This window comes from Lotus japonicus, chromosome 3 (genome assembly GCF_012489685.1).
Source record: "Lotus japonicus ecotype B-129 chromosome 3, LjGifu_v1.2".
Taxonomy (NCBI): Eukaryota; Viridiplantae; Streptophyta; class Magnoliopsida; order Fabales; family Fabaceae; genus Lotus; species Lotus japonicus.
In genome coordinates, this window is record NC_080043.1 from 29032895 (window position 1) to 29174584 (window position 141690).

At 38.5% G+C, this 141690-nt stretch overlaps 15 protein-coding genes, 1 long non-coding RNA gene and 3 pseudogenes across 20 annotated transcripts; 12 read left to right on the forward strand and 7 right to left on the reverse strand.

Annotated features, from left to right (window-relative positions):
- Positions 1-15639: 15639 nt before the first annotated feature.
- Positions 15640-16830, reverse strand: LOC130743904 (uncharacterized). Its single transcript, XM_057596120.1, has one exon. The coding sequence runs from the start codon at positions 16828-16830 to the stop codon at positions 15640-15642; it is 1191 nt and encodes a 396-aa protein (XP_057452103.1).
- Positions 16831-20427: 3597 nt separating this feature from the next.
- Positions 20428-24245, forward strand: LOC130743905 (uncharacterized). Its single transcript, XM_057596121.1, has 4 exons — positions 20428-20614; positions 22801-23102; positions 23746-23887; positions 24010-24245. The coding sequence occupies exons 1-4, from the start codon at positions 20428-20430 to the stop codon at positions 24084-24086; spliced, it is 708 nt and encodes a 235-aa protein (XP_057452104.1). The 3' UTR covers positions 24087-24245.
- A 7569-nt stretch (positions 24246-31814) lies between these two features.
- On the forward strand, positions 31815-32777 carry LOC130743906 (uncharacterized). The gene has a single exon (XM_057596122.1). It carries the CDS (start codon positions 31815-31817, stop codon positions 32775-32777), a length of 963 nt encoding a protein of 320 aa, XP_057452105.1.
- A 1081-nt stretch (positions 32778-33858) lies between these two features.
- On the forward strand, positions 33859-41830 carry LOC130743907 (uncharacterized; annotated as a pseudogene).
- Positions 41831-46693: 4863 nt separating this feature from the next.
- LOC130749259 (uncharacterized) lies at positions 46694-48476 on the forward strand. Of its 2 annotated transcripts, XM_057602588.1 has the most exons (4): positions 46694-46880; positions 47359-47580; positions 47691-47842; positions 48202-48476. In XM_057602588.1, exons 2-3 carry the CDS (start codon positions 47419-47421, stop codon positions 47793-47795), a joined length of 267 nt encoding a protein of 88 aa, XP_057458571.1. In that variant the 5' UTR covers positions 46694-46880; positions 47359-47418; the 3' UTR covers positions 47796-47842; positions 48202-48476. The 2 variants fall into 2 exon arrangements, with proteins under 2 accessions (XP_057458571.1, XP_057458570.1); XM_057602587.1 differs by lacking the exon at positions 48202-48476 and having other exon boundaries at positions 47691-48050.
- A 2555-nt stretch (positions 48477-51031) lies between these two features.
- LOC130748951 (receptor protein kinase-like protein ZAR1) lies at positions 51032-54814 on the forward strand. The gene is made up of 2 exons (XM_057602204.1): positions 51032-52792; positions 53942-54814. The coding sequence occupies exons 1-2, from the start codon at positions 51289-51291 to the stop codon at positions 54589-54591; spliced, it is 2154 nt and encodes a 717-aa protein (XP_057458187.1). The 5' UTR covers positions 51032-51288; the 3' UTR covers positions 54592-54814.
- A 140-nt stretch (positions 54815-54954) lies between these two features.
- On the forward strand, positions 54955-59706 carry LOC130748953 (disease resistance protein RPV1-like; annotated as a pseudogene).
- Positions 59707-59833: 127 nt separating this feature from the next.
- LOC130748950 (disease resistance protein Roq1-like) lies at positions 59834-63919 on the forward strand. Of its 4 annotated transcripts, none has more exons than XM_057602201.1 (5): positions 59839-60052; positions 60219-60909; positions 61361-62459; positions 62555-62854; positions 62975-63919. In XM_057602201.1, the coding sequence occupies exons 2-5, from the start codon at positions 60314-60316 to the stop codon at positions 63605-63607; spliced, it is 2628 nt and encodes an 875-aa protein (XP_057458184.1). In that variant the 5' UTR covers positions 59839-60052; positions 60219-60313; the 3' UTR covers positions 63608-63919. The 4 variants fall into 4 exon arrangements, with proteins under 4 accessions (XP_057458186.1, XP_057458184.1, XP_057458183.1 ...); XM_057602200.1 differs by having other exon boundaries at positions 59839-60038; XM_057602202.1 differs by having other exon boundaries at positions 59841-60038; positions 60370-60909.
- A 15137-nt stretch (positions 63920-79056) lies between these two features.
- On the forward strand, positions 79057-79931 carry LOC130748954 (TMV resistance protein N-like). Its single transcript, XM_057602206.1, has one exon. It carries the CDS (start codon positions 79127-79129, stop codon positions 79844-79846), a length of 720 nt encoding a protein of 239 aa, XP_057458189.1. The 5' UTR covers positions 79057-79126; the 3' UTR covers positions 79847-79931.
- Positions 79932-80065: 134 nt separating this feature from the next.
- Positions 80066-83410, forward strand: LOC130748952 (disease resistance protein RPV1-like; annotated as a pseudogene).
- Positions 83411-88261: 4851 nt separating this feature from the next.
- LOC130749585 (uncharacterized) lies at positions 88262-89572 on the forward strand. The gene is made up of 3 exons (XR_009022972.1): positions 88262-88302; positions 88858-88949; positions 89063-89572. It is a non-coding gene; the product is annotated as an uncharacterized LOC130749585 (long non-coding RNA).
- Positions 89573-92028: 2456 nt separating this feature from the next.
- Positions 92029-97367, reverse strand: LOC130748955 (uncharacterized). The gene is made up of 3 exons (XM_057602207.1): positions 96337-97367; positions 94191-94290; positions 92029-92503 (listed from the first exon to the last, which is right to left on the reverse strand). Exons 1-2 carry the CDS (start codon positions 97198-97200, stop codon positions 94234-94236), a joined length of 921 nt encoding a protein of 306 aa, XP_057458190.1. The 5' UTR covers positions 97201-97367; the 3' UTR covers positions 92029-92503; positions 94191-94233.
- A 3917-nt stretch (positions 97368-101284) lies between these two features.
- On the reverse strand, positions 101285-104572 carry LOC130748956 (probably inactive leucine-rich repeat receptor-like protein kinase IMK2). Its single transcript, XM_057602208.1, has 2 exons — positions 102389-104572; positions 101285-102106 (listed from the first exon to the last, which is right to left on the reverse strand). Exons 1-2 carry the CDS (start codon positions 104313-104315, stop codon positions 101502-101504), a joined length of 2532 nt encoding a protein of 843 aa, XP_057458191.1. The 5' UTR covers positions 104316-104572; the 3' UTR covers positions 101285-101501.
- Positions 104573-106880: 2308 nt separating this feature from the next.
- On the reverse strand, positions 106881-108024 carry LOC130748957 (PRA1 family protein B4-like). The gene has a single exon (XM_057602210.1). It carries the CDS (start codon positions 107793-107795, stop codon positions 107127-107129), a length of 669 nt encoding a protein of 222 aa, XP_057458193.1. The 5' UTR covers positions 107796-108024; the 3' UTR covers positions 106881-107126.
- A 5356-nt stretch (positions 108025-113380) lies between these two features.
- LOC130743908 (uncharacterized) lies at positions 113381-115204 on the forward strand. The gene is made up of 3 exons (XM_057596123.1): positions 113381-114031; positions 114260-114781; positions 114935-115204. The coding sequence occupies exons 1-3, from the start codon at positions 113381-113383 to the stop codon at positions 115202-115204; spliced, it is 1443 nt and encodes a 480-aa protein (XP_057452106.1).
- Positions 115205-116506: 1302 nt separating this feature from the next.
- Positions 116507-116851, forward strand: LOC130743909 (uncharacterized). The gene has a single exon (XM_057596124.1). The coding sequence runs from the start codon at positions 116507-116509 to the stop codon at positions 116849-116851; it is 345 nt and encodes a 114-aa protein (XP_057452107.1).
- A 1736-nt stretch (positions 116852-118587) lies between these two features.
- On the reverse strand, positions 118588-119115 carry LOC130743910 (uncharacterized mitochondrial protein AtMg00810-like). The gene has a single exon (XM_057596125.1). It carries the CDS (start codon positions 119113-119115, stop codon positions 118588-118590), a length of 528 nt encoding a protein of 175 aa, XP_057452108.1.
- Positions 119116-129114: 9999 nt separating this feature from the next.
- Positions 129115-131679, reverse strand: LOC130749129 (uncharacterized). The gene is made up of 3 exons (XM_057602425.1): positions 131494-131679; positions 129733-129933; positions 129115-129388 (listed from the first exon to the last, which is right to left on the reverse strand). Exons 1-3 carry the CDS (start codon positions 131602-131604, stop codon positions 129353-129355), a joined length of 348 nt encoding a protein of 115 aa, XP_057458408.1. The 5' UTR covers positions 131605-131679; the 3' UTR covers positions 129115-129352.
- A 4926-nt stretch (positions 131680-136605) lies between these two features.
- On the reverse strand, positions 136606-139163 carry LOC130748961 (uncharacterized). The gene is made up of 2 exons (XM_057602216.1): positions 138995-139163; positions 136606-136926 (listed from the first exon to the last, which is right to left on the reverse strand). The coding sequence occupies exons 1-2, from the start codon at positions 139103-139105 to the stop codon at positions 136699-136701; spliced, it is 339 nt and encodes a 112-aa protein (XP_057458199.1). The 5' UTR covers positions 139106-139163; the 3' UTR covers positions 136606-136698.
- Positions 139164-141690: the final 2527 nt, after the last annotated feature.

Consider the following 141690-nt stretch of genomic DNA (forward strand, 5'->3'; position numbering starts at 1 on the left):
TTTTTGAATTAAGACTTGTAATTTTGACATTCTTTGTGGCCCTGCACTAACCAAGCATTGATCCCCAAAAAGCATAAGGATAAGGAAGAAGATTATTAGTTAGAAGAAATTAACAGGAAAATTGAGTGTTGTCAAAAAACAGATATCTATAGAGCTTTGCCTTTGAGGGCTTACAACTATACACTATTTGCGCTATTTTCCATTCTAAGAACTTAACAAAGCTGGTTTTTGACTTGCCGCTATTTTCCGCGATCCGCGATTGGTGCTACATATGAGCTGAAGTTAGGGAATGTCACATGGGATGATGGACTAGAGATGTTGACTAGTCCCAACTTCGTGCAAGTCACGGTCTCAGTTCAAATTCCCATGATTTGGGTTGCCTAACGTTAAAGCTAAGGTTTTGCGCAATTCTATCTGTCCTGCCCCCACTCCTCTATGGTTTCCCATTTAAATCTTGTGGGTTCCTGTGTGGACATTACATGTGTTCTTTCGGATTCACGTATAAATCAATTTTGAACAATGTCGTCCACAATGAACATGGCCAGCCACACACATGCTTTATATTCCAATCCTTATTGCTATTGGAATTTGAAGTGAGTAATGTCACCACCATTATGTTATACTTTATACCTGGTCAATAATGTCACATGTCAATTTTTAATGGCATACTTGTTGCCTTGTTGGAACATAGAGGAGTAGAGTAGCAGTGTCATGGAAAGAACTACTGCCCTCAAGCAAATGGTGGGATTTGATTTGGGGGTGCCAAAAATCACTTCCCTTTATAATTTATTGGCTCTAAAGTAAAGGGTTTAGCATGGATCGTGTTTGGGCCGGCTTTGATCCCATAATAATTGAAGTTTTTTTGTCTAAATGACCCATGATAAAGTTTGGGTTAAATAACTCATCATCCAATCACATTAGAGATAAGTGAGTTGAAATTTCTATATTTTATTTATTAATTTATTTCCAACTCATTTATCTCAAATGTGATTGAATGATGAGTTACTAGTGTTTTTTACCCGCGCGTTGCACGAGAAATACATCTATTATATTTGATAGGTCAATTAATACCTTGATCATTAAAAATATAATAAACTACGGATGAAATAGAAGAGTGTGAAATGATTAGCAAAGTGGATAAAAAGTCTTAAATTAAAACCCTTGTTGCATAGATTGAACTTCGTACAATTGAATAACTAATAAAAAAATTGGATAACCAAATCTCAAATTATGCAAAACATATTAGGGGATGTGGTTTAATGATGGCTAATAAACAATAACTGATTTAATCTACAATAAAAAAAGAGAAAAAAAATTTTATGTTCGTGATTATGCGAGTTCATTTTTTACACAATAAAATAAACTAAGTTTGACCCATATCAACATGAAGTCGTTTCACATTCTTCATGAGCTTAAAGACAATAACATAAATTATAGATATAAAGAATCACCAATAAAGCATTCAGAACACATTTTAATCTAAAAAAAAAAGAATGTACCGCGAAATTTGTTATTGTATTTGATAAATTAATTAATACTTAATGAAGGTACTTTCTTGTTAAAATATATTTCTTCCCGTAGGAGAATTTAACTCCTATAATAATTTGTACAAAAAAATTAAAGTGGACTATATTATTATGTAGTAAAAAATTAACATTAAACTATATTATATTATGTTTTTCTTGTAACAAAAAAAATTCCGATGAAATCTTATTAACATTTATTTTTATGTAGAAGTATTTTCATGTAAAATATTCTTCCTATATATAAAAGCTTTTAGGCTCTTTCTAATACATTTAGATTCAGCTTCTCCTTACTCTCAGGATGCCTGAAAGTCTTTTCTCAAGTCTATCTGGTGGGTAATATCGATGAAGATGATGACACCCACCATACCTTGCTTGCTTCAAGGTCGATCTCTTGTATCCTCCTCCTGCCGAAGACTTTAAGAGTAAACCTTGTCATTCCAACTTTCATCGATCGAGTTTCAGTTGCTTTTTCTGTTGATCCAGGTGAGAAAGCTTACTAAGGCAACCTCTGCTTTTGTCAATCTCCCAATATAAGAAGCATGTTGCTTTGCTCTTATAATAGTACTAATGGGCGTACTTTAGAACAAATTTCTAGCGAAGGTCTTGACAGTTTGGAACTGAAAGGTTTGGTTCATTAATAATAGGCTTAATTCCAGTTTGAGCCCCTGATATTTTACAATTGTGCGGTCTGCATCCCCTGTGTTTAAAATGTGCGGTCAAACTCCCTCATGTTTCTAAAATGGTTGATTGAAGCCCTTCCGTCAATTTCCGTCAGTTGACCAAACGGAAATGCTGACGTGTCACTTATTTAATTCATAAAATATAAACTACTAATTGGTGACGGAAATAATCCGTCACAAAACCCTTCAGCCAATAACTTTTTTTTTTCTTCCACAAATTTGTTCCATCTTTCTCCTTCCTCACATCTTCTCAATCAAGCCGACCCTAATCTCTCTCAGAAAAATCCTAGGAAATTGTTCAAACATGTGAATATCAGGGAAGGAAATTGAATCCAGAGATGAACTCAAATCCAGATTTTGACTAAGCCTTCCATACAATACGGGATTTGGGTTTGGCACCCCATGTATTCAATACGGAAATTTAATTTCCGTTTTCAAAACGGAATTTAAAATTCCGATTTGTTTTTTATATGCAATGAACGGTTGAAAATGTGCCACATATGCTAAAATACATAACGGTTTTTTAATTTCCGTTTTTTTCGTATTAAAATCGGAATTTAAATTCCCGTTTTTAATAAAGTGGGGTGCGAAACCCAATAGGTGGGGTGCCAAACCAAATTCCCATACAATACCCACCCACCCAACAGAATGAAAATTAAAAAAAAAAAAAATCAGAATCAAGGGACTGAACAAAACGGAAATAAATCCATAGAAAACTAATAAGATCAAATTAGAATTATTACAAAAGAAGAAATAATCTGAATTCAATGAAGAAAATAACAAAGAAAGTCGTTGATGAAGATCAAATTAGCCAAACAGCGATGGGAGCAGCGGAGGAAAAAAAAATTGAAAGGGGAAATCGCAGTCAGAGCCTGAAAATAAATAAAGCACCAATAGACCCACCCCCATGGTACGACCGCCGCGACCTCCTTCACCCTCCCTCATGAAGCACTATTTCACTGCCACGTCGCCTTCTCACACGCTCTATGTTCCCGGCGCCACCAAATTCTGAAATGTGTGAGGAAGAAGAAAGATTGGAAAAAATTTGGGTGGAGAGTGGAGAGTGGAGAGGGAAGAGGAGAGGATCGTGGTTGGGGTAGAGAAGAGATGATTGAGGTGTGGATTGGGAAGAGGGGAGATGATTGTGGTGTGGATTGGGAAGAGAGGAGGTGGCTGCGGCGAGAAAAGGAAGGAGAGGAGGCGGCGGCGGCGCTGGATTGGTAGAGGAGGTGTTAGGGTTTTTACTTTTTTGAGAGGAAGGAGAAGCTCTGGTTTCTGGAATGGAAAAATAGGGATGAGAATTTTTTTTTTGTCAAAATGAGAAAAGTAAAAATAAATAATTAATTTTGGCTAAAGGGTTTTGTGACGGATTATTTCAGTCACTAATTAGTAGCCTATATTTTATGAATTAAATAAGTGACACGTCAGCATCTCCGTTTGGTCAACTGACAGAAATGGACGGAAGGGCTTCAATCAACCGTTTTAGAAACATGAGGGAGTTTGATCGCACATTTTAAACACAGGGGAAGCAGACCGCTCATTTGTGAAACATCAAGGACCCAAACTGGAATTAAGTCTTAATAATATCTAGTAGTTTCATCATGCTATTCTGCTTTTGAACTTGTTGTACTTACCGGAGCATTTCTGCGATAAAAAAATTCAGAATAGTAAAGCAGTCGTAGTATGCTCCCTTTACTTGCTCTAGTGCTCAAGTGATAGCTGAGTGCATATTGTTTACATCTGAATTATATATAAAAGACTCTTAAAAACAACTACTTAATTCTCCATTACAAAGAATATACATTACATCAGAACCTAATTATTATTTGTCAGTGACATAAGTGTCGAAAATAATAGTATTAATAATGGAAATTTCGAATGGTGTGGATAAGGATTAAAAGTCAAATCTCATAAGAAAGAAAAATCTCCATTTACATCAAAATCTCTCTCAGATTTCTCTACCTCACTATCACCACCGCTTTTCTTATAAATTATCCACAAACACACTCACAAATTCCACACAGTACCTAACATCATATGCAAATTTTATTTTCACTGCAATCAAAGTCTGTTCTTTTGCATAAAAAAGCACTTCATAAAGTAAGAAGATATCACATTTTGAATTTAAATAATTAAAATATTTATTTATAATTAAAAAATCAAATGAAACTTGCTTCCAAATCAGCAGCAATCCTAGGTGCTATTCCTGATTGTTGTCCAACTTTAACATGAATTAATATGAACTCATGCTAATTCAAATGAAACTTGCTTCCAAATCAGCAGCTTCCAGCCGTATCTGCATTCTAAGTAACAGAAAATCAAGAACTCATGAAGTGAGATTGATAGACATGTTAGAGTAGGATAGACTAAAGACCACCAAACATAATAGCAATATGTGCAACATCAATCTAGCTATGATAGTGCAAAGATAGCAATCAAATTTGCAGACAGATATGAAAGCCAGAGAATGAATTGAAGCCACTTTTTGGCTATGGCCTTCCAGTGGTTTCCATAACCAATCAGATCTATTTGTAAGGGGAAACTAATCACATGCTACTAAAGAAGATGAATGGAAGAAAACCCCCCTAGAAATTTTAGACCCATTATATTTGTTGAACGGCTAAAACAACTATTTGCTTTATGTAGCACTGTTGTTGAAAGTACAATAACCAAATCAAAAACATATGCTGATACTAAATCGTAATGTGATAATTACACACTCATGCAAGCAAGACTTCCAATCACACTAAAGTTTGATTAATTGAACCATAGTAGAACAATGATTAATTATAAAATCTAATATTGCCTTCGAAAAGTGACTTTTAATATATGTAATGATGATAGATAGATGTAGAATTGATGAACTAAGTCAGTAAAACTATATATGCATCACAATAGTGCAACACCAAACACACATCTCTATCTCTTATCTGGTTAATATATACATATGCATCAAAGTAGTGCAACACCTAACACACATCTCTATCTCTTATATGGTGAATATATACATATAATGGACTGAGAAAAACCTCCATGAGTACTGGTCTCACATGTTTCGTGGCTTACTTGAAATGAGAGCAAGATAAGATCTTGAGTCATCAATCATGTTTCATCATCAGCTAGTTGAGAATCAGAGAGTGTAGTCAGAAAGAGGTATGCACCTCATTGTCGTTCTGTACCTACGGATAAATTCATGTCAAATGTTTCCAGGGAAGCCAAGGAAATCAATTTATTGTTAGAACATTGGTTTAGGCGTTTAGCACATTAGAAAGGATATCACCAGTTTTAAAAGCCTAACCTCAATAGTATAGCTTGAGCGAACAAAGATAAGCAGTAAAATCTCATCCATGATATGTAGTTCTGTAGTTGTAACGGCAAGCACCAACAATAATAATTAATTTCCTCGGTGCAAGAAGCAGGCAAAAAGAAAAAATTACCAAATAAAAAAGTTGCAAGGAAAAAAATCTACAACTTCTCCTTTTTCTCCTCTCAATTCTTTCACTCCCTCAATCCACTTCACTGACAATGATTAGGTTAATCAAAACATACACAGATCAATGTTTCACCTCCAATAACATAGGACACAAATTTTAGATGCAAATTAAGAAAAACGAATAAAATAGAATCACATACAAAGGAGAATCAGAAAACATAAAAAACAAATCAAAATATTGCAAAATTTCATATAGAATATAAAATGGACTCACCATCCATGGCTTCCAAAGAATCTCTTTTGGTGGAATATCTATAAAAAAACCTGAAGAAAAGAATTTGAAATTAGCATGGCAAGTGATGAACGAAATTGACCTTGAAGTCAAACATGAGTGAATGAAAGTTAAAGGTAAAGTAAAATAAAATTGAAAAAAACCACAACATATTATGCAAGCAAAGGAAGAAAATAATTTGAAACCTCCATCTGCAACCTTCCCAATCAGTCCAAGGCAGCAAATCGGAGGGATGCGATTGCAAGTCGATGGCAAAGTGGTTCCGTGGAGAGATGAGACGATTTTGTGGGGGTGGTTCCGTTCAGTGAAGAGATGAGATGAGAATTGCATGGAGGAGATGAATTCCATGGAGGAGATGGTGGAGGTAGGCAGGGTTTTAAGAGGGTTTTTGGTGATGAGATGTATTATTGATTTAAATCACTTATCACAGATTTTATATTAAGATAAAATCATGAAATAAACAACATAAATCCTAAACAAATCTAAAATTTAAAAATGTACTAAATAAATATAGATAAAAACTATCAAAATCTAGCAAATCACAATAAAAACTCATAAAATCCGGAATTAATTAAAAATCCAAAAATTCAATAAAAATTAATTAATACTCAAAAAATAAATAATAATATAATTTAAGATAAAATTCAGAAATAAACAACATAAATCCTAATCAAATCTTAAATTTAAAAATGTACTAAATAAATATAGATAAAAACGATCAAAATCTAGCAAATCACAATAAAAACTCATAAAATCCGGAATTAATTAAAAATCCGAAAATTCAATAAAAATACCATAAAAATTAGTTAATACTCTAAAAATAAATAAAAAAAAAGATAAAATCAAGAAATAAAAAACCTAAATCCTAATCAAATCTAAAATTTAAAAAATGTATTTTTTTTATTAAGGAGAAATAAGGTAAGGAAAAATCTGGGCACATGTGGCAAGTGGGGCCAAGGAGAAAGATCTTACATGTAAAATATTAGGTGAGAATTAATCTGGGAGCGACACGTCACTAACTTGGCCTGTGAGAGCGACACGTCATGCTAGAAGTTTTTCTTTTCTAATATATATTGATATTGATTTAACTCAAACTTTATCATGGGTCATTTAGACAACCCGTATTATAATAGTTGAATATTACGTTGATTTAGAGATTAAAATTTACCTAATCGCTTAAAAATGATGAATTTATGTTATATATGAATAATTTAATAATCAATATTTGTTAATTCATTCACACACATTCTTATTGATCTTTCATCACAAATTTATTTCATTTATTTTATATATTTCTTCTTTTCTTATCACGCCACCCACCATAATTAACATTTTTCTCTCTCTCACTTTTGGTGGTGTGAGTGAACATTTTTTATGCTCCGGAAAGAATGTGTGAATGGACATTGAGTGTTAATAACATAACATTAATCTTGTCTCCGAATAATAGTTCAAGTGGTAAGAGTTATGAGACAATGAGACATAAATTGGATGGAAGAGGTCTAAAGATCAATCCTTGAATGGTGCAATTTATCTTTCCGAAGGGGTTGTCTAAATGACTCATGTGAAAGTTGAGTTAAATAACCCATCATCCAATCACATTGGAGATAAATGAGTTAGAAATAAATTAATAAATAAAATATAGAAATTTCAACTCACCTATCTCTAATGTGATTGGATGATGAATTATTTAACCCAAACTTTCACATGAGTCATTTAGACAACCCCGAAAATAATAATAACATGAATCTTACAAATAAATTCTCTCACATCACCACTCAATTTTTCTTTGAAAGTCAAACCAAGTTTATTCATTAAATTCCCTCATGAACCTGGTGTGGTATACAGTTATAGAGTATAGACAGAGATAAAAGATTCGTCAACTAGCGGGCCCATTTGTTCTTTAACTTGGTGGGTTCATGTGGTAAAATTAAAGCCCCATTCAAGGTGTTCGATGTTTACATAAACTAGTTGACAATGAGAAGGCCCATTTACCTGAAAAGTTCAAGTAGGTTTGTGTTCTACTACCTAATCCTTTAATGCTTCGCCATTTAAGGCACAATATTCAACATTGAGGCTCCATTGTAGTATTCATAGCCATTACAGTACTTGCCAGAGGGCTCTTGACAAGGCAGTTTCTCTCCATGTTCCTTACCATGGGCATGTGAGGTTCATGTAAGTCCTAATGTTCAAAGTTCAAACTCAAATGACTTAATTTGCTTTCAATGTAACGTTCTTTTATTGGCCAATTAATTTTTCCGCGAGATTTTTTTTTTTTTTTTATCATTTGCAGGAATCAATCTATGCAACTGCACTGAGACGGATCTAGGTTAGGAGGTATGAGGGGCCCTCACTTAATTTTGATAAATATCATTAGAAAAAAATTGAGTAGTAAAAGTGTGGTTTTAGATGACTTATTTAGTAAAAAATGTCATCACTTGAGTCTCACATCTAAATGTCCTCAATTGAGTAGTAAAAGTATATGTTTTTTAATAACCCCTTTGGTAAAATATGCTCTCACTTGTGTCCCTTTTGGTAAGAAATTATCTCACTTCTAATAGTATATAATAATTTTTTATCATGCATTTACATGTATATATTGCCCTCACAACATCAAATTCCTGGATCCATCACTGCAACCGCATGTCATTAACTTTTACTACTTGAGAATAGTTTCTGAAGCTAACATTTGCTCCAATCTTTCAATATATGAATAGTCATAGTTGCGAGTTTATTTCTACATTTTCTCATTATTACTCGACACACTAACTTGAATTGCTATTTGTTTGGCTTAAAAGCACTTATGGTCTCTAGTGGTGGAGCCACCGCCTGGCTACCCTGGGCTCCGCCACTGCTCGTGGTGGTTGTGATCAATTTGGAGAAGGGAGGAGAAAGAAGAAATTTGCAGAGAGGGAAATCAATAATTATTTGTCCACACCTCTAAATTGAGGTGGAAAGAGGTGGAGGAGGAGAGAGATAGGAAGAAAAGAAAAAGTAAGAGAGAGAAAACATAAGATGTGATAGATGATAAGAGGAGAGAGATAGAAATAAAAATAGGTGAAAATGAAGTGTATAAATAAGGAGGTGTGTATATATCATTACTCAGCAAAGCAGTGTTAGGAAGAGGAAAATGAATGTGAGGGAGAGAGGAGTGGAAAATGAATGTGACTATGTGAGGGAGAGAGGGTTGAGTGGGGTCATGTTGGAGAAAGAATAATGTTTCTTGATGATGATAGAGAGTGAGATTTCCATATCTTTCTGATTGGTTGAGAGGATAACACTTGCTGATTTGCTGAATATTTAAATATTTAAAGACAACATTTTGAATTTTAAAGTTTTATAGATAGAAAATTTTGAATTTTAAAGATAAAGGCTGAGAGAAAGATGAGTGTAGGTTAATTCAAGCTGATATCTTTTTGGTTGAATTATGATTAAGGAAAATTATAAAAATAATGGATTATTATTATCCCAAATATGTTAGTAAGTTCCATTACTTCCATATGGATTAAAATTAGTCATCACTAAAATCAATTAAGTGATTATTGAAATAAATACTAAATATAAGTCTTACTTTGCAAAAATGCATTTAGTTCAAGTAACACATGTTCAAATTGGTAACTGATTTGGCTTCAAATTGCTAACTGGATTGGGAATTGATCGATTTAGGGCTTATATTTTGAGGTTAGGGCGTCGGGATAAGCGAGGACTTTGGTTTTGGGGATGCCGAGGCCTAATTTTTTTTATTAGGGCTTAAATTTTGAGGTTAGGTCTTGCCCAGACTCTACAAAAAATTTAGCTTTGCCACTTGTCTCCCACGAATTCCTATTGTGCAAACGGAGGCCTTAAACTTTAAAAATAACACTTGTAGTCCCTGACGTTACCCTTCGTTAACATTTTAGTCCCTCTTCTATTTTTCTTCCAAAAACTAACGAATCTGGGGACAAAAAATGCAATTAAGTAAAAAAGTTATTTAAAAAAAAAATCAAAATTGTTTTTATCTTCCTCTAGCTCTTCATCTTTCTTCACTCATCTCCATATAAAAGTCTATAAAAATTCAACAAATATTCATACTCAAACCCAGAAAATCAAAACAACCCAAAATCATTATCTCCTCCCTTCTTCACATAACCAAAACCATTATAACATATAAAAATTAAAGCTTTATCAAACCCAGATTTGTACTTTTTAATCCAAATTTGTAAAACTGTGTTGTTATTTCTCCCTCCTTCTTCCTTTTCTATGTTTCTTTTAGCATTTGGGCACATGGGGATCTATGAGTTTTTTTTTCTTGTTCCGTGTTAGAACATAGAGAGGGAAGGTAGTACCCAAAGTATGAGGAAGGTGATGAGAATGCTTAGAGAGAGAAACTCTAGCCGCTGAGAGAGAGAAAGTATAACTGAATTTCAATGCTATTATTATTCAAATGAGCTAAGAGTCTCTTACAATTGGTATTCCCCTCCTATTTATAGAGGTGGAGTTGGGCTTCGGCGCCCTTAGTCTGTCCGAATGGGCCAGTTGGGCCTCGGGAAGGGAGGTCCAAGGTCATGGCGCGTCCCACGCCCAAGGTCGGGTCTCCTGGGCGAGGGACCCTGGGGTCTCGCCCAGTCCACAAGTCCACAAGACACCGAGCTCGAAGCATGAGAGCTAAGTGTGTCTTTAAGCAAGAAACAAGGCGAGAGCCCTAAGGATGCCGACTAAAACTTAAAAACTTAAAATCTAGAAGTAAAAAACGATGGTCAACATGGCCTGATAAATAAAGCCTTTTGCAATCGACACTTTGGGCCTTCAGCTATGCCCTCTTCTTCTGGGCGACCCCAGTCCACAAGCAGGCTTGTGGCGGAGGCTTCTAGTCCGCCCGCCTCAGCATACTTATGCACGTGCCTTGAATCGTGACGCTCTATCGCGTGTTGTGTCCATCCCACGCGTCGAGCCTTGAAGTGACGCCAGGGTCAGTGAATCCACAAAATCTCAACCGCTACCTTTGACATGTCCCTTCCAGTCACATCACAACTTTGACAATTTGAATTTTAACCAATTGGCAGCAACCATTGCAGCTTTTCATTTAATGCGTCTTTCTCACTCCCCAGAATTTCGCAACTGCAATCATATCATTTCCTGACGTCATGGGGAACAACCTCCTTTTTTCCTCCATCTCTCTCGGTAACCGTCCACAACTTCTTCCTACACGTCCCCCTCTGCACGTCACTCCCCGCTTCTAACAGCATTATCTTACTAACCCTTTTCGTTCCTTTACGATTACGAACCTTTGCTTCTTCACCCTTACGCGAACTTGTCCAGTGTTAAAATTACCTTTATTCCTTGCAATCCTTCTTCAATGACTCCAAAGCGTTAGACCAAAAGTTCCAAACGTAATGTCGTCGCTGCCACCCCTCTCCGGTGCGTTCCTCCTGTTCTCCCGCCCCCTCCCGGAGGCGTTCCTCTTGAAAAAAAAGACGTCATTGCCTTCCGAACAAGGACTTGGAAAACTTTAAGTGCTCCCGCCGCGAGGGCTTTGCCCGCCGGGACAATGCCTAACCAACGGTCAAGCTTGGAAAAAGAATCGTCCATTTGGGAGATTTCCACAGAATCCGACGGATTTTGTCATGAGAAACCTCTTGACAAGCTTCTGTATGTCAGTGCCTGCTCACCCCTTGAACGCTCTTGGCTTCGTCCCAAAGACGAATTCGTGGGTGCTCCTCACTTCTTTTACGTGTATGGGTATATGTTCACAAATTTGAAGATTAAATTTCCTTTTTCCCCTTTTATCTGCTCCGTTCTTCACAATATCAATGTGGCTTGATGACCCTATTTTAGTAGTGTTTTTAGGGTCATTTCTTTGAGTGTTTTGAGTCTTTTTGTTGAGTCTCATGTAGTGTTTCATGCATTCTCATGCATTTTTGTCTTTTCTTTAGTCTTTATTTTTAGGGCAAACTCACCGTGCCGATGAGGAGCTTCTGGCGGCCTTTGAGAAGAAAAATAACGTCTCCTTTCCCCCTCGAATAAATTTGAAAGGCGACAAGGCGTCTCTATTGAGAATCCGGGTGGGCGGGAAACGACCCCTTGGCGAGGAGGATCCTCGCCCTTCCCCAAAAAGGTTGAACTCCGGCAAGCCTTCAGGGACCATTCCAGCCCAACACGGTCTTGTTGACGGCTCACTTTCCCGTCCAACAGTTATCTCGTCGCCGCTTGGTCCAAACCTGACGTCTTCCGCCAACGCCCCTCCTCCACCTGTTCATACTTCCACCCTCTCCTCAGGGTCTGTGAGTCGGGGATTCCCGTGTTCTCTAACTTTGACATCAGCCCAAATGGCGCGAATTGATGAAGTTGTTAAGCAGCGTGGTTTGGATAATGTCTCTGAAGGGGCTGTGGCGGGAGTGCTCCACGCGTTCCACTGCTATAGGCGCTCCGCCCAGGATGCTGACGAATTACGATCCGAAGTGGCGCGCCTTCGTGCTCTCAATTCTCAACTTGCTGAGGATCGCAAAGTGCTCGCCGCTCAACTGATGTCCAAGGAAAACTCCTTTTCCAAAGAACTAGCCGAGCAGTCTGCTCGTGCTGAAGTTAGCTTAGAGTTCCGCGACAGGAGGATTTCTGAATTGGAGAAAACTCTTGCAGAGCTGCGGCAGGAGGCGCAGCTAGAATCGAGCGCAAAAGAAGACCAAATAGCTTTGACGGAGGCCGACCTTGAAAACCTTCGATCTGACCTGGCGAAGAAAGATGATCTTCTATCCTCAGCGAAGACTCAAGCCCTTCTTGATGCGAAGGCCTTAGAAGAAAGATTGAGGTCAGAGGCTGCTGTTGCTGCCGCTTCTGAACGCGGCCGAGGCTTCTTTCTTGCCAAAGCCCAAGTCGAACATCTACATCCTCTGATTGATCTCAGCCAGATGGGAGCATTTAAGAGGGTTACACCCCCAGGATTGGTCGGGCCCGACGATCCTCCAGGCTTCGTCGCCGAGCGTTTCCTGACGGAAGAACACGTAGAGCCAACTCAAAATGTTAGGAGTCCTTAGATTATCTTTGTTATCTTTGTACCAAGGGTCTTCCTTTTTTTTCTCTTTTTTTTTTTTTTGAATGAGGACCCTAAGTTACCCCAAGTTTTTACTACTTTTGCTATGAGTCTTAATTGTACGCCTCCCGTCGGGAGATAAACTATGCGGGACGTTCCTCTTAGGGAATTTCAAACGTCTGCCCAAGTGCTTCTTCCCCACGTTCCAACGGTTCACCGTTGACCACCGGCCACGAACGCTCAAGCCTTTATTGCAAGTCGCTCCTTTTCTAAGAAAAACTCCTCGAGAAACTGCTCCATCAATAACTTCCAGAGACTGAACCGGGCTTATAAATAAGAACCAAAACGCACAATCTTCACATCTCATCTGCTTTCTAAAACATCAAGGAAATGGCATCCTACATTGCCTGTTTGGGAGAGCTCAGGAAGAAAGCTTTTGATGAAGACCTCTTCATCAACGTCAGGCATCCGGAAGATCCCAACGTCTATGACCTGATCAACAAACTGTTGGGAATGGATCTGAGTCCTGAGATGGATGTTATCCTCCGATATTTCCTCTGCTTCGTGGAGGAAATACAAGAGCTCTGCCGGCGGGAGCTGGATCTGCTAGAGGAGAAAGAAACGGTGATAACAGCTCTGGAGACGGTGGGAGAAGGTCCTGAGAAGCAGGAGCTGAGCCGGAAACTTTGCAACTTAGAGTACAGGCAATACCGGTGGGAGCTTGAGAGGACAGAGCAGCGCAAAGAATGTAGGAAAATGAGGAGAGACCCCCCTTTAAAATGTATTAAGTCAAGTATTTGAATAAAAGTTTTGTTTCCCGAATTGTTTTGACGTGCACTATTATGAACATACGAGCAAACAAATAATCGAGTTAGTAAATCGCCCCAATATAAACAGATAAATGAAGGAATAAATGAATAATTAAATGAGCGAAGGATAGTTAAGCGGGCGAGGCGGGCAGCCCGCTACTTATCTTCGCCTTTTGTTCATCGCCGTTTAGCACGTGTTTTCAGTGCTAGCCTCCCAGTTTTGCGTGAGTAATTTTTCGAGAGTGTGCTACATGTAACTAGGACTTTCGCTCGGTATTTTACCGAGGCTTTTGTTCGCACCAATATTTCCCGTAAGAGCAGGTGAGGCCTCTCCAGCCTTATTAGGTGGGGACTTACAGTTGCTCGGGGCCCAATGGCCATATGAGTTTACCCGAGACTTTTGGCCTAGTTAAAAATGCTTCCCGCGTTTTGGGAAGACTCGACTCGCCCATATTTCAGGGAGGTTCTTTGGATAAAGAGCTTATTCGCGCACACCGCCAACGGGTGGCGGCGGGAAGCTCATCCGCACACGTCGCCTGCAGGGGCTACGGTCAGCGCCAGACTTTCCGGAGTGATCCCCAAACATCAAGGTCGTGTTGGGATCGCCACCTTCAGGGAATTTTTCCCACCAGGCTGCCGTCTCAGTTCGATAGTTAGGAGTATTGCTAAGAATATCCTTTTGTATTTGATTTGTTTAAATTTTACATCAAGGGATGCCTCGTTAAAAAAGTCCCGTGTCGGAGAAAAAGAGTGCATCTTTATTTTGGTCCTTGCTTTTTGGGTCTCCTTCTTAATCAAAGTATAACTCCCAGCGTCCTGTCTTCCTCGCCCTCTTTGCCTTTCCCGCTGTGGCGAGGGATCTGTCCCCGTTCTTCTTCGCGATTGGAGGGTCGAGTTGACTTCGTTGGTCTTCCGCCCACATCCCTTAGTCGCTCGGCTTCCCTCTTGTTACCCCTTCCTTGTGCTCTTTTCTTTCCTTTATTCCTGGTCTGGCGATGAGTTTCTCCCTTTCCTGTCTTCCGAGGGGGCCAAGCAAATGCAGGCGGCTCCCCACAAACAGTTCCTATTTTCCCCCGAATTGAAGAGGTCAACGTTATCTTCTACGAGTTCACTCAAGCGTTGTTCTTGGTCCTTGGTGAGTCTGGGCTCGATTGCCAGTATTCCTCTACTGGTAGCATTCATGTCCCAGTCCTCGTCATACCACTCATTATCTTTTTGAGCGTAGAGCTTGCCTTCTCTTATCCTACGGGATTCTTCGCCCTGATTCCTCCCCTTCCTTTCGTCGCCGTCACTCTGGCTCTGTGCTCCCAAACGCTCTTGTTCGCCTTCACCGCCTTCAGACGCCCTAATCTCGTTGCACCTGTGCCCGTCGCCAACTCCTTTTCTGCCATACAGGTTGAGGCAATGGCTATGGCACTTCCTCGCCCCCTTTTGGTCTACTGCCAGTTTCCCTATCCTCCCTCAAAGTAGGGGATATTTTACCGCAAGGTGGGCCGTAGATATCACTGCATGGAGGCCATTTAAGGTACCTCACCCTATGATGACGTTATAAGCTGCCGCGACTTGTAGGACCAGATATTTTATCCACAAGAGCTCGGCGTCCTCGCCCACTCTGAAAACTGTATCCAACTCTACGTAGCCACGTACCTGAACTTGTTTCCCGGAGAAACCTACCAAACTTCCCGCGTATGGCTTTAAATCCTTGTCCGTCAGCCCCACCTGTCTGAATGCGTCCTCATAGATTATATCCGCCGAGCTGCCCTGGTCTAAAAGCACCATCTGTACATTGAAACCTTTTATTCTTACCATTACCACTACCGGATCGTCCGTATGGGCCTTGATTCCCTCGAAATCCGCGGTCGATATCACTATGTTTGGATGTGGGCACCCAAATGGTTATGGATACACCTGTACTGATGTTGTCGCCCCCACTTTCTCCTGGCCCGCCGCCGATACGTCGTTGCAAACTTCGAAACCTCCAGCGATTGTGTTCGTTGCTTCAACCGTTCCTCCGCCCTCGCCGCCATCAGCTTCTTCAAATTCCCTCCCCTTCGCCTCTTGCGGCCGTTTCGCCCTGATCAGCTGCCTGATTCGACCCTTCAGTATGAAACAGTCGATGGTGTTATGGCCCTCTAGGTTGTGGTACTCACACCACCTCGGCGGATTCCTCGCCTCGCTTTCGGGGTCCTTTCTGCGCTCGTCGACTTTGTTCATGTTCTCAATTTCCGCCTCGAGAAGTACCTTTGCTAACTCCTTGTTTGAGAATCCCTGCGACCTCATTCGCTGGCTTACTTTCGCTTCTCGGCGAGGGCACCAGTGCTTTCTATCCCTCGTTTTCGGGCGGAGTAGCTGTCCTTTATTCTTTTTTATGAACCGGCCAGCTTCCCCAAACCTCTGCTCGCGACTTGCTTCCTTGTCTTGTATCCTCTTCCTTGTCAGCGACACTTTTGCCGCTCGCTCGCCCTTCCTCTCGTGCACTTCAATTTCTTCTTTTAAGATGTAGTCCCGCGCTCGGGCGCAGACTTCCACCATTGAGCATGCCAGCTCCCTACTCAGCTCGCAATAAAATTCTCCCCGGGCCAAACCGCCTTTGAAAGCGCACACGCACACGCGTGGTTGCAATTCCTCGAACCTCGCGGATATGGCACTGTATCGTTTCACATATTGTTTCAAGGTTTCACGTTCCTCGTGCCGAATATCAAACAGATCCTCGACCGTCCTTGCAGAGAAATGGTCAAGGAATTTTGATGAGAAATCACGAAACTTAGCTATGGATCCTGGAGGCAGATTTGTGAACCATTCCTTTGCCGCGCCTCGAAACGTTGATGGAAGCATCATGCATTTCACAGCGTCGGAAACCGCGTACTTCGCCATCTTCGCATCAAAACGAGACAGATGATCCTTTGGACTGACTTGTCCGTCGTATGCCTCCAACACGAGGTTCGTCATGCCGTCCGGTACAATCACCTCTCGTACTTCCGCCGAGAAAGGCTTGGTTCCGGTCGTAGCCGCAGCCTTCTCCTCCTCTTGATTCCACTGCCGGAGGTGATAGTACCTCAACTGCTCTTGTAAACACTCATTTTGCATCTTCAAGTCGCCACTTAACGCTCGACGTGCTTCTGCACGGCGATGTCTATCCAACCTCGCGGTGCGGGGGGAAGAAATGTAACTTCGCTCTGGTTCCTTGCCACGTCGTCGGCGAGATGGGTCCATCAGGTTCTGTTGACGAACCGAGAATTCAACCACAAGCCTCTGAATCGCACCAATTTTCACAGAAACTTGAACTTCTCGAAATCAAATTGCGAATCGCGCGGGAACCAAATCACGATCCATCAAGAAAAACTGGAGAGAAATTGCAGAGAGAAACGAGCTTCACTCAACCGAATCACGATCCACGTAGTCCGGGAATCGAAATCTACCGTTCCCCACAGACGGCGCCAAATGTTCTGTGTTAGAACATAGAGAGGGAAGGTAGTACCCAAAGTATGAGGAAGGTGATGAGAATGCTTGGAGAGAGAAACTCTAGCCGCTTAGAGAGAGAAAGTATAACTAAATTTCAATGCTATTATTATTCAAATGAGCTAAGAGTCCTTTACAATTGGTATTCCCTTCCTATTTATAGAGGTGGAGTTGGGCTTCGGCGCCCTTAGTCTGTCCGAATGGGTCAGTTGGGCCTCGGGAAGGGAGGCCCAAGGTCATGGCGCGTCCCACGCCCAAGGTCGGGTCTCCTGGGCGAAGGACCCTTTGGTCTCGCCCAGTCCATTTCTTTGAAGATGGTTTTAGATTGATGATTTTGCTCTTGAACCCATCAATTAGAGAGTTTTCTTTCCGTTGGTTCTGGGTAGTCATGAAAAGATGACGAAGAATATTAGAGAAAAAGATGAAGATGATGAAGTTTCTACTATTTTTAAAGTATAAGGACTTCGTTTGCACAATAGGAATTCGTGGGGGACTAAAAGTGCTTTTAAGCCGGCTTCGTCTCTCTCCTAATAAACATCCACCTCATTTAAAATGTGTCACATCAGATAAAAACGTTAGAAATTGATGGAAGGACCAAGAATGTTAACAGAGGTAACGTCAGGGTCAATAGTGCTATTTTCAAATTTTAAGGACTCCACTTACACAATAGAAATTTGTAGGGGATCAAAAGTTATTTTAAGCCAATTTCTTTTTAAATGAATGATTATAGGAAAATGATATTTATAGGGTTTATACGACCTATTTGTGGATCATTAGAAAATTTTACAACATGTATGAGAATATGTGAAGTTAATTAACTGCTTCTGCATTTGTGTTGCAAATGTGTGTTTGGATTGTTGAACCGAACTTGACTAATGTTAAAATCAACGTGTAAAATTTAATTTCTCCATTTATATATATTGAGATGTGTGTTCTTACCTTTGCACTAAGCCAAACCAAGACCAAACACATACTAAGTAAATTTTCCATTAGCATTGTATTTTAAAACCCAATGATTTACTTTGATGATGATCATCTTATGGAAATTTAATTGGTGACACATTATAATTCTTATCTCTTTAATTTCTATATATGTAACTAGTATTTTTTCACTCATTTTTGTTTATTGTATGTATATTTACAAAAAAAAAATGAGTTTTTTAAATTATTTTTATGTATTAAAAAAGTATAATTAATTTTATATAAGCATTCATAATTTTTTAAGTTTTTGTGTGTTGTTTGTCTGATGACCCCTGAAGAAAAATATGTTAACCTGTTATAACAGATTAAAGCAAGTGGTGTAAAGTTGCACCACTCTGAAACTGGTGCATATTAAAGAGAACCCTTTAGCTATGTAAATATTGTATTGATTTTTTTATATGTTAAAGTTTCATAGTTTATTACAGAGAGATGAAGTAACATATATGAACTAACTATTGACGCTAAAAAAATCTTCATTTGTTTTCAGTTGTAATCATTACAATGTGAATACAATTAATGTTTGGTCTGACTAACTTGTAGTTTAATATTCAGTCAATATTACAGTTAAAACGCTCATAATGTCACATACATCGACGTCCATACATTATCGAGATTTAATATTGCCTCTACCAAATAACTACCCTTATCGGCATTATATCATATATAGCACAAACAATTCATGAAATAATATTTAATATTTTTATTTAAATAGTAGGCCATGAGCCGAGTCTTACAACCTTCGACGCTGTCAACGACAGTAAGACCTTCTACGATGGTCCAGAACCAAGTTACTACATCGAGAAGATAAATTGGGGGAAGAAGATGTTGGGGTTAAGAAAGGAAGAAGAAGAGGTTGGAGATTAATTGGGTATGAGATGATTAATTATGGATTAGGCTTTATTTACAATGAATCAGAACAATTGGAATTATTTATATTAAAAAAAGGAAAATGCTGTGGGGCACGACCTTGGGGCTCGTGCACCACGCACGAAGCATTTTCTGGCGGTTAGAAACCGCCAGAAACAGTAGCTTTTCTTTTTATTTTGACAGTTGTAATTTTGTGGCGGTTTTGAACCGCCAGAAATAGTAGGTTTGCTTTTTTTTTGGCAGTTGTAATTTTGTGGCGGTTTAAAACCGCCACAAAATTACTCTCGTGCATTCTTCGTACGTGCCCTCTCGTACTATATAGCATTGCTCTTAAAAAAATGAAAAAGCAACGTGGAAAAGCTAACCGAGATTAAAAACAAGCACATCAGACTAGGGATGTCCATCGGTCGGTTTCGATCCAATATTGTCGGTTTCGTCGGTTGAAAAATGCCAAACCCACAGACCCGCCACCGTCCGTTCTCTAGTTCGGGTTAGTCAGATTCGGTTTCGTCGGATGTCAGTTTTGGCAGGTGGGTTCAAGCGGTTTGCCAATCCCAAAAAGAAAAAGAAGATGAAAGAAACAGATTCAGACATATTCAATTTCTATTAGCAGACACATTACAAAAGAATCTTTAACAAGATGAAGAACAAAAATGTGGATGTGGTCCGAAGAAACAAAAAATTTGTAAAGAAAATGATAATAACTTCACATTACAAGTAGAGATTAAAAGGACCGAAAGAAAAGTTTTGGGGGGGGGGGGGTGAGATTTGTAACTGTACCTCCATGACAAGAGATTAAACGAACTTTTCCCATTGTCATTTAATTGATACAGAGACTAACAAATACTCCCTCCGTTCCCTATTATAAATCACAAATAACTAATTCTCTTAGATTAAGAAAAGTAGTTACTAGTAATAAATTTGTAAAAAAAATGATTTATTTTCCTAGATTACCCTTATTTACCTTCCTATAATTTTCTCTCTCTCCAAGTTAATACTTCTAAAGCTTATCATCTCTTTCATATTAAATATGAGGGTGAACTTGGAAAAAATTATTTAATGCTTCCTAGATATTAGAAAGTGACTTATATTTTGTAACAAATGTTTTTCAAAATATGTGACTTATAATAGGGAACGGAGGGAGTAACAATTGTAAAATGAGGTAAATTTGCACTTTCCTTGTCTTAACCTATCATAACAAAATCTTAATAAACCCATAAGCCAATGCTCTATGGCTTTTGGGTTTTTCACCTCGATCTCTTCATCCTCTTCGTCTTCCAACGTCTTCCTTCTCACCTCTAGGGTTGGGATTTGAGACATGCATGCAAGAAGATCTCCTCCACTATAACAAGAGTGCTCTTCCGATCTGCAACGAAGATGAGGAGATCAAGCTTCTACAGGGAGAGAAAAAGAGCGAGAATAGCGTTGATGGTGAAGACAATGGGAGGCTTTGATGGTGAAGGCCACGAAAGAGAATCGGTCTTTGGGTGGAAGTTGTTGTGGCAAAGGGAAGAAGAGACGTGCTGGTATGGTGGTGGTGGTCGCGGGATGGGTGACCTCTTCGGTATTGTCTCAATTGAGACAGTTTCAAAACAGTCTCAAATGCAACCAATAAATTCATGACACGTGCTAATTATGTTTTTTTTAAAAGTCACCAAATATTTGATTTTTCAACACCAACATTTTACTAAACTAAATTTTAGTCCCAATTAATCTACATCATTATACTTTCTTCTCAAGACTATACCATTTAACCCTATAACATTTAACAAATTATATTTTTTAATCTTCATCAATCAATATTTTATATTTTTTTCCAAAAACTATCACAAATTATGATTTAAATCCAAACTCATAAATCTTAATCTACATTTAACTTCATCACTGTATAAATTTAGTGGTTCATTTATCATTTTTATGGAATTTATGAAATAAAATATAAGGATGAAGATTAACTAGGATTAAAATATATTTTTTTGTAAAATATTAACTTCCAAATATCCAATAACACGTGTCATATTTGTATTAATTAAGTATGAGACTGTTTTGAAACTGTCTCAATTAGGACAGTACTAAAAAATTACCCCGCGGGATGGTGGCGGCTGGATAGAGAGAGTGTGGAAGGTTGGAGGCTAGAGTTGAGAGAGAAAGAGAGAGGCGGCTAGGGTTGGGGCTGGGGTGAAGGCTTAAATTTTTTAAGAAAGTATTTATATGGGGTTGGGCTGAAAGAGATGGGTTAGTGAGATATTGGGCTGGCTGAACCCTTTTTTTTTTCTTTATACCTGGTTCGGTCGAGCTAGAGCCTAAAACGAGACCGACCGGTCGAACCCACAAGAACCCATAAAATTGAATCGTTCAAACCCGCGGCCGAACCGAACCGGCCCATTCAATAAAAAAACTGCCGGTTTGCTCGGGTCCGGTTCGAAGTTTCTTGGACAGCCCTACATCAGACTCAGGCACACTTTGGACCCAATTAGATTAAAAAAACAATTTAGGGATCAATTTGATGCCAAAAATTTATAAGGACCAGTTTTGATTCCCCTTACAATTTTAGGTACCAAAAGAGTATTTAAGCCTAATATATTTAATCACTTCACTTATACTCTTGAAAATTGTTATCATTCAATATATTATAGATGATGTATTCAACGTTGAACTTAACATATATTACAAATTATATAAATAAAATGTACTATATTTTTGTGATAAAAATATAATTAATGTGTTCATAAGTTTTTAACATGATTTATAAAACTGTCTTATTATAAAGAAAGTTATATTTAAAATATCATTTTTGCAAATAAACTGTATCCAAACTCAAAGATAAGGTGGAAACGCTAGTATGTGAATTAATTAACAAAGGGTCATACGTTTCTATTAGTTAAAAATTTAGTTTCTTTATACTTCATAAAAGATAATCAAACAAAATAAGTTACTGCAAAGTGTAACTCTAAATTAAAACTATAAATGTAGCTCTACCAAGCCTTTTCCAAATAAGCCACCACATAGCTTCCTAATATGCAACAATTATATATCTTCAACCATCGTCAAACTATGACTGCATTCGGAAAATTTACAAGCTAACTATTCTAATATTCTACGAAGTCTAGATATATTAGCCAAATAACGCAGCAAATATATCATTCAATTTCTTCCGCAAACGATGGTCTATTCATTGTCTAATCAATTTAATAGTTTTCTTCCTTGCGTTCTTCTAAACAACTTCAGATTTATGTGCTGGTTTAGTATCATTGTAACACCCCGACTTTCAGGGGTCACAAATAGTAACCTACTCAATAAAATATGCATTGATTTCCAAAAGGATTTACAAATACAGTTATATATTTTTTTTCTTTTCAAAACATTTTCAAAACCTGATATGCATACACCTTCCCATTAATCCATACATCCAGCATTGACAAGGCAAGCACCTGAAGGTAACAACGGATGTCCATATTATACGAAGTACAATAAAATAAAGTTTAGGTCGAAAACTTTATCCAAAAAGCAACAACTCCATAAGTCCGATATACTCCCTACGACTTCCGCACCGGAGAATCGCAGGAAAGCAATGCATCAGAAACTACCCTAAATAAAAAATACTTATACAAATAACCCTGCAAGCTTTAACCAATGACGATAAGTTTCACTACCCAAGGCCCTAGCCTCAGGGGCGGACCCACACTATAGTGAGGGGGTTCAGTTGAACCCCCTGAAAAAAACAAAAATCTCACTTACCCCCTTGTATAGGTTTTTTTTTGAACCCCCTGAGATTTTTATTTTGCACCTTGAACCCCACTGGCACTTACTCCTCTCTCTGTCACAGTCTCACACGTACTCCCAGCGACACAGCCTCACCCTCTTTCTCTCGCAGTCTGGCATGTCTCTACCCTAGGTCAAGCCGTCAAACACACGCACCAGCCACCGCCCACCAGTGCACTACCGTCCACCGGCGAAGCGGCCACCACCACCAGCCTCACCTCTTTCTCTCGCAGTCTCTGTCTCACTACTCTGCCTCTCTATCTCTATCAGAGGGTTACTGGGTGGGTAAGGTAAGGTTGCTAAATTGATTTTTGGTTTTGAATTTTCCTTGCTCTCTCAGTCTTATGCGATTCATGCCCTGATGCCCTAGTTTTGAATTTTCCTTGCTCTCTCTTATGTTTATGCAAAACGGGATAATTTTTCAGAAACATAAGAAAGCAATTTTGAATTTTTGATGCTCTCACTATTATGTCTAAAGGCTGCAATCTGATTTCCAACATCGGGTACGGGTAGATTTAAGGAGATGAAATTTGAGTCTTTGCTGAGGTGGTGTACCATTGCTTAAGCAGACTTTGTTGGGGATTTGAAGCTTGTGACTCTTGAAACTTTTGTTCCAATGCTCACTTGCTGCGACCCCCAGTCTCTCCTCTAGTTTTGTTTTTTCTCTTTATTGCTGTTGTATGTTTTTCTTTGTCCTTTGGGTCTACTTTGTATTATGATGGCACTACTTATGCTTTTAATCATATATATACTATTGGTTTATCCAAAAAAAGAAAGCACAGAACAATGATACATATTACCAATTTTAATTCGCTTTATGAATGGACATCAAGTCCTCTAGTATGTATTTCCTCGTTGTAGCTCAAGTGTTTCATGGGTATTCATGTTGGGGCCATCTCTAACATGTTGCTGTGTATTACTTGTTGGGGGCAGTTTATTGAGGAAGCATTGGAATTGTTGGATAGTTACATGGAGTCGTGTTGTGCTTTTAGCAGGGTGTTGGGTGCTAGTTTGGTGTTTAGTTGGTTAGTAGGGGCTGTTGTGTTTCTCTTTGGATCGTTGCTGGTTTATCTAGGTAGTTTCTTTTATCCTCTAATTGCTACCCTGATCTGTTTCTTTTCATTCCTTTCCCCTATTCTTTTCTTTCTTTTCTTTTGTTTTGATTACTCTTTTGTTTTGAATTCTATTTGTATACAGGGTTGAAGCAAACTGTTTATGTTAATGTGATTGTGCTATGTAAGTGCTGTTTGGACAACACAATCTTGACCTTTTAATGTTACTTTGGCTTATAAAAAAAAAGATCTTCTGTGTTCTTTTAGTTGTTTTTTCTTAAATTCATTGATGGCTGAAGTATACATGTAAGATAAATATGTAAACAGCTCATTGCAAAATGTATTTTAGTGTCAAAGAAAAAGTATTCCGGGCCACCAAAATTCTGCTTTTAGATTTCAATTGAAAGTGATTTCAATTTGTTTTTAGATTTCAATTTGCTTTTAGTGTTTGAATTAGAAAGAAACAATACAAGATTTTTACCGATGTGTTCTTTTGAAAAATTTGAACCCCCTGACCCCGGGGTCCTGGATCCGCCACTGCCTAGCCTTACATCCAACACCACTCGTACAGTCTTCGGTTAATCCACCAAAGGAGTCTTCTCGTCGATCAACACGATCATCTTCTTACAGCAACACAACAACTACTCACAACACCACCTGTTATGGCCTGACAGTTTGCCGACCGTCCAAGCACAAACAAGGTAAGCAAGGCAAGCAAGGGTCAACTTCATAGAGTAATGTAATATATATACTGTGAACACCTAATTTTATCCTACCTTTTTTTCTTTCCCTTATTCTAATTTTATTCAAATTTCTATCATTTTTGAAAAGTTTTTGGGTGCATGCGCACCATCTTTCTTGCAGGCCATGCACTGGCTTGGAAACTAAAGAAATGTGGTCGAGGACATCAAGTGAAGTTGAAGAAATTTGTGTTGAAAATTAGCATCTCATTAAATGCTTTCAAAAACAAATTTCAACCAGCTTTTTTTATGAGTAATGATATATACACACCTCATTTTTAAAACACTTCATTTCCACCTTTTTTTGTTTCTCTCTCTTTCCTCTTACCATCTATCACATCTCATACTTTCTCTCCCTTACTTTTTCTTTTCTTCTTATCTCTCTCATCATTCCACCTCACACACCTCAAAAGAGAGGTGTGTGAGTAACATTATTCTTTTTTTATCCCTGAAGAATTATAGAAGAAGAGAAAGAAAGGGGCACAGCGTGACCAAGCAATAAAAGAGAATACAAAAATAAAGAAAAGGGAGACAAAAGCCCTTAGTAGCATGCCAACCATGTGCCTTGCTATCTACCTATCTGAAGCTAATCTAGAGATATGCTGTTGAATTTACACCTTGGTGCTAGATTTACGGTTGAAAATTGCAACCATGGCACAGTACCAAATCCTCTCAAGTTGCAATCAATATCAATATCATCATCAATCAATATCAATATCAATATCAATATCAATATCAATATCAATATCAATATCAATATATATATTAAAACAGCAAGGGTTATGAGAACCACTTGCTGATGTGTCATCACCTGGGACATTCTCTTCTCTGGTGCATTCTCAGAGTTAGTGTAATTCCAATGTGGCTCACTCTCCTTGCTTCCCTCCATTCACTGATTATGTGTCATTTTCTCCTTTAATCTCCAATTCCACTCAGATTTCGCGTGTCCTTTCTCCATTCGCCAATCTGGCTACTTCACTGTTCCCCATCCATTTTCAAATTTTGAATCCCTTCATCTTTAATTCCTATCTGTTGCATTTATTTATTCTTCTCCTGTTTCCAAGCCTGCCTTTCTCGATATTTTCTTTCAACACCGCCCCTCTCCCCAATCCTATGGCTCCCAATAGCCTTTCCAAACCTCCCCCTCCCCATATTCAATGAATGTATTAACATTCTCTTCCCAATTCAATTTCAATTTCATCCCGTTTCTTCCCAAAAATCTTCAGCATTTCTTCTTCATACCGTTTCTTTCCTAACCTTCTCCTACGCCGCAGCGTTCATTTCTTCTCAGACGCGTTTTATCTTCCCTAATCTCCATCCTGGCTGCACCGCAATCTACTCGAAGCCATTTCTTCGTTTCTTCCAGGATTAGATGTTTCGTTCCGCCGTTTATTTCCAAGAACGCTTCAGGTTTTGTTAATCGATGTGGGTTCTCCGTCGCTGGCGGAGCCCCCTACGAGCTCTGATCCCGCAGGTCAGGTGCCTTGCCAAGGAATCCTCCTTGAATCATTTTTATTTTTTATGCTCTGATTTTTTTATTTCATTTTCGTGTGTATTCCGAACTGATTAGGTTGTAATACTTCAGATCTCTAATGCAAAGATTATGATTATTGATCCAAAGCCCGGAGCTGTGGAAACTAAGATTATAATTTCTGGAACCCCATAGCAAATCATGCTGCACAAAGTCTTATTCATGCGTTTAACATGAGTGAGAGGGATTCAGGTTGAACTCTTAATTTTGGTAATACTCTAGCTTTGTCTCTTTTGTTTGGCTGATGTAATAAACCAGCATGAGCTTAATTATGAGAGTTAGTTAAAGAATCCATTCCTTATTTCTGTAGTTTTTTCCTGTGTGTTTTCCATATCTTGGCCCCAGTTTCCTTTAGCATGAGTTTGCAGTGTTTTAGAAGATTTGCTATTACAATGACTTAATAGACTTCTTTTATCATATAATAATTTCTCAGTTTTGGTGTTGTTTCAGGTTGCAAATTAAAGGTGGAAACTGAGATGGTGCATTTTAAACGACTATGGTGTAAGAGGAGCCAATCCTCCAATTTCATGGTTACCCTCCTTTAATTAAGCCCGGTTTTCCATATTCATGAATGAAAATATGTATAACTTTGATATGTAAGGTTATAGCTAATAATCTTGATGACTTAGGTTATAGCTAATAATCTTGAGGATGTAGGCTGGTGTGCGATTGTGGTGAAAGAGAGATTGGTAGCTCTTATATGCTATTATGTTTTATGCTGGACAAGGGCATTGGGTTACCACTTACGTTGAAGCTTATTGTGAATAATTTTGGATTTTGGATGCAAAAGGTATGGCTATGAATTGGATATGCTTCGAATGATTATTTCTAACACATCTTACACACATTATCTGGCTTAGTTTTTTTCTAACACATCTTATATTTTGGTTTTCTTTCAATTTGATTTTAGAATTTTGGTACTTGAAAAAATTCCAGGTTTTTTTGAAAGCAAGCATCTATACATACCTCAGACCTGGCCTCAGACCTGGAATAGACGAAGAGCTCTATATTTGTGGTTTCCATGCTGCTGTTTTATTGTGAATGTAAACCCAATTCTAGGTAAGAAGGGAGACTCATACAAGTGGTTGATAATATCTTTTATTTATTCCTTATTTTAAAATAAAAAATGTCATAGACACATTTGAGGACATGAAATACAGATCTCTTTAATAAATTAACTTGAGTATGACCATTCCATATCTTTCTCATACTTCATTTATGCTTGCATTTTGCTTATTCCAGATGTATACTGGACGCATAAATACTTCAATTTTTTGAACTGTATTTCTTCTGCACTTCCCGTGGTGTTTCTTATTTTGTTTTTTTGTTAAGACTTTTGAGTTTTTATATGTCCTTGGCTTCTCTACATTTTTAAGTCTTTTGGTTGAATTAATATATGTGATTTTCTCCTTGATTTGTTGGCTGAAGAAAGTCACCGGGAATGTGAGGATTGTGAAGGAAAGTCTTCATATTATTGAGAATGTTAGGAGTTAGGACACTTCAATATAATTGAATTAGTTTATGACAAGTATATGTATTCCATTTACATGAAAGAAAATATGTTTAACTTTGATGATTTGTTTGCAGGAAATCGATAGTATTTATTAAGAGTATGAACACCGAAGAGAATGGAGCAGCCGCAAGATAAAACTATCAAGTTGCAGGGAACTTAACATGGTAAGTTCTCATACTCTACATGGTTTAATTTTTTTCATAACCATTATCAAGGCACCATTTTGATGTGAAGTGAAATTTTGAATATAACTCTTGGCTTTCAGACTGTGAAGAGAACAATTAAGTTTCAGTGTTATCACCTAAGATAAATTAAAAGATTGTTTTTCTTCATTCCCTGTGGTGTTTCTGATTTGTTCTTTTGTGTTGTAATGTCTCTTATTGTATTTGTGTTACTAACTACACTGCTTTTATCATTTGTTATTTCTCCTACTATTGTTTATTTTTTCAATATCTTAATGAAACAGCAAGGATTATATTTAAATACTAATTTAGTGAGACAGGTTTGATAGTATATCTCTAAAGTCAGACCCTGAGGCACAAATCAAGGCAGTAGTTGAGCCCAAACTGGGTGCTAAACAATGCATTACTGCTAGGTTTTTTTTACGATGATAATAGGTTAGCATGATACTTTAGACTTTAGCCATCACAACGATTTTGTGAGTCTAAATCAAAATGAAGCTGCACCTGTATATTTAAACAATTTTACATCATTTACCAATTAATTGGTTTGCAAAAATTTTAAGGTGGCTTTTTGACTATAATACTTCTGTGGATCATATTACCTTTATATTGGACAGCAGCTCTTGCATTTTTTGTGTGCTACTAGATGATTGGAACAAGTGAATTGTATTGAGAAAAAAATCCAGGTTTATAATTGAATCTCATTTATTAAGTGATCTTGAAAATGAATGCTTCTCAAACTAGGTCACTCTCGATTGTTGTGCTTGGTGCTGGGGATCTATCTAATAAGAAGATAACCTTTATGAATTAGTAATCCTGTGTTTGTGTTACTTAAAGATAACCTTTGTGAATCATGTTATTAGTGCCAGAACTTGAACAGTCATGAGTTATTTGCTTTTTCTATCAAAGGCTTTTTTGTAAATTTTCCTTTGTTTTCTTAAAATGGTTTCTTATTGGCTCTTCATCTGGTGGAAACTTAACCAGAATTTCCTGGTCTGTCCCGATGTCCAATACTAGAATGATTGACTGTGCTGATTTGGTGGGCATTTCTTCGTAGTCTTCTGGAGGGTTAATGGGGAACTTTCGGTGGGGGCTGATAAATATATATTGAAACAGCAAGGGTTGCATTAAGTAGTAGATACCATCAAACAAATTTAATATTTTTCGTTTGAATTCTAGGATTGATTTTTCTTTCCATTTGAATTCAAATTCTTGCACCATCTCTGGCGAGGTTGAGGGTGGACAAAGAAGCAAGGTTGATGACTCATTTGGATAGGTTAATGTGATCATATTTTTAATTGTACTCAGTACTCACGATAAATCAAGGTTTAAACACTTTTCAACTGCCCCTAAGGATTTAGAGTGTCTATTTTAATTTGTCATTTTTTTGGCTTATGGAAAGCTGAAGGGTGAATCTTCATCTCCGATTATAGAGGAGTTTTCCCTGAGGAATAGCTTGGATCAACTAGACATCATTTTGCTAATTTATTATCAATTTTGTATATCATTCATTGCAACACTGTGTAGAACCTCAAATCCTTTTTATAATGGAGTTGTTCTTATTTGATGGTTTATTCAATTGAATACCATTGCATGATTTAATCTATACATGTGTATGCTCTTCTATTCATGGAAATCGTTTAAATATTTTGGTCAATTGGTGTAAATTTATATCGTCTTATTATTGCGCGGATTTATACTTACTTATTTGTTTATAAAGTATGAATTGATTGATATATGCTCCCTGTGCCACGCACGAGTGAAAAATCTAGTTTGAAGATATGATGTCAAGAATGGCAAGCACCGCATACAATTTTTCACATCTCAGCTGCAATTGTTGAAAACATGGAAGAAATACAGTTGGGCTCTTTAAATGCATGAAGAAATTAGCAAGCTTTCTGGCCTATAAATGAAGAGAGGAGCAGAGTGCAAAAGGGGGACGAACAGAAACACAAACAGGATATTGAGAGAAAAATTCAGAATAGAGTACAGAAATAGAGAGTGTGGAGGAAAGGAGCTTTGGTCACAGATACAGAGTCGGAAATCGTGAGAAAGAAATCAATTGCAACTAGTTCTATCACCAAGTAATTGTTGTCTTTCTTCATTCTCTTATCTCACCTTTGGCACATATTATAGTAATTTTGCAAATTCATTCATGTGCCTCTGTAATTCTAATCTCAGCCTCTGTCATGATCAAATTTTGTAATCAAATTGTTGAGCACAAATCAAAAAATCAGATACAGTTTTGTCACAATCTGAAATCAAAAGAATAGATGTCATAGTACAGGGACAGTAAAGATAGAATAAAGATGTAGCAATTATTCTAATTTTCAATCACTCTGGATCCAACCCTATTCTTCTTCCTCCTCTTCTCTTATTCTATCGTTTCTGTTCGTGTGAACGCTCCCTTTTTGTTAATCCAGATTTATTTTCTTCATTTTAGATATTGCTATAGGATAGTTTTCAATTTTTTTATTTTTAATAACATTTAGTTGTTATATCTTATTAGAAGAAAAGTAAAAAAAAAAGGGAACAAAGTGAGCCAGGTAAGTGACTTACACGGAAGTGATTTGTTTCCTAGTCCCAAATTTGTTTTTTCCTTATCATGTTTTCGAACAAAAAAAAGCACTTAATTAGTAAATTAGTTAATTAGTATATTACTTAAATAATAAAAAGCAAAAAATGTTTTGGGGTGAAACAAATATTTTCAAAGCTATAATATTTTGCACAATTAATTAGAGGTACCGTTTTTTTTTTAACGGACGATGTGGGGTGCTAATACCTTCCCCATGCGTAATCGACTCCCGAATCCAAACTGGTTTCAAAGACCAAGCTTTTATGGGTTTTCCAATGTTTTCCATGTTAATAAATATTGGTGGCGACTCTTCTGACATCAAAACCCTTAATTCGCCGTCCCGCCGCGACCCCGGTTGCGACAGATGGCGACTCTGCTTGGGACAATTTCGAGAGTCAAGCCTAACTAATTGATTGTGCAAAATTGCTAGCTTTCTCTATTTTGTTTCACCCCTCTCTTTTCGCTTCATATTTATTTACTCTTCTGTATATAGTCACTATTTTACTGTAAATATTTAATGTGGCATGAGGCACTAGGGTAGATGACTAATGAGATGAATTGTCTGTTGTATATATGTATTTGTTCTTTTTTTTTTATTGCAGATGGGGTAGTTTCTTTTCTTTTTTCTTCTAGTTTTTAGAATGGTTCTTAAAGGTTTGTATGCTCCTTACACACACTTCCACTAATACATGCTTCGCACACACTTTAGGCTCTATACCCGAGTCTTGAAAAACCTTAGGATTAGAGGGGTCTCGATGTTGTCTTGTGGAGTTCCTATATGGGGCTTCCCTGATAGTCATTGATTCTCCACTCAGATTGTTACTGGCATTATGATACTGCTATCTTGTGACCATTTCTCAATGGTTCCTGTGGTGGGCCCTAATGTTAGGCTCTTATCTTCTAAGATAGGGGCAATCTGGGGACCTTTATAGGGAGTCTAGACCTATCCTTTAATTCACTGTTGTAGTACAACCTTAGCTTGCCACCTATATTAAGGTTTATGGCCTTAGAAAGTACTCAACCGTAGGGGTATCACCCTGTTTAGGTACAAAAGGAGCATAACTCTATTCCTTGATGTTTCCGATTATCATCTATTCATGCATTTCACTCATATATCATAACCTTTCATCTTTAAACTTTCTATTACTCTTTAAAGAAAAGGATCATTACCCCGTGGTTGAATATTTCACACTTGCATCTTATGCAAAAAAAAAAAAAAAAAAAAAATTCGCATGAAATCATCCATCATTATGCATCATTCCCAAATTTTATAAAATGTGGTTTTAAAAAGGGGGGATCGATCCTTTTTCTTGTTCCAAATGACCATCTTGCATACATGAGCATTTAACATGCGCCTTATACTAATTCCTTTTCTTAGGTGATTAGCGTTGAGCTTTGGCAGTAAAAAGATGGAACTTACTGGGTGCACTAGCAATGTCAATGGTGATAAAAAGAGTGTCAGAGTGACCGCAAGTGTCGGATCTTTGGGCAGTTTACAAGAAATAGCCAAGTTAATGCCTCAAGAGCATCAGAAATCCTTCAACAGGAAATATGGGAGACTTTTAGATTTGTTGTCCATTCGAGTAGAGGAAAGTGCACTGACAGCTTTGACCCACTACTGGAACTCTTCCCTGAGGTGCTTTGAATTCCCAACGTTTGACATCACTCCTACTATAGAGGAGTATGCTTGCATTCTAGATATACCTATGAATGAGGGAGATGCCTATTACTTTCCAATGGATCAACCGCCATCTGAATCAAAAGTGCGTGAACAGTTCAAAGGATTGTTGGGGTTGTCCGAAAAGCAGTCAAGAATGTCTGGGCACACTGGGTCTCGAGGTTTGAATAGAGCTTGCATGGAAGATCGCATGGCATCACTGGCACAACACAATGAATGGGAAGGCTTTTCCAAGATCCTTGCTTTGGAAATTTATGGCTTGGTGTTGTTTCCTTCTGCGACTGACATAATTGATTTGGCCGCTATGGATGTCTTTTACTCAGTGGAAGATAAGGCTAGAAACCCTGTCCCGACGGTTTTAGCTGAAACCTTCTTGACATTAACTTTCTGCCACCATAAAGGAAAAGGGAAGCTCCAATGTTGTCTACAACTTCTTTATGTGTGGGCAATGTCTCATTTGCATGTGGGCAAGCAGATATCCAGAGGGTCAAAAGCATTGAATGTGTTCTGCCACCTCACCATAAAGTCACTTGACGAGCGTAGGTGGAAAAATGAGTTTGAAAGTGCTGAAGAAAACCAATTTCTTAGATGGGTGCCCCCTTGGTACGATTCAAAGCAAGGGAAAGTCATCATTTTCAACTGTGGGGAATTCCCCTATGTACCGCTCATGGGGCCCAAGGGTTGTGTAACATAAACACCGGCGGTTGTGCTAAAACTGTTTGGTTGGACACAGAGGAAGCCACATCCAGAACAAATTGCGGGGTTCCATTTCTGGTACAAAGACGACACCAGGGCCATGCTAAAAAGGGTAAAAGAGTCCTGGAAGAGCGTGCGATGGGTAGGGAAAGAAGAGTTGGGAAATCTGTTGTTAGCAGATGCTCAAATGTACAAAGCCTGGCGTAATGCAAGAGGAGTGCGCAGTCACCTTTCGACTGAACCTTCAAAGGAAAAAGAAGATTCCCCGTCAGCACAAGAGATGGCTGAGCAAGCAGACCTCTATAAGACCCAAGTGGAGAAGTTGCTCGAGGAGAAGCAAGATGCACATGATGAAATCGATTATCAGAAAAGGAAGTACGAAACCTTAAGAATCAGCAAGAGCCTTCTAGAAAGGGACTATGAAGAAACTACCACAAGGCTGAGAAAGGGGAAGACAGTCATGACTTCTGGGGGAACGAGAAAGATGAAGGAGAAAATGATGACCAATGGAAGGAGAAATTCATGGCCGAAAAACGGGCTCGAGAGAGATTGGAAGAAGAAAATCAAAAAGAAAAACAAGAATTTCGTAGACTCCAGGGCGAATACAAGATAGAAAGGTCAATCAGAAAAGAGTTAGAATACTCTTATGATCATCTAGAAACCCAAATGAATCAAGCCAAACTCGAGCGTAGTGAAGCCTATGACGAGTCCGTAAGAGCTCGCCACCAGAACCATGTGCTTGCAGAAGAACTTAAAAGATTGCAGCTTGAAAAGTCTCAGAAAGAAGCTGAAGCCTTTGAATGGAAGACGAAGTGCCAAGAACAGAGGTATGAGACTGGAAAATGGTGGTGGTTATACCAGACAGTCATAGATGGGCTTAATGAGCAGGCTCCAATGTTCATTGACTACTGGGAAGAAGCAGAGTTAGATCGTGCCAATCCTTGTAAAGTCTTCCCTCCAGGTATCAATGGATTAGTGGACTACTGCGGAAGCATAGCAAGAGGCTTGAAGAGGAAGAGGACCTAAAGAGAAAGAATGGTTGAAGTTCATAAGAAACCGAACAGCGAGATTTGCTTGTTTTTTAATGAGGCCTATATGTATTAGACATCTTTTATTAATGAAGTATTCAGATTCAGTGCTACTGCTATTTTTTTGTCAAAGACATTGCTAGTGTTCTCAGGGTACTTTTCCTTGTGGAGAGACATTTGTCCTCCCCTGGATGAGCGACCAACCATATTACGGTCTTATGAGCCTACTACTCTCTGATTGGATGTGGGTCCATCTCCACGCTGCCAAAGCAACAACGTTAATCTTCAAATGACTAGCCATAATAATCAAACAATAAAAATAAATAATGTTTTAAATATGGAAGGGAATGAGTTAATAAAAACAAAAACTTATGAAATTTTTACATTAAATCTAAACAAGCTGTATCCTCGACATCCTTATCGGACTCGTTCCCGAGCCAGGATCATGGATGAGCAAGAGCAAATCAACACAGAGCTGAGAGACAACATGACTCAAATCAAGGAGCAAATGTCTGAGTTCATGGAAGCTATCAAGGAAGCTATCAGAAGAGACAGAGAAGAGGAGCACCACGGAAGGGGTGAAGGGCCGTCGTCCACTCCCGAGTTTCCACCTGGCTTCTTTCCTTTACATGTGCATGCTCAAGGGGTCCATCCGCAAGGGATAGTTATGCCTCTAACAGTACACCCGAACATGCCCTACCAGCAAACCTCCCAGTCTCACCAAGTCCAATTCCCGCCTTACGGCCTCCCTCCTGGTTATGCACCCCCAGTTGTTGTCAATCAAACAGATAGTAATCCACCAACCACTACTCAAGTAAATCCTACCCAATCTCAAGGCCCATCAGTCAGTAACATCGAAGTGCCACAAGTTCACATACCTTTCCCATCTGCGCCTCCACATGCTGCTATGCCAAGCCACTTGCCACCTCTAAACACTTATCAACAAGATATATCCCAAGCATATCTCCCTCACAACTCACTGAACATCCCTCCACCACATACCCTCAACCTCAGTGCCCAAGGAAATCCGCCAACACCTCATGCCGCTTTTCCGCCAAACCACTTTTCCGAGGATGGTCAATCCAAAGAAAGGCTACAGTTACTCGAAGAAAGGATGCGAGCTGTGGAGGGTGGAAATTATGGTTTTAATGATGCAGCAGATTTATGTCTGGTCCCAGATGTTGTGATTCCACCAAAGTTTAAGGCTCCGGAGTTTGAAAAATACAGGGGCACCACATGTCCAAAAAGTCATCTAACCATGTACTGTAGAAAAATGGCCGCATGTGCCCATGATGAGAAGTTATTGATTCACTTCTTCCAGGATAGTTTGGCCGGAGGAGCCTTGAACTGGTACATGCATTTGGAGCGTACCCGCATTCGTAGTTGGGGAGACTTGGCTGATGCATTCTTGAAACAGTACAAAGAGTATGCCCAGCGAAGAGTATGCCCACATGGCCCCTGATAGGATGCAACTCCAGAACATGCTGAAGAAGGAGAGCGAGACTTTCAAAGAGTATGCCCAGCGATGGAGAGAGTTGGCCTCTCAAGTTGAACCTCCCCTGTCTGAAAAGGAGATTGTGTCAATGTTTATTGATACTCTCCAGTCACCCTTTTACGATAGAATGGTCGGAAGTGTGTCGTCTAACTTCTCTGACATGGTCGTCATAGGGGAAAGAGTGGAGAATGGCATGAGAACTGGAAAGATCGCGACAAGTCCTCTCATAACAAGCAATGTAAAGAAACCTTTTGTGGGGTTTGCAAAGAAGAAATAAGGAGACACCAATGCTGTTACGGCCCATCAAGGAGGATATTCTCCGTGGAGAACTGACCAAAGGCCTACCAACTTCTACCAAACCCCTAACATACCTCAGATCCCTTACCAATACATAGTCGCAGCCACACAATCCACTTACCCGCAACCTCATCAGCCAATAAACCCATACACCGCGACCCAACCAGCTCCACCACAACCACCCAACTTTGTATCACCTCAACAAAACCCACCTCAAAGCCAAAACTTCATACCCAACACAAACCAAAGGAATGGGGAAAGGAATCAGGTCCGCTTTGACCCAATTCCCATGTCCTACACCGAGCTCTTGCCACAGCTTATCCAGGGATCTCTTGTAACTCCTTACCCATTAAAACCAGCTCAACCACCATACCCAAGGGGACATGATGCAAACACCATATGTGACTATCATGCTGGGTACATTGGCCATTCCACTAAGAATTGCATGTCGTTGAAGTATAGAGTGCAGAAGTTGATTGATGCCAAACTATTGAATTTTTCTGAAAAACCTAACATTGGGACTAATCCATTGCCCGACCATGGGAGCTCTAATGTCAATGCAATAAGCAAAAACTCTGAAAGGTATCTAAAGGTAGAGGAAGTCAAAACTCCGCTGAGCGTTATATTTGTTGAGATGTGCAAGAGGGGCATTATCGATGGTAACCTTGATGAGAAGCAAATGTGTGCATCCTGACGCCGGCCATCCAATAGAAAAATGTAGTGAGTTCAAACAAATCTTGCAAGATCTCATGGATTGTAGGCTTGTGCAAGTAGGGAAATCTGAGGCAGAGCATGAGGTGGCAATGAATGATGCGCAGATACCCATTTTCCCAAAGCCGTTGGTAGTCCACTACACCAAAAGCATGACTACTTCTATTTCAAATGATCTAAAGCCCATTACGGTACAAGTACCAACGATGCTAGAAAGAAAAGAAACATCACAAGGTTATGAAGAACTATTTGTCGGCAACCTTTTGACTGCTCTGACTCCTACTGATCCTAAACCGATCGTCATCCAGTTACCTGCTCCATTTCCTTTCAAAGATACTAAAGCTATACCATGGAATTACAATGCCAAGATCATTGGCGGAAGTACTCCCAAAGAACCTAGCTCTGAGAACTCATCAATCACAAACATTGTTGGTATCGGGGGAATGACACGAAGCGGTCGTATTTACACCCCTGAGGAACTTGGAAAAAAGCATGAAAATGAATCTGAGAAGTTTGAAAAAGGGAAAAGCAAAAAGGATGAGGACATCATCGAGGAAATAATCCGTGAGAAGGAGCCAAGAAAAACAGTTTCTGATGAGGAAGCCAGTGAATTCTTGAAGTTTGTCAAGCAAAGTGAATACATGGTGGTTGATCAGTTGAACCGCCTCCCCGCAAAGATCTCACTGTTGGCGTTGTTAATGAATTCAGAACCTCACAGACAGGCATTGATCAAAGTTTTGAATGAAGCCTATGTCATCCACAACATCTCGGTTGACAAATTCGAAGGCATTGTTGGAAATATTACAGCCAATAACTACTTAACCTTTACTGATGATGAAATACCTGTGGAAGGGGCAGGACACAACAGAGCCCTATACATTTCAGTGAAGTGTAAGCAATACATTCTCGCAAAGGTGTTGGTTGATAATGGCTCCTCACTCAATGTGATACCAAAATCTACACTTGTTAAGCTACCATTTGATGCATCTTACATGAGGCCAAGCAACACCGTAGTCAGAGCCTTTGATGGAACCCGGAGGGAAGTGATGGGAGAAATTGACTTGCCAATTCAAATCGGTCCCACTACATTTCAAGTGAACTTTCAAGTGATGGATATCACACCTGCCTACAGTTGTTTGTTGGGAAGGCCGTGGATTCATGCTGCTAGGGCTGTGCCATCAACACTTCACCAAAAGATCAAGTTCTTCATCAATGATAAGTTGGTTGTTGTTTCAGCAGAAGAGGACTTACTGGTGAGCAAGCCATCATCAACCCCATACATTGAAGCAGCAGAAGAGGCTCTGGAAACCTCATTTCAGGCCCTCGAAATTGTCAATGCAACATATGTGGGCGAGGAAATGCCGGTCATAAAGGCACATCCATTAGATGCTTCTTTGATGGTCGCTAAAGTGATGCTAGAAGGAGGATACCAACACGGTCGTGGGCTTGGAAAATATGGGCAAGGTATTACTGAATTCCCAATGCTGATTGGAAATAAGGACCGATATGGGCTCGGGTACAAACCTACAAAAGCTAATAAAATGAGAATCACCATGGAAAAAAAGGAAAGAAGACTAGCCAGGTTGGAAAACAGGGAATCAAGGGCTGAGGGGGTCTCTATTTGCGATCTATTGGAGATCTTTCAGAGTGCTGGTTTTGAATTTCTCAGTCCAGTGGCTGTTGCAGAAGAAGATGTTCCGGGAGGCCAACATATTGATCTGATCCATCTTTGCGCACCAGATGTAGAGCTCAGTAATTGGGAGGCTGTTGAACTTCCCATGGTTTACAAGTCTATGCCAAAGTAATTGCATAAGTGTTTATTCTATTGCTCTGCCCAAGGCTTAGGATGTTTTATGTAAAATGGCTTTGCAAAACTTTAAATGTCTTTTTGTATGTCGGGCTAATATGTTTCCCTTTTAATGAATGTCATCAATAAAATGCATTTTGAATTCTCTATCAACCTCTTCTTTTGTCATGCTACCCAACTACTATTGATCATTTATTTATTTCCTATCCTCTTTTGTTTACATTTGAAAATCATGCAGAGTGGATAGTGATGTCCTTGAAAATGACAATGCTAGTATTGCAACGCCTGATTTTGGCTGTACCATTAATCAAGCTGATGACGATTTGGAAGACCATGATGAAGTCCCCCCAGAACTTTTAAGATTAATGGAGCAAGAAGCTAAAAAGATTCAGCCTCACGAGAAACAAATTGAGATGATTAACCTGGGCACCGAAGTAGATAGAAAAGAAGTCAAGGTGGGAACTTCTATGAAAGAAGGTGAGCGTAACAAGCTGATCAGGCTCCTGCACAACTACAATGACGTATTCGCATGGACGTACCAAGACATGCCCGGTCTAGACACCAGTATAGTGGAACACAAATTGCCACTAAAGCCTGAATGTCCCCCAATCAAGCAGAAGTTAAGACGGATGAAGCCAGAGGTATCATTGAAAATCAGAGACGAGGTAAAAAAGCAGTTTGATGCAGGTTTCCTCGCTGTGGCCAAATACCCTCAGTGGGTTGCCAATGTCGTCCCATTCCCTAAGAAAGATGGGAAGGTACGGATGTGTGTCGACTACCGGGATCTGAATCGAGCCAGCCCTAAGGATGACTTTCCACTACCTCACATTGATGTCCTGGTGGACAACACAGCTCAACACCAATTCTTCTCCTTTATGGACGGTTTCTCTGGGTACAACCAAATCAAGATGACTGCTGAAGATGTAGAAAAGACCACATTCATTACACCGTGGGGAACCTTTTGCTATAAGGTAATGTCATTCGGGTTAAAGAATGCTGGGTGCAACCTACCAAAGGGCCATGGTGGCTTTGTTTCATGATATGATGCACAAGGAGATTGAAGTTTATGTAGACGATATAATTGCAAAATCAAAGACAGAAGAAGACCATGTCGTTAATCTACAGAAGCTCTTTGAACGCTTGCGGAAGTTCAGGCTGAGACTAAACCCTGCAAAATGTACTTTCGGCGTGAAATCTGGAAATCTGTTAGGCTTTATAGTCAGTCAGAAGGGGATAGAGGTTGACCCTAACAAAGTTCGAGCCATTCAAGAGATGCCAGTTCCTCACACAGAAAAAGAAGTTTGTGGATTTCTTGGGAGATTAAACTACATAGCTCGATTCATAGCCCAATTAACTGCCACATGTGAGCCAATCTTCAAGCTATTGCGCAAAAGTCAACCCACAGAATGGAACGACGAGTGTCAAAAAGCTTTCGATAGAATAAAGCAGTACCTGCAAGATCCGCCAGTCTTGGTACCACCAGTCGCAGGTAGGCCTCTCATCATGTATCTCACAGTACTTGACGAATCCATGGGTTGTGTCCTAGGCCAACATGATAGTTCCGGAAGGAAAGAGCATGCTATCTACTACTTGAGCAAAAAGTTTACTGACTGTGAATCAAGATACTCACTGTTAGAGCGAACATGTTGTGCTCTAGCTTGGGCTGCCCGCCGTTTGAGACAATACATGCTCAGTCACACTACTTGGCTGGTGTCTAAAATGGACCCGATCAAGTACATTTTCGAAAAGCCCGCTCTTACTGGAAGGATTGCCCGGTGGCAAGTTTTGTTGTCTGAATACGACATCGTGTATGTCACACAAAAAGCAATCAAAGGCAGTGCTCTCGCAGATTTCTTGGCTCACCTGCCTGTGGATGATTATCAGTCAATGCAATGCGACTTCCCAGATGAAGACATAATGGCACTCTTTCAAGGGAAAAACCCTTCAGAACAAGATAAATGGATCCTATTGTTTGATGGTGCTTCCAACACAATGGGGCACGGAATTGGAGCCATCCTAATTTCTCCTGAGAACCAATACATTCCAATGACGGCCAGGTTGTGTTTCGACTGTACCAACAACATAGCAGAGTATGAAGCATGTGCTATGGGAATCAAAGCAGCCATAGAATCTAAGGTAAAGATTCTCGAGGTTTATGGTGACTCAGCCCTAGTTATCCATCAATTAAAGGGAGAATGGGAGACTCGTGATGCCAAGTTAGTCCCTTATCAAGCCCACATCAAAGAATTGTTGGAGCGGTTCGACGAAGTTACTCTCCACCATGTCCCTCGTGAGGAGAATCAATTGGCTGATGCCCTAGCCACCTTGTCCTCAATGTTCGAGATAAGTCGGGAAGGGGAAGTACCACTCATAAAAATCCAAAGTCGAGATCAACCGGCATATTGTCAAGCTATAGAGGAAGAACCTGATGGAAAGCCTTGGTATCAGGACATCAAAACCTATATCCAAAGCAGGGAATATCCTCCAGGCGCTTCAGAAAACGATAAAAGAACCCTAAGGAGATTGACAACGAGTTTCTTTCTTGATGGAGATGTTCTCTATAAGAAAAATCTTGATCTTGTTCTCCTCCGGTGCGTTGATGCAGTAGAAGCACAAAGAATTATCAATGAAATTCATGAAGGCTCTTTTGGAACCCACATGAACGGGCATGCAATGGCAAAGAAGATCTTAAGAGCTGGCTACTACTGGTTGACTATGGAAACAGATTGCTTTAATCATGTGAAGAAGTGTTATAAATGTCAGGCATACGCCGACAATATTAATGCTCCGCCGGTGCCTCTGAATGTTCTAACAGCACCTTGGCCATTCTCAATGTGGGGCATGGACGTGATTGGACCCATTGAACCTAAAGCATCAAATTGGCATCGTTTTATCTTGGTGGCAATCGACTATTTCACCAAATGGGTCGAAGCAGCCTCATATGCAAGTGTTACAAGGAATGTGGTGGTGAGATTCATCAAGAAAGATTTGATTTGTCGATATGGGCTCCCAAGTAAGATCATCACTGATAATGGCACTAATCTGAACAACAATTTGATGAAAGAGTTGTGCGACAATTTCAAAATCCAACATCATAATTCCTCCCCATATCACCCAAAGATGACTGGGGCAGTTGAGGCTGCTAATAAGAACATCAAAAAGATCATCCAGAAGATGGTGGTTACCTACAAGGATTGGCATGACATGCTCCCTTTGCCTTGCACGGATATCGCACCTCAGTGCGCACTTCAACCGGAGCAACCCCGTTCTCCTTGGTGTATGGAATGGAAGCCGTCCTCCCAGTTGAAGTTGAAATCCCTTCATTGAGAGTGTTAATGGAGGCTAAGTTGGAAGAAGCAGAATGGGTCCGAGCTCGGTATGATCAGCTAAATCTCATCGAAGGCAAGAGACTGAATGCCTTGTGCCATGGTCAGCTATACCAACAGAGGATGAAGCGAGCCTTTGAGAAGAAGGTCCGCCCCAGAGAATTTCAAGAAGGAGACTTAGTCCTCAAGAAGATCTTGCCCACTCAAAAGGATCATCGTGGAAAATGGACCCCAAACTATGAAGGGCCTTATGTTGTAAAAAGGGCATTCTCAGGAGGCGCTCTGGTCCTCACTAACATGGACGATGAAGACCTGTCTCACCCCATCAACTCTGATTCGGTCAAGAAGTACTATGCCTAGAAAAAAATTTGAAAAAAAGCTCGCTAGATCGAAAACCTGAAAAGGCGGTCTAGGCAAAAATTAGAGCGACCTGGTGGGTTGAAAACTCGAACGAGCGACCCAGGCAAAAATTAAGGTCAAACAAAAGGCATACAAGTACACTAGGTTGAAAACCTGAGAAGGCGGCCTAGGTGGAATTTGAGTCTGCTCAAGGAAGAACTCATGGAAAATTAATGCTCAGACTTGGGCAATTTGAGGTTGTTGAATTCTCAAGTCGTTAGATGAGGTCTCTGCATAGTCACTTCAAGCTTCAGAGGATCAAATGAAATGGGGAAAATCTTGCTGGTTAATGGGTATTCAAAATCATGATTAAGTGAAGCTAGCATTGTTCATCTAAGAGGGCATCCCTTTGAACGCTTGACCATCCTTTTTCTTATGCTAATCCTTTTGTACACTTTCTATATATCCACTACATTCTGCTCTATATGAACACATTTTCTTCATAAGCGAGTTGTGTATGTAAATATGACCCCTTTTAATACGATGTCGTGTGTTCTTCTTGATACCATTGGTTTCATTTTGCATCTTATTGAGAGCATGCGTTAAAGGGAAGCTTGTTTTTTATTTGAAAATTCTTTTACAATTACTTTTGGCATGTTGACCCACTAATCCTGGTAAATTTGGCAAAGCACCTAATGAATATGGTCAAGATCACTGCTATATCTCATGACGAGTCACCTGCACCATGCTAAAAAGGTACCCTAACTTGGAGTGCATATCTTACAAGACAAAGCAGAAGGCGGATCAAGACGTGTTCTAGCTCATCCTTGGATCCTGGGGCATCCGATGTCACAAGAATCACAATTCACACAAAAAAAAAACAAAAAAAACAAAAAAACAAAAACAAAAACAAAAACAGATCATCCCAAATTTATAAAGTTTTGCATCATTTGCATCATTACATCTCCATATCATTACATCCATTAACCCATCAACCATTTTGCATCAACAAATCATCCTCAAATTCAGAGCCTCGAGTCCGGCCTGTCTCATTTTTCCACAGAGCCTCGTGCCCTTCTAGGCTTATTTTTCAACAGGGCTCCATGCCCCACCAGGTTTAATTTTCAGCAGGGTTTTGTGCCCCTCCAGGTTTATTTTTCAGCAAGGCTTTGTGCCCCACCAGGATTATCTTCAGCAGGGCTCCATGCCCTCACCAGGTTTAATTTCCAGCTGGGCTCCGCGCCCCTCCAGGTTTAATTTCCAGCAGGGCTCCGTGCCCCTCCAGGTTTATTTTTCAGTAGGGCTCCACGCCCCTCCAGGTTTAATTTTCAGCAAGGCCCCGTGCCCCTCCAGGTTTATTTTTCAATTGGGCTCTGTGCCCTTCCAGGTATTTCCAGTAGGGCTCCGTGCCCCTCCAGGTTTATTTTTCAGCAGGGCTCCACGCCCCTCCAGGTTTATTTTTCAGCAGGACCCCGTGCCCCTCCAGGTTTATTTTTCAGCTGGGCTATGTGCCTCTCCAGGTTTATTTTTCAGCTAGGCTATGTGCCCCTCCAGGTTTATTTTTCATCTGGCCTTGTGCCCCTCTAGGTTTACTTTCAGTTGGGCCTCGTGCCCCTCCACGTTTAATTTTTCCTTGGGCTCTGCCCCCTCCAGTTTATTTGTCAACGTGCCCCCTCCAGGTTTAATCTTTTGTTGAACATAAATCTCTTCTTTGCTATTGGATAAAATTAGAGTTCACGTCTTTACTTTTATTTTGCCATGACAATATGAAAACACATGTTTATTCATATTTTCTATGTAAAATAATAAGTAAAGAGGGGCAACTGTGAACACCTAATTTTATCCTACCTTTTTTTCTTTCCCTTATTCTAATTTTATTCAAATTTCTATCATTTTTGAAAAGTTTTTAGGTGCATGCGCACCCGCACCATCTTTCTTGCAGGCCATGCACTGGCTTGGAATCTAAAGAAATGTGGTCGAGGACATCAAGTGAAGTTGAAGAAATTTGTGTTGAAAATTAGCATCTCATTAAATGCTTTCAAAAACAAATTTCAACCAGCTTTTTTTATCTCTGAAGAATTATAGAAGAAGAGAAAGAAAGGGGCACAACGTGACCAAGCAATAAAAGAGAATACAAAAATAAAGAAAAGGGAGACAAAAGCCCTTAGTAGCATGCCAACCATGTGCCTTGCTATCTACCTATCTGAAGCTAATCTAGAGATATGCTGTTGAATTTACACCTTGGTGCTAGATTTACGGTTGAAAATTGCAACCATGGCACAGTACCAAATCCTCTCAAGTTGCAATTTGAAGATATGATGTCAAGAATGGCAAGCACCGCATACAATTTTTCACATCTCAGCTGCAATTGTTGAAAACATGGAAGAAATACAGTTGGGCTCTTTAAATGCATGAAGAAATTAGCAAGCTTTCTGGCCTATAAATGAAGAGAGGAGCAGAGTGCAAAAGGGGGACGAACAGAAACACAAACAGGATATTGAGAGAAAAATTCAGAATAGAGTACAGAAATAGAGAGTGTGGAGGAAAGGAGCTTTGGTCACAGATACAGAGTCGGAAATCGTGAGAAAGAAATCAATTGCAACTAGTTCTATCACCAAGTAATTGTTGTCTTTCTTCATTCTCTTATCTCACCTTTGGCACATATTATAGTAATTTTGCAAATTCATTCATGTGCCTCTGTAATTCTAATCTCAGCCTCTGTCATGATCAAATTTTGTAATCAAATTGTTGAGCACAAATCAAAAAATCAGATACAGTTTTGTCACAATCTGAAATCAAAAGAATAGATGTCATAGTACAGGGACAGTAAAGATAGAATAAAGATGTAGCAATTATTCTAATTTTCAATCACTCTGGATCCAACCCTATTCTTCTTCCTCCTCTTCTCTTATTCTATCGTTTCTGTTCGTGTGAACGCTCCCTTTTTGTTAATCCAGATTTATTTTCTTCATTTTAGATATTGTTATAGGATAGTTTTCAATTTTTTTATTTTTAATAACATTTAGTTGTTATATCTTATTAGAAGAAAATTAAAAAAAAAAGGGAACAAAGTGAGCCAGGTAAGTGACTTACACGGAAGTGATTTGTTTCCTAGTCCCAAATTTGTTTTTTCCTTATCATGTTTTCGAACAAAAAAAAGCACTTAATTAGTAAATTAGTTAATTAGTATATTACTTAAATAATAAAAAGCAAAAAATGTTTTGGGGTGAAACAAATATTTTCAAAGCTATAATATTTTGCACAATTAATTAGAGGTACCGTTTTTTTTTTAACGGACGATGTGGGGTGCTAATACCTTCCCCATGCGTAATCGACTCCCGAATCCAAACTGGTTTCAAAGACCAAGCTTTTATGGGTTTTCCAATGTTTTCCATGTTAATAAATATTGGTGGCGACTCTTCTGATATCAAAACCCTTAATTCGCCGTCCCACCGCGACCCCGGTTGCGACATATACCATAACATAACTCGGCGTAGCAATATACAATGTGACGCCCCGATTTCTCGAGAGTCACTTTAGTAACATTTTTCAAAAAACAAGAGTTAATTTTTGTCGAAATAAAACCTTTTCATAAGCAGTAAATAATACAAAGAAAGTATTGAATAAAATTATTTTATTAATACTGAGAAAATGATGATTACATCAATTATTAAACTGAAGGGAAACTAATGCCGTAGACTTACACGAGTACACCCACACATAATGGCTTCAAGTAGGCGTCAGGCCCAAGAAAGCAAACACGACCTCACCATCCCCAAGTACAGTCGCATCATTCATACCCAATACCCGACTCATAGTCCTCGAGAAGCAAGAGTCTCCTCTGTGGCATGGGTCAGATAGTCTTTTATTGAGGAGGCGAATCCTTGCTGGGAATCTCCTCGGTGATCCTATCAGCATTCGCTACAGCTGGTAGTGCGAATCAGGGTGGAGGATATGGCATCCTGAGGGTTCCGGAATAACAAGCAAGGATAAGGGATCTCCTCTGACGCGAGTGCTTCCATTCTCGTACACGACTGGTGTAAGTATAACGTCCTCGACCGTGATCAATATCCCAAGCCGCATCGTCGTCCATGTCAACCAGGTACAAGGTCACGTTCTGGCTGATCGCACACATGCTCGTCATCTGGGCGTTAAGCGCCCCAAACAACAAACAAGCAAGAGTCATCTTCTAACACTCACATGTCACAAGGTATATTACCCTAACATTCACAAGTCATTCATTTAGTTAACATTCACAGGTATAGGGAACTATATCAAGTTATAAGATTCACAAGTAAGGGAATTATGTCATAGTTCTAAGTTATAGTTAGTCAATGCTCGTGCACATGCATGCAAACAGTTCAGATATGCATTTAACCAATCCCTCATGGGAAGGCAGGACAAACACGACTCCACGATCAGGGTCGACTCTCAGCCAACGAACCACTGTCCCACAGCTCCACGATCGGGGTTATCCGCTCACGCTAACGCGCCGTTGCTTCACGTTTGTCCTCATTCAGGTCCATCCCCTGAACCTCGCCACAAACTAGCCAAATCCAGGTCAGTATTCATGACCACCAAACCCAGTCCAGGTCACTTGGTCACAAACTAATGTCATGCAAGTTAGTTATCATCTCTAGGTCATTAGGTTTAATCTATAGGCCAAAAATTACTCCTCTCACTTTCACATAAAAAACGATCCTCTCACGAGATAGAAATACCCTCCCATATATCAATTTAACTTGGTCCATTTAACCCACTAAAATTTGGGTAGAAAAAAAAGCACTACAACTTGTTTTTTTTATTTTTATTTTGAATTGTTTTGGGTCAAGTTAAACGTAACACTTGACACTTTTCCGATGTAAAAAAAAAAAAACGTAACACTTGGCTATCTAAATTCACAAATGGCGCTTTCAAAAAAAAAAAATAATTCACAAATGGAGCCCTAACTCTGTTGAGTCACTCTATCGACCCTCTCACATTCCCTGGTACCGGCCGCCACCGTCACGCCGCCGCATCCATCGGTGCTACCAGCAGCAAAGCCTCTCAGACCGCCGTGAAACCCTCGCCAAGGCTCAATCTCACATTCCCCCCCCAGGTACTGAAATCAGTGAAAATAGTCTTCAATTTCTATAATTTCCTCGCACTTCACATCGCTTCTAGGGTTTTAGAAATGCAAAATTGCACCTAAAAGGGGTAATTATCTGAATATACTGGCTTTGTGTAGTTATTGGATTCGACTGTGTGATGTAAAATAATGTTCTTGTGAGAGTGAAAATAATTGATGTAGCTGAATGTGTTGTGTTTGTGGAATTTGAAAAAAATATCAAAGGGCATTTAGATTTTAGATATCATGTTGAAATGAGTGAACTTTTCAACCTTGGCCCCTGAAAGCATAAACTTCTTGCCATTTTTACTATTTTGAGGGAATAGGGTATCTGCAGTTTAAGGACTAATATGTTTGATGCTAAAATTTCAATGTTTGGGGTTTTGATCTATTGTTGTTGGGTTATGTTTAGTTTACTGTATAATCCTATGAATGGGCATGTGGGATTTATTATTTAATTTGTTGCTAGTGTGTTGTCGTCGTGCGTCTGAATCTGGTTTAAGGATTGCCGGTTCCGAGAGGAGAGAAGATGAAGCAAGTGGTAGGAATGGTGGTTTCCAACAAGATGCAGAAGTCAGTGGTGGTGGCAGTGGATAGGCTATTCCATCACAAAGTGTACAACCGATATGTCAAGCGCACCTCTAAATTTATGGCTCACGATGAGAACAATCTCTGCAACATTGGTGACCGGGTTAGTGTTGTGGACTTTACCTGTGTAGTGCAGTTGTTGATTGGCTTTACCTGTGTTGGTTTTTCTGGAGAGCTGAATTAATATTTGCGGTTTTGCGTTTGTCATTTCAGGTTCGACTGAATCCTTCTAGGCCTCTGAGCAAGCATAAGTGTTGGGTGGTTGCTGAAATTCTCAAGAAAGCACGTATATATGTTCCTCCAACCTCCACACCCTGAGAAAGTAAGCTCCAGCACTGAAGCACCTGCTTGCTGAATTGGCTCAGGTATTAAAATGTTTCTTGGCTGTCAGATCATCACAAGTTGTAGCTGTTGTAATGGCAGTGAAATTGGAAATAAAGTTGAGTTGAGTGAGATTTAGTTTACAACCTTATGATCTCTGTTTTAGCTGGATGGTCACTGTAGTTTACTATATTTAATTATATGATACTATACATTTCTGGTAATATCCAAGTTTAGGTTGGCATGTTTGCATTTTGAGTTTGCCCATCCTGTTTTGCTGGTAAAATAGCTGAATAGAATAAACACTTGAACACTAATGACTAAACACCTATTGCTGTCTTAGAAGAAATCTGGCCCCCCCCTTTATTCTCAATTCTGAGATGATTTTTAAATTTTATGGCAGGAGGGATTTTAATATGGCGTGTTAGCTTGTATCTTGATGGGCTAGAATCGGTGTGCTGCTATTTTGCATGGAATCTTATTTATTAGATGTCAATGCTTCCTTTTTGGGTGATCTTGATTGCCATCTGTGCAAAAATGGATTGTAGTGTTGGATGATCAAAAATGGGATTTGTCATTTTTTGTCTGCAGATTTCTGATTTTCTTTATAGTAATAAGTGATAACATGTTTACATGCATTATCTGTATTGCATTCAAACCTCCAGTTTCTAAAAAGAAGGCCTTGTGGAGAAGGAAAGTCCCCCAATTAGTAATAACTGAGGACCGTAGAGGATGAGAGATTGAGCTGGGTAATTTTGTTTTAAATAATGTTTAGGAGTATCAATGTTATGGAACATGTCACCAATTTTATTGGGTGCCAAGTTAATAGATAACTTGTAGAACTAGTGAGTTTGTTAAAATCATGATCCCATAAAGAATTGGGAGGGGTGGATGAAAGATTGTAAATCACTAGGAGTGTTTGGGTTTCTCCATTCTACTGAATGTGGATTCACATTGAACTCATTTTGTTTAAACTTGAGTTATGTGAAATTAGGTTGTGTTGATGCAATATATCCTACCTAAAATAAAAATATATATTTAAAGATACATTCGCATTAAAATAGCATTGATAAGAAAACAATCACTACATCACAACATTTTATAAACATAAATCGAAAGCTCATATTCATACATACCAATCATAAACTAGGAAGTTGTTAATCTGTATGTTATCAAGATCCTCGTAACTGTAAGGGTGATGACACAAGTTTCAACCTTGGAAAAGTTATTTGGTATGTTATCAAGATCCTCGTAATCGTAAGGGTGATGACACAAGTTTCAACCTTGGAAAAGTTACTTGGAAAAGTTATTTGTTGAGAGGGAAGGCTACAGTTTTATGAACAGAATTAGTTTTGCTTTTAAAGAGGGTGAAGACACTCGGCAAAATATGAAGAAAAAAAAACGTACCGCTCCTAATAAGTCATTAGGTTTTATTAACACAAGTTTCTTGTATGTAGTCTTATATTTAATTGAGAAGTTAGTTGTACAAAGGTAGACAGAAGCTTGAGGCCAAATTCTGAAACTTCTTTTTTTTTTTTTGCCAAATTCTGAAACTTCAAAGGTTGTCTTTGTGAAACCGTGAAGCGCAATAAAACAAAGATTTTCTAGTGACTCGTTAGTCACAATCTTGCCTAGCACCCTCCGCTCTCTCCTCTGTTCTTGCTAATCTTTCTCTCAAGTTTTTTTTTTCCCTTCAATTTCTAATCAAACAATTGTAAATTTAGTACGGATTTTAATTGTGACCATTAATTGAACAAGCCACTTATAAGAAATCACGGATTCCATTTCTCAACCTTTTGGCAGATAACACAACAGTTTATCTCTTTTTTCTATTTCTTGTCAAAGTTTCAAGCTAATATGAAGTTATTGAAATTATTTTAATCATGAATAATTTTTAAAATTATATATGGATTCAGTTTAAATAACGGGAAAATGCAAAATCTTATTAGTTTTTTTCATGTTTAAAACATGTCTACAAATTTCATCATAAAATCGTATAGTTTACTCTACCTAGCTGGATACTTTTTGGACAACTCTCTGAGAGCTGGATAGGAATAACTGGATTTTTTCGGGTCAAAAGAAATAACTAGATTTGAAATAGGGTTCACCATCACACCAATTAATGGGCCAGTTTGATTTGGTTCTTAAACTGATTGGAATTCCTATTCTTCTTCTTTTTATTTATTTAATTAATTTTAATTTTACAGTTGGATTCATTTGTCTTTGTCACCAATCAGTTATCCCCCTTGGGCTTGAACAGTGTTGAAGAGCATTATAAATTCATTTTACCACTTGGAGTTTATCGCTTGTACTAATTATATCGTGTGAATGTTTAAGTTCTCTTTCTCTTTTGCTAGCTGGAATGAATCATAACTGAGATCATTTGAATATGAAATACTTCTGGAATCAAATTGAATGATTATGCCATACTATAGTGGTTTTGTTAGCTTGTAAGTTTGCTTCGCATGATTAAGACGTAGCTGCAATTATAGTCTATAGTTCCACTAAACGATTGAATAATTTATAGCAAAGGGTTTCTACTATAGTTGCATTACTCAAGACCTAAGGTATAAAAGGGTGTTGATGAATGATGATGAAAGTGGTGGTTGGTTGTAGAAAAGGATTGTACTAACTAATACTCCATAGGGCGTAATGTCATGGCAATAAGAGCCCATGATAACAGCCAATAAATTATGTCATGGAATTTATACTCCTTCAGTGGGGTTAAACATTCAATATTTTAATTTCTGCCTACCAAAACTTTTCTTTAAGTTTTGGCATTGTGGCATAACCGGTATTTTCTAACAAACATTTTGAAGTTGATGACAGTGGAGATTGAAGACGTCCATATTTCATATAAACTTCTATACGGATCGGCTCAAAATCGTAAGACCCAATAATATCTCAGCTGATTCAAAAGACTTCATAATTAAGTAATAACATTAATGAATGAGATGACTTAGTTAAGGAACATCTTGTCCTAACAATGACCAAGAGAATATTTCTAATACACTTTAATGACATATCAAACCTATGTTTCACAAGCAAATTGAATGCATTATGTAAATAATTCACTTCATGTTTCATCTTGCCATTATCCCAATTGTATAATTTAAATATAAAGGGCTAAGTTGTCCTGCTAAAAAGGTTGCTGTAAACTGCAAGTGAACCAGAGACAAATACTTTTGCATTTCATTCTAAATTCACCGAATCATGAATGTTGGTTTGTATGATTCAAAGCTCATAAAGTCTATTGATCTACTTTGAAGTTGTGAGTGTGTAATGATCTTTCCTGTTTTCTTACATTACACTTCACTCTTTGTCTCATTAGGTCTTTCAGTTAGCAAGTCTTTTGGCGGGAATAGGACCCCACCAAATTAAAAACAAAACCATCTTTCTCATAAATACAACAACCTCCATTTCCTTCTTCTCTCACTCACTCCCTCACTGCAAAGTGCCATAACCAGTTCCTTGAAACGGTGTCGTATCAATGATGCTCTATCTCTTTGCTTTCTTCCCTCTCTGTTTTCACTTTCTCTTCAGCTTCGCACTTTCTCTCTCCTCCGACGGCCTCGCACTTCTCTCTCTAAAATCCGCCGTCGACCAACCCACCGCCGGCGGCGCATTCGCCGACTGGAACGACGGCGAGCCTACGCCGTGCGCCTGGTCGGGAATCTCCTGTGCGAACATCTCCGGCCAGACTGAGCCGCGCGTCGTCGGAATCGCCCTCGCCGGGAGGTCGCTACGAGGTTACCTTCCGTCGGAGCTCGGTACCCTCCGCTACCTCCGCCGTCTCAATCTCCATGACAATGAGTTCTACGGTGTTGTTCCCGTGCAGCTCTTCAATGCCACTGCACTTCACAGCATCTTCCTCCACCGGAACAATCTCTCTGGTCCTCTCTCCCCCTCCGTCTGCAATGTCCCCCGCCTCCAAAACCTCGACCTCTCTGACAATTCATTTTCCGGCAGCATCCCAGACGCCCTCAAGAACTGCAAGCCGCTCCAGCGGCTGATTCTCGCCCGGAACAAATTCTCCGGCGAGATTCCCACCGGCGTGTGGCCGGACCTCGAGAACCTCGTTCAGCTCGACCTCTCCGGCAACGACCTCGAGGGTTCAATCCCGGAGGAAATCGGCGACCTCGGTTCACTCACCGGCACACTGAACCTCTCGTTCAACCACCTCTCCGGCGGTGTTCCGAAGTCTCTCGGGAAATTGCCGGCCACCGTGAGCTTTGACCTGAGAAACAACAACCTTAGCGGCGAGATTCCCCAAACGGGGTCGTTTTCAAACCAGGGCCCAACCGCATTCCTTGGCAACCCTAACCTGTGCGGGTTTCCTTTAAGAAAACCCTGCTCTGGTTCGGACCGGGGCTCGGTGGGCCCCAGCTCATCTTCGCGTGAGCCGGTTCACCGGGACAAAGGGCTGAGCCCCGGTTTGATTATTTTGATCTCAGTGGCTGATGCTGCTGGGGTTGCTCTTGTTGGGCTTGTGGTTGTGTATGTTTATTGGAAAAATAAAGATGATTCCAATGGGTGCAGCTGCACTGGGAAGAGAAAGTTCGGTGTGAATGGTGATGATGATAACGAGAAAGCGAATGCGTGTGCATTCCCGTGTATTGGCGGTTCGAAGAATGATGAAGATGATGATGAGATTGAAGTAGGGGAAGGGAAAGGGGAAGGAGAATTGGTGACAATTGATAAAGGTTTCAGCTTTGAACTTGATGAGCTTTTGAGGGCTTCAGCTTATGTGTTAGGGAAGAGTGGGTTGGGGATTGTGTACAAGGTGGTGTTGGCAAATGGGGTGCCTGTGGCTGTGAGGAGGCTTGGGGAGGGTGGAGAACAGAGGTACAAGGAGTTCGCGGCGGAGGTGCAGGCCATTGGGAAGGTGAAGCACCCTAACATTGTGAGGTTGAGAGCTTACTATTGGGCCCATGATGAGAAGCTTCTCATCAGTGATTTCATCTCCAATGGCAACTTGACCAATGCGCTTCGAGGTGAGTTCTTCTTCTTTCATTTTCACATTTCTTTTTTCTGTTGATTGCTTTCATTTGTTGTGTGTTGCTCTGAATCAACATGTATAGATTCTGTAATGACTCGTGAAATGACTTTGTCCATTTCCATGGCTAGTTCTGCTTTTCATAGGAGAATCATTTTAGGTGGTCCAGCTTGTATATATATATAATCTTTTTGAAATGGATTGATAGCATCATATCAATAAAAGTAATATTTTTAACTGTGAGGGAAAAAACTTGCTTGAATTTTGTAATCATTTTGTTCTAATCAGAGAATACCAGTCCTGTGTTTATTTATTTTTCATGATATTAAGGTTGCTATTTTCACCATGCTAGGTGTTTCAAATGTTTTTGGTTTGATTACCAAAAGAAAATGAGTTAAAACTCATGTGAATTACTGAGAAAAGATATTGTATGCTAGATTTCTGTTTAGATTAGATTTCCTTGCTTCGATATAAAGAAGGAAGTTAGATTTGGACTTCTTGTCTGTTCCATTGTTGATGATGTTGGGGGGACATGCCACTTGCTAGAACAAAAGACACTTGCTGGGGACCAGGAACAACTTCTAGTCTTTTAGAGCTTCAACCACTAGCAAAACAAAACTTGAACATGAAAAAGTTACAGTTTAACAACTCTTCCATGCACACTAATATACCTCAAGTGCAAATGTTATTTTGAGTTTTTATTCTTTTGTTTTCTTCTTTGCCAACAATGGAAACCTCCTTTTCACTTTACCCACTTTAACGTGTGTGTGTGTTAAAACTAGCTTCCAAAAAGAAGGACACGTTTGTGCCACTTTTGTGCCTTTCCTTTAGCAAAATAGTTGTGTTCCTTGACGCAAAAGGGTGCTTTTTGTTGTTTCATGATTTGTTTTATCTTTAAGGCTAAACTTCATTATGAAGCATTGAGTCCCTACCAGATTCACAATCTCTCGAATTATAGCATGTTTGAATCCGCTCCTATTTTCTCAAAATCAGTTTTGATACCCAGAAGCTACTTAGATAACCTTCACCTCAAAAAAAATCTCATACTATGCATTTGCATTCTGAACTAACTGTTAAAATCATTCTGATAAAAGTTTTCAGCCACTTGCTAATGCTTTACCTTAATCCTATTTGATTACATGTACAGGTAGAAATGGCCAACCATCTCCAAATCTTTCATGGTCCACCAGGCTGAAAATCGCGAAAGGAACGGCCAGGGGCTTGGCTTATCTCCATGAATGCAGTCCAAGAAAGTTTGTCCATGGCGACATCAAACCCTCCAACATCCTTCTCGAGGCCGACTTTCACCCATACATTTCTGATTTCGGCCTTAACCGGCTGATCAGCATCACTGGCAACAACCCCTCGACCGGCGGCTTCATGGGAGGAGCACTTCCTTACATGAACAAGTACTCATCACAGAAGGAGAGAACCGACAACAATTACAAGGCCCCCGAGGCTCGTGTCCCCGGCTGCAGACCCACCCAGAAATGGGACGTGTATTCATTCGGAGTCGTGTTGCTTGAACTGCTAACTGGGAAATCACCAGAATCATCATCTCCAACCACATCATCAACTTCTGTGGAAGTTCATGACTTGGTAAGGTGGGTGAGAAGTGGGTTTGATCAAGAAAGCCCGTTATCTGAGATGGTTGATCCTTCTCTGCTACAAGAAGTGCGTGTTAAGAAAGAGGTTCTTGCTGTGTTTCATGTAGCTCTTGCTTGCACTGAGGGAGATCCTGAGGTCAGGCCTAGAATGAAAACTGTCTCTGAAAATCTTGAAAGGATTGGAAATTGATATTATGCTAGCCTCAGACTGGAATTACTCTGATACAGAGGAAAAATCCACTTCAATCTCACAATGGATTGGTCTGAGAAGATTTTATAGATGTGGGGCTGCAAATCCTTTCCATTTAGCCCCTTCACTTTTGTTTAGAAAGCAAGCAATTTTTGGAGAGATGTAATTATCACGTTCTTACTTCATTCCATCCTCATATTATTCTTTTGGAGAAAATATAAGTAAAGTTGCAAGATTTTATTTAAATTTTGTTCCGGTCTTATTTATTCTAATCTTTTTATAATTTTTATCTCTTGAGTTCTAGAAAATATGATTGGTACCTAAAAACTTCTTACAAATTATGTCCTGATCCATACATAAAAAAGTTGAAGTCCTAATATCTCGCAAAACAGAACGTTGATGGCGGTGTTTTTGTCCCTCTTGCAACCATTCCGCTAACACTTTTCATCTCCGTTCTTCCTACTGTGTCTCTTCGACCTCGGGTGGAGGTTGCAACGGCTGAGTTTTGGTGCTGGTATATTTTCAGTATTGACCGAGGAAGGAGGAGTACACTCTGATGATGACCATTGATTTCAGTAAATTGAGCTGACTTGCCTCGCTTATTAATAGGCTTGCTTGACAATTTTGGTGTTGAATGTAAATTGCAGGAGACCCTGAGTAAGGCAGTTGAGCTGCTTCCAGAATTGTGGAAACTCGCTGATTGTTCATGTGAAGCTACATATCTGTCAAATTTGATTGCTATAGCTGGGTTCTGATTCGAAATACCGCAAAAATCCTTCAATAGACTCAATCTTAAATCCATAATACTGTTTGGAAAACTCTGAAGTGTCTCTCTTCTTATGGGATTAGATGATGTCCTGCCTTAAATCAGGCAGTAGAATCATTGTTACAACAAGAGATAAACTAGTGCTTCTTGCTAACAAGGTTAATGATATGTACCATGTTGAGGGATTGAATTTTAGTGAAGCACTAGAGCTTTTCAATTTGAATGCCTTTAACCAAAGGCATCATGAAATGGAGTATTATGAACTAACAAAGAGGGTGGTGAATTATGCTAAAGGCATTCCATATTTCCATTGGTTCTTCAAGTTTTGGAACACCTTCTTGGCGGGAGATCAGATAAGGAAGTATGGGAAAGTCAGCTAGACAAACTTAAAAAAATATCAAATAAAAAAGTTCATAATGTAATGAGGCTGAGTTATGATGATCTGGATCGTAAAGAGCAACAGATGTTTCTAGATCTTGCATGTTTCTTTGATGGATTGATTTTGGAGGCAAGCTACATAAAAATCTTGTTGAAAGATCATGAAAGTGACAATTCAGTAGCTGTTGGGTTTGAAAGGTTGAAAGATAAAGCTCTTCTAGCTATATCTGAAGATAATATTGTATCGATGCATGATATTCTTCAAGAACTTGCATGGGAGATTGTTCGCCAAGAATCAAGTGACCCTGGAAGCCGTAGTCGATTGTGGGATTCAGATGACATTTATGAAGTATTAAAAAATGATAAGGTAAGGCCTGTATCTTTTAGATAACATTCAAATTTTTGGTGGGGAATGTGGCTTTTAATGGTGTTTTAGATTTTTCTTCTTCTTTGATGGCAGGGGACTGAGGCCATTAGAAGCATAAGGACTGACTTGTCAACAATTAGGATGTTGAAGCTAAGCCCTCACATATTTGTTAAGATGAACAGCCTACAATATCTGGATTTTCATGGTGAACATGATGAAGACAGATTGGATCTTCTTCCTCAAGGGCTTCAATATTTGCTGACTGAACTAAGGTATCTTCGTTGAATGAACTACCCTCGGAAAATCTTGTTATATTGGATTTGTCATATAGCCGACTGGAAAAGCTTTGGTATGGAGAGCAGGTAAATATGTGTTTACCACTTATAATTTTTCACTTAGGAAATACATATATCATTAACAACTTAAGCAAATGTGCGATAGCTTAATTTATTTTATTTTGCTGCAGAATCTTGTGAATTTAAAAGAAGTAAAACTGTACGATAGCGAATTTCTGAAGGAGCTGCCAGACTTTTCAAAAGCCATAAATCTTGAAGTATTGGATATCCGATTTTGTGGTCGTATAAGTAGGGTGCATCCATCTATTTTCTATCTCAAGCTTGTGATTTTGGTTTGATGTCCATGCTCCCCTCGTACCTGACATGCAAGCATTAACAACTTAAGGTGGTTAGTTTCATATACATGATATAGTTTTTTCATAATCTTTTTTTTTAATTGAATATTTGCATTGGCTATTTTAACCCCGAAAATGGATGTGCTTATAATTACTCAGACACAGGTGTAATTCTCCAAATTACTTGCTCGCTCCTTTTTTTCTCATGTACACCTCGCTTTTCATTTACTTGCTGACTTGCTGTGCTAATGTTTCTATTTTTCACCAGATTGCTGCAGGATTTTGAGAAACTTCAATCTAATCGGTTAGTTTTTATATTTCTTCTGGATTTCTCCGGTCTCCTTTGATTTTTATAATTTGATGATTACGTCTTTCAGTCCTCTTCTTAATTGATCTGATATATTGATTATCTTTGATTTTGCCCTTAGTTTTCTTGACTTTGTGAATCATCACAAATGATTGAGGAAAAAAATTTCACAAATATTTTTTTTCTATTTGAAAGAATTCATAAGCAGTAAAAATAGAAAGAAATTTCTGAATTTCATCTCTGAATTGTTAATTATACAATTGAGCTTACAATAGTATTTATAGAATGCTCTAGCTTCTCACATAGAAGATGAGATGTAACTAACTAACTAACTTCAGCTGTGAACCTAACCAACAGCTGGCAACACCTACTAAACAGAAACTGCTAAGACCAAGCTGACACCCAAGCCTGACTATAACACTAACACTATTTATGCCTTTTTTCTTCTTTATTATTCCATTTGTAGAAGTTAAGGATGAAACTTCTGCAGTAGCTTGGAGGTTCTGAGAAATTTGGGTCGAAATCCCTAGTTAGTGGTTTGCCATATCATGTATGACAAAATGCCTCTTGAACCTAGTAAATATCTATAACTTATAAGGTAGAATGGTAACTATTGTTAAAAAGGAACATAACACTGGTTCAACACTTTGCAGAAATATCTCTAAGCTATTTCTATATCTTTATTCAAGGACTGTATTTCTCAGGAGCCATACTGTAAAATTATGGGTTAGAGTAATTGACTGTAGATTAAGACTAGAGACATGTATATCATAGTAAGAATTAGCTCTTAAACTTTTCCACTTTTTAGGGATAGGATATGTTCTCAAGCTACAACATTACTCTAGAAAAGTCACTGGTTTGATATGCCATAGAGAATTCATAGTGCAAAGAAGGCCAATAGTTGTTTATGCTCTGTGAACTTTATGTTGATTTTAGATTGGTTGGTAGGTGTCTTGTCTCTTGTATACCTAGGGAAAAGGTTGAAATTATGGCCATTATGCTCAGGCGTAAGGAATTCACTGGTTTTTGCAATCCATCTGTATCTTTTAAAACAACTGTATGAGGTTTCCATTGCATAAGATAGACATCGGCTTGAAATATTAACTAACAGGGTTAAATATGCTTTTGGTTACCTAATATTTTGATAGGCCTGAGTTTAGTTCCTAGGAGAGTAGCATTTTTTCAAAAAATTACTATTGACATGATGAGGTGTGATTTAGGGTGTTGGAGGTGTATTTAAACAACCCCTTTATCTTGAGAGAAGCTAAATGAGAAAAATGTGTTTAATTTTAACAATAAAACTTGGGTACTGTATTTTGTATTTTGTATTTTGAGGATTGTTTGTGCTGTTAATCAATAAAAAACTCCGTCACCCACTAACTTAATTGTGATAATTTTCTGAACTACTATTTTTTAGTCTGTGTGTCATATTCTTATCGGGGCAAATATTAAAAATTGCACACACAAAATTGAAAAATGATAAATGGAAAGTTTACAAGTGACCAATCTCTTTATAAGAAACCTCTTTCTTTCACCAAAGGGAAATACCGAAATAGGTTGCAATTCTTTACTTATTGTGAAAATTGCACCTCTAAACCGAGTTAGTAAATGTTTCTTGTTGCTTTCTATTGCATTTTTTTTCAACAGTCCTTTATTTTCTCTTTCGATGTTATGCAGGCTGTCCTTGATGCTTGTGATGCTGCTATATCTGCAATGAAACCTGGAGTGAGCCTGTTTGATATGCACATTTACGATTGAGAACCGGCAGAGCTTCATTTTAAGTAACTAAAATTGTTTGTCATGCTTGTTTTTAAGTGTATAATTGTGATTATATTAATTAGTACTATAGAGAAGTTTCCTGACCAACTTAGTTGATGGATTGAAACGTAATTGAAATGTACCCTCGGTAATTTGTACATGTGCAGTCACAAGTCTTATTTAGAAATTCCTGTCACTGTCTCGACTCTCGAATAGGTAACTTAAGAGGGAATCCATTGATGAATATAGATCATTAGACTACATATCAGACCCCATTTGTTAGCAGTGGATTTCTAGGCTTGTATGAGTTTCCTAGCAGACACTCTACTATAAAAGGGAGTGGAAAAATTGCTCACACTGATGATTTCAGGTGACACAGCCATGTGTATGCTAAGCTAGTCATGACAAGTATGTTGCTTTCGAAATGATCCTAAAATCTTCTTTAAGTTCACTTCACACAGTTTAATCTATCAACATTTGTGAGAACTCATAGTTAGCATTTGGCATGCAAACACAATAATAGAATAGAGCAACTGTCTTGTTTGATTTTTTTGTTTTAGTAGTTCTGGTACCTGTGCTACAGTTTCATTCTTGGTAGCTCTTACAGAACATTCTATGATGCCGTCTGGTTTATTAGTTATATACGTTTACGAGGCAATTTTAGAAAATGGTTAATTAATTCTAAATATTGCCCCACCCCCTACGGATTTAGCTATGAACATTTACTATAGATTTAGCTGCAGAATAAATTACCGGCAGAGGTGTTTCCAGTTGACAAAATTTAATAGGAAAATCTAAAGAAAAGGGGTTCCCCTGTAGAAAAATCTGAAAGAAATAACATAAATTCTGGTAGTGAGTTGTTTTAATCGGCCATAGTGAACACTATTCAATTATTTTACCAAGCTAAAAGGATGGACAAATTATTATTCGTTAATTCATTATTTCTTTCTCATTATAAAATAAAATTGCATTATTAAGGAGAACATTTCAAACAAACAAAATATTTTCATTGGCCCTGGAATGCTGGTACCAAACCCAAAGTAGAATTCGTCAAAATTCAATGCCAAGTGGGAGAGTGTGAATGTGAGACTTCTAACTTAAAGATAAGGTTGACCCAAGGTCAACTGAAATTGCTTCTTCCTTCTCTATTAAGTTGCAGATCCATGATGAATTGATGATACTCCAACTCCAACATATATGACCAGAAGTAGAATTTGAATCCCAACGGCCATAGCATAAGGTAAGATATTAAAGGTTAGTTGTTGGTTTACATTTATCTCAATCAATATTTTTGGCTAAAGATCCACTAATCGGATCATCTTGCTTGCTGGTTTGTTTATCAAAACTAAATATGATAATATCCTCTTCCCTTCATTGCTTTTGACTAACACTTTATTTGACTTTTCCACTTTCTTTCCAGTTGTTACTTACCAACCATCGACCTCATATTCATGATCTAAAAAGAACTTGTTCCAATCCAACGACACACTCTATCTCTGAATTCAAAAATTGAATATGGTGTATTTCTTTGTCTTATGGTCATTTCTGTTAGTGTTGTTTTCCTTTGTCAGTCAGTTCCTTCTAAAAGGGAGGGGTATAGCAGCAGAGCCTGTATCAGACAATGCTCCTCAAACAAACAAGCATGATGTTTTAGACCCACCTCAAGAAGAGAAGTATGATGTTTTTGTTAGCTTCCGGGGCGAGGACATCCGTGACGGTTTTCTTAGCCATCTGGCTGATGCTTTTCGTCAAAAGAAAATAAACGCCTTCATGGATGATAAGCTTAAGAGAGGACAAGAAATATGGCCATCACTTGTTGGAGCAATTGAAGGATCATTGGTTTCAGTGATCATATTCTCTGAAAACTACGCTACTTCACGCTGGTGTTTGAATGAATTGGTGAAAATACTTGAGTGCAGAGACAAATATGTACACACTGTAATACCAGTTTTCTACTGCGTAGATCCCACAGATGTACGACATCAAACAGGGAGTTATAAAGCAGCATTTGCTGAGCATACAAAAGAAATCGATCCGACCATGGTGCAAACATGGAGAGATGCTTTGAATAAATCTGCTAATTTATCAGGAAATATTTCATCAGATTTTCGGTAAGCTTTTACTATTTCTTTCCAATAAATATTTAATACTTTCTTGCTTTTTCTGACAAAATTGCAAAAGACATCTTTTTTTTCCTCTGTAACTACTTCTACTGAAATGTGCGGCTACCTTTTTAGTTACTTCTTCCACACTTATTGGACAAGTTCAAGCTAGGACCTTGTTTGTTCATTGAATTTAGTAGTTAAATTAGACTCCAGGAATACAATTAATTTTATTCCAACTGGCAAATAGAAATGGTACTTTTTCCTTACAGATTTCTAGATAAGAACCCTTTATTTCGTTGGGACTTGACCCTCATAATGAATTTCCATTAAAAAGAAAGGAAAAACGAAAGGAATTGTTACAACATGGGTGTCTAACACCCCAGTAAAATACAACTTCCAACCAAGTGAGCTAATAATTACACCATTGATTTTCACTCATAGTCTGTCTCTTCTATAGGAATGATGCTGAGCTGCTTGGAAAGATCATCAATGATGTGTTGCATCAAGTAAGGAGGTTGAGTAAGCCCACACTTAACTCAAAAGGATTTGTTGGAATTGGCAAATCAATTGCTGATATAGAAGTCTTGCTGCTGAAACAGTCAAAAGATGTCTGCATTATTGGAATTTGGGGTATGGGAGGTATCGGCAAGACAACTATTGCAGAACAAGTGTTCAATAAAATATGTTTTGAGTATGAAGGTACCTGTTTTTTGTCAAATGTAAGAGAAGAGTTAGAAAGACATGGAACAATTTATTTGAAAGAAAAACTTTTCTCCACACTACTAGGAGAAGATGTGAAAATAACGTCACCAAGTGGATTGTCTTATTATATTTGGAGAAGGATTAGTCGTATGAAGGTTCTCATTGTTCTTGATGATGTGAATGATTCAGATCAGCTGGAATTATTTGGAACTGTTGATAATTTTGGATCAGGTAGTAGAATAATTGTAACAACTCGAGATAAGCAATTGCTTATAGCTAAAGAAGTTGATGATATACACGAGGTTGGGGTATTGAGTTCTGGTGAAGCACTTGAGCTTTTCAATTTGATTGCCTTGAACCAAAGTCACCTTGAAATGGAGTATCATGAAACTTCAAAGAGGATTGTTGATTATGCCAAAGGCATTCCATTAGTTCTTAAAGTTTTGGGTCATCTTCTTCGTGGAAAAGATCAGAAAGTATGGGAAAGCCACCTAGATAAGCTTAAGGAAATGCCGAGTAAAAAAGTTTATGATGTGATGAAATTGAGTTATGATGATCTAGATCGCAAAGAGAAAACGGTTTTTCGGGATATTTCTTGTTTCTTCAATGGAATGAATATGAAAGTGGACTCCATAAAAGCTTTATTGAAAGATCGTGAAAGTGATAATTCAGTGGCTCATGCGTTAGAAAGGCTGAAAGATAAAGCTCTTATAATTGTCTCCAAGGATAATGTTGTATCTGTGCATGATATTATCAAAGAAATGGCTTGGGAGATTGTTCGCCAAGAATCTGATGGAAACATTGGAAACCAAAGTCGATTTGGGGACGTTGATGAAGTATTGGAAAATGACAAGGTAATAGCCTAAATTATAATAACGTCTGTTAGATAAACAGTTGATATGTGGCTTTTAATGGTGTTTAATTTTTTTCTTTCCTACATTGATTACAGGGGACGGATGCCATTAGAATTATGCGGATGAACTTGTCAAAAATTAAGAGCAGCAACCTGAAGTTTAGCTCCAACATGTTTTCTAGGATGAGAAAACTTCAATTTCTTGATTTTTACGGGGAACGTGAAGACTACCCTGATATTCTTCCTGAGGGACTTCAATCTTTACCCAATAAATTAAGATATCTTCGTTGGATGAATTACCCTCTGAAATCCTTGCCAGAAAAATTTTCTGCAGAAAAACTTGTTATGTTGGACATGACTTATAGCAATGTGGAGATACTTTGGGATGGAGTGCAGGTAATTCAAACATTGTGGGCATGTGTTGTGTCTTCATTTTGTGCTCTTAATTGAAGGAATACAAAACTAACATTAGCTCATGTGCTAGCTATGTCTTCATTTTGTTTTATTTTATTACAGAATCTGGTGAATTTAAAACAAGTTAAACTCCGTTGTTGTGTATTCCTGAAGGAGCTGCCCGACTTTTCAAAGGCCACAAATCTTGAAGTGTTAATTGCCAGTTTTTGTTATGACTTGACTTGTGTGCATCCATTTATTTTCTCTCTGGGAAAGCTTGAGAAATTGGATCTTAGTCACTGCTCTTCCCTCACCAGCCTTACAAGTAATGCTCAACCAAGCTGCCTCAGTTATCTCAACCTAGAAGGGTGTAAAGATCTAACAGAGTTCTCAGTGACATCAGAGAATATGATAGAACTTAATCTGAGCGACACCGGAATCAAAGCATTGCCTTCATCATTTGGAAGTCAAAGAAAGCTTGAAATCCTTGATTTAGAACAAGGTAGAATTGAGAGCTTACCATCATGCATTGTGAATCTCACAAGACTACGATATCTAAACCTAAGTGATTGTGAGAAGCTTCAAACATTGCCAGAACTTCCCCCCTCCGTTGAAACTCTACTTACCCGTGGCTGCAGCTCTTTGAAGACAGTGTTGTTCCCTTCAACAGCTACTGAACAATCCCAGGAGAACAAGAAAAGGGTTGAGTTCTTTCAATGTGAGAGCTTGGATGAACGTTCTCTTTGGAAAAAATAACTTGTTGGGGAGATGCTGCAACACTTAACAAAAGGATGTTGATGACGGAAGCGATTCAAAGCGTGTCTACACACTAACTTTTAGGTTCAATTCGCCCCCACCAATTAATGTATATTGGATGCAATTGAGAAGAACGACGAATTTCCTTCAGGATACTTTGAAAACCTGGATGTGATTTGCACTAACACAACAAACATATCTTTAATAATAGTTTACATAGAGATGATTCCCAAAATTCACTCATGCATTAGTGCAGTGAAAGATGATTTAGAATAATATAAATGGAAGAAAAATTGGTTGAATTATGTCTAATTTCGTGTCTGATTTTGCTGCTCAAGTTTCTCTATTTATAAAGAGATTAACTTCATCCGGTGAAAATCTCTTGGTGAAGAGAACTCCTTCTTGCCTTTGTGAGCAATTTAGGATTCCTTACGGGGTGTCTGTAGAACACTTGATCAACATCACTTTCATGTCGCACTAGGATTTCTTTGGGGGTTCTCCATAACTTTTCATTTTTGTTTTTCGCCATTTTGATCCCATTTTCGCAAGAAGGTTGGGACACTTATTGGCCTCAGAATATGTGAATTCTAGAATTAACCCCATTCATAAAATTCGACATGACTATGACATTTGGGAAAATATTACATATGATTTTGTTTTTTTTGTATGTGATTAACAACATATATTAACCATCTATCTATCTATATATTATAATATAGTAATTCTCAAGCGCGCGCTGTAACGTCGCCAGCTCATCTCTATGCTACCATCTATATTGGCCAGGTCAGATTTTAATCCAACGTGTCAAACTTCTCATTCTGACCTTTCTTCTCCTCGCTTGAAACTTGAAAGCCTCTCCTTAGTCGTTCTTTTTCTCCTCATTGCAAGCCACTCCCTACTACTCTTCTCTCTAGCCGTTCTGCACTTGCTTCTTCCTCTTTAGGTAACGTAACGCTTTACATCTCTGGACGCCTTCTTCCTCCGCCGTCACACCCTTCCTCCCTTCGCTTTCCCTCCTGTCATGTAAACGACACAGATTCCCCCACGGTCTTTGCCTTGGTTGTGTCACTCTCCCATTCATCAGGGGCCTCGATTGTAATGGAGACAAAGGTAAATCTCCCCCCTTCAGTAGTCAACAGCATCATCGCCACGAGGTTAGTATGGAACAAATTATCAAAAAAGACCTTAGATATTCAAAGAAAAGAGTGAGAAATCATTTTTAAAAAATTATAGTTGGTCTGCATTTTGGAAATAACATTCTGTTTTTACCTTTTTTAACAAGTGATTTGAGAAACCAAGTTCTTGGATTTATCTTCCTTGCGTTTCTACAATTAACTAGACACATGGTGAGTGCTCTACGACAGTTATAGCCAGTACTCTCAATTCAGTTTCGCTTTTGCACATATTTCTTTTATTAAGAACCATGATGCCAATGTGTTACTTAAACTCGTGGACCCGATTTTGAAGCCATATTCCACAAGGAGGTCTATGAAATTGCCTGGGAAGATTCCTCATACAAGGATTCCAGAGTTTTAATTTTAATCTGGTTATAGGGCGCCCTTGAGGATTACTATATTTTAATAGATTCCTCAAGACTTTAACTAATTGATTGTAATATGTTAAAGGCTTAAATGCATTTGTTGCCCCTGATGTATCGCTAATGTGCAAAAGACAACCCGACTCTTTTATTGTCGACGTTTGTACCCTCAATGTTTTGAGAAAGTATAGCGAATGCCCCTCCGTCAGATTGACGTTAAAAAACTAACGGAGGGGCTGACGTGGATTTTCTTTTTTTATTTTTCTTTTATTTCCTCAGATGCCACGTCATTAAATGAAAATAAAAACCTTGAAAATTTGTAGGAGAGGTTCGAACCCAGGACCTCGTAGTGGCAAAACACACACATTACCAGTTGAGCTACATGGAGAATTGTTTAATTTAACAACCGGATTTTATTTATTTCATATATCTTCTTCATCTTCTTTCTTCTTCCCTTACCAATCAAACTCTAACCTCACCATTGTTGCATCTGAGCTTGTGCACTTCGATTCTGACTTGCCCCATTACAAAACCAAAGATGGGGTGTGCAGAGATCCTTCTGGCAATGGCAGAATCGTTTCACCCATATTGATGTGGGTAGAAGCTCTTGACCTCATCTTTCAGAAGCTTTCAAAATCAAATTTCGATTTTTCCAAGGTTGCAGGTGTTTTTGGGAGTGGACAACAGCATGGTAGTGTTTATTGGAAGAAGGGTAGTTCTCAGATTTTGTCATCATTGGATGCTAAGAAGCCATTGTTAGGTCAGCTTGAAAGTGCCTTTTCCATTAGGGAGTCCCCAATCGGGATGGATTGTAGCACCACTAAACAGTGTTAGGGAAATCGTTGGGGCGTGAAGGGTGTTCGCCACCATGGTGTCGTCGTGCCGGGATAGTGGCGACGACGGTGGCTGGTGGGGCTGCGGAGGAAGGAGGTTCAATCTGGGTTGGGCCGTTGGGGTTAGGGATTGGTAAGGGAAGAAGATGAATGATGAGGAAGAAGATGAAGAAGATATATGAAATAAATAAAATTCTGTTGTCAAATATATTAGTTGTCCATGTAGCTCAATTGGTAATGTGTGTGTTTTGCCACTATGAGGTCCTGGGTTCGAACCTCTCCTACACATTTTCAAGGTTTTTATTTTCATTTAATGACGTGGCATCTGAGGAAATAAAAGAAAAATAAAAAAAGAAAATCCACGTCAGCCCCTCCGTTAGTTTTTTAACGTCAATCTGACGGAGGGGCATTCGCTATACTTTCTCAAAACATTGAGGGTACAAACGTCGACAAAAAAAGAGTCGGGTTGTCTTTTGCACATTGGCGATACATCAGGGGCAACAAATGCATTTAAGCCTAATATTACTTCTGTGACCGACACTGAAATTCTCGCACCAGACAAATGATTTTGCGGATAAAATTGTCATTAGGTATGAAAGTTTTGTTACTGCCAACAAATCCACACACCTACAGGAATATATGCACACACAAGAAACAAGAAGTAAAATGGGAACATGCATGGGAAACAAATAGAGAGGAACAGAGAGAAGAAAGTGACATGAAACACCCTAGATGTTAGTTAGGATCTGGCCATAAATTCTCTTATGTCATGGTTAATTTTGTTTTCCCCCAAAGGTAAGCAATGTGCTATTTTTTTCCTATGATTATGCTTACAAGGAAGCAAAAAATATCCAACAGGGCTGCAGGTATATTAGCTCCAGATTAGCATCCATAAAGGTTTTGAACAAATATATGAGAAAGTTATGGAAACTGGTAGAATCAGAACATGAGTGGCTGAGTATGTAATAAAGCTGGCTTCTATATAGCTTCCACAAGCTTAGATATATGTGAGGAAACTACAAGCTGATCTTGATGTCATTATTTTAGTGAAGAATTTAACGTCAGAAGCTTTAGATGAGAGCAAGCTCTCAGCTAATATGATGCCATTTATTTTTTTGGTCGAAATGATGCCATTGTTAAGGGAAAATAAATACCTTTGATCACAGATACACAAGATAAATGAAGTTATTGAAGCCCTCATTGAATTTTTTCCAACTGTCTATAATCATTTTGTCAATAAGACCCATTTTTTGTGTTCAAAAATCTATAAGGAAACTCACATAATTTTTTGATGAGTATTCATGTTTGCTCTTGGATTTTGATCATTTTGTATGCTTTTGGATTTATTTCATTGTTCTTTCCGCAATGGTTAAATTTATGCACGTGAGCACCAAATATTCAGCTCAAAGCCGTAGATGAGTATTGAAATGCCAGCTTACATAATATTGAGCTTGCCATGCAAGCAAATTCTGACCAAAATTTAGAAGCACATATGCTATGTTGTAGTAAATTTTAAAACTTTTGCTTGGAAGATAGAATCAATGGGAATTACGAGACATATTGAAATCAAGAGAAAGATGTAACATGCCAATCATGTGCCCATCCTCAACTTGATGGGATGTCTAGAATCACTAATTTTCTTATTCACCAATGCATAAATAAGTTTTGATATGTTGACCTTACTTTCTCTTTTATCATATTTTCACCAACTTTCTCATCATATCTATTTATTTTCTTTCAATATTATACATTAAAGGGCTAAAGGTTTTGATATATTCAAATCACACTTTCTTTTACATCATATTTCCACCGACTTTCTCTTCTTATACATTAATGTGAGCTATGATTCACTGACACCACCACCTCATTTTCACTCTACTTTTTATCCATCTTTTTCTTCTTTCTTAATTATATTATCAGTCACAACTCTTAATTACTTTCTTCCTCTTTTCTTTCTATTTCTCTCTTTTCAACACCTCACCTCCACTTATTGGAGGTGCAAATGAAAGTTAGTTCATTAATGAGCTAAGTCTTCTACATCTTTTCAACATAATACATTAATTTGATTTTAAATAATTACATTCAGTATTCATTAAATATTAAATTATCTATTTTAATTTTAGCATTTGTAATAAAATTAAATTATGAAATATTTTCTTGCACCGCGCGATGCGCGGGCGCGGGTTTGAGTCTAGTTCAAGGTTAGTTGTTTATTTACTCAATCATTATTGGTCAATGATCATGATTATTTAACAGATCGGATCAAGAGGAAGGCATAATTTGAAAGGTTATTGATAATCCAGAAGGAAGGATCTGGTATTTTCCTCTTCCCTTCACTCCTTTTGGCTATTCCACCTGTTTTCACTCTTTCTATTTCTTTCCAGTTACCAACTTGGTAGCTCATATTCAAGCTTAGTTAGTTGTTTGTTTACTCAATCATTTTTTGCAAAAGATCCACTGAGAATGAGCTTTCTTGAATACCTGCTAGTTTATACAGATTAAATTGCTTATTGATCATGCTTATTTGTTGTCATAACTTGATGATTTCCTCTTCCCTTCACTCCTTTTGGCTAACTCTTGCTAGCTCATATTCAGTGTTAGAGAGACAGAGAAAGAAAGATTCAGTGATCATATGGCCATCACTTGTTCAAGCCATTGAAGGTTAGTTTAGTGTTCTAATTATTATTTTTTTAAATGGTAAAAGAAAAAAAATCCAGCTAGGCTCATTAAAGGACGTGGCAGCGCCACATGAGCATACCAGAGCTCCGGCGTTGACCCAAACGGCCGGAGGGACCAAAACCAACTATTTTGTAAAAAACGATGGACCACTCCCCACAATTACGCCGGCGAAGGACTAAAGCCATATTTAGATCAAAGGTTGGGGACAAAAAACTTATATAATTAAGCCTAAAATTATCTCTAATATTTTCGTGGATACTGAATTGAAAAAGTAGTAGTACAAACACGGTGGGAGAGTGTGAATGTGAGACCTCAAAGTCTCAAACTTAAGATAAGGTTGACCCAAGGTCAACTGAAATTGCTTCTTCCTTCTATTATGTTGCAGATCCATGATGATACTCCAACTCCAACATATATGACTAGAAGTTGAAATTGAATCCCAACGGCCATATCATAAGGTAAAATATTCAAGGTTAGTTGTTGGTTTACAACTAATTAAAGATCCACTGATCGGATCAGCTTGCTTGCTTGTTTGTTTATAAAGACTAAATTGATCATAGTTTGCTTGCTTGTTTGTCTTATGATATCCTCTTCCCTTCACTCATTTTAACTAACCACTTATTTGACTTTTCCATTTCTTTTCTGTCATTCTTTTTCTTTCCAGTTACCATCTAGCAAATATTCAGTGTCAGAGAAACAAAGTGTTCCGGTATGGAACTATCCTCTCGGGCTAATCGATTTAGAACGAAAGGAATGTAAAATAGACCAATGAAAAATCAAGCAAAGGCTAAGCAATTGAGAGCGATAAGGAATGAACAAGATGAAAAATGCGTGAAAATGATAGGATCCTCGCCGCTTGGGCGGTCCTTCTTTATTTATAGTTGGGTTTTGATCCGGTTGGATCATGGGTTACCCGGCCCATCTAATACATGATTCGGTCAGCCTAAGTAATATACATATTGATCAGCCCATACCATACCACAAGCCCTCAAGACATTGAGGCTTAGTATAAGACGAAAGTGTCTTTAATAAGCCCTCAACCATTAAAGCCCTCATGATGCAATTAGAATGGGCGTGTAAATCATAACATGTGTTCATTTGAGTAAAAGTAAATAATAATAATAACCACGTCAAACCAGCTCTTTCCCCTTCTTCTTTTCTTGCGTGTTCAACCTAACCTGTCAAATCTCTGAGCCTATTACCTGCTACGCCCTGACTGTGGAAAGAATCATCATTGCTTTTCCTGCTACAATTACATCAACAGATATCCACAAATATTTTGGAACTTGAGCCGCAGCATTACCGCGTCTTTAAATCCCACCAACATGATTACCATCATAAAAAATAAATGCGATTAAAAGCACATAAAATGAATTCAAACACAAAAGTTGTACCGTTCCAGCGACTCCTGGAACGTCATGATTGCCGGACTAAAATGTCCTTTCCACTTGGCCTTTTCAATGAATCACGTTCGTTCAAATTCAAATCCTTGATCGACGTGTCCTCTTTTAATATGAACATCAAACTTGACTCTTGAATACCCAAATGTAAGCACGTGTTCACTCATCTGGTAATTAATGTACCTTTTCATCTCACCCTTTCATCCTCCTTCCTTCTCTATATAAAGCCCCCTATTTTACCCCTCTCATCACTTACCTGCAATTCCTTACTACCAACATTCTTTTCAAGTAAAACACAAACCCACACCCTGCTTCTTCTCTGCCAAACCCGCTTTCCTATTTCCTGCATTCGTCATCAACCAACCCAGCAGAGTCCTTGAAGTTCCAAACTTTCTCTCAGGTAACAATCTTCTACCCTTTTCTTCTTTATTTCATACTTTCACATGAACTTGCGCATAAAAGTTTCTATTTTTGATACCCATAACTCATTCTCTACCCAGAAACACTTCATAAACCTTGCATTGTAAACTAAAAACTTATACTCTATTCCTTCTTCATCTTACTTCTAAACCTTTCACTTTCAGGACACTTTGAAAATGGTTTCTAAACGCACCCGTAAAGAGGCTTCTACTCCTAGTGTTCCACCTATTGCCGATTCCCTATGGGTGGCTAGTAAAATCAAAAAACAATTCTCTAAATACTCTACTCCAAAAGCTATTATAGATTTAGTCACTAAATACAACTTTAGGAAAGATGGCCTAGATGCACATTTGGACATAATTCCCTGCGCCCCTGATGAGCCGTCTTGTTTTGGGGGACCAGATAATCAGGGGCGAAACTTCACCTATCTCTTTGAAAACTTATTTTCCGATTTGAAGTATACTCTGCCTTTCTCTGACTTCACCTGTTCCGTTTTAACCCTTCTGAATGTAGCTCCTACCCAACTTCATGGCAATGCTTGGGCGTATTTAAAAGCCTTTGAAATTTTATGCCTAACTCTAAAAATCGAACCCACCAGTAATAAGTTTTTCTACTTTTTTGAGACATGTGGGCGAAACGTTAGAGGTGAATACGTTTCGCTTGCTACTGCTAGGGGTTTAGGGCTATTCACTTTATTCAAAAGTCACTATAAACACTTCAAAGGAAAATTTTTCAAACTCCGTGAATCAGAACCCTGTAAAGATATTTTTTACTTTGATGACGGGAGTCCCCGATTTCCGTTCTACTGGACGAACCAATATGAAGGCATCATCAAAATTTCCGAGGATGCCTTGACTGAATCAGAATTAGTAGATTGCCAACTTTTATCTGGCTTAGGATTGAACCTTGCAGATTTTATGGCCGCCCTTTCTAAGAATGAAGTGGGTAAATACATTGGTAAGGCATCTCATTATGCATTTTACCTTTCCACTTTATATTAAAATCTTCTTATATTCTAACACCACTATACTACTGCAGGTAAAATGGCTCGCCTTACTGAAGAAGATCTCCTCCGCTTTCGCCGTGAACAACAGGCCGCCCGTGAAAAAAGGAATCCTTCAAAGTCTGTTGCCGACCAAGACACCAGCCATTCTGGCACAGAAGTTGGTCGCCCCGCCAAGAAAAAGAAAAAGACTGAAGAACCTGCCTCTCAGAAGAACAAAGCTTCGAACCAGACTTCCTTAGAGCAATTTATGAACAGAAATGATTCGCCAGGGGCGAATAAAGGCTGCTCATCAAGCGCTCCGCCTATTTGCTGGAAGAACTTGCTGAAGGAGTTTGAAGAACTGACCTCCACTGAAGTAACTTCACTTTGGGATTCAAAGATAGATTTCAACACTCTGGTGGAGACAAACTTGGTTTTTGAAGCTGACCGTGAGAAGATGAGGAAGATGGGTTTAAAAGAGGCCTGCCAAGCTATGATGACCAAAGGCTTAGAAATTGCTGCAGTCGCCAAGATGATTGACCTAGAATCGAATGGATTCGATGGCCTCACCAATGCCAAACTTGTTGAAGAAAAAGAAAAAGAAATTGGGAAGCTGAAAGCAACGTTGAAGTTGTTAGATAAATCCAACAAAGCGAATGACAAAAAGGCTGCTGATTTGGCTGTAGAGATTGAGGATGCGAAGAAGACTGCTGAAAATCACAAAGCTTCTGTTCAGACATTAACTGAGGAAAATGACAAAGTGAAAGCTGACCTCGCCCAAATAACTACTGTTCATAACCAAACCCTGGATGAGAATTCTAAAATGAAAACAGAAATTGCTGAATTGCAATGTTCTGTTTTGGATCAATTTGAGGCTGGCTTCGCCAAAGCACTAAATCAAATCTCCTTTCTCAATCCTGACCTGGCGGTCAACTTGGAGGGTGCAAACCCTTATGCTCGTATCATAGATGGAAAACTGATCAGCCCGGATAACGCGGATGGGAAAGGAGAAGAAGAAGAAGAAGAAGAAGAAGAAGAAGACAAGAATGAAGAAGAAAATGTCAACCGCAAAGAAGGAGAGGGAGAAAACCATTAGCAACAAGTCTCATTCCCTTTTCCTTTTTAGAAAATTATGTAAAAGACCTCCGGTCTCTTTAATCTTCGTTTATTTGTTTTCCTTGCTCTCATGTACCGAACTTTTCCCATATCGTAATGAATTTCCCTTCAGCATTATATGAATACTTCATATTCTAATTGTTTCGCCAAAAACCTAAAACTTCATGACTTCAGAAATAACATTATCCTTTTCGCACCCAAACAACTATCACAGTAACTAATTCTATAACTAAACATATCATTACTAAGTCATCTAAGTTACCATACAACTTAAAAATATCAGCATAACTTTACTTAGTTATTCAAGTTATCACATAACTTAAACATATAACTTAACACAAATGACATTTACTAACCTTTCACCGAAATCAGTCCGCCCTCGTCATTTAGCTGAAGACGTTACCCTCTCATTTTACTGTACATGGTAAAATACCCTTGAATGAATCTCTTTAAATGTCGTAAAGTTTAAACTTAACCAACTACTTTGGAATCATAAGGCCTTTGTGAACATAACTTAGTCAAATTTTTCATTTTTGACATAGTTACTCATGGAAATCAAAGTCAACATATTTGATTTCATTAGTATGCTCGCGTGGAGACTTGTGCTTAGTTTGGACAAGCTTAAATCCAATTTAAGACTGTGCTTATGAATTCGTGGCCGAATGCTCTTGTTTTAAGAGACTTACTTTTTTCTCAATTGTCTGACGTCGCCCAATTGATAGACCTTAGTTGATAAGTTTCCGCTATGGGTAAAAGAAATAAGTAAAATGATAAGCCCTTGATCATTTTAAAAAGGTTATGCCTCGTTAAAAACTCTCCCGCCTGGGGTAGAGAAAAGAGTGCATACCTGTTATTCATTAATAATTGATGCCTCGTTAAAAACTCTCCCGCCTGGGGTAGAGAAAAGAGTGCATCGAATTTAGTCTTACACAACAAACATAGTCTTAAACAATACAACCAACAAACGTAAACTTCAACACACACAAACTGAAACAACGAAACATAGTCTTGGACAAACATTCACTGAAACAAACTGTACAAAACCAAACAGACTGAACGAACCACCCTGCACTTCAACTGTAATAGTAACGGAGATGTTGTGCGTTCCAAGCCCTTGGGACCCTTCGCCCAGATAACTCCTCCAAATGATACGCCCCTTGACCAAGCTCTCGCAGAATCCTGTAAGGTCCTTCCCAATTAGGCGATAACTTCGAATCATCAGGCCCCTTCACCTTCCTGCGCAAAACCAAATCACCAACTTTCATTTGCCTCGGAACCACTCTAGAATTGTATCGCCTTTCCGACCTCTGTTTTACCATTGCCTGCCTCAAACGAACTTCTGCTTGCGTTTCCTCTGCTAAATTGAGATCAACCAATCTATTCATGTCATTCTGCTCTTCACTATAAGTCGCCACCCTGAAAGTTACATCCTGCAATTCTGCTGGTATCATAGCATCTACCCCATAAGTCAACTTAAAAGGCGATTCGCCAGTAGTTGATTGAGGAGTAGTATTGTACGCCCAAATGACCGTGATTAACTCTTCAGCCCATAATCCCTTAGCTTCGCCTAGACGCTTTCTAATTCCATTGAGAATGACTTTATTCGCTGACTCCACTTGTCCATTTGTCTGAGGGTGCTCAACTGAGGCGAAACGCATCTCAATTCCCATTCCTGCACAAAAATCCTTCACACTCCTGCTTGTAAACTGTGTTCCATTGTCTGAGACGATAGTTGCCGGAACGCCAAATCTGCAAACCAATTTTCTCCAATAAAACTTTTTGACTTTTTCTGCTGTTATTTTCGCCATTGATTCCGCCTCAATCCACTTAGTAAAATAGTCCACCGCCACCAAAATAAATCTGATTTGAGAACCTGCTGGAGTGAACGGTCCCAGAATATCTACTCCCCACATTGCAAATGGCCACGATGAACTCATTGAGCTAAGAGTCTCAGGCGGCGCCTTATGTAAATCTGCATAAATTTGACATTTACCACACTTCTTCACATATTCCATACAATCCCCTCGTAAAGTTGGCCAATAGAACCCTGCTCTGAGCACTTTGGCTGCCAAAGATCTTCCCCCCACATGACTTGCACACACACCTTCGTGAACCTCAAACATGATTCTTTCCGCCTCATCCTTAGAGACACATCTCAATAAAGGAACTCCAATCCCTCTTCTGTACAATTGATCGCCCAACAATGTGTAACGACTCGCCTCGCGAATTTGATCCTTAGAGAATGTCAACACATTAGAGCCTTCTGCCTCCAAACACTGTTTGATACGCCCCATCCAATCTGGATTCGCTAAATTTAACACCATCATTGTCTCATCTTCTTCGATACTTGGGCTACTTAAGACTTCCTGAATAACTGACTTATTGTTTCCCGGCTTCTTGGTGCTTGCTAACTTTGATAGAATATCCGCCCTTGTATTCTCCTCCCGCGGAACATAATTGACCTGCAATGTGCCTATCTGCTTTATCAATCCCTGAGCTTTCAATAAATATTTAGCCAGCTGTGCGTCCCTCGCCTGATATTCACCCTGAATTTGCCTGGAAACTATCTGAGAATCTGTTTTAATCATTATGCTCTTGACCCCCATCTCGATCGCCAACTTCAAACCTGCAATTATAGCTTCATACTCTGCCTGATTATTGCTTGCTTTAAAGTCAAACTTGAGTGACTGCTCAACTGTCACGCCACCTGGCCCTTCTAAGATTATTCCAGCTCCACTTCCCTTGACATTAGACGAGCCATCTACAGACAAACTCCATTCGCCAACTTCCATATTTTTCTCACTGGAAGACATTTCATTAACAAAATCCACCAATACCTGTGCTTTAACTAGACCTTTCCTGTCAAAAGCGATTTCAAATTCTGACAATTCAACAGCCCGGGAAACCATTCGTCCAGCCAGATCAGGCTTTTGCAAAACTTGGCGAAGTGGCAAATCTGTTTTTACCACAATTGGAAAGCCTTGGAAATAAGGTCTTAATTTCCTGGCGGATATGATTAGAGCTAATGCAGCCTTTTCAATTTTTTGGTATCTAATTTCAGCTCCTTGAAGAGCATGACTCACAAAATATATGATCCTCATATCATCCTTACTTTCTTGCAACAAAACTGAACTAACTGCATTATCAGAGATGGAAATAAACAGTGATAATGAAATACCTGGAACTGGTTTGGCTAAAATTGGTGGCTTGGACAAATGATCCTTCAAACTTTGGAACGCCCTCTCACATTCTTCAGTCCACTGAAAAGTTTTGTTCTTCCTTAAGCATTGAAAAAATGGTGCTGATTTTTCCCCAGAACACGGAAGAAACCTGGATAAAGCTGTTATTCTTCCTGTTAACTTCTGCACATCTTTAACTGAGGTTGGACTCTGCATATCGAGTATCGCCTTACACTTATCAGGGTTCGCCTCAATTCCTCTCCTCGTGATCATGAAACCCAAAAACTTTCCGCTTTGAATTCCAAACGAACACTTTTCCGGATTAAGTCTCATGTTATGCTTTCTTAGTTCGCCAAAAGCTTCTTCGAGATCAGAACAATGCGCCATCATTTCCTCTGACTTGACCACCATGTCGTCTACATAAATCTCCATGTTCCGCCCCACCTGCTTGTCAAACACCTTATCCATCAACCTTTGGTATGTTGCTCCCGCATTCTTCAGCCCAAACGGCATAGTCTGATAGCAATAGTTCGCCTGATTTGTCATGAAAGCTGTTTTCTCCTCGTCAGGCTGATACATTCTTATTTCATGATATCCTGAGTATGCATCCATGAGGCTAAGCATTCCGAATCCAGATGCCCTATCCACAAGCTTATCAATATTCGGTAAAGGGTAAGAATCCTTAGGACAGTGCTTGTTCAAATCTGTATAATCTGTGCACATTCGCCACTTGCCATTAGCCTTCTTCACCATAACAACATTCGCCAACCAAGTTGGATACTTTACTTCCCTAATGAATCCAGCCTCCAGTAACTTATTTGTTTCCACCTTTACAGCCTCTGCCTTTTCTTCGCCCATCTTTCTTTTAAACTGAACAATAGGTTTCACCCCGGGATTTAAAGCCAGTTTGTGACATATAAATTCCGGATCGATTCCTGGTAAATCTCTTGCACTCCATGCAAACAAATCCATATTCTCAGATAATAATTTTACCAGCCTGTTTTCCTGACTTGTAGTTAAATTGACACCAACTTTCAAGTTTCGCTCACCAATTTGGATCGCCTTAGTTTCCTCTTCTGATTTCATCTTGTACTCACTGAATCCTTCTCGAGGATCCAAAATAATTTCTGACTGTTCTAAATCCACCTCATAGACTCGATGCCCCTCTTTCACTGCTTTCTTACCCATGTGCCCATACTGCTTAAAACTTTCTGAATAACACTTTCGAGCAACCATTTGATCAGCCTTTAAAATTCCAACTCCTCCTTTGCTCAATGGATACTTCGCCGTTAAATGTCTTGTAGAAATGATCGCCCCCAATCTGTTTAGTGATGGCCTCCCAATAAGTACATTGTACGGTGAAGTACATTTTACTACCAAAAACTTAATAGCAAATGCCTCCGCATTCGTCCCTTCTCCAAAGACAGTTTTCAATTCCACATATCCTCGAACAAATACTTTTTCTCCAGAAAAACCCACTAAAGAACCATCATAAGGCAACAAATCAGATTCATTTAGCCCCAACTTTTCAAAAGCGTCACAATAAATCAAATCCGCCGAGCTTCCTTGATCTAGAAGTACCCTCTCAATTTCATAATCAGCAATCCTCAGCATTACAACAATTGGATCGTCTTCGTGAGGCTGTATTCCCTCAAAATCTCGCACAGTAAACGTTATATCAGGTTGATTGGTTGCCCAACTTCCCCAATCGTTAGAGTAAATAGCATTAATGGAGTGAACGTACCTCTTACGAGCTGAATTAGTCATTCCTCCGCCACGAAATCCACCAAAAATAGAATGAATTCGCCCCTTTGCTTTTCCATCTGATTGCCTATCTTGACCACCACCTTCAATCTCTTTTCCATCTTCGGTTCGTCTTGTTGAAGTTCCTGCTTCATCTGAATTGCTTCGCCCTTCAAGCTGCTTCATATACCCAGCCTTTATCAATTTATCAATCTCCTTCTTCAAAGTAAAACAGTCATCAGTGTTATGCCCTGAAATCCTATGATACTCGCACCACTTCTTCTTGTCCACGTAACCCGTTGACGGCTTTGGTTGCCGTGGAAAACGAATAACATTCGCCTCCAAACACGTGTGCAAAGCTTCAGTCAAATTAACCGCCAAAGGTACTGCACGGTCATTTTGGTTCCGAGTCCACGTCATCGAATGTCCTGGCCCACGCACTCCATACGGTTGAGCACGATTTTTGAAATGAGAACGGTTATCAAATCGGCCGTCATAACGGTTACGATTATTATACCCTGCGTTGCTACGTTCGGTCCATCCCTTCGAATATTGATCTGCAACCGCTCCCTTCTTCGTCTCAAACTGCTGTTTCTGCCCTGGAACCGCTGCATTCGGGCGGTTGTTCTTGATCCGATCACTCTGCTCCTCCCTGATGTACCCTTGTACCCTTTCGCGCAAATGCACCATTGTCTCCATAGGTTTTCTACTCAAATTACTGTTCAAACCACCCGGCTTCAAGCCCAATTCAAAAGCTGCAATGCAAATTTCTGGCATTTTATCCTCCAAATGAACAGATAATTGATTGAAACGCCCCATGTAAGACTGCAAAGTCTCATTTGGTCCTTGACGAACATTAAATAATGTCGCCGGAGTTACTTTTTGTGCACGACTAGTAGAAAACTGAGACAAGAACTTTGTAGATAATTCAGTGAAATTGACAATTGACCTTGACGGTAGAGTTGTAAACCAAATCATCGCCGATTTCTTAAAAGTTGATGGCAACATTTTGCACTTCAACGCGTCTGATGCGCCTACAATGACCATTTTCGTGTTGAAATACACTAAATGGTCCTTTGGATCTGAATCGCCATAGTAAGAGTCGAGTTTCAATGTCTTTAAATTGTCTGGGACGGCAGTGTTCGCTATTTCCTCTGTAAAAGGTTGAAAGTCCACCACCGTCTCAGCCATTCTTCGATCGCCCTCTCGTAAACCCTGAGTCTGATTGATATCAGTAAGTTGATTCTGTAACTGTTGATTATGTTGACGAAGTTCATTGAGATCGTCCATGATCCGCTGAAGAACATCGGGAGGAACATCATTTTGTTGAACATGATTCCTCTCTCCGTTCGCCCCGGATCGAGTCACCATTGCGGTGAAAATTGAAGCCTAGGAAAGTATCCAGGGCCCCACGGTGGGCGCCAATGTTCCGGTATGGAACTATCCTCTCGGGCTAATCGATTTAGAACGAAAGGAATGTAAAATAGACCAATGAAAAATCAAGCAAAGGCTAAGCAATTGAGAGCGATAAGGAATGAACAAGATGAAAAATGCGTGAAAATGATAGGATCCTCGCCGCTTGGGCGGTCCTTCTTTATTTATAGTTGGGTTTTGATCCGGTTGGATCATGGGTTACCCGGCCCATCTAATACATGATTCGGTCAGCCTAAGTAATATACATATTGATCAGCCCATACCATACCACAAAGAAATATCCAACGACACACTCTGTCTCTTAATTCGGAAATTGAATATGGTGTATTTCTTTTTCTTTTGGTCATTTCTGTTAGTGCTGTTTTCATTTGTCACTCGGTTACTTCTCAAACGGAAGGGTGTAGCACTAGTGTCAGACAACGCTCCTCAAACAAACTGGTATGATGCTGTGGACACCCAACAAGAAGAAAAGTATGATGTTTTTGTTAGCTTCAGGGGCGAGGACATCCGTGACGGTTTTCTCAGCCATCTAGCAGTGGCTTTTCATCAAAAGAATATATATACCTTCGTTGATGAGAGGCTTCAGGGGGGAGAAGAAATATGGCCATCACTTGTTGGAGCCATTGAAGGATCATTGATTTCAGTGATCATATTCTCTGAAAACTACGCTTCTTCAACTTGGTGTTTGAAAGAACTGATCAAAATACTTGAGTGCAGAGACAAGTATGGACACACTCTAATACTAGTTTTCTACGGAATAGATCCCACAGATGTACGACATCAGACAAGGAGTTATGAATCTGCATTTGCTGAGCATCGAAAAAAATTTGATCCGACCATGGTGCAAATATGGAGAGATGCTTTGAATAAATCTGCTAATTTATCGGGAATTAAGTCATCAGATTTTGGGTAAGCTTTTACTATTTCTTTCCAATAAATGTTTAATACTTTCTTGCTTCTTCTTTTTTGACAAAACTGCACAGTTTGGTAGTATCTTATATTGCAATTTTTTCTGTTACCTTATCAGTTACTTCTTCCACATTTATTGGTTGGTTTCAAGCTAGGACTTTGTTTGTTCATTGAATTTAGTAGTTAAATTAGACCCCAGAAATACAGTTAAGAAGGTTGAGTCAACACACACTTAACTCAAAAGTACTTGTTGGAATTGACAAACCAATTGCTGATATAGAAGTCTTGCTGGGTAACAAGTCAAAAGATGCCCGCATTATTGGAATTTGGGGTATGGGAGGTATCGGCAAGACCACTATTGCAGAACAAGTGTTCAATAAAACATGTTCTGAGTATGAACGTAGCTGTTTTTTGTCAAATGTAAGAGAAGATTCAAGAAGACATGGAATAATTTATTTGAAAGCAAGACTTTTTTCCGCACTTCTAGAAGAAGATGTGAAAATTAAGTCACCAAGTGGATTGTCTGAGGATATTAGGAGAAGGATTGGTCGCATGAAAGTTCTCATTGTTCTTGATGATGTGAATGTTTCAGATCACCTGGAATTTTTTGGAACTATTGATAATTTTGGACCAGGTAGTAGAATAATAGTAACAACTAGAGATAAGCAATTGCTTATAGCTAAAGATGTTGATGATATCTACAAGTTTGAGATATTAAGTTCAAGTGATGCACTAAACCTTTTCAATTTGATTGCCTTGAACCAGAGTCACCTGGTAACACAGTATCATGAAACATCAATGAGGGTTGTTGATTATGCCAAAGGCATTCCATTAGTTCTTAAAGTTTTGGGTCGTCTTCTTCATGGAAAAGGTGTTGATGTATGGGAAAGTCGGCTAAACAAGCTTAAGCAAATGCCGAGCCAAGAAGTTTATGATGTGATGAGAGTGAGTTATGATGATCTAGATCGAAAAGAGAAAAAGATTTTTCTGGATCTTGCCTGTTTCTTCAATGGAATGAAGATGAAAGTGGACTCCATAAAAGCTTTATTGAAAGATCATGAAAGTGATAATTCAGTGGCTGATGTGTTAGAAAGGCTGAAAGATAAGGCTCTCATAATTATCTCGGAGGAATCTGTTGTATCTGTGCATGATATTATACAAGAAATAGCTTGGGAGATTGTTTGTCAAGAATCTAATGAAGACATAGGAAGCTAGAGTCAATTGGCGTATGCTGATGACATTGATGAAGTATTGGAAAAAGACAAGGTGATAGCCTAATTAAATTATAATAAACATTTGATATTTTTTATTAGAAATATGACTTTTAATGGTGTCTAAATTTTTTCTTTCCTACATCAATTACAGGGGACAGAGGCCATTAGAAGTATACGGATGAATTTGTCAACAATTCAGAGAAGGAAGCTAAAGTTAAGCTCCAACATGTTTGCGAGGATGACCAAACTACAATTTCTGGATTTTGACTGGAAAATTTATTATTACCAAGACCAGTCCAACCTTCTTCTTGAAGGACTTCGGTCTTTTCCAAATAAAGTAAGATATCTTCGTTGGATGGGTTACCCTCTGAAATCCTTGCCAGACAAATTTTCTGCGGAAAAACTTGTGATGTTGGACATGTCATGTAGCCGAGTGGAAAAACTTTGGGACGGAGTGCAGGTAAATTCAAACATTGGCATGGAGTTGAAATATTTGTCTTCCTACTGTAATTTTCTCTTAATTGAAGGAATATAAAATTAATGTTTTCATTTTGTTTTAATTTATGACAGAATCTGGTGAATTTAAAGCAAGTTAACCTCACTGGTTGTATATCCCTGAAGGAGCTGCCAGACTTTTCAAAAGCCACAAATCTTGAAGTGCTTGATGCAATTGGTTGTTTTAAGTTAACTGCTGTGAAATCATCCGTGTTTTCAGGAGCTTGCATGAGCTTGGAGAACAAGAAAAGGGTTGACTTCTTGAATTGCATGAGCTTGGATGAACGTTCTCTGATGGCTATTGGGTTGAATGCGCGAATCAACGTGATGAAATTTGCACACCAACATCTATCTGCATTGAAGCATGATTATGTTGAAAACTATGATGATTATGACCGTAATTATCATTCTCATCAGGCTGTGCATTTCTTTCCAGGAAGCAGAGTACCAGAGTGGTTGGAATATAAGACAACGGGGGATTCTGTAATTATTGATCTCTCTTCTCCTCCACCTGCCCATCTGTTTGGCTTCATTTTCTGCTTCATAATTGATGGGTCGGTGCCAACGCAGGGTAAAAAATTGAAATTCAAAGTCACTATTAGTGCTGGTGAAGATGATGCTGGTGAAGATGATAACAGCAGCGTTGAAGTTTACATGTCTATTGACACAAAGCCTGGTGATGGCGATCATGTGTGTGTGATATATGACCAAAGATGTTCTCGCTTCTTAAGCAGAAGATCACAAAATCTGTCAAGGTTTCAGATCAAGGTTACACCATGGCTTGACAATTTTGGTGATGGTGAACAGAGGTTAGAATCAAAGGGGTTTGGGGTGAGTCTAATAAGCACCTCCAAATATGACAGCTTCGTTCGACAAATGGAATTGCATGATTCAAGTGAATCTTCTCTGTGCATTAATCAAATGGAATAGGTTGTGCGTGGTATCATCCCATTTGGAACTGGAATGTACTATTTTCCGGTCAAGAACCTAATTGATTGGTTTCAATTTCTACAGTCAAGAATATCTATTACCACAGATTACTTGATTTTTTTTTTACAAGATTACTTGTAATTTACCGTGGCTTTTAGGGGGCAATTGCATCCTAGGTCTTGCACCATACATGACCAAAAAAATACCTATTATAGTAGGTCTTGTTTACCCGCTAAAAAAAATCAAAACAATAAATGTACTAATAGTACAAAAATACCCTCTCTCATCTCTCTCCTCCTTCACTCTCGGCGGCTCCCCTCCCCTCTCTGCTCCGTTCCATGTCTTCGCCGGCGAACTCCTTCCACCGTGTTTCCTATCTTCTCCGGCGAGTTGTTCTCCGCCACGTTTCCTCCACGAATGGCCCCTGAAGTGACAAGCACGCCGCAAGAGCCTTGCCTCCCCGTGTCGGAACTCTTATGATGTCGCGCCGCCGCAAGCAGTCCTCTTCAACAGCGAGTGCCGCGGCATCCTCCTCTCTGTCGTCGCCGACCAACAATTTAGAGAGTGAGATGAGAGGCGCTACAGATTTGGGGAGAACCACCACAACCAATAAATGGGTTCATGAAGAAAGTCAACAACCCTTTTTCCTCTTCATCCGGAAATTTCCAATACAAGTTTTAATCTCTGTTAATGCATCTATCCACATCTCTCTGCCTGCCTTATGAGTTCTCCCAGATTGTTGTGGGTTCTGTTCGATTTTTTTGATTCGGGTCAGATCCGGGATATTTGTTGGGAAAGATGATCAAGGGGTTGTTTTGTTTCATTTTACTTGGGGTATTTACTTTGTTGATGTTGTTGTGAGAGAATACCAAAAAGTTGTTTCATTCATGTTTGTGACCGAAGAGAATTTTGGGTGGGTGACTTTTCAATTTCATTGGATTTTGCTTACTTCTATCACGGTATCACCCTCTTGGTTGGAAAAATTATAAATTTTGGTGAATGGGATTTCATTGGATTGTTAACAATGAGAACGAGTAAGGTGATTGTTAACTGTTACTCTGTTAGTGTAGTTATGGTGAATGTAGATCACAGTGAGTGTATTTTTAATCAATAGGATCCAGACCCAATTCTCAAAAATCACTACTTGATCAAAGAATCCATACCCATTTCGCACTTCAGTTGCTTTTTGGTGTTGTGAGCTTGCCCAGATCTGCAATAAATACTCTGATTTGTACTGCTTCAGTGTTGAGGAGAATCACTCAGTGGAGGGGCTTTGTAGTAAAAAACAAAATAAAATTGAAAAAAAAAATAAAAACCAATTAACAGATGCACCCGGTTATCAATTGCACACCCTGACAGCTGGTGTGTTCCTATTGGTCCAAACATGTATGGCATGTGTGCAAGACCCACCTACTATTGCACCTTAGACAACACCAAATTTACATACAAGATAATTTAATATTTTATTTTTTTTAACAATAATATTTGGTTTAGACCAAAATAGTGAAGACACTTGGAATGAGATAGAAAAATAAGAAAGGTAAGTTATAGAGGTGATATGATGATGTGACATGAAAAAACTATGGGGTTTGTGGGTGTTTATATGGTTTTGTGATCTACCAATCCAGACTAATTTTTTAAATGTTGGTCCTGACGAGCTCAATTTCTTTTTGGAGTAAAGTTTTAATCATACTCTAATATAAGTGAAATAATGGAGTTTACATAAGAGAAAGATAGGGGAAAAAGAGAGATATATGAGATGTGATGAGTGACATGATTGAAAAAGAAGAGATAGATAGATAAATAGATAGAAAGTGAAAGAGTAAATGAGGGAAATGTGTGAATGAATCATAATTGTGCTCTTCTTTTTGTGGAGAAAAAGGAAGGAGATCGAGCTTCGGCTAGTCTGGAGTAACTAGCCATTGACGAGCGACATCCTCACTTAGTGAGCTACTCTCTATCTAGCGAGTCACATCACATGTGATGGGCCCTCAGCCATGACTTCGTCACCCTGCTGGCGATCTCTTCATAGTGGGTGGACTCACATTATTTATGTATATTAGTGCTCCTTTTTAACGATTTATGTATTATTCACGCCATGTTGGCGATCTCTATATTTTTTGCACCATGTTGGCGAGTCATGTGTTTTAAAGGCTTATGCGACCCCACCCCTTTTTGGTGGGTTATGTTTGTATGAGTCATTTTTCACAAAGCCTCAGATCCATGTACTTAGGGTTAGACTCATATAAAACGGGAGATGGCCTATTATATTATCTAAGTTCACTTGAATAACCAACCCGGTGGTTAGCTGATAAGTGACAGATCCAAAAAGTCTAAGTTGTAGGCGGCAATATACACATGTAAGTTTGTTGCATAAAATATAATATATTACAATTAAAAGTTGAAAAATACATCAAAATTTGAAAACTTAGCACAATTTGATATTCTCAACAGTATCAAAAAAGTATATCAATTCTAAAAATCTCTTTTTCATGGTTGAACCTTGTTCTCACAACGACCTAGGGATTCTAGGTTTAGGGTTAGTGTAGTCGTTTCTTAGCAAAAGAGAGAATTAACTTATTGAGCCAAGTGTCTAGCCTTTTATAGTGAGGCTAAACCGTAATCCTAAGCACATTATGGGCATTACAATTGCCTAATAAGCCACACGACAGGTTCGACCAAAACCTAGACTTCTCGCCCTGAATCTAGGGGGACTCGCCCTGTAGTCTAAAGGCCACAAAGGGTTGGGGTGCCAACCTTAGAGTGTGGCACCCTAGCCAGTCCACATGCTCACAAGACACCAAGTTTGAAGCATGAAGATGAAGCGGGTCTTTTCCTAAGCTGTCGTGTCCCCTCCCTTCCTACGAGTTGCGATGTCACGCGCCCTAACCAGTCCACATACCCACAAGACGTTAAGTCTGGAGCATGAGGGCGACGTGCGTCTTTATCCCAAACTCGCCTAAGATCTACTTTGCGGGTATTCCAGACATCTGTCTTCTCAAAATGTCAAGTCACGTCACGTGGCGTCCTTTACAAGCCTTCTCTGCTTTTGTTGATGGTGTTTTCCATAAATGCCATGATTGCCTTGAAATACCTGCAGACAACACAACTACCTACAACTAGCAACTACTACCCAAACGTCACGAGGCGAGCCCCCAAACGCGTTGCAACGTTTGGAATTCACCTTCCAACAGTTGTGCCTCGAGAACCCAAAACGACATGATTTTCATTAAATTCACTCATCAAACCTAATTTTTTTATCAAATGTTTGAGGTCAAGGATAAGAGGGTTGCTCTAATATACTTATTTAAAAAAAAAAACCATTGTTATAGAGTTTAAAAAGGGGAAATTATTATTCAAATAGTCTTCACCTCAAATGAGAAAATTCACTCGAATGAAAATATATTATATATTATTTCTACCCAACACTTGCATTGTGCGTAAGATTTGCATAAAACATTTTTTTATTTTATTAATGTGAATAAATTAATCAACCAGTAAGTCAAAAACAGAAGATGACTCTGGTTACGATTTTGTATCACTAGAGAAATAATAAATATTCACTCACACTTCAACCTCACTTACACGAAGAGATAGATAGCACAAAAAGAGATATAGATAGAACAACAAGAGAGAGATTAGAAGGTAAAGTAAGTGAAAGTATAATAAAAGAGAAAATTTGATGTGAAATTGTGAATGGATCACAACTTTTTACCCATGAAAGAGAAAAAGAAAGGGAGTGATCAAATGTAAATTACATATTGCGGACACTTTTTACTGTTATTACAACATAGATATTAGATAAGAACTTTTTGAAAAAATTTAAGAACGTGGGGCATTTTTGTTGGGGGGAATACATTACTTAGAATCCCAATGCTACAAAGGGAATATATTTTTTTGGAGCTACACAGATCTGGAAAGAACCGATTCTCTCTAATGGAAAAGTTACCCAGAGTTGCTTCAGCCAGACCCGATTCTAGAGTTGAAATCGGTTCTCCAATAGAGTCTCCAAACATGTTAATTTGCAGGGGATCCACGTTTGAGTACCCTGATCCGATTCTGTAATGGCCAGACGCGGAACCAAACACACCCATACTAGTCTATTCTATTGTTTGAAAATCATGTGGGGTCAATTATCTCATTGCCTCACGACATAGATCCGTCAATAATCAATATCAATATACTCTAAGAAAAGAAACCCCTCCTGGGTCACGTGTCACGTTTTCCTTTTTTCTCTTTTACTAAAACTTTTTTCTTTTTCCTCTGAAGTTCCCGCTCTATTTTCAGTCCAATTCCTTTTGTTGTTCTAAAACCATTTCAAAAACTTGACATTAAAAAGAACTCTGCAAAAGTCAGATCAATTGGAAAGAGAAATGTTAAAAAGTACTCCCTCCGGTCCTATTTATAAGCATGAAAGAGAAGAAAAATCTTGGTCCTTTTCATAAGAACCAAATGAAAGTTTGAGCTATATTAATTAATTTTTTCCAATGATGCCCTTATTAATTCTAACTTGTAAAATGTGTCTCATTAATTATTCTCTTTCTTTTTCACTTTCCAACACTAATAACAAAGGGTAATTTTGGAAGTTAATTTTAATTTAAGACAAATTTAATGCATTTTATCTAGTTTAACTACATTTCTTAAACTTTGTGAATTTTTTTTTGTTGCTTATAAATAGGACCGGAGGGAGTAATATTTGTTTCCTTTTCCAACACTCATTTGCAGAACAAAAACGCACCTTCTCTCCTCTGTTTTTAAAATTTCAGATTCAACTCAAAATCATCTTCTTCTCTCCACCTTTAATTTTTTCGTCTCTTCTCTTCCTAAAGCAGTGTTTCTTCTTCTCCTCAAACCATTTGCTCAGTTTTTATTTTATTCCCTTCTCTTCCTGAGCTCTATTGGTTAAACTTAACCGAGTGTTTCGTCTTCTCCCGAAACCATCATCAAATGCTTTCACACATCAAATTAGTTTGAAAATATGCTTCTCTCTTCCTTCTCCTTAAACTCTGTCATGCTGAATCTTCGATCTCTTTTTTCTTCCCCTTTCCGGTTACTATGATGTTACTGATGTTTACTCTGCTTCTTTTGCTTAATGTCGTTTTCCTTTACTTGCAGGAGGGACAATTTCTTAGAGGTATTTTTATTTCTAAATTTCAACTTGTCTTAGGTAGTGCACAGTATCAATTGAACTCTTTTTGTCATATGTTGGATTGGTATGACTCATTGCATTTGCAGGCAGAGAACTGTTTAAAAAATGTGGAAGACTGTGATATATGGCAAGTCCTTGCAGGTTAGGTTGCTGTATTTTGAAGATTTATTTTTATTTTTAAAATTTTGGTTTTGTTCTAAAGCTATATATGTTTTTCAATGGCAGGTATTGATCTTGCTGGTCAGATTGCTTTGGTTCTAATAGCTGTGTTTTTTCTTTAGCAGGTCTTAATTTTAATGGTCAAAGTTTTTCTGACACCTTTCAAAAGCTTTCATTGCTATTTATATTAATACTGGTTTGGTTTAGTTGGTGCATTGTTATTTGCTCCCTCTACGAATATTTGCATCCTTTTAGTGTGCAAATGGTGAACCCCTTCATTTAGATGTGTTCTTAGGACAAACTCATTTTGACTATGACTTGGGTGTCCTTAACTGATCTCTCTAATGTTGCATTTTCTTTTCATTTCAGTTTTTAGTGTCAAAATTTGGTAGCACAGATTTATTCCAAAAAAGAAGTGATGAAAAACCTAATGTTCCTTCATGTATTTAATTCATTGCTTGAAAACCTCTAGCTACCTGCTTCTTGCTAGATCATCCTCACGCACTATAGTAGGTAAGCAAGTTCAAGACGCTACTTGGAATCTACAATTATATCTCTTTTTTCCGCAATTAGTTATCTTTGTTTGTTTTTATTTCTTTTTGTTCCTTAACCTGAATTTGTTTCACTTGCTAAAGCATGATGAAAAATGAGGTTCAATTTCTTTCTAATTTCTCTCTTTATTAGTTCAGTTTGTTCACTCTATTTTCACTACGATTTAAGGTTTGATTCTTTTTCCTAAGCCTATAAATTAGTATTTTTTAGCTTTTGTTTATGATTATTGCTGGACCAGTTTTATATTCAATGTGCTACTTTGGTCCAAAAGGAACAATTGTTACGAACTGCTATTTTGGTAATTAGAACTTTTTGTGTTGTCATGACTAACCTCATGTAGTTTCTAATGTTCTCTCTAATTGGATAAGTACCTTATTGACTGATAATTGCTTAGTGATATATGCAACTTAATTGGATGCTGCTGCATTTTTGAGATTTTGAAGCCTTCATCTTTGAGCTTATTTGTGTTATATTAATGGATAATGCTCTTTACTCTTGCTCTCACTGTTTTGAAAGAGCCATGGGAAGTACCATCTGAATGCTTGCTTTTTGAAAGAGTCATGGGAAGTACCATCTGGCTTGCTTCTGAAATCTGGAATGCCATGTTGGTTGTACTAATCATTCTAATTCCTCAATTATTCAGGCCTCTTAGTTTGCTTACTAAAAAAAATTCAGGCCTCTTAGTGAAAACTTATTGTCTTATGCTCTACGAATTTTACAGGGGCCGGCTTCACTGCTTCATTTTTTTTATCTTCTCCATAGACTACATTGCAAACACCATCCTTGAGTATAATAGGTTCATGCTCTTGCTTTATTGTTTTATAGCCAGTGTTGCGTTTCCCGTCCTAATTATTGGTTCTATTTTATAGTTGCTAACTTATTGTGCTTTAATGTCAACTTTGTGATGCTACTTTCTTATTCTTAGTTATTTTGATCAGTGTTATACTACTCCATAATCAGGATTTCATAGTTTAACTATCATATTGTTGATCTATTTGTAGAGATGATTTTAGTTTTCACTATAATGTTTGATTGTGTTATTGCAGAAAGAAGGAGAGCATGTGGAACAAGATTGTTAGGCATGATGATGAAGATAATGGTCTGTTATGGTAGAGCCATTAATAGGAGTAGATGGTTCTTCAAGTACAACATTGATTTATGGAAAATATTGGCTCACTCCAAAGAATGCTTTCTATTTGGTCATTATTAGTATATACTTATAATTGGATTTCTCATGTTTGTTCTTAGTTGTCGCTATAATTTATATTAATCTTACAATTTCATTTTTTAGCTATTCTTCTCCCTTACTTTTTTTAGAAATAACTTATTTAAAATCTGACTTGAGTTTAACAAAAATACTTACATGGTTATATTGTCAAATAACGATTCTTATATGGTTTATTATTAAATTTTTAAATTTAAAATTTTCCAACCAGAATCTCAAATAAACATAGAATTACTTCAAAAATTTATTTGATCAACTTAAGTGTGCGATACAAATATGATTTCTTAAAAAAAACTCCTATACTAATAAATTATTTTGGTTAGCTAATAAATCATTTAAATAAATTATTCTTCAATGTTTAAGTATATAATTTCACTTTTAAAAAAAGAAATTCATTAATTAACGGGAAAAATATCAATGCTAACTAAAATAATAATTTTTTAAAAATTCTTACATAATGGATTTTTATATTATATATGGATTGACATATCTTCCTTTATATATAGTTAATTTACACTAAGTTTTATTATAAAATTATATTTTCAAAGTTTAAATAACAATTTCAGTACAATTTAAATTATTTTGGTTAACTAATAAGTTATTTAAATAAATTATCCTTCAACGTTTTAATAAATAATTTCATTAATCAACGGGGAACATGTCCTTGCTAATAATTTTTAAAAATAATTCTTACACAAAGAATATTTATATTACATACACCTGGGAGGTGTTGTTTCCACTTTTTTGATTGGGTTGACCTCCTATCTTATCCTTTATAAAGGATTTCCCAGCTTTTCTAGCAAATATATATATATATATATATATATATATATATATATAATTTTTAATTCTCACAAAATATATTCATTTGTACATACTTAATTTAAAATAACTTTTACGATAAATTAATTTTTAACTTTACTAAATAATTTTATTATTTTTTAAAGTATTTGTTAACGAATAAATTATTTAACGAAATTAATTTTTAGGGTTTAAATAAATAATTTCATAAATCAACGGGGAAAATGTTCGTGCTAACAAGAATTATATTTTTTAGAAATTCTTACATAATGAATTTTTATATTATATAGAGATTATTTATATCTTCTTTTACAGAGTTAATTTACATTAACTTTTAAAATAAAAATATTTTTCCGTTTTTAACTAAATATTTTGATTTATATTGAACTCTTTTGGTTAACTAATAAATGATAAATTATTTAAATAATTTATCTTATAATTTTTAAATAGATAATTTCATGAATCAACGGGAAAAATATATATGCTACTAAAATTTATATATTTTGAAAAATTCTTAAATAATGAATTTTTATATTATATAGAGATTAGTTATTTCTTTATTTTTTTCAATGAATACATAAATAATTTTACCATAATTTACATTATTTTTTAAATACATAATTTCATCAATCAACGGGGAAAATGTCTATGCTAACAAAATTAATAACTTTTAAAAATATTACTTAATAATGTTTTATATTACATAGAAATTAGTAATAATAAAACTCAGAAAATATTGGCGTACCATAAATTTCCCATAAACTTAATCAAACCTTTACTATATACTATAAAATAAATTCAAATATTATGCAACTTTTCAGACTCACATATATTACAATTGCTTTATCTCAAAAATTTTAATTTATATTTTATTTTAAATAAAAATTGTCAAGTAAAATCGATCGCGGTAGACGACCGTGAAACTACTCAACATTTGTTTAAAAAAACAAACCACTCTACATTATTTACTTTTTTAGATATAGAAATAGGAGAGTTTAATTTCCCACCCCTAACACTTAATTTAAGGTAGTAAAATATTATATTAACCCCAATATTTAAACATTACAGGATTTAGAACCGGAAAATTGTTTTTAACATTCCGACATTTAGAAACCGAAATATAAAAATATAAATGTAATTGTAAGTTTATGAAATAGGTTTCGAGATTTTCAAATTCCGAAACACAAATCACAGTAATTCAGGAAAATTGAACATGGGAAGTGATTTTAACATTCCAAGATATAGAACCGGGAATTTGAAAGTATAAATGTAAATGAATTCCGAGTTTTCCAATTCTCGGAACACAAATCTCAACACTTATGGGAACTAGAAAACCCGAGAAGTGTTTTTAATGTTTTGAGATTCATAACCCGGAATGTAAAAACATAGATATATCCCAACAAAACACAGCACCATAGGTGGAAGAGTGTGAGAGAGTGAAGGGGAAAGAGGGAAAGGTAAATGGGTTTATTTTGCAAGAGTATTTTGAAGTTTATTATGTTTGGGTATGGTGGAAAATTGGGTGATGGGGGCTAGAAATTTAACACACTAAATAGGGTCCATTTTCTGAAAATAAGGTAGGTGTAAATTTAGCTATAAGTTCACAGTTTACACTTTACAGCGAGGGTGAAGGCCCTAGGCGTACCACAAATATCTGACAATTGGAGTAAAGTGATAAATTTGCATTTGTTTTAACAATAATCCACACCTTCAAAAAAAAAACAATAATCCACAAAGCATGTTGATTTTACTTCCCTCTTGTAACTGAGCTTGCAAAAACAACAAAGCAGCTTAACATGTAAAGCTAATTATAGAAATCAATAAAGGGATTAAAAAAAAGCAACGCTCAACACATACAGAATACAGTTGGCATATCATTAATGAAACCAATGCCACCACAGGGTAGGGAGAGAAAACATCAAGAGCTTTCTTACATGGAGGACCAAATCATTCAACCACCCTGCACAATCACTACCTGCTTCACAGCTTGAAGAGCCACCAAAAAGTAAAATACAACATCTACAATTGCTGGACTGCATATACCACAGGCTCATCCCAGAAGTCCAAACAGAAATATTCTTGTTTTTGATGATCCAGGTCAGGCACGGAAGACTGAAAATTGTCCATTGCTCATCTCTGTTTTGTGCCACGCAAAACATAAGCTTGTTAACATCTATGATTGACCATGCCCCCAAAAATAATGCAATGCATGCATACATTTGTTTACATAATAAACATGACAGTGAGTTTCATGGAGCTACTGGACGTAAGTGATATGACATATCATATGAGTAGATTTATTTGCAGGCACGAGCTGTGATTTATCCAAAAGCTAGCTCAGGATTGAGAATTTAAAGGATTATTTTTGCTCTAGTTAATGTGGGACCTTAACACCCCCCTCCTGCCCACACATTTGCAGGTGGGCCATTGATGGGCGATCCCATAAACGGTTTGAGAAGGAAACTCCGGCTTATATGCTAATTTGCCGATTCTGTCCATAACCCTTGTAGGGGAACCATAGAGTCTAGTACAGAGTTTCTCACAGTTTGGTTTTGAGTTTTTCACAAAAGAAATTGTGTAATCTTCGAAAGCTACTGTTTGTAGTAGCTTATTTTTTATGCGATTTTAATTCAGCTTTTCGAACATTCATCTCTCTTGCCAAGGATTTCCTTCTATCAGGCTGCAACTTGAAGTATTTCCTGCTGCAAAAATGACTTCTCAACCCGCATCATATCCTTAGCCTTGAGTAAGTTTGTCCTTAAATCAGCTAGCCTCTCATCCCTTTGCTTAGTTAACAGATTCACTTCTTCAATCTTTTCGAGGGGATAGTGGTACCCTTGAGTAGCACTGTAGCAGGGAGGATCTTACCCACAAAGAGTCCTAAAAAGGGACATTTTACTGGTAGCACTATGATTAGTATTGAACTAGAATTCTGCACAAGGTTAACAACTTACATACTGCCTTGACCATAAGAACTGGTACATATGGCTTAGTACAGAATGATATTATTACTGAACTCTAATCTCTAATCCTATGCCAATGTAAAAAAGAGATGAGAAATACAAAAAGAACCCACTAAACCCTAGGGAATTCCAGGGCTCCCCCTCCCAATGACTAACCAATTCACTACACGGAACTGTTGGTTAAATTACTATTGTTCAATTAGTTACAGTGTTACAATGGCCCCTCCCAAGTGTTTTGTCTTTTGTAAGATCAAATCCAATATATCATATCAATACAATTTTATTTTATTTTCTGTTCCTTTTTCCATACCTTAAAGACTAAATCCTATAAGTTCACCAGTGTCATAACCGATGCCCAACATTGGTGGGATTAGTCAGTCCATAATCCATAGACAAAATCTTACGATTTAATCAGTGTCATGGACATTAGGGGGATTAGTCAGCCCTTAATCCAAATAGTTTAATAGATACTAATCTGGCCTGGAACTCAAATTACTTTAAAAAATGAAGTCCACAAAAACAAATAAATTTCTCAAAGTTGTAGTACAGAAGACGTTGAAGAAAAATTGGTTCAAGAAGAGAACTAGCAGAAAGGTCTAATATTAAAGAATGGGAACCACATTTCAATTTGATTACTCCAGTTTTTCTGTGCAAAGTGGAGAACTTAAAAAATAAGAACTACTACCATACAGAGCTGCTAACAATCTACAACCAAACGGGTATGAATAGACTCAACAGAGAGATAGACCAACATAGCTGATGTTCTCTGTATTTCTTTGGTGGATGAATTACTTATTTATTCAAGATTGCTTAAAAATAAAAATTGAAACTAAAATACAAGATTACAAAACAAAACTTACCTTAAACTGAAAGAACAGAAGGGATCACCAGCATTTAAGATAGTTATTCTGAGGCAGTAGATCTCAAGATTTTGTGTTTCAACTTCCTGTTAAGATTTTCCTGCTCAAAGTTGATAATAGAAAAATCAAACTCCAGTTATTTACTGCATAACATTCAATAATTTTCTGAGGCCCATATAAATTCTAAATCACTAATTATCAATATAATTAAAGAAGCCACGTCTCAACAAAGTCTTACTCCGAGCTAAAGCTCAGATGATTACACTGACCTCATTCTACCTAAAGTACGATATGCCTGCTCTAGTCGACCATTTACATTTCGGGTCATTTTTTCATTAAAGGGGAAACTGGCAATTAGCTTTGCACCCATGACTATGGGCCAGGAGTGTGGGTTGTAAATTTTACCACATCCTTCTTAGTCTAGCCCCGGACTGTCCACAACCCTCAGGTCTCCTGATGAAGTTCTACTAAAGGACCTCATACAGTATAAAGCCCCAAGCATGTCATATTGGGTTTAAGAGAGCATTGAATTTCTCGTCACCCTAAACTTGTCTTTTCAAGTTTCAGAGAGCATCATGTTTGAGTTTATGCCTAGTTATCTGGAGTTCTATAAAGGTTATTTGAGAGGAGGTTAAGGGGAAGGCATATTTTTTATTTTAAATAAATAGTTTATAATTTGATAACTTTTTTAAAATAAAGGGTGATGAAATGATAAATTAGCATAAACATAGTGTACTAATTATTTATTTATTATCATAAATGTTATATAATTCTCATTATTAAAAAAAAAAAGCCATCCCCTCTTCTTCCCTCCAAAAATCTCCTAAACAATATTAGAGAAGTTAATCACCTTTTGTGTCACTGTCCCATTAAATTTTTTACCTTGCTTTCCAGTTATGATTTTATTATGAACTCTTGCAGGCTGAACCCGCGTCAATAGCAGCATTAGCTATTTTGACTTGAGCTCATACTACCGGTCTTCAGAGATAGGTAATAAGGTATGACAAATTTACATTAGGCCTTTAAGGAACTTAACTTGTAACCAGTCATCCCAGGAAATACAGTCTACAGGGATTTAAAACTTGTGCTTATTGAGGGATATATACCAGTTGTCCTTGAAGTGGCACCATCTTTAGGGATTTATATATGTTTTCCCACGAATAGTCTGGTCATTGGAGACTTATACTTGTTAACTTCAGAATTTCCTAGACGCTAAGGATTTATACCCATTCCCAAAAATGAGAGTCAGCTTGTAAAAACTTGTACCCATTATTCCGGGATGGTACAGCAACTAAACTAATCCCTAATCTAGAATCACTAACAATTCATAAGATGAGCAAAGTAGTCAAAATCGGGGATTATGCCTTTAATCAGGGAGGTGGATGTTAATCGTAAGATTAAGCAAAATTCCTATATGTGGACATACGCATATAAAATTACATAAATAACAAATAGAACATTTTAAATAACTAAAAACACTCAAATAAAGTTGTACTCAAAACACGTAAGCCATAAAACGTAATTAATAGGAATGACATACTAAACCAGCCTCATTCACAGCACCACCACTTGGCTTACCAACCCAAGTCCCAGCCTCTCATCAATGGTGGAGGAGCAACATCGACAGTGCAGTGGGGGAGATGAGAAGGGGTCTCTCGGCTGCTAAACAAATTAGGGGTTTCGCGAAACGGATCAAGATTAGGAAGCGATCAAACCCGCGTTACATGAGCCGAGCTTAATCGCATGTAAGGTCAGATTTAGCCAGAAAAGGATTATGCAATAGATTTTTTTATCACTGAGGTGAATTTTAATCGCATAATCCTAAGATTAAGGGATTAAATCAGGATTTTGACTACCATTAAGATGACCGACGCTGCGTTGCAGAGACCATAAATCCAAACTCTAAAACCACTCACAACTTAACTTTACTTCGCTCCATACTACAAGAAAAAATCAATCATCAAAAAAGTAAAACTACCAATTTGATAACATTATTTCTAAATAAAACCAATAGTTCTTCAATTTACTTCTATCCAATAACCATCCCTACATTTGAACCACTACATTCTAATGAAGATCATCACAGCTTATATAAATGTTCAGCATTAACAACAACAACAACAATCATAAATAAATAAAAGCTAACCTGCTCAAGAACCTTAGCAGAACTCTTCTCCACCAAGCTAGTCAAGGTCTCAATCTTGACAAGCATTTTCTGGTACAAATCCTCCAAGCCCTGAGTATAACTAGTGGCCTCTGAACCCATCAAACTGCTTAACCTCCCAACCTCAAACCCCTCCACACAGGCATCAAGCTCCCTCTGATCCTTTGCAGCCTGCTTCATCTCGCTGAGCCGCTCGTCGCCGTCGTCGCCCTTCATCGGCGAGCCCCGGAGGCGGCAATTCAGGGCCGGTAACGGAGAGTTAGGGCTGAATGAGCCGTAATGGCCGCGAAAAGCCGGTCCAATGTTAACAATGTTGATGGATTTGGCGTCGAAAGAGAGGGCGGCGCGGCGGAACTGGTAGGCGCGGTACTCATGGGTGTGGACATGGGAGGAGGTTGGGTCAGAAGGGGGAGAAGCGAGGAGGAGGAAGAGGGAAGGGTTGAAGCGATGGTGGGGGGAGTTTTCGATGGGGGATGAGAATTGGGAGAGGGAGGAAAGCGAGGAGGTGATGGAGAATTCGCGCATGGAGGGGCGGAGAGGGGTTCTACGGCGGGCGGAGAACCAGCCTATGAGGGAGGAGGAGGGGGGGATTAGGCGGAGGAGGGAGGAGGGGTTGACGGCGCCGGTGGAGTCATGGAAGGAGGGGGAGGAGAGGAAGCCGGTGACGGTGGCGAGGAGGGTGGAGGAGTCGGTGTCGGAGTCGTCGGAGAGGTTGAGAGGGGTGACGTGGGTGACGTGGCCGAAGAGGAGGCCGTCGATGGCGGAGGGCGCGGTGGAGAAGCGTTGGATGAGGGAGGCTAGTGTGGGCCCGGAAATTGCGATGTTCTGCAACGGTGGATCGTCCATGGCGGAGAGAGAGAGAGAGAGAGAGAGAGAGAGAGAGAGAGAGAGATCTTGTGTTGTGTGAAGTGTTTTGCTTTACACTGCAACAAGTACAACCCTTAACTTTTTCAGGGATCGTGTTGTTTTTAACTGGTTACATTTACACTTTAGGTAAATTTTGAGAAATTTTTCACCCATTATGTTTGGTGTAAGACCATTTTGGTGTGATAAACTAGTGAGAAAGGAAAGAAAGAGAGGGATAGATGGAAAAAAATGGTGGTTATAAGTGGATGTGGGTATACTATAAATAGGGAAGAATAGAAGGAGTGAGCATGATTGGATTAGGATTTTAGATTGTTGTCTTTTTTGTTAATGCATATTCTTCCTTGAGCTTCCTTTCTTGTTTTGGAGAATGAACTCAATGAAGATGCTTTGATACCTAATTTGAATTGTTGTTGGGGATATAACGTTAACGTTCAACCCGATAATTGAACTCTGTTGAGTTTTGCGCCTTGAAAATTGGAAAGCTGATGTAAAGTTATGTTTCAACTGAGATGAATGTGTAAATAAAAAGGTACTAACTCATTGAAAGTCTCACATATCACGAGATTTGCAAAATATTTTCCCAAATCAAGGTAAATATTAGTCGAATTACAGGGATTCCAAAAGTTCGAGTCAGAATTACTCATGACCATGTTCTTCTTATAATATAGAGATATTTGTAACATTGTTCATTTGTTAGAAACGTTCTAATGTACAATATATACTCTACTGAGACGTGTAGAGTCCTTGTAGTGTGAACATGATAACTCAGATTTTAGAGATAAGAGAAATTCTTTAGAAAGATATGTTATACTGAGCAAACAAGTTTAGAAAATATTCTCCTTTTATAGAAGAAACGTCACGATACATACAACAAACACGAGTTACATGAAACTAACCTACATTTCAAACTTTACTTAAACAAATACTTAATCAAATCCAAAATACAATAATACTAGAAATTAAACCTGTGCGTTGCACGGGTTTGTTTTTAAGTTATGTGTCTATTCTTTGTAAAAATAATTTATGTAATATGAAATATTATTGAATAGTAGATAGTTAAGAATATGATAAATATATGTAATGTAATTACATTAATAAAGCTCAGTAAAAAAATTATTGTACACTAATTTTTTAGTATATTAGTTAGTGTTTGTGTAAAGTTATCTATAAAAGTAAAACTACTTTTATAAAGTTGTATTTATCTCTTGCTTTCATGTTTTGGCCATAAAAGTAGTGTTTTCAGTTGAAACTTTATGGGAAGTGTGCTAATGAAAGTTTAATGTCGAAACATATTCTTAGTGACACATATAAAAGTTATATTATTTATTGCATAATGAGTATTTAATTAGTTAATATGCAGTTTGTGAGAGAATATATTTTTTAACTTATTTATGAATTAAGATAATAATTTATCTTATTCGATAAAATTTTATAGTTTTAAAGAAAGTAAAATATTATAAAACCTCATAAGACAATTTTGCAAACACAAATCGTTCAACCTAGTGAATGTCTATTACAGTGGTTAAAATTAAATCTTTAGATCCCTGAGATTTCATCCTTAAGGAATGCACTTTATGATAGACCTTTAGCTTTCACTACACTTGATAGAACTTGATTCCCTCAGTAGAGGATACATGTGGTTAACACAAATAAATTATAAGGACTTAGTTAAAAAAATTCTTAAACTCGTGTACCATAATAATGTGCAAAAGTGAAAGTTGGTTAAGAATGATTGTTATTTTTTATCCATGAAGAAATATTGTAGCTATATCAAATATAATTTCATTTAGGAAGTTTATTAAATACTTCACTGTATACTACATTTTTAGTCTATTGTAGATGAGTGCAACAACGATAAACCTAATAGGAGGCTATGAACTCATATTAAATATTATTAGAAAATATATTTGAAATCAAAATTATAAAATTAAACTATTTTGACAAATAAATTTAATTTAATTATTCTATTATTTTTTATAACTAACATGACATACATAACATATATATATATATTTAATATATATCTCCTAATTTAAACTTAGTTTTAAATATATTTAATTTATTTATCATCATATATATAATTAAATAGAAATATTACTCTATGATAATTTTAACTATCAATAATTATTTAATAAAAAATATTTATTAATTTTAAATCTACTTTATCTACATTAATTAATTATAAATATTATTTACAATTGGCTTAATAGCTCTTTTGGTCCCTCACTTATCACGATTTTGCGCTTTAGGTCCCTCTAGAAAAAAATTAGCAAAATTAGTCCCTCACAATTACACACTTTTGCCGCTTTAGTCTCAAATAGGGATATTTTTGCAAAGAATTAAGCAATGTTGAAGATCAAAAGTGCTAATTTTTTTATTGGGGACCAAAAGTGCAAAATCGTGATAAGTGAGGGACCAAAAGAGCTATTAAGCCTTTATAATTAATTAATTTTAATTCTTAATATTTGTCAACTCAAGTTATTTTTTTTTTAAATTATAATTATTATTATTTAATATAGGTATTTTTGTGAATATTTAATGTAGGTAGTTGAATAGCTTTTGATAATACAATTTTTTTTTTTCAGTTTTTAATCTTATTATTTAATATATTTATTACAAAGATAATTTGTTATTACTTAATGCATTATAATACATGTAATCTTTACTAATGTATTTAATGTAATGGTTCAAGTGTGTTTTACTTATATATATATAGATATAAGGGTTCTAATAGATTTAATCAGTTTTACTTATTTAGATACTTTTAGGATAAAGTATTATGTGCATTTTTAAACTTTATCTTACAACTACATCTTTGAAAAGAGGGAATCTCATGTCTTATCTTATATTATTAGTTATATATAGATGGTTTTGTTCGTGCTCTTTAATAGAGATGGTACCACGTATCACCATGATTTGTTTGTATCATCAATGATTTTTTTTTCTGTCGGTGAGTAACCCCATTACTTATGCATTTGGATTTCATGAATTTGGCAGGTCTACTTGAACTAGAGTGGTTTTAGTTGCTCGATCTATTGGATGCCATAAAGTTTTCATTGAAAGGTTAGGTTTTCATTGTGGTTAGAACTTATCTCTTTTTTTTTTTTCATAATGATTTGCTTCGCGAGATGAAGCGCTAATTCTAAATGGACTTTATGTAATCTGGATTTTCCATGGTATCTCTTCATAAAAGAATTTGGCATACAAGATCGGTTGTACAAACCTCCCTTGTCTGCGAGTCATGTACTAATACTATGTGTGTCTTACATTGAGAATTGCATGTGTTTATAAAATGAGTATTCTCTTGTGGCGCTTGCTTCTCTCTAATTGCTGCTTGGTAACTGTTGCTTGGTTAAGGGGAATATTTTTAGGTATTTTCTTATTTGAAATGGCTTTAATGGAACGAGGCAATTTACGACAGAAATTTTGTATGTCATTTGACCCACTAATTCACCTGATACGGAAACGTTACAGTATTCCAATAATATGTTTGTTAAGACCAAAGGATTTTTATGTCGGGATTTTGAAAATATGGTATATGAACAATGAAATGTGAAACAAGTTTTAGATTTGTTCTAACCTTGTCCCTCGTGGATTGATTGAATATGGACTCTAATTCTCATCTTCACAAATTTAATGGATAAAACCATTCAAGTAATGTAAATATATTAAAGATTAAGAATTTGAGCCATCTCATGAACACATGAATAGTATATACACTGAGTCACATCAGAGAACCATAAATGGGTTCTTTTAAATTGGATGAAAGTTGGATTTCTTGAGTTATCTTTAGAAATCAATTGATTTCTTAAAAGAATTGAACTTATTGAAAGAATTGTCCCATTTACTTGTTATAATAATAAGCAATACAACATCAATACAAATGAGAATTCTATTGAGGAGTTAGTAGCCTCTCAATCTAATAGGAGTTGGCACATTCTGCTCTATTATGCTGTATGCATAATAGGAGTTGGCACATTACTTGTGCATGCAGTACAATCTTCTTTTACTCCTTCGATTAAATTCTTTTTTCTTCTTTTGAATCAAATGAAACATCACTGTATCAAGTAAAAAAAATATTTAATTAAACAGAGAATGAAAACATACCTTATTCATTCACCTAGTTAAAAAGAATACTTAATAATGTAAGCAAATCCTCACACCTATATACATATAAACTTAATGAAGAAATAAATAAAGAATAAAAACATATATCCTTTCTCTGGTAATTCAAGTAATCAAAATGTCTCCTTTCTTGACACACTCTCAAAATAAACTAACTATTCAGTTGTTTGGGCCTTAGTTCCATCATCCTCTGGAACCAACTCTGGTTTGATTTCCTCCAATTGCTGCAAAACTTGCTTAACTTCAGGCCTAGCAGCTGGAGATGGATCCACACAATGCAGAGCCAATTTCAATGTATTAAGCAACTCATCCCCAATGGCTGGTGCATCCCTCATGAGCTCCAAATCAAACACTTCATTTGTCCACTCCTCTTTCACAATTGATGCCACCCACTGAGGCAAGTCCATGACATTGGTTGGTTCCCCAGGTGGTTTACCAGTTAGAAGCTCCAAGATTATGACACCAAGGCTGTACACATCAGTCTTTGTGTTAGGTTTCTTAGTCTTTGAAAGCTCTGGTGCATTGTATCCAAGATTCCCTGCTGTAGCTATGATGTTGCTATTGGCTGAAGTTGTCATTAGCCTTGAAAGACCAAAATCTGTGATATGAGGGTTTGTCTCCTCATCCAATAGTATATTGCTGGATGTGAGATTCCCATGTACCATATTCTCTTGGCTATGGAGATAGCACAGCCCATTAGTGACTCCAATTGCTATTTTCATCCTTGTTGGCCATTCAATCACAATTTCAGGCCCACGAGCTGCATATATGTACAAATATCAATATCAAAAGTAATTACAGAACAAATTAAGAGATAAAATTAAATACTAACTTATAGTTTTAATAACTATGCAAAAAAATTTACACAGACATACATCCAATCAATCAGGATTCACTATATTGACAAATCATAAGTAAATACCAAAAATGAAACATGGCAAAATACAATTGGATATCTGCGATAAAACTCTTTATATCGTCACTGCATGTAAATTAAATTCTAACTTATAAGACATGTATTCTAATTATGCTTAGTACTTACCATGAAGGAATGATGCTAGACTTCCTTTAGACATGTAATCAAAGACAAGAAGCTTCTCTCCTTTGGGTCCAAGATAGTAGGCTCTGAGTGCCAAGAGATTTGGGTGTCTGATTTTGCCAAGTGAAGCAACCTCAGCTTCAAATTCTTTTTGCCCTTTAGTGGTCTTCTCCCTCAACCTTTTCACAGCAACTTGGTTCCCATCCTCTAGTGTTGCCTTGTATGCAGTTCCAAATGCACTTTTTCCCATTATCTCAGCAGTGGCACACAAAAGATCATCAGCAGTGAACACAAAAGGCCCATCAAAGTGAACCAGTTTCCCACCAGCTTCACCTCCTGACTCCACATCACCACCACCTGGGGCACTTTTGTCAACACTCCTAGCAGATGCTGTCGCCTTAGCAGTCTTGTCACTCTTTCTGCTTGAAGCAGCTCTTTTCCTGATCAAACAACACAGCAACAAGCAGCACAGTAATAGTAGAATCAACAGGAGAATACCTGCTACTATGAGGATTATGTCCTTGGTACTTAATTTTCTGTGATGGTGGGGTTTAGAAGTTGACTCTGGTGATTGAGCTGGAAGAATATGAGGAGAGGGTGCAGGGCATGGTTTTGAACTGGTGAACCCACAGAGCTCAAGATTCCCTGCAAATGAGCTAGCATTGAATCTTTTGGAAAGTGAGGATGGGACAGGACCAGAGAGGTTGTTATAAGAAACATTGAATGAACTGAGATTTGCAAGTTTGGCAAGGGAATCTGGAATTTCTCCAACAAATTTATTTCCAGAGAAATCAATTTGCCTAATGCTTGATATGTTTCCAATTGTTGGTGGGATTTGACCATTGAACTTATTGCTCTTCAGGTTAAGCACAGAAAGGTTGTGCAACCTGTCCAGAGCATCAGGGATATGGCTTTCAAGTTGATTTTTCTCTAGATTCAATGAAACAAGAGAAGAGAGGTTAGAGAAGCTAGCAGGGAAGCTGCCATTGATGGCATTGTTTGAGAGATCAAGATTTTGTAGCCTGGAAAGTGCACCTAGTTCACTTGGAATAGATCCTGCAATCTGGTTATGACTCAAAGAAACATTTTCAAGCAAAGACAACCTGCTAAGAGAAACTGGGATAGTTCCAGAAATGACATTGTGATCAAGGGTCAAAACTTGAAGCTGGGAAGCTTTCTTTCCTATTCCAACCCAAGAATCTGGGATGGAACCAGAGAGATTGTTGTGTTGGAGAGCAAGAATAGTCAGAGAAGGAGACATGGAGAAACTGGTAGGAATGGAGCCAGAAAGTGAATTAAAGCTCAAATTGATCCTGTATATCCTAGTGGAGTTTGCTAAATTGTTAGGAATTTTACCAGTGAGGGAATTGTTGCTAACATCAATAGACTGAAGCATGGGGCAATTGCCAAGAGAAGGAGGAATAGAACCTGAAAGCTTGTTATTGAAGAGGTACACTCCTCTGAGATTAGGAAGAAAGCCAAGAGCCATAGGGACAGGACCAGAAATAGCATTGTCATGGAGACTGAGCTTCCTAAGAGCTTGAAGCTGCCCAATTTTCTCAGAGATTTGACCACCCAACCCTCTCCATGGAAGCTGAATTGCTATAACTTCCCCATTCACACACTTGATCCCTGCCCAACCACCTGAACAAGCACCCAAACCACTGTCATTCCAGCTTCTCAGCACCCCTTTAGGATCAATCAGCTCATGCTTAATAGCCCTCAGAGATTGAAAATCAGCTTCAGTAACAACCACCCCATCCCACAAACTTCCTGACACAGGTTGAATGGTGGAAGCCAGAGCTAGCAGAAGAAACAGAGAAAATGCCAAGTATATGAAACTTCCCTCATGTTTCCTCCTCAAGTTGTTCCTTCTATCATCACCATTTGCAGATTGGAAATGTTTGACATGCCAACTATTGTTTCCCATGAGAATGAGAACAACAATGGCTATAAGAAAATAAACAGCAGGTTTTCCACTCTCTTTGTTTATGTGTTCTCTCTACAATTCTCACCTATCAGGCTTATCTAGCTCAGAAAGTACAATGAAGAACAAGAAGAAAGTGGAGGAAGGAAAAAGTGAGAGAGTGAAGAAAAAATGGAGTATGATTCTGATGAAGCAATGTGAGTGAGGAAAGTTAAATTAAGTGGGTTATGGTTTAAGGGAGAGGATAATAAATGAAATGAGGTAGGAGAATGGGTCAAAGGTTGGAAATTTGTTAATAGTAACGGCTAGTTTTACATTATTATGATATTATTATGTATCTGCTATGCATAACGGGTTGGGTTGGGGACATAAGAGACCGTGATCAGAGCTGGGGTTTGGTTACTCCAACGGCTACATTTCATTGGACTTGACTTGGTCTTTCCTTCATGGATAATTTCACTCATATGGGATGGGCTCCATTGCCACGTTTTGCTCAATGTGACACCATCATGAATATTTTATACTATGTGAGAAAATGTGTTAATGCCACAGAGGATGAAGTTTGAATTACCTGAACTAGCCTTGAGTTAGAATGCTTTTGATGTACTTCATATGGGTAATGTTGGTAATTCATAATGATGGTTTCTTCTTTTGGTCTGTCATCTTTTTTGGGCCTTAAAAAGTGTTTTTACTTTTCAAACGTAATATTTTTTTTTCTGATGACGGTTGAGGCATCATGTGTGACAGAAGTGGGGTCATCAATGTGACACGGATTACCCACCTGAAGCTAAGCTTTCATGATTCATGATGGATGATGGTGTGAAAATGAAATGCATTGTTATTGGCATGGAATAAGTGAAAAAACAACAGAGAAGAAGAGGTGTGAATTGTTTACTTTGGGGCAAAAATGTTCAGTTGTCACGGTCACAACAACCAACGAATCTCTGGTGAATTTACCCATGCGTTTTAATAATTTTCAGGTTATGTTTTGACCAACATGGCAAAGAAGTGAAAGCTAAGAAATTGAAATGCAGAGGATTAAGAATGAAGGCATTGTGTTTAACTTTTTGAACAGCGATTAAGAAACGAAATGTAAGAAGAAAGTAACACTTTAAAATAAAACTTCAACTTTTTTTTTTGTTTTGAAAAGAATAAAACTTCAACTTTAGATTGCATTTATATTTTTTTAGGAAAAGGTCAAATAACTCTTATTAAGTTACCAAAAAAATTATACTCCGTAAATGATATATCCAAACAATTTATCAATAAAAATTAAAAAAACAATTTGTATCTTTAAGATTCCTTATAAGTTTCAACATAAACTTACAATAAAGGGAATTTTCTTTCTCTCTACTTTCTCTTATTTCTCTCATAGTATCAATCAACCTAAATTACAATTTTTTTCACTATCTTTTTTCTTCGCTCATCTTCAATTCTTAATTTCACACATTCTCCCTTCCTGAGCCAATGATACTATAGTAGTACTTGTTTGTTGTTATTGTTAGCTGACCAAAAGCAAAGGACTATCAACTAGCTAGTAGCCTAAACCATTGACCCTAAAAGATAATCAACTTGAGCTCCATAATAGACCATTTACATCACCAATTGCTCTCCCATCTCCCTAACAGTGAGTTAAAGTGGAATAGAACAAACGACCCCAAAAAAATTGAATCAAAAGTTGAGCTCCATCACAGACTACTTACATCATCAATTCCTCTCCCCTCTCCCAAACAATGAGTTCTAGTGAAATAGAACAAAGGACATTGACCCATGAGCACCTCAATTTCTACATAATATTACTAGAAAAATGAATTTAACAAGCAATCCTTCAATTGGAGATTTTCTCAGTTAAGTTTGTCCATGAAATAAATGGCTCCCAAACAGACCAAAAGCTGTGAGGGTTAGTTTCAAACTAGAACTACTTTTCAGGTGAAAAAACATGGATTCCAAACACACATTCAACCCACAAAGGATAGTCATAGTATGCTTTCAATTTGTTTCCCTCCATCCCCTCCCTCTCTTCCGGCATCTTCATCTTCCAATTCAATCGTGAATAGGAAGGACCGACAAAAGCATAAATAATCACCAGAAAAACCAGCAGAAGAGAATTTCAGAAACCATAAATTTTTCCAGGATCAAAAGACTTGCTCCTTAATAAGGCAAATACAAACTCTCCATTCCAATTCCAACAACCATCAGAACAAGGTGATAAACTAATACGAATACCACCTAAACTTGTAGTAACCTAATGACTCACTCCATAGCAATACACCTTGTGACAAATCTAACATTGTAATGTTCATCCAGCTTTATCTAACATTGTATTGTTCATCCATCTTTAGGCAAAAACAAAAATGAATACATCAAAGCTTTTTCACTATTTCAACACTTTTTCCTACCAGAAATACCATACCAAACAAACTGCACCGACAACAACGATTAATTTCTATGCCTTAAAATTAAGGAAAAATGAAAATAAACTCAGATCCATTGAAACAGAACTACACAATTCAGGGACCTATAGATAATGTTGATGATGAAAATTGAAAAAGCAGGTAAAAATCAATAGATCCATCAACAAGATTTGCAAATGCTGTATATTACAAAATCAAAATACCAAAGATCCGTACAAATGTCATCAAGATTCATATTCATCCTATGTATAATCGAATATGTTAATACAGATCAAGAAATTCAACATTTAAAATTGATAAAAAAAAAATATAAAAAAAACAGGAATTAATTTTCTGCATAGATTTCACTTCCAGGTACCAAAATTCAACGTTACCGCTACCAGATCCAAGCGATCCTCAATCAAACGCGACCGGTGACGGAAGGAACCGCGGCGGAGGCGACGGCAGCAGGAGCGCGGAGGAAGGAGAGGAATCCGGTGGTCTGAGAGGGCTCCTGCTCATCAAGGAAGAGATCCTCAGGGACGCGGAATGCGCCATGGAGGCAAACAAAGGCGACGCCGAGCATGAGAGCAGAGACGAGGACGGAACCGACACTGGTGAGGAAAACGACGAAGATCGTCAGTGCGGAGAGAATCGCGAGCGTCTCGAAATCGGTGAAGGTGCGGCCGAAGAGAACGAGAGGGCGATCCGCAGGGCGGAAGAGGTAGAGGAATGTCCAGGAAGCGAGAAGGCCGGTCAAGGTGATGAGCGAGAACGGATTGGTGAGGAGCGACACGGCGAGGATGAGCGAAACGACGGCGTAGTAGTTGATGCGGAAGTAGGAGAAATTCTTGCGGACGCGGAGGGTGGCATCGGAGAAGGATTCCGGTTTGGAGAATGCGGAGCGATCGGTGAGCTCCGACCAGGGACGGCGCTGAGAGAGGCCGTTGCGGAGGGATTCGGAGAGGTTGTTGATGAGGGCGCGGAAGGCGGGGGAGGTGGCAGGGGCGTCGGATCCGGCAGATGCGACGGTGGTGGATGCCGGAGGGGTGTTGGAGACGGGGAGGACGGGTGGCGCGGTGGAGGACATGGTTGTTTGTTGTAACGGTTTAGAGAGAGAAAGTGAGAGGGGGTTGGGTTTAGATAGAGAAAATGTGAGGTGAAAATTTGAGGGGAAGGGTTTTGTTGAGAGAAGGAAGGTGAATGGAAATTGCGATGAATTGGAAATAGAATTGACAGACACGCTACCACGCGTCTTGTTTATTATTTGCTTCGTGGTTAAGGTGTCAAATGCAATGCATCACCGACGAAAAACGGTTCTGCGTTTAACCGGTACGGTACGAGTCAAATTAGGTCCTTCAGCGTCACTCTTCGTTTATATCACGCCAACGCGTTTGCTTAATTTGTCAATATTAACAGCATGCACTCGTTAAGGCCCAATGCTTGCATTCTAATTTTGCGGCCCAAGCTTGATTTGTTATATGTCAAATCTTAAGATTTAGTCTTTTCTTTTTGCGGCCCAAACTTGATTCTAATCTTCTTTTTTTTTTGACCAAAAAAAAAGATTTAGTCTAATCTGACCTATTGACAAAAAAAAAAGTCTAATCTGACCTACTAGCTTTTTTACAAACTTAGTTTATATAAAATATTTTCTTAAAGAGACTGATGGGCTACTATTATTATGTAAATTAGTCGGCTTATAAAGCCAAACATGCTCTTTTAATACCATAGGCATTTGACAAAAAAAATATACCATAGGCCTAGACTTTTAGTTAATTAATGCCCGACATTTTTAATAAATGGGTTAGGCCAGGTTTTTGAGGTGTATGATTATAGGTCCAATTACTTGACATATTTCCAGCCTTTCTTTTTGTAATTTGGCCGAGTGGAAGTTGTGTACACCCAAAGGGTGTAGAGTACAAAGAGAGATATAGTAAGAGAAGGGTGTCCCAAAGTGTCTGCATTGTTTGACGGTTTATGAATCATTGCTGGGAATGCATGGTGTTGGCCCAAAACGCATGGGGCAGTCGAAAATGGACCAAGAGAATTACGAAAATACGCCAAGTTAAATGGGTAGCAGAATTCGATAAAGGGACACTGGTAACCGTTGCTACAAACACGGGCATGTTTACCACGTGCGGCATTGACTGAAGCAGTTGGAAAAGCGTGTGCTTCTCCCCACGATGGCTATAGACGTGGCCAGGAAACAGTTGAAGAAAACCACTTTCACCACTACGCATGGAACTTCCTGGGCAAGCATCAGATCGTGGGGAATCAGACCCACTAACCCATCCAGTAAGGAAGAAAACCGCCAAGGACACGCGAGACATGGAGCTCTATAAATAGGATAATCTAATTCAGAAAAGGGGTTCCCAACTCAGCTCTAAAAATCACTACAAAGCTCTCATGTCTGCATCAAAGAGACTCAACGAGCCTAACGTGATCATGGAGGAGTATGTTGCCGAGCCAGCCGTTTACGATTCCTGCACTTAGATAGTTTCGAATTTGTTGTTATTGTCGCTTTTGTTAGATTTACTGTCGATTTTATGGGTTTGGATTGATGTAAAGCTTTTAATTAGTAAATTTTATCTTCAAGCACTTTTGATTGTTGTTTTGCTTTCAAATCTTTGTTTCCTTTTATCCTTTGACACACGGTTGTCGAAAAACCCGATTTCACACGCGCTTTGGCAAGACGTTTTCCCAAAAGAACCCTTAATTCGCAACACTCTTAAACTTTTTCCAGTCGAATTTGGAAGATGTTTGTTTAACAAATATCACGGTAAACAAATTGGCACGCCCAGTAGGACCATTTTTGTGAAAACCAAGTTTTACAGAAGCGTTTTGTGTGAAGTTCTATTGTTTTTGTTACTTGTTTTTCGTCCTTGCTTGCGCGAGTTAGTCTTATGCACTTGAGAAGTGGTAGGACAGTAAGTATGGCGAATAGTCGAGGTAGAACCTCCCCACAGGGATCCAATGTGGTGAATCAGAATAGCCCTGGTGGGAGCAGTAGTAACAATGAGGAGGAGTTGCCTCCTGGAACGACTCTTGGCGTCATAGCACCACCCAAGGGTATAGCGATGTCAGCCGTGGCTGAGATACCTATCTCTACCACGGTTCAGACCGTCACAGTGCCAACTGTGACGAGGGGAGTGGCCAACGTGGCCCAAACATCCTTTATGCCAAACCTTCCTCCGCCTGCGAGAGATATGCCATTTGGCATGCCTACATCGTTGATGCATGGCTTGCAGGGCAATTATTCGACTTTCTCCGAGAATGTGCCCCCTTTTGGGATGCCTCCATTCGGGGCAAATGGCACAATGATGAACTTAGGAAATCGAGTGAGCCCTCCCGGCTTTGCTACGGGGCAAAGTTCACAAATGTACTTGCCCACGGGCATGAACTCAGGGTCACTTCAGGCTATCAGGCAGCAGTTTGACGATAGCCAGCACGAGATGGTTAATATGTTATCTCGACAAATGGGGGAGATCTTCAATCCTTTGATCCAGAACACCAACGTCAATAACCAAGAGTTAGCCCATCAGATGGGGTGTCTGACAACAGTGTTAGGAGCACGAAACGAGATAGCACCTCTGCCGAGGATTGAACCAATTCCACCGGTCGCAATCCCAGCTCGCGGGCCCGTACAACCCTACCAACACGTAGGACAAAACCCCTTATTCGAAGAAAATGAAGGGGGACAACCAGGGCCGCATAACGTATACATGGTAAATAGGAATGAGCACGCCGATGGAGTGTTGGAAAGAATTCGACACCAAAATGCTAGGGGGCAACAAAATGTTGCTGCTGTTGTCGAACAATTGCTAAATCAGCACGGTTTTAATGCAGGTTTTGCGAATATACCCCATTTTGTTTCAGCCTTCACTGAAGAAGTCCTCGAAGCAGAACTCCCTAGAGGTTGGAAAGTCCCAAAGTTCACTAAGTTCTCAAGGGAGTCTACTGTGGAACACGTGGCGAGATACCAGATTGAGGCTGGAGACCTGGCCATTAACGAAAATTTGAAAATGAAGTATTTTCCAAGTTCTTTGACTAAGAACGCGTTTACATGGTTCACAACCCTTGCCCCAAGGTCAGTCCACACTTGGACACAATTGGAAAGGATTTTCCATGAGCAGTTCTTTAGAGGGGAGTGCAAAGTGAGTCTAAAGGATTTGGCTAGCGTCAAAAGAAGGAATGCCGAATCTATTGATGACTACCTGAATAGATTCAGGATGTTGAAATCTCGATGCTTTACTCACGTCCCAGAACATGAACTGGTTGTTTTGGCCGCAGGTGGTTTAGAGTATTCGATTAGAAAGAAACTCGACACGCGGTATATTCAAGATATGTCTCAGCTCGCTAATAGAGTAAGGCATGTCGAATTACTCAAAGCGGAGAAGAACGACGAGAAAGCTAAGACAACTCACAAATGGCTTAAGAAAGAGAAAGTGGCCTACATAGATACAGAGTTGGTGTGTCCAACCCAGTACGTATACCACGAGGTCACCCCCGAAGACATTAATGACATCAATCTGGCTGAGCTCCAGCCGGGGGACCCTTATGTGTGCAAGGCACTAAAGCCTTATGAAAACAAGTTGGGAGAAGAATCTCCCAAAGACAGTATTCCTACTGTTAAAACTTATACTTTTGACGTGACCAAATGTGATGCAATTTATGACATACTTGTCTCTGATGGTTTAATTGTGGTCCCTAAAGACCAAAAATTGCCTTCTCCTGAACAGAAGAAAGGCAAAAAATACTGTAAGTATCACAACTTTTTTGGCCATTGGACCTCACAGTGTGTTCGTTTCAGGAACCTTGTTCAAGGAGCACTGGATTCTGGTAGGCTCAAGTACGGCGAAAAGACTAAAGGCCAAGGAAAGGTCGACTCAGATCCACTCCAGAAAGCTGAAGCCAATTACGTGGAGCCCCTCCACATTTGCATGGTAGACATCACTGAGAAGCTCGACTCGGGTTTGATTATGGAAGAAACAGAAACTGAAGAAGCGACAGTCGAAGGACCAGGTGGAGAAGCTAGCTTGGAGGAGGTCTACCCCAAAGCTGGAGAAACTCTTGTCGAGTTCCTATCTCGAAGCCAAGATGGAGAAAAGGAAGTCATGATGTGCCCTAGATGCAGCGCTGTTTTCGACAAGTCAGCAGCAAAGGCTTACCAAGACTCTGAAATGAAGAGGCATTATCAACAGAAAGCGCCTGTGGTCAGAAGATTGACTTACCCTCATGAAGAGATAGCCACCCAAGAGCACTACAGCCATACGGGTCAAGATCGAAAGGGGAAGAGCAAAACCTACCTCCCCAATGCTGAGGTGCCAAAAAACCAATGGTTTAGGTCAGCACCACCTAAACCAAAACCAAGGGAGAAGTGGCAAAAAATTGACTTGGGCCAAGGATCTTCATATGTTAATAACTCTCAGGTGTCAAGAAACTACTCCTATGGCTCGAGGAACTACTATGGGCCAGATCAGATGACCAGGACCCAATTTCGACGCTTCCTAAGGAAAAGAAAGGCTGAGCGGGAAAGAGGTGGCAAATTTCGATCCCTGTGGGATGTCAAGCCTTCAGATGCCCCAGACAACAAGTCAAGCGTGGCGTCCATCATCAATCATCTGGACCAAGCCATCAAGCAAGGAATGACCCTGCCAAACCCCACCCAAGAGAAGGTAAAGGTAGCTGCTAGAGATGAAGATGAAGATGAAGACATGCTAGAGGACTTCGACGAAAGTGATGGGGAAGACCTTAACATCATCTGCATAGTGTCCATACTCCCGGCTGATTTCGACAGAGTGTCCGAGGTCATTGAAGGCGACGAAGATTACTATGTCGAGGAAGAGGTTGATGATAACCCTTTATGCTATTATGTCATGCAGAGGGGAGCTGTTGAAGATGACAGGGCCATTTTCCAAAGGCCTTCAGAGCATATGAAGAGTCACTTGAAGCCCTTGTTTGTGTGGGCCAAAGTGGAAGACAAAGGGGTCAATAAAATACTGGTCGACGGTGGTGCTGCTATCAACCTAATGCCCAGGTTTATGATGAAGAGGTTGGGCAAGACAGAGACAGATTTGATTCCCCATGACATGGTCTTATCAGTCTATGAAGGTAAGACCAGTACCTCCATGGGTGCGATCATGCTGAATATAACAGTGGGGACAATAAGTAGATCGACCTTGTTCATTGTTGTGCCTTCAAAGGCCAACTACAACCTTTTATTGGGCAGAGAATGGATCCATGGAGTAGGGGCAATGCCTTCTACCCTACATCAGAGAATCTCCATATGGAAAGCAGATGGAGCTGTCGAGAATGTGCAAGCTGACCAAAGTTACTATTTGGCAGAAGCAGGCTATGTCGACAAGAAGAATTTTGAGAAGAGTTTGGCTACAATTGCTCCACTTGACATAGTGGCCAATCAGTACTTCAACCCTTACTCAGAATACTCAGTGACACTAGACCCAATTCGAGGATTGAACCTCAATGAATCATGCAAGGCGGATGCTATGAGTGGATGGCACAGTGACGAAGAAGAAGTTGCCGCTAAAGAAGTGGCAAGTGATGAGGCTGCCACCAATGTGGCAACACAGCATAATGATGATTAATTCGAGCTTGGCTCGGATTTCGGCCTACGCGGTCGAAAACAAGATGAAAACGGCTCTAGAGGCCGACAAAATGGCTAAAAATATGGCCATTAAAGGAAAGTTTAAAGTTGCAGTTTCACCTATCACGATGCTATCTCAGAATGGAAAGGATAGTGCACGTGGAAATGAGCCAAGTGAGGAGGCAAAAGAAGACGTGTATGACCTGAGGATGGATTGCATTTATGATGATGGTCTGTTGGGGTTCGAAAAACCTTTAGTGGACGCCATGAAAATGGAGGCTCAGGACCCTTTGGAGGAAATAGATTTGGGAGATGGCTCGAAGAAAAGACCAACCTACATAAGTTCCTTGATCGACCCAGAGCTTAGAGGCAGAATGATAGAGTTGTTGAAAGAATTCAAAGATTGTTTCGCCTGGGATTACGATGAGATGCCTGGTTTGAGTCGAGACTTGGTAGAATTACAACTGCCAATCAAAGAGGACAGGAAGCCAGTAAAACAACTGCCCAGGAGATTCCATCCGGACATTCTAGTAAAAATCAAGGAAGAAATCGAAAGATTGCTACGGTGCAAGTTCATCAGAGCGGCCAAATATGTTGAATGGCTGGCCAATGTAGTCCCGGTAATCAAGAAAAATGGTAAGATGAGGGTCTGCATAGATTTTCGAGATCTGAATGCTGCCACATTCAAGGATGAATATCACATGCCCATAGCCGAGATGATGGTAGATTCAGCAGCAGGCCATGAGTACTTAAGTCTCTTAGACGGATATTCTGGCTACAACCAGATTTTCATTGCCAAGGAGGATGTGTCGAAAACAGCATTTCAATGTCCTGGTGCCTTAGGGACATATGAGTGGGTGGTCATGCCATTTGGTTTGAAAAACGCTGGCGCGACCTACCAGAGGGTAATGAATACTATCTTCCATGACTTTATTGAAACTTTTATGCAGGTTTACATTGATGACATAGTGGTCAAGTCCCCATCCAGGGATGAACACTTGTCGCATTTGAGGAAGTCATTCGAGAGAATGAGGATACATGGCTTAAAAATGAACCCTCTTAAATGTGCATTTGGTGTAATTGCAGGTGACTTTTTGGGTTTTGTGGTGCACAAGAAAGGCATCAAAATCAACAAGAACAAGGCCAAAGCTATTCTCGACACAAGTCCACCAACTAGCAAGAAACAACTGCAGTCGCTATTGGGCAAAGTCAATTTCCTTAGAAGGTTCATTGCTAACCTTAGTGACAAAACTATGCCTTTCTCATCCCTTCTTCGACTAAAGAAGGAAGACATTTTTCGCTGGGAAGCAGAGCACCAAAAAGCATTTGATGAGCTCAAAAACTATTTGGCAAGCCCTCCGGTGATGATTCCTCCTATAAAAGGGAAGCCAATGAGGTTATATATTTCGGCTACAGATGAAACCATTGGCAGCATGTTGGCACAAGAAGATGAAGATGGCATCGAAAGAGCCGTATTTTATTTGAGTCGTGTGTTAAACGATGCTGAAACTCGATACACTATGATCAAGAAACTGTGTTTGTGTTTGTACTTTTCTTGTACCAAGCTGAAATATTATATAAAGCCAATTGATGTAATGGTTTTTTCTCACTTTGATATAATAAAGCACATGTTATCCAAGCCTATTTTGCATAGTCGAATCGGTAAATGGTCTTTAGCATTAACCGAATATTCGCTCACTTATGCCCCTTTAAAGGCAATTAAGGGGCAAGAAGTAGCTGATTTCTTGGCAGATCACACTTTGCCTGAAGAGATAGTTTATGTAGGATTACAGCCTTGGAAGTTGTTTTTCGACGGCTCAAGCCATAAGGAAGGATCAGGAATCGGTATGTTCATAGTGTCCCCACAAGGCATCCCAACCAAATTCATGTTTTGAATTCGAGAAAGTTGCTCCAATAACGAATCTGAATATGAGGCTTTAGTCTCGGGCCTCGAAATACTGTTGGCCTTGGGGGCAAAGAATGTCGAAGTTAAAGGTGACTCAGAATTGGTTGTAAAGCAACTTACCAAGGAATATAAGTGCATAAGTGAAAATTTGGCAAAATACTACGTAAAGGCCATGAGTTTACTAGCCAATTTTGACCAAGCAGGAATTAGCTACATACCTAGGGTAAGCAATCAAGAGGCTAATGAGTTAGCACAAATTGCTTCTGGGTACATGATAAATAAACACAAATTGAAAGAGTTGATTAGGATCAAGGAGAAATTGAGTCCTTTGGATCTCGACGTTATGGCTATCGACAACCTTACTCCCAATGATTGGAGAAAGCCAATCGTCGAATACTTGCAGAACCCTGTAGGGTCAACCGACAGAAAAGTCAAATATAGGGCTCTAAATTATACCATCATAGGCAATGAATTGTTCAAAAAGAATGTCGACGGCACGTTGTTGAAGTGCTTAAGTGAAGACGATGCGTTCATAGCTGTATCAGCCGCTCACGACGGCCTATGTGGCGCTCACCAAGCAGGGGCAAAAATGAAATGGATTCTTTTTAGGCAAGGGATGTATTGGCCAACTATCATGAAGGATTGCATCGAATACGCAAAAGGTTGTCAAGATTGTCAGAAACATTCAGGAATCCAACACGTGTCGGCTAGCGAGTTACACTCTATTATCACGCCATGGCCCTTTAGGGGATGAGCGATAGATTTAATTGGCGAGATTCACCCAGCCTCGTCAAGGCAGCACAAGTATATAATTGTAGCAATTGATTATTTTACTAAATGGGTTGAAGTCATTCCACTACAGAGCGTGACGCAAGAGACGGTAATCGAATTCATACAGAATCACATTGTGTATCGTTTTGGATTGCCGGAGTCACTCACAACGGACCAAGGTACAGTTTTCATAGGACGAAAAGTGGCAGCCTTTGCAGAATCCTGGGGCATAAAGCTTCTAACCTCGACCCCCTACTATGCTTAGGCAAACGGCCAAGTAGAGGCCGCCAATAAAACTCTAATAAGCTTGATTAAAAAGCACGTGGGTCGAAAGCCGAAAAGCTGGCATGAGTCCTTAAGCCAAGTCCTGTGGGCTTACATGAATTCACCAAGGGAAGCGACAGGAACAACACCTTTTCGACTGGCCTATGGCCAAGAAGTTGAGCTACCCGCAGAAGTATACTTGCAATCGTGCAGAATTCAAAGACAAGAAGAAATCCCAAGCGAAGTCTATTGGAACATGATGCTAGACGAATTGGTTAATCTCGACGAAGAAAGAGTCTTGGCGTTGGACGTCTTAACGAGGCAGAAGGATCGCATAGCTAAAGCATATAACAAGAAGGTTAAAAATCAATCTTTTGTCACAGGGGACTACGTGTGGAAAGTTATCCTGCCAATGGATAAGAAAGATAGGGCCTACGGAAAATGGGCCCCTAGTTGGGAAGGACCGTTTGAAGTCGAGAAAGCACTATCTAATAATGCCTACGTGATTAAAGAATTAAGCGGTCAGCGTCAATTTGTTACAATAAATGGCAAGTACCTAAAAGCGTATAAGCCAATGCTACATGAAGTCAAAATCGAATAAAAGAAAGTGTCGAAATTGCCAAATTGGAAATGTTTCATTAATCACAATAGGACATTACAAGTATGGCGAGATACAAAAGAAATTAAAAGCCTAGAACGGAAGATTGGCTTTATATCCATCATATCTAGCTTGCATAGGTTCCAGTTGATCCACCAGCGCTGCCATCTGGCCCTCAAGTTGAGCCTTCTTCTGATGAACAGCCAGGTCTTCAAGAGAGACCGCAGATATCTCGACATCCAGTCGAACGAGACCTTCCGGGTCTTGCTGGTCCAAGGAGGCTTGGAGAAAGTTGAACTTCTCCTTCAACTCATCTATTTGATACTCCTGGAAAAACACCATCACAGAAAGCTCCCTGAATTCTTCAAACAGAGGCTTGGCTTCGAAGAGTAGCCCCTGGAACTCCTGAAGAGGAATCCTAACGCGTGCAACAATGGGCCTTTGGAGCAGTTGATCAATGAGCCCTAAAAGCTCATCAGGGTGAGGGGTGAGAAGAAGACTCATACATGCCATGAAAAAGGTTATGGTGGAAGGCCATGTCTCGGATGCGGTGAAGAATAAGTCTGCTATCCATAATAAAAATGAAGGTTGTAGTGGCAGGAAGAAGATGAGAATGGAGAGGAGGATTTACTGATGAGAAATGGTAAAAAACGGCTTTATTTATAATAGAAATGAAACAAACAGCCGTATTAATGCATGGCATGCAGTTGCCAAATCGTTAACCAAACACAGTTAGCCACGTCAGCCACTACCGTGAGTGGAGGAAGTTCTTTCGTCGTTGAATAAGAACGTGGTAAAAGAGCGTCATAAATTACCCTATTTTCCAAGAAGTTGATTAATGGTTTGGAAGATGGAAAGTTAGATTGCCGCAGAAGATGCCAAGCTAAACGGTATGAAACTCAGAAATACTACGCAAGGAGTATTGTGGCAAGGTAATGCGAACTCGACAATAAAAGCTCAGTCAGAAGACAAATCATGCCGACATCATTAATGCAAATCCATGGTCGAACAACGTCATAAAATATGGGCATTACAAACATTGGCAACAAAGGCCATGCGGAAAATGTATGATATTATATTGATAGGTAAAATGATACATGAGCAGTATTTATAGAATACAAATGACTAAAGACCTGGGCACTATTCTAGCCTAAAAATCAGGGAAAATATTCTCTCTATGAATTCTAATAACATTAACATAAAAGTCCTAATTAACTGTACAAATCAGACTCTAATTATTCTAATTAGTGTGCTAATTAATTTCATTTGACTTTCAACACTCCCCCTCAATCTGGGTGGAAGATATCTATCATACCAAGATTGGATCTGATATTTTCATATATGCTCCTTGGAAGAGCTTTAGTCATGATGTCTGCTGTTTGCTTGCATGATGGAATGTGATCAACACGTATAATCTCTTGATCAATTTTCTCCTTAATGAAATGCCTATCAATCTCCACATGCTTTGTCCTATCATGGTGAACTGGATTCTTAGCAATGCTTATAGCAGCCTTGTTGTCACACAGTATTCTCATGGTGTAATTGGTAGGAATTCTGATCTCATCCAGCATTCGTTTGAGCCAAATTCCTTCACAAATACCTTGTGTCATAGCTCTGAATTCAGCTTCTGCACTACTCCTAGCTACTACAGATTGTTTCTTACTTCTCCAAGTTACCATATTTCCCCATACAAAGGTGCAATAGCCTGTGGTAGATTTCCTGTCAGATAAGCAACCTGCCTAATCTGAATCAGTGTAGACTTCAATGCCTCTGTTTGAGTTCTTCTGAAAATAAAGTCCTCGACCAGGTGATCCCTTTAGGTATTGGAGGATTCTGTTCACAGTCTTCATGTGAGTCTCAGTTGGGTTTGACATGTAGCGACTAGCCAAGCTTACAGCAAAGCCAATATCTGGCCTGGTGTGAGTTAGATAAAGTAATTTTCCAACCAGACTTTGATATCTATCTTTATCAGCTGGTATACTTTCCTCTTCACTTCTTTTGACCGGCTCTATGGGGGTATTAGCTGCTTTGCATCCGAGCATCCCTGTTTCTTTAAGTAAATCCAGAGTGTACTTCCTTTGAGAAACATAAATGCCATTCTTCGTCCGAGCAATTTCCATCCCTAGAAAGTACTTGAGCTGGCCCAAATCTTTGACCTCAAATTCTTTTGCTAAAAGACTCTTGAGATGTTTGATATGGTCATAATCGTCTCCTGTAATTACGATATCGTCAACATAGACAATGAATAAGGCTATCTTCCCATCCATAGAGTGCTTAGCAAACATAGTATGGTCTGTTTGGCATTGAACAAACCCATCTTCTTTGACAACCCTTGTTAGTTTGTCAAACCATGCTCTTGGTGATTGTTTTAGGCCATATAGTGATTTACGGAGTCTGCATACCATGTTTGAAGTGTTGGGTGATTCAAGTCCTGGAGGTATTTGCATATACACCTCTTCTTCTAACTCACCATTTAGAAAGGCATTCTTTATATCTAGTTGGTGAAGAGGCCAATCTAGATTTGCTGCCAAAGATAAAAGGACTTGAACAGAATTGAGTTTTGCCACATGTGCAAATGTCTCTTCATAATCCACTCCATATGATTGTGTAAATCCTTTTGCAACCAACCGGGCTTTGTACCTATTTATACTTCCATCAGCATTGTATTTGACTGAAAATATCCACTTGCATCCCACTGGCCTCTTTCCTTCTGGTATAGTGGTGATTTCCCAAGTCCCATTTTTTACCAGTGCTTGAACTTCTTCTGTTACAGCTGCTGCCCATTCAGGTTTCTGCAGAGCTTCTTGAATGTTTTTGGGAATTTCTATGTTGTCAACAGCAGCTACAAATGACCTGTATTTTTGTGATAACTTTCCATATGAAACATATCTCTCAATAGGGTGTTGAGTACAAGTTCTCACCCCTTTTCTCATGGCAATAGGAATATCAGTGTCAGGTGCAATCATGTTAACAGGAACATAATTAGGAACAACATTACCCGTAGGGACTTCATTTTCTAGGGCCTGGTTGGACTCATGGTTCTGCGTTGGAGTTGTGCTCGACTATACTTCCTTCCTCCTTTTCTTTTCATAAGTCTTCAAGTTTCTTCCTTGTACTTTTGGGTCTTGATTCTGTTGGGATGAAGTTAAAACTTCAACTCCATCATTTTCAGTTTCTGCTACAACTTCTGCTACAACTTCTGTTGTCCTTTCAATTGGCTTAGGTACAACTTCTGCTGTCCTTTCAATTGGCTTAGGTGTTGTTTCAGCTGGGTGAGAGGAGGCTTGGGTTGGTAAGGTTTGTGCAGGTTCAGTTTGTTCAAGTCCCAAAGATTGGTATTCCAAAGTTTCAGTTGGATACCTGTATGATTGCTCCCCCTGAATGCCAACTTTGGTATAATAGGCTTGATTCTCAAAGAAAGTTACATCCATAGTGTGGTATAATTTTTTAGTTATGGGAGAGTAGCACCTATATCCTTTTTGGTGAGGAGAATAACCAAGAAAAATGCACTTGATAGACCTTGGGTCCAGTTTGCTACGGTGGGGGTTGAGGTTGTGGACAAAGGCTGAACATCCAAAGACTTTTAATGGAATGGAAGAAAGGATTTTGCTGGCTGGAAAGGTGGTTTGAAGTGTGGATAATGGGGTCTTAAAGTCAAGGATACGGGAAGGCATTCGGTTTATGAGATATGTGGCCGAAAGGACAGCTTCTCCCCAAAATTGTTTTGGAACATTAGTAGCCAACATGATTGATCTAGTCACTTCCAGAAGGTGTCTATTCTTCCTTTCCGCAACTCCATTCTGTTGGGGGGTGTCTACACAAGAACTTTGATGAACAATTCCAACCTTTTGAAGGTAGGAAGTTAGAGCAAGATTGTAATACTCACGACCATTGTCAGTTCTAAGTATCTGAATCTTGCTTTGAAATTGTGTTTGCACCATGTTATGAAATACTTCAAAAATCTTCCCAACTTCTAATTTTTTCTTCATTAGAAACACCCAAGTGACCCGTGTGTGATCGTCAATGAAGGTGACAAACCATCTTGAGCCAGTAATGTTGTGAACCCGTGAAGGTCCCCATACATCACTATGAATTAATGAGAAAGGTTGAGATGGTTTATATGGTTGTGGTGGGTAATGGCTGCGAGTATGCTTAGAGAATTGGCAAGTTTCACACTGAAAATTCTTCTGGTTTTTATTGAATAATGAGGGAAAAATATTTTCCAAGTACATGAAATTTGGGTGGCCTAATCTGTAGTGCCACAACATTACATCATTTTCACTACTTGGAACTGTTGCTACTGCATAAGAATGGGTTTTCAATTCTTCCGATTTTTCAACTTTGAAGAGGTAGAGTCCAGCACACTCTTTAGCATTGTCAATCGTCTTCCCCGACTCCAAAATCTGAAATTCACACAGGTTATCAGAGAATTTAGCAACACATTTCAAATCTCTTGTAATCTTGCTAATGGACAACAAGTTACAATCAAGTTCGGGCACATATAAAACTGATTCAAGTGTAATATGTGGGGAGATAATAACTGATCCTTTACCCATGACCTTAGAATGTGTTCCATCAGCTATTCGAACAGTGTAGTTATAGGGACAAGGAGAATAACTACTAAACAAAGTTAAGTCTCCAGTCATGTGATCTGAAGCTCCTGAGTCAATGATCCATGACTCTATTTTTCCTTTGCTAGTGTTTAAGGCATATAAGAAATTACCTTTTTGAGCCACTGCAGCAGTACCACTTTTTCCTGCAGTTAACATGGTCTGCTGAAGGAGTTTTTGAAGAGTCTCCATTTGTTCTTTGCTGAATGGTGATGAATTAGATATTACCTCAGAGTTTTGGTGGTGAACCACATTGTTTCCTCTGCCTTCCTTGCTTTTGAATTGTTTGGCTTCTGGAGGTTTTCCATATATACTCCAAAAATTCTCCTTGGTGTGGCCTGGCCTCTTGCATTGATCACACCAGGGGCGAGTTTTCTTTGTTGGTGGCTGAGGTTGGTTTCCTCTTGCTGCCATTGCAGAGATTTCAGTGGATGGGGCTGAGATGGATGTCCCTAGCATGAGTTTCCTCCTCCTTTCTTCCCTTCTTACTTCTGAGAAAGCTTCCCGAATTTTTGGAAGTGGTTTAGTTCCAAGGATCCTTCCACGAACCTCATCAAGATCCTTGTTTAGTCCCAATAGGAACTTGTAAATTCTCTCTTTTCCGACCAGGTCCTTGTATTTCTTCTGATCCTCCGTACAACACCATTTAACTTCTTCATATATGTCCAGTTGCTGCCAATGTCTATTGAGTATGTTAAAATACTCAGTAACTGAGGATTCTCCCTGTCGAAGGTCATGGACTATGCTTTTTATCTCAAACACAGCAGATGCATTGTTGACATCTGAGTACGTCTCCTTCACTGCATCCCATATATCTTTTGCAGTGTCATAGAACATGAAATTTTCACCAATTTCATTTGTCATGGTGTTGAGCAGCCATGTCATCACTTGGCTGTTCTCAAGTTGCCATTTTTTAAGATTGGTGTCCCCTTTCTCAGGACACTTGGAATCTCCTGTGATGTAGCCTTATCTTCCTTTTCCTTGGAGGAAGATCGTGACTGACCTTACCCATTGGTTATAGTTCTAGCCATTCAACTTATGACCAGTGATAAGGTGAGTAAGCCCGTCGTGTGAGCTGGTCGGATATGATCCAGCCTCCGCCTTGAGTGACTCATCAGATTTTTGGTCTCCCATGGCTTGACGGTGCTAGGTTAGGGATGGTTCAGATCGAGCTCTGATACCATGCGGAAAATGTATGATATTATATTGATAGGTAAAATGATACATGAGCAGTATTTATAGAATACAAATGACTAAAGACCTGGGCACTATTCTAGCCTAAAAATCAGGGAAAATATTCTCTCTATGAATGCTAATAACATTAACATAAAAGTCCTAATTAACTGTACAAATCAGACTCTAATTATTCTAATTAGTGTGCTAATTAATTGCATTTGACTTTCAACAGGCCATATAGACACATGGCCATTACAACCTCAGAGGCAATCAATAGAAAGTAAAGAGTCCTAAATCCTCGATTTAAAGGCTTCAAGTTGAACACCGGCAGCAGCGATCCTGGCATCCAAGCTCTGCTTAACACCCTGCTCTGCTGCAACCTCCTTGGAGAGTTGAGATGTCGACAACATCACACTTGCACATTCAGCAGCTAGAGTAGTCAGCCGGGCATTCACGACTGGACCTTCTTCGATCAGCATTGCCTTCTCCTTCTCAAGTCTTGCCATTTCCCTCTGAAGTTCATCCAACCGAGCATCAACACTTGACAGATCAGTTGTTATAAGAGTCTTCCTGGCAGTCAGCTTAAGGATCTCATCTTTTGCAGTCAAGAGCCCATTAGTGTTAGAAGCCACTTGTGCCTCTTTAGTCTTGATGAGCTGCTCCATAGTGTTGGCCTTGTCAAGTGTGGCCAAAAGGTCAACCAAGAAAGTCTGAAGCTCGACAAGAGCATCTGCCTGAACTTGGTCGAGCCGCTGGCCCAACAGGAAAGTAAGCAACTCCTTGACGTCATGGCCTGGTTGAGGGTTGGCCCGAACACTGTCGATGAAACCCCCGTCGAAGATTAACCCCTTCAGCTTACTTAAAGCTTCTTCAATCTGGCCGGCACTGACTACCCCGCTAGATTGAGCAGTCTCAGTAGTTTCACTATGATATGGCGGAGAATCGAGATCCAGAGTGCCATCAAAGAAATTTTGAAAAGTGGCGAGTGGGTCTTGGACCAAAAGGGCATTAAGTCTCTCACCAGAAGTGTGAGAAGAAGCTACTGTCTTGGAAGAAGCCAACCTCCTTTGGCATGAGGAGAAAGCAAAGCAACTCTAGCGTCCCGTTGAAGCTGGGGAGAAGGATCAGATTGTGTCGAGGCTAGAGTATCAGCCCTTGGGGGAGGCATGACACCAATCACCCGGTCAGGCTGAGTGACTGGGGCACTTGGCCTTCGCCACTCTGTACTTCGACATGTGGCATACTTCCTTCACGAGCTGGAGGAGACGCGTTCTGAGTATCCTGCGGAGGAAAATTAGAAAAATTATCTCGACATTCTTTGGTATAATAAGGTTCGCAACCAGGATGCTGCCAAGCGATTGGTTTCGAATTAAAATAGAATGTCAATTTGTCCCACACAGGATCTGACTCATTAGAGTCTAAACTCGAGCTCGAGGATTCCAAACTGCTCAAAGAACTAGACAGAACAACTGGTGGGGGATTAGGAGGAAACCATGTGGCTCGAGGCACAACCATTTTAGACACGCCAACCCTCTGAAGAATAAAAAGTGGAAATAGTTGAGGGGGAAGAAAGGAAAACAAATCGAGATGAGATGTGAATCACGACAACTTACCTTAGGGGCAGACTCCTTAAGAGGACTGGAGCTTGTCGAACTCCTGGAATGGCGAGAAGAGGGGCTGCCAGATTTGTGACCAGACTTCTTCCTGGAGGTCTTCTTGGCCGAAGCAATCTCGACAGGAATAAGTGTAGTGTCTTGAGGAGGAGGGCTGGAAGCCTGTTGATCATCACCTTGATGGATCTCTTCATGATAGCTAGCTGACTTAACCGGGGAAGGATTGCTCACAGCGGAACCGCCAGCACCTTTGGCCTTTTTCTGGCTTGCAGAAGTGGTAGGCGTGGCCCCTCGTTTTCGACTCTAAGGTAAAAGCAAAAGGTCATAAAGGGTATATATCAAAGAAATAACGAACCCCACAGCCTAGATATTACCTTGGGCACTTTAAGCTTATCAGCCAGACTAACATCATCATCATCATCATTAATCTCAATAGTAGCAGAAGTCACTCGGGGAGAGGCCTGAGAAGTTGATCGAGGAATTGGCTCAGCTTCAAGAAAAAAGCAAAGAAGAGTTAAGCCATAAATATCGCAAAAAATGCCAGGTCGAAATAGTTACCTTGACCAATAAGCGTTCTTATCGATATGTGGTTGAAGATTTCGACCGGCACATGGAAAGGAAAATTCCATAAGTAACACTTAGTCCAGGTCACCCGCTTCCGAGGAGGCAACGCGCAATGATAAAAATTCTTGATACTTACATGGTCAACCCATTTAGGAAGGACCAAGGGAAAGGCCAAAGCATACTTACAAGTAGGCAATGGTGGGAATTTAAAGCCTGTTTTTCGAATAATGAAAGAAAGACCATCCTCATCAGAAGGAATGATCAATCGAGTTTTCTTGGCTTTAGATTCCCACATTTGCCTGAGAACTTGAGCCGCTTTGGCAACAGTCTCTTGAAGTCGAGGACCCGGAAAATATACTACACCGAAGAATTGCTGGAAGGCGTTGATCTCAGATGTATGCATACCTTTGGTCTTCTTAGGAGCTTGTTTCTGCAAAAGAAAAACATTTGTTATGCGCTGGAAACAATCTTCAATCGACATCAAAATGTCGCTCCAATAAGTAGACCACCAAGTTTTAAATGCCTTGGTGACATAAAAGGATGGAGCAAAGTTAAAAGGGCTAAGGCCGATCAGCTCCTCATTGTAGTAGTTGATAGTGGTGTCAAAGGCACTATGTTTGGTGATGGCGCCAGGATAAAGGACAAGAGATTGATCGAACAATGTGTTGGGCAAATCTTGACTCAGCCGAAATTGTCGAGAAACAAGCTGAGGGTTATAACCGCACAAGGTGAAGTCATTATTGGCAAAATTGAGTCAGCACCCTAGGGGATAGTATGGTTTGCCAGAGTTCGATTTGATGTTGAGAGAAATCCTCTGAACCAGGAAGGTTGGGGTAGGAATTTCTTAGCCACCGAGGGCCATAAGAGGGTTTGCTGTATGGTGCAAAACTTGAACGGTAGCGCTTCAGTTCGAAGAACATGGTGAAATACTTTTTGAAATCGGCTTCAAAGGTAAAAGCATCATAAGGAGGGGTTAGGGTTTCAAGCCTGTGAGCGTCAATCCTTGTGTTGGACACCATGGAAGGAGGTTTCTTGGTTGGGAGGAACGACTCGAAAACCGCATTCATCCAAAGCTGAAGCAACCACAATGGACCGGCTGCGTTCAGAGACACAACTTTGGGATCTCGGATATCGGCTACTGCTTCATTAATCATCTGATAAAGGTTACCAAGCACAAGTCTAGCCATAACAATTTTTCGACCCTCATGCAACAAGTTAGCCAAAGGAAGAAGCTTGGAAGGAATCCTCAGAGACTTGGTATAGAATATATAAGCAGAAAGCCAATATAAGAGAAACGCGACATGCTCAGCATCAGAAACTTCACCGTCTTCGACGTAATGATCCTTAATGAATCTGCTGAAGGCTATGTTGTCCGTCGAAATGGCGATGGGTTTCGTTGGGACAACAGAGGAATGATAATCATCACCCACAACCCAAAGGCTAGTGATGGCAGCGACATCGAGAAGAGTGGGAGTGATCATGCCAGAAGGAACATGGAAGCTGTTGGTAGACCTTTCCCAAAAGAAGAGTGAGCTCAAGAGCATAGCAAGGTTATAAGAGATTGGCGATCTCGATAACTGAATTAGGTCGAAAATCCCGGTGACCTTCCAGTGCCCAGACTTACTGGCTTCCACCCTATCAAGCCATTTCAAATAGGCTCCGTCACCAACAGTCGGATTGGGCGGGGCAGATCTAAAAGCCCTTTTGGGATCTTTCAGAAAGGGCAAGCGATAGGAAGGTCGAAAAGCAATAATAAGCTCTTCCCCACGAATACTGGGGTGAAATTGTTCATAACCATCAGGAAGACTAGTAAGCCTATCCTTTTTCGCTTTCTTCAAGGGACCTAGGATGGCACGTAAGGTACCATTAACAGAGATAGGGATGAGTACCTGAGATTTCCAGATAGCCCTCTTTTCCGCCTCATACGGTGGGTCTGGAATAGGGACTCGTTTGGCTTCGTTCATTTCAAAAGCAGCAGCCAATGGAATGATGTTGTCAGAATCAGAAGCCATGAAAGCGGTCAGAGAATGCCCCAGAGAGAAAGGAAGAAGCAGAAACCAGTCGGTTGCAGATGATCGCGGGCAAAACTAGACGAAGCTTGGATGATTCAGAAATTGTAAAGCTTGCAAGGAAGCAACAATGGCGTATTTATAGGCAAACGAAGAAACGGACGTGAAGCCACATTACGCGATGCTGCATATAATTTGAAATCCAACGGTTATTTTATTATATAACCGTAGAGTCCTAACATGTAGGCTAAAAAGGAGCCATGATTACTCTAGTGAAGAGACGGCGGATGGGCAGGTGAAGTCAGACGCTAAAGCTTCTGAGTGGAGTGAAGTCAGACGCTATGATTTCTGATTGAACATGAAGTCAAAAGGGCAGAGGCTACAAACGAATGACAGTTCCGTTCGTAATTCAAGTTCAAAAAATGCTTGATCCCTCCAAGGCCTGGTAGTCAAGAATCAACATTTTTGGGGGGCATCTGTTGGCCCAAAATATTTGGCCCAAAACGCATGGGGCAGTCGAAAATGGACCAAGAGAATTACGAAAAAACGCCAAGTTAAATGGGTAGCAGAATTCGACAAAGGGACACTGGTAACCGTTGCTACAAACACGGGCATGTTTACCACGCGCGGCATTGACTGAAGCAGTTGGAAAAGCGTGTGCTTCTCCCCACGATGGCTATCCACGTGGCCAGGAAACAGTTGAAGAAAACCACTTTCACCACTACGCATGGAACTTCCTGGGCAAGCATCAGATCGTGGGGAATCAGACCCACTAACCCATCCAGTAAGGAAGAAAACCGCCAAGGACACGCGGGACATGGAGCTCTATAAATAGGAGAATCTAATTCAGAAAAGGGGTTCCCAACTCAGCTCTAAAAATCACTACAAAGCTCTCATGTCCGCATTAAAGAGACTCAACGAGCCTAACGTGATCATGGAGGAGTATGTTGCCGAGCCAGCCGTTTACGATTCCTGAACTTAGATAGTTTCGAATTTGTTGTTATTGTCGCTTTTGTTAGATTTACTGTCGATTTTATGGGTTTGGATTGATGTAAAGCTTTTAATTAGTAAATTTTTTCTTCAAGCACTTTTGATTGTTGTTTTGCTTTCAAATCTTTGTTTTCTTTTATCCTTTGACACACGGTTGTCGAAAAACCCGATTTCACACGCGCTTTGGCAAGACGTTTTCCCAAAAGAACCCTTAATTCGCAACACTCTTAAACTTTTTCCAGTCGAATTTAGAAGATGTTTGTTTACCAAATATCACGGTAAACACATGGTTAAAAAAAAATAGTTGACTACATAATAAATTACTATGAAACTTCTCAATGTGTTTATTTATGTTTATAATTTTTAATTCATAAAGAGGTTCTTATTCCTCTTTTCTCTTTCCAACCCCCTCAGCAAATTAAATCATCTATGTTGTGATATATTTACATATGTTTCTCTTTTTTTCCTATTTTCACTTTTTTCTCTATCTCTTTTTTTCCTATTTTCACTTTTTTCTCTATCTCTCTTTTTCCTATCACATCGCTAATTATATCTTACATTTTTATCTCTTTTATTCCTCTCTCTCTCACTTAAACCTGATGTGTGGAGTGTGAACAAAGTATTTTTGTTTACGTGACTGATCAGAAGAGAGAATGAAAAATCTAAATGGACAATCTCAAGAATCTCCGTTAATAATTTTGGTTTCCCTATTCAGGTCTGAAGTGAAGAGATGGATAATAGGTGAAGTCAAGTCATAAATCAAGAGGCAGAAGCCCTTCATCCACTTAAACAGTACGCATTTTTTACTACTTATTCCACCAAGAAATTCGACGGACTGTCCCAAAGGCATGCATAATGAATAACAAATAGATAAATACATAAAAGCACAGAACCAATATTCTCCACATCTTGATACTCTGTAATCAGCAACTAGCCAACTACCCTAAGCCAAATTTACATTCTACAACTTAGTTCTAAGCAAATGTCTACACAAAGAACAAAAGCCAACAATTAATCTATCATAGAACTCTCATGGTATAATAGTTGGGTATCAAGTTTAGTGGCATGTTTGGCATCCCAATCCAAAACCATGTTCACCCTCAAAATTGGGTCCAAGGTTAGGCTACAACGCGAAGCATTTGGATTTGCATGCCTTGACATCTGTGCAATTAGTTTTTCCAATCAAGCATTCAATCATAATAATGCATCATCAATAAAATTATACAAATGACAATTTTAAGCGGTGCCAGATAATGTTTGTCTAAATACCACCCCTCCCCTCCCCATATCCAAACCCCCTCATCTGATCATTAAAAAAAAGATGATTGTCCATAAGCATCATAAAGACACAAAATCCCCAAATGTCCTTACAAGCAATCAAGTTATATTTGCATGATGTCCTCACTTAGGGCATCAGAAATCCAGAGTACTATTATTACATCAAATATAGACATAAATGCAGAGGTGAAACATAAGAAAGGCTCCATCCAACATTCAGAATATAGATCCATTCAAGGCACCACACTTAAAGTAACACGGTATTCAGAATGTGGACCCATTCCATCCAAAGTTAGAACCCTGCATAACAAACAAAGCACCATAAGTCCATAACTATGAAGTATCAGCAAACAAAAAAAAATACAATCAACTATTGTCAGGCATAAAACTAGGCATTGGAAAAGTGAGAGTTGATATCAAAAGGAAATAGATAGAGCTATTAATTACATCTTAAAAGGGGCAACACTAATAGTCTTGAACAGTTAGGATTAATTTACATGATCTAGTGCTGATGCAAAGCATGCAAACATTGTGCATATTCTTGACTCTGATGGGCCTAAACAAAAAGGGAAAAAATGCAATAAGAAAAAGAGTGCAGGGCAATGACCCTTCTTTTCAGGGCAACTCAGAATTTATACACTTGCCTTAGTGTCATAGAATTTTAAGAAGAATCGTGACTTGGGCACGGACAACTTGGTTTCAAGAATTGAAGCAATTGCAGCACTAAGTTTCTTATTCACATCAGGGTTAAGACCACCGATGGACACCAATTCTCCATAAGCTGCTGGTTGCTCAGTTCCACCAAAAGACACGGGTACTGATCCTTTCAGGACAATCATCACATACTGCAGATAAACAAAGATCAGAATAATAAGGCTTTATATGACATTCTGAACAAGTCAAAGCAATAAACTTTCTTGCAAAGAAAGAAATACAGATATAGAACAAGAGAAAAATTAAATACCAACCATAGAAAGCAATTCAATTCAATGTATGTATAATACTATGGATCCAGCATTTATAAGAAACATTCTTCGTATTCACCCAAGAAAACTGTTGGCCAAAGAATAAAGGTGCCAGGCAGTATTATCATCTTAAAGCAAGTGGCACCAAAGCACAGCTCACTCAAGAAATGCATCAACAGTAGAAAAAGAACAGACAGTAAATTATTTGATCATTTAATTTTCCATATCAATTAAAGGATAAAGGTTGCGTTTGGATATCTATTGGAGAGTGGGAAAGAATAGTTAAAAGATATAATGGAATGAAGTAAAAATGGAGAGGAAGGGAATAAAGCTACCATTTCATTGTTTGGATATTCAAGTGATGGAATGGGATAAAAGACTTTATCCATCCATTCTGCTCAAATTGGCAGAGAAGAAAAAATAGGATATTCGATGGGGATGGAATGCATTCCATCATGTTTACTTCCATCACACTTAGTTTAAACAATCCAAAGAAAAAATGGAACTTATATGATCCCATTCCGCACCATTCAGACATAGCCCCTCAAGAATAAAATTCATCATAAAATTAAAACCTAATCACAAAGACCAAATATTAAAGAAACTAATGCTTTGTTAGTAAGTTGGGTTTTGGAGGGTAGGGAAAGGGAAGACAGAGGCTTATGAGAAACCCACCCCTTGTTTAGGAGTTTTTCTAAAGTGGGGGAATAGGGTTGGGGGTATTTCTGAAAATACCTCTAGCCCCCTCAATCCAGTTGTTTTATGAGTTCCCCCGAATTGGAAAGTTTTGTGGGATTATGAACTTCCAAATAAGGGGAGGGCTTGCCCTCTCTTCACCTTCTCCTTCCCTTCCTCTCAAAGTCTTCCCCTCCCCTCAAAACTGACAAACATAACCTAGGGCGCAAGGGCAGTGCGTTACATGTGGCATTAGAAGCCTTAGACTACACTGATTCAAATGAGCAATTCAGCAAATACAGCACTGGACCAGTAAAATAAATAGGGACTTCCGGCCGTACCATTATATTGCAGAAGACCATAAAGGAAAACCAAAAGAGTATCTCATAGAAACTCATGTACAACACCAACTCTAAAAAAACCCAACTTGAACACCCCCCCCCCCCCAAAAAAAAACTCTATTGTAGCATATTATCAGCTCAGCTGCAAATCATCGAAATCCTAACTAGTTTACATTCAACCGTACATTCAACCATCCATCAAAAATGTCAAACAGAGACAAATAGGAACCATATATATGAGACCAGCACACTCACCAGTCACAAATCCTTTGTATCAAAAAAATCCTCAAAATAATTGTTTTGCAAGCAGAGAAAACTATCCACAACTCATACGATCCTAATTCAATTTCACTATTTCGGATACAAATAACGAATAATAAGCATAAATGGAAATTGCAAGGAGAGAAGGTGTGAGGGAGCGTACGGCCTCAGGTTTTCCGATAAGGGTGGCGACGGTGGAGGTGGCTTCGGAGAGGATGGAAGAGGTGTCGACGCCGTCGAGGTTGACGTTGGTGGAGAGGTTAAGGCACGGCATCGTTTCGGTCTCAGCAACTCGCAGCAGCTACTACTCACCACTGGTTTGGAAATAGAATGAAACCCTTGCGAATTACGACACCTTCGGTTTTTATTTTGTTTATTTACAAGGCATTAATGGAATAATTTATCTCTCCAAAACAGTGTTATCAGACTCGACCCAGAGATCGACTCGGTCAGGGCAATGGGTCAACGGGTCATTGGTTCAACCACTGGGTCACTGGTTGAACCGTTTGACTCGGTTGACATTAAAAAAATTTAAAAAATTCATAACATAAAGCTGGGCCTGTAAAAAAAAAATGAAGCTTTATCACATACTAAGTTGGGCTGAGAGAAAGAAAAATTAAGCTGAGCCAGGACCAATACACTAAAATAAATAAAAAAACTCACTAGAATTCCCTTACAGCCTAAAACATAACACAACCCTAGAATTCTCTCCCCCTCACACAGCAGTCGTCACACACTCAAAAAGTAAGTGGCCAACGTTGTTCGCTGTCTCCTCTTTCAATTCTAGATCTCTTTGAATTTTTTATGTTTCCATCAACATGAGCAGCCATGATGGCTCCATGGTGGTAGCAGACCAAATCGAGGACCTGAAGGGCGAATCTCGCGGAGCTCGACGGTGGTGCCGTTGAATCTCTACGAGGCTGCGATCATGGCGACAACGATGGTGAGCTCCGCCGATGGGATGCTAGCGATGGTGTTACAGGGCCATCAAATGATGTTGAAGAAGGAAAAATAGATTGATTTCCCTGTTGATTGTTTCATCAAATGATGGTGTTACGGTGGTTTTGAATCGTTGCTGGATTTAGGGATGCTGCTTTTTCAAGTTATGGAGTATAATTACTAATGTATGGTCTGGCACCAGGAATTCTAAGGATGGGATAGCAAAAGAGTAGAGCAAATGGCATGAAGATTGGATTTGGTTTTGCTTATTAAATTTAGTTTTAAGTTGTGAATTGGTTTTTGATAATGGGGAAAAGCATGGTATCTGAATTGAAAATTTGTATCAGTATTTCCGTTTTGGCATTGTAACATTTTTTAGACAATTCTTTCTTTTATTTTTTTCAAAAAAAATCTAATATGTTTTGAAGTTTTTTTATAAAAAAATTTACCGGTCCAACCGTAGATCCGAGTCACCGGTTTTTTTGACCGAACCGGCCGGTTCTTTCCGGTTCATAACGGGCCAATTACATGGCCGATCCGATACTCGACTTGAACCGGCCATGGGTTCGGTTCGCGGTTCGACCGGCCCGTCCGGTCCGAGTCTGATAACACTGCTCCAAAATGCTCTCTGGTCTCTGCCAAACTATTTGGAGGACCAAACTATTTTAATATTTTATTTTTATTTTTCCTTCCAAAAATGAAGAAATTATTGATCTTAGTTTTGTGAGAAGTTCGGGGAACTTAGATGCTGATTTTCTGGCGATGAATGTGTCTGATTTTACTACCAATGTTTGGGTAGAAGAGGTCCCTCGTGTCGTGGATATTTAGGTGCGTAATGATGCAATGTCATCTTTGCCTCATTTTGGTATTGACTAAGGTATTCCCACAGCCGACAGCTGTGAGACTAATCTCTCGTCTCACGTTCAGCGCACTAAGCGATAGGGGGCTGGCTAAAGAGTTTTTTCTAATCTTTGCCTCATTTGATTTAATGTTATTGCAGACCAATTTAAAAAAAAAATAAATCGGACTGACCGGGCTTTTGCCCTCTGAATTTTTTTTTACCGTTATTAATTAAAGTTTTTCTTAAAGATTATTAATTAAAGTTTAAAATGGATATGTATTTTGAGTATAAAATAATTTTACATTGACACCCAATCAATGATATTTTTTTTGAATAGAAGTAGCTCAATATTATTAATCAACAACAAGAATACTCTCCAAACCCGGAGGGTATTCTTCAATCCAAATCAATGCTATGTTAGGTAGGAAAGAGAGTTATGCTCATTTTTAAATCTAATTAAAATAAAAAATATTTTTAATTTAGCAAAATCCAATTGCACCGTATATATGCGCATATACTTTAATTCTATTAGTTAAGGGAACACACAAGTTCACGTTTCATTGGTTAGTATGGAATTTTTAATGTAAAGGTACTTTATTTTTATGATTTTTTGTTGCCTAAGGACATAAGGGTTGGGTGGGTTGAAGGGTGAAGGGTGTCAAGTTCAAACCCGAAAGAGATATTAATTTACTAACATTTTCTAACAACTAACATTTGTCTATAAAAAAATTAAAATATTCATTAAATGGTGAAAATTATTTATACCAACTTACCTAAGGTGATATAAATATTAAGTAAGTTGTTAGGTAATTTTCATCATTTAATCAATATCTTATTGATGAACGTTAGCTAACATAAATAGGAACAAGACTATGGTGAATGAGGATTGTAATTTTGTCACGAAGAGCTTGCAAAATTGAAATTTGAGGTTCTTTTCACTCGACCTAAAACTTTCATCACTAGCAAATGAAGTCTTTTTTCTTCTTTAATCTAACTTAATTACTGACAACTTCACATATACTAACCATCAATAGTTATTTTTCGACGAGCCCATTACCAATGTTTTTTGAGCCTTCAATAAATTAACATTAACTGATAGTTCTTAATGATTACCAACAACCTTGTGGTGGCCGTTTGCTTTTGATTGACCTCCATGGAAATAACTTTGATACATATATAGCCGGCAAGGCCTCGTGAATGGGGAGAGCACATAAAAAAAGCGAAGGAGAAATTAGCTAGAGATATTATTGATTTTCGGGTTTCCTTAATATGGACCCCTAGAAAAGAGGTCCAAATTTGGATCCCTCATTTTGACCGGTGATCAACTGTGATTTCTACTTTCAATTATTTTTTATCTCAAATTCATTAATTTACATTAAGACCGAATTAATAAATAAATTATAATTTAACCTAATTAATCTGACAAATAGTGACATCTTCCTCTTCTCAATCCCCCAATCTCAAGAGATTCCCGCTGCAAAATCCTTCTTCTTCTTCCCTTCCTTCAAATTCCTAACCCCTTCTTCCAAGCTTTCCTTCTCCCACTGTGCTCCTTCCTGAGCAACCAAAATCCAAGCACTGCCCCACTGAGACCAAATCGAACCCAGATGCAAACCCAACTTTGTGACCATATTCCCCTGCAATCGAACCCACCCCTCACAGAGACGTCCCCGAAGGATAGCTCAAGTGGTAAGAGCTAGGAACATAAGGGTTGGGTGGGGTGAAGGGTCCCTGGTTCGAACCCGGATGATGAATTAATTTACTAACATTTCTAACAACTAACATTTGCCTATAAAAAAAAAAACCCTCACAGAGACGAGGATTGAAAGAAGAGGACAAGATCGAGACAAAAATGATGCAAAGGAGCAAGGTAATGAGAAGGCAAAAACAAAGGTGAGAGCTTTTTCCAAATCTTATCGATTTCAGTGGGAATAATCTCGTGGGGTGGGTTAAGCAACTTGCCAAACTGAAAATAAGTGGTGTTTTCGATCTAAAGCTCTTGAAGGAAGACCCAATCTAGAGATTGACCTCTTACAACACTTGAAGGTAGCTTGCTACCACTTGTGTTAATTTCCTTCTCATTTTTTCTAGATTTGTTCAATTTCTATGGATTTTGGGGGCGATTTGAGGTTGGATGATTTCTTTATGAATTTGGATGATTCTGGAAGATATTTTTTCCTTACATTAACATGGTATTAAAGAGGAAGCAATCTTCCACCTAAGAAAGATAACAACGATAATAGTAACATGAATCCTTAAATACAATTGACTTGAACACGTTGAAGTATCATCCTTAAACAACGATAAAAATTGATGTTGGTTCTCTAGGTTTGCTCTTTTTGTTATTCATCCTCTAGTATCGAATCTGTTGAAATAATGCTATACTAATATTGTGGGAGAGATTGAGGAAGAGGATAGTGGTGGTGGTGGTGGTTGGAGGAGATTGAGGAAGAGGATGTGATGATTGGTGGGTGAAAGTAGGAAGAAGATGTATAAAAAAAATAACACATAGGATTAAAAAAATCCAACTAGGATAAGTGAACTCATGGTAGATGATTATGTTGTGGCAGAAATCATGTTGTGTTTTAATTTGGTTGATAATTGTTATAACTTACTGGATTGATAATTTGATAGTGATGTTGAGTGTGATAAATTGCAAGGGTTCTAGATCTGAAGTCATGCGAAGGTTTCCAAATCTACGTACAAGGGTGCGAAGGTTGGTACCCTGATCTGTAACAGCGATGAGAATTTGAAGGTGAAAAAGAAGATGATGAGGTGATTCATAGGAATGAATGGATGAATTTCTGAGTTTGAGTTATGGGGGAAGAAGATGAAGGTGGAAAGAAACTAAATTAGTGTCCCTAAACCATTTATTACAATTGTCTAAATAAACTGTTTTTTAACTGAAGGGGTAAAAAAAAAAGGAGTCCAAAATTTGTCCTTTAAGAAAAGGACCACATTAGGCGGACCCTTGATTTCCTGGATCTGTTACTATCTACAAGAGATGATGGATGAGAGGGCCTGAAAGGGGACATGAAGAAAAGTCAAAGTTAGTACAAAGTGGGTAAGGCAAGGAAAATCGATTTCTTAATCCAAAGGCAAACAAGGCTTATGTACAACATTTAAACACAAATCCATCCACCAATCACCCTTCTAGTGCAGGTTTACCCCAAGAGGAAGGAAGGGAAGGAAAAATATCATTAATGAGGACCATACCGTTGGATGATTTTTAATTTAAAAAACTATTTATGTGTTTAGCTATCGGTTGAGTGTATTGTTAAATGACAATTTATAAGAAGGATTTTTTCATATACCAGAAGCAAAAGTATCAAACATAACCTATATATATTTGCCAAAAGAAATTACTTACGAAATCAAATGTAAAAATAGAAAATAAGGGCACCGAAAATAAGTTAAAGGAAAGAGAAACCTTTTTGCTTTAACAAACATCAGAGAAAAGAATTATTGGGTACAAAAAGTAAGAACATATGGGAATAATAGTAGCAATACACATGTTATAGCTTGATCACATATAAAAGATACCAGAACATTATTGTGGGCAGGTCAGAATCAGATCAAACAAACACATTACAATTTGGATTTATTACGAAATAGTGTTGTGTCAAAGACTTTGAGAAAAAATCTTGTTCTTGGTATAGATAGCTTGGACTGCAATATTGTGCCAATGGTATAAATTAGCTTCTTCTTCACTTCTGAATTTATGCCACCCATTGAAATTATCTCAGCATATGCTGCTGGTTCTTTGTTACACTCGAACGATATTGGCACTGACCCCTTCAATAGGACCATCACAAACTGCATTCACAATACAACTTTGAAGTCAGAATATATATTACATCTGATCTCACAGAATTGAAGAATAATTTAATTTTATGTTTTGGTCTAACTCTTCTCATGATCTGTTTACGTACAATGAAAGATAAAAGAATCCCAATTTACTACATTTCAAACGAATAATAGTACTGTGGGGTAAACTTGACAGGTAGCAATCCATGGTTGGTGCCGTGTCTTCAGGATCGAAGAATCAAAATTGAAGTGAGATGCTTACTCCACCATCCTCATCCTCCGTTCGATCCCTTTCACACGTGACAAGGAACAGATATGATTCATTGAACTGAACTTTCATATTTTTGTGAGTAACATGTATCCCATATCCAATAGTGATGAGACTAATTTATTGCTTCAATGTTACCAGTGTATTAAGAGACTGTTCAATGAATTATTTTTATTAGTAAAAGTTGAAAATCAAACCACACATCTTACTTGAGAAACGAAGTATACTGAAACACTACTTTATAATTATACTTGACTTTCATATCTTAATTCAACTATGACAATATTTTTTTTCTTATTTATGTTTTTCTTTCCTTATATTCTATCTTCTTGCTTTTTCTCCTTTTATTTTATCTTCTAAACCAAACAACTAATAAGTGAGATTCCTAGCCAGTCACATTGGATTATTTTATTCTAGCTAGAAATATGATTTCAGTCAGCAGCCTTTGATTTCCGGAACCACTACTTCTTCTAACCACATCTACCATACATACACCTTTATTTTTTAATTAATGTCCGTTCACCTTTCACCTCTAACAACTTTAGAACGTCTCCGATGCAAAGTTGTTAATTGAGTTACTTAAATACTATTTTGGTAGGTTCAAATTGTCATATAAGATTTAAGCAACCCAAATAAAATTCGCTCAAACCACTTGCTTATTTTACTTTTGTTTGGGTCTCGCTATACCTTATATATTTATATTATTTCAAGGTCATTACACTATTCAAGTTCATGAATAAAAAAAAATGTATAATTTTTTAATCAGAAAGTAAGAAAAAAGAGAATAAATAACTGTTGGTTAAATAAGCTAGCAACCCTTGCCTAAATTTAAGCAACCGTTACTTAAATTTAAGCAATCAGACTGTCATGTTAAGTTGCTCTAATGATGCTCTAAAATAAACAATGTTAATTGCTCCAACTAGTTTAAGCAACCCCTATTAGAGATGCTATTAGAGAGATATAAATAAAGAAAAAGAAATGTGTGATTTGATATATGATATGATAGAAACACTAGAAAGAAACAGAAAAATAAAGTCCAAATGAATTATAACACAAGTGTTTTAGACCATTTGGGGGTACACCATAATGTGAAACAGCTATATAATATTGCACCTACCTTTACGTCATCACACCATGGTCCCAACCCACTCTTCTTTACCCAATTTGGATAAGTTTATTTTATTTTCAAAAGAATTTTATAATCACAATATGTTTTAAAAACCGCTATTGACTGAAGTTTCCTTACTGAAAAGTAAGCTAATTCGAACAAGTCCTTTTCAAGCCAAATTGCATGAGCAACTATCAATAATTAATGTCTGTGAACAAAAAAAATTCCAGACGCCATGATTAAACTAAACAAGAGTAAGGATGCAATTGCTCAGCTAGCTACTGATCAATCAGAAGCTTGTACTTCTGAAAACTCATAGTTAAACACTGAAACTGGAATCAAACTAATGAAAGTTAATTGCGTGCAGTTTTACATGTAATTCAGATTTCTTAAGCTTTGCCATAAATTTATTATTAAGACTAATCTAGCAGGATATAGCTAATTAAGCAGTTGAATCATTAACAGAAAGACCCATCAAAGATTATGAATCATTTCTGTGAAGAAAGGAAAACAACAAAACCTTATGGAATCCTAAAGGAATCACAAACTATTAGAATTTGAAAAGTCTAATTCTAACTCAGAAGCTAGTTTAGACGCAGTGATGTTTTACCTTTTATAAGGACTATCTCATTCTCGATCATATCTCTAATCAACCAAATTTCATAAGAGAAAGAGAAAGGGAAAGTGTATATATGACATACCTTCTCTGGTTTTCCTATGATTGTAGAGACAGCGGTGGTGGCTTCAGAAAAGATGGAATCGGTGTCGACACCATCTAAGTTAATGTTGGTGTGGATGTAAAGACAAGGCATCTTTCTCTCAATCAATTGAGTTTCACTTCTTCAGCTTCTCCTTTAATATTGGGTCAGTTCCAGTACTATATATATCTTGTAAATTATAATTATTTATTTTGCCTTTCAATGTTGGTGACCTCTATGAGCGTCTCCAATGCAAGATTTTTAATTCTTATTTTGGAGTTAAAAACTAAGAATTTTACTATTGGAGGTGCTGACATAGACTCCTTAGTTCTTAAAAATAAGAACTCAGTTCTTATATAAGGAGTTTTGCTTTTTGAGTTCTTAGCTTAAAATATTAATTATTTATCTCTCATCCAAATTACTTTATTACTTTATGGGTTTTATTTTATTACTTTATGAAAATAAAAAGTATAAATAATGTGGTTGGTGGAACCAAATGAATAGTGGTAAAAACTAAGAACTAAAAACTCATGATTGGAATAAAATTGCTTGAGAGTTTAATCACATGTGGCAATACGGGCCTACATGAATAGTGCTAAGAACTAAGAAATAAGAACTAGCATTAGAGATACCCTAATATGCATCACTTTTAGAGTGGTGTAAATTACACCACTTTTTTTAACCTGTTATAATATGTCAACACATTTTTTTTAAACAAATTAAATATATAACAAATTTTTTATGATGCTTTTAAAAAATAATAATAATGTGTTGACCTGCTATAATAGGTCAAAGTAAATGGTGTAAAATTGCACCACTCTAAAAATGAGGCATATTAGGAACCCTTCAATGGTTCCATCCACTGCTTTCCTTGAAAATTGATTTATTGACTCTGTCCACAGTTGCTTTAACGTGCCTCTCAATTTGTGTACCCGCAGCCCTCACATTAATAAACTAAAGAATTTTGGTTTTTGAGGGTGTTCGCTATATGGATGTATCCAGTGTTATTAATGTTCAAAAAAAAAGTGTGATTAAACTTGATATGGTGATCGACTCAGTCAGGGCACTGGATCATTGGGTCACTGATCTGACTACTGGGTCATTGGTTGAATCGTTTGACTCGATTAACACTAAAAAAAATTAAAAAATTCATAGTACTATAATAAATTATCACAAATACCATACACACAAAAACAATAAGGAATGTTTTACCACAACAAAATGTCACAACTCACAAATAACTAAATAAGTTTTAAACATCAACAAAAAAACATCAGTTTTACGCTTTAATCACAAAAAAAGTCGCATAAAATAAATGTAGTTTTGGGATTGTAGTTTTAGCTATCTAATATATATATAATAAAATAAATGGCACAAATAATTATCAATTTTGTAGTTTTAGTTATTTTATGTGATAATCAAACACTAGTGTTTAATACTTGCCAATTGTGTAATTTCGTTTTTCTTTTATATATATAAAATATATATATTGTAACCATGCTTCCAAAACTCTTGCTTGGCCTAGTGGTATCTTGCCTAGTGTTATGCATACAGGGAACGAGTTCGAATCTAGTATAGGCACATGTTAAATTTTATTTTGCAACAAGTAAAAGCAATAGAAAAAAAAAAGTTGTAAGCTCACCAGTCCAATTGAAAAAAGATCGAGTCGTCGATTTAACCGGCCGAGTCGTACCGGTTCCCACCGGTTCAAGTGCACATCCGATCTGGTCAGAGGCTCAGACCGGCCATGGGACCGATTCCCGGTCCAACCGGTCGGAACGACCAGTCCGAGTCGAGTTTAATAACTATGGATGTATCTTATGAGAAAAATAAATTTATGTAAGAATAGGAGTGGGTTTTGGTAGAGTCTTATTTTGTGTGGCAGTTGGATCAGGGAATAGGAGTGGGTTTTGGTGGTGAAATTGGTGTTTCTTCTTATGGCCACAAATGCTTTTCTTGTTGCTTGTGTTCTCGGGTAGCAACACGGTTTTTTTTGGTGCTGTAATTTGTGGTGGGGGTTGGCTGTTTGCTATAAGTTTGGATTAGTTGGGTTTCTTGCCTTTGCTCTTGTTTCTTTTTCTTGTTTTTTGTATTTGTATTTTGGGTTTGGAGTACCCCTTGTACTCCCTTTATTGCAATTTTTGGCTTATCAAAAAAAAATGTAAGAATAAAAGAATAAATTATGATTATTAAAATTAATTATAAATAGTTAATATTAAAACATAAAATCAGTCACATGACATTTTTATTTGTTCATAGAATCATTAATAAGGTAAAAAAAATAATTAATGATTCTAGACTCCAACTATAATATTTAAAAGATAAAAAAATTTAAGGTTTAATTGCACTTTCATTAAATTTGAGTGATTTAGACTCTTTTAATTTTTAGATTTGGTGTGATTTAGATAAATAAACAAGTTTGGTTCTTTGTCAATTGGGGTTGTCTACATGACCCATGTGAAAGTTTGAGTTAAATAACTCATCATTCAATTACATTGAAGATAAGTGAGTTGGGTCATATAGGACCCAACTCAAATTCGGGATTTATATTGGTTTGAGAATATAATAAAATTTGAAAGTCAACAAGTAGTGAAACATTTGGTTAAAAATTATTAATATTTGACAGATTTTATAAGATAGTAAAATTATGGTTGGAAGAGGAGAAAATTTTGGGTTTCTTAACGTTTTAGGTAAAATTC

Excerpts from the sequence above, each read along its gene's own strand:
- LOC130749259 (XM_057602588.1), top strand. The coding sequence starts at position 47,419 with ATGAAGCAAGTGGTAGGAATGGTGGTTTCCAACAAGATGCAGAAGTCA. Across the intron at positions 47,581-47,690 it reads TCTGCAACATTGGTGACCGG|GTTCGACTGAATCCTTCTAG; the intron begins GTTAGTGTTGTG and ends TTGTCATTTCAG.
- LOC130743908 (XM_057596123.1), top strand. The coding sequence starts at position 113,381 with ATGGCTAAAAATATGGCCATTAAAGGAAAGTTTAAAGTTGCAGTTTCA. Across the intron at positions 114,032-114,259 it reads TGCCCATAGCCGAGATGATG|GTTTACATTGATGACATAGT; the intron begins GTAGATTCAGCA and ends ACTTTTATGCAG. Across the intron at positions 114,782-114,934 it reads AAGATGGCATCGAAAGAGCC|CACATGTTATCCAAGCCTAT; the intron begins GTATTTTATTTG and ends GATATAATAAAG.
- LOC130749129 (XM_057602425.1), bottom strand. The coding sequence starts at position 131,604 with ATGCCGTGCCTTAACCTCTCCACCAACGTCAACCTCGACGGCGTCGAC. Across the intron at positions 129,934-131,493 it reads TTATCGGAAAACCTGAGGCC|TATGTGATGATTGTCCTGAA; the intron begins GTACGCTCCCTC and ends GTTTATCTGCAG. Across the intron at positions 129,389-129,732 it reads TAAAATTCTATGACACTAAG|GGTTCTAACTTTGGATGGAA; the intron begins GCAAGTGTATAA and ends TTTGTTATGCAG.
- LOC130743904 (XM_057596120.1), bottom strand. The coding sequence starts at position 16,830 with ATGCAAAATGAGTGTTTACAAGAGCAGTTGAGGTACTATCACCTCCGG.
- LOC130748961 (XM_057602216.1), bottom strand. The coding sequence starts at position 139,105 with ATGCCTTGTCTTTACATCCACACCAACATTAACTTAGATGGTGTCGAC. Across the intron at positions 136,927-138,994 it reads TCATAGGAAAACCAGAGAAG|TTTGTGATGGTCCTATTGAA; the intron begins GTATGTCATATA and ends TTGTGAATGCAG.
- LOC130748955 (XM_057602207.1), bottom strand. The coding sequence starts at position 97,200 with ATGGACGATCCACCGTTGCAGAACATCGCAATTTCCGGGCCCACACTA. Across the intron at positions 94,291-96,336 it reads CTGCTAAGGTTCTTGAGCAG|GAAAATCTTAACAGGAAGTT; the intron begins GTTAGCTTTTAT and ends AACTTTGAGCAG.
- LOC130748954 (XM_057602206.1), top strand. The coding sequence starts at position 79,127 with ATGGGTTACCCGGCCCATCTAATACATGATTCGGTCAGCCTAAGTAAT.
- LOC130743906 (XM_057596122.1), top strand. The coding sequence starts at position 31,815 with ATGGAACTTACTGGGTGCACTAGCAATGTCAATGGTGATAAAAAGAGT.
- LOC130748957 (XM_057602210.1), bottom strand. The coding sequence starts at position 107,795 with ATGTCCTCCACCGCGCCACCCGTCCTCCCCGTCTCCAACACCCCTCCG.
- LOC130743909 (XM_057596124.1), top strand. The coding sequence starts at position 116,507 with ATGATGCTAGACGAATTGGTTAATCTCGACGAAGAAAGAGTCTTGGCG.
- LOC130748950 (XM_057602201.1), top strand. The coding sequence starts at position 60,314 with ATGGTGTATTTCTTTGTCTTATGGTCATTTCTGTTAGTGTTGTTTTCC. Across the intron at positions 62,460-62,554 it reads AAGTATTGGAAAATGACAAG|GGGACGGATGCCATTAGAAT; the intron begins GTAATAGCCTAA and ends CATTGATTACAG. Across the intron at positions 62,855-62,974 it reads TACTTTGGGATGGAGTGCAG|AATCTGGTGAATTTAAAACA; the intron begins GTAATTCAAACA and ends ATTTTATTACAG.
- LOC130743905 (XM_057596121.1), top strand. The coding sequence starts at position 20,428 with ATGAGGAGATCAAGCTTCTACAGGGAGAGAAAAAGAGCGAGAATAGCG. Across the intron at positions 20,615-22,800 it reads CGGGATGGGTGACCTCTTCG|GTTTTTTTTTGAACCCCCTG; the intron begins GTATTGTCTCAA and ends CCCCTTGTATAG. Across the intron at positions 23,888-24,009 it reads ATCGTTGCTGGTTTATCTAG|GGTTGAAGCAAACTGTTTAT; the intron begins GTAGTTTCTTTT and ends ATTTGTATACAG.
- LOC130748951 (XM_057602204.1), top strand. The coding sequence starts at position 51,289 with ATGATGCTCTATCTCTTTGCTTTCTTCCCTCTCTGTTTTCACTTTCTC. Across the intron at positions 52,793-53,941 it reads CTTGACCAATGCGCTTCGAG|GTAGAAATGGCCAACCATCT; the intron begins GTGAGTTCTTCT and ends TTACATGTACAG.
- LOC130743910 (XM_057596125.1), bottom strand. The coding sequence starts at position 119,115 with ATGGATGGGAAGATAGCCTTATTCATTGTCTATGTTGACGATATCGTA.
- LOC130748956 (XM_057602208.1), bottom strand. The coding sequence starts at position 104,315 with ATGGGAAACAATAGTTGGCATGTCAAACATTTCCAATCTGCAAATGGT. Across the intron at positions 102,107-102,388 it reads TCTAGCATCATTCCTTCATG|CTCGTGGGCCTGAAATTGTG; the intron begins GTAAGTACTAAG and ends ACATATATGCAG.